Below are 144179 nucleotides of genomic sequence, written 5' to 3' on the forward strand. Positions count from 1 at the left end.
ATCAACTGCAAAAACATATGCAAAAAGTAAAAGTATTACGATACAAGATTTTTATTTAATAACTACATAAATTGATTCTCATTGAATTCCCAACTTAAAATCAAAAAAGAGAAGTCAATTTGAAGAGGTGTGTTGTCTTTCAGTGTTATCCAGCAAACAGCAGCATACAGCTGACAACTTCAACATTCAATAGTTGTCTTGAGGAAGTGCGAAAGAACATTTGAACAAATAGTCAATGCCGAAATGAAAGTCCACAGCCTAAGGGTTGACTACTTCCATGGAAACGCGCTGCGATGGTCCAAACATTTCCATTAGGAGAAACCAGTTACACATACAGAAACCATGTGTCAAAAACACATACAAACATCCAAATATATGTTGATCATATACTCCAAAATGATAGACAAAACCTCCTTTTATGCAAATATTATCTCTGCATGTCATTTGAAGAACCCAATCCCATCAACTTTAAATCTATGTATCATTTCCCTGATACCCCTCCTTTACAGTTTTCTCCAATAGTGCACTTCAAAATAGGGTAGTTACATCTCAACTCGAGATACCTTGATAACAAAAATCTCTTTGGAAAATTACAATCTGGCTTTTGCCCCCAAACAACACCACAGAAACAGCCCTGGTCATGATCACAAACAACCTCCTCCTTGACCTCACCACAGCCTTTGACACCGTATACCGCCAGCTTTCATTGATCATCTCGCTTGCAATGTGTTTCCATGTTTTGCGTCCTTTCCAGATAGGACTTTTTTTTTTTTACAGATTCAGAAATTACTGATCAGAAATCTCTATAGTTCCCCACAGAGTTCCACAGGGCTCAGCGCTGGGGCCACTCCTTTTTATTATCTACCTCCACATCTTGAGGCACTATGGAATCCATTTTACTGTTATGCTGATGATACACAGCTTTATGTGTCCACTGAGCCTACTTCTACTCTCCCCTCTACACTAGCAGCACTACCTTAAATTCAACAGTAGTAAAACTGAGTTACTCCTCATCGGCTCTAAATCTACGCCGAAAAACTAACATTTCTTCACTCCCCATTGCTGAAGCAGCCACACACCAGTTTCCACAAAGGTTAAGAGACTTAGTGTTAGCCTGTACAGTACACTGCATTTATCGATTTCATAAAACCACGTCTTCCACCAACCAACCATCTCAAGATAATGCCAAAATTGTTTAACACTTCAAAGAAGTTCAATGCGTTGGTTACATATTGCTCTGACTACCGCAATGCGACCTTGGCAGGTATCCCTTAAAAACAATGATTCACGTTCTTCAACCAATACTCTGCAGTACAGTTTATTGCAGGTTTAAAGTCCACTGAACATGTATCTCCACTGCCTTCACTGAGTCAATGTGTCACAAAGGATTAATTTTGAGAACAGAGTTTGTGTGCAGCGATTCGCTGCCAGCGAAGGAAAAGGCCCTGGCACCCATTGTGCTGAGTTTTATGGGTGGTGGTGCCAAAAGAACCCGATTTTTAAAACTAGCTCACAACTGCATCAACGGCATCTTATTTTATATGACAATATCGATTTAAATCACTGCTGAGATATGCTTTGTTGCTTATTGCACATTTTATTGTTGATTATACTGATGTTTTATTGTTGGTACTTCGTTTTTTTATAGTGTGGTTTATGATGTGAGGTGACCTTGAGTGCTTAGAAAGGCACTATAAATTAAAATGTACTATATTATTATTATCAACCAGAGCTGAACATCTTCATGGGTATTGCACACAAGATGGTGCCTATTCACTTGAGTGAAAATATGGTTCATGAATGAAAAAACTTCTCTAGGGGTCTGCTCTGCTGGGACGAATTGTCAACAAGCCACATCTGGCTTTTTACATACATTTATTGGTGTAATGGAGACGGATAAGCTAAGAGGAAAGCTTAATATGTTCCCTTTAACTAATATACTGTATGTTTTTCATGAAGTAAATGCATACCGATAACAAGGAAAAAACATAATGTGTATTGCAGTTCACTTTTGTTCAATTTGTTTCAATCAAGGCCCTTTAAATATTTTGTACAGAGAATATCTAACAGGCTTGTGGTTGTTACAGCTCACAGATGTGGGCGCATGGCAGTGCCAGCTAGCTCCCTTTAACACGTCTAGTATCCAGACAAATGGAAGTGTCAGCTCATCCAGAGCGCTCGCCACTGCCTGGACAACTTAGAGCCGAATGGCAATCTAGCCCACGACTGCCCACCGGTTTTCATCTCAGACACTTTGTTGTCTATTTTCAACTAGGCAGCCGCAGGGGTCACAAGTGGTGATTCAGCCTTGTGGGAAGGAGAGATGAAAGCGCGGTGCGGCAGGGAGGGGAGAAAGAAAGACGCATCCCACTGTTTCCTTTCATTGTCCCCTGTGAATGTTGCTCAGGTCAGAAGAGGTACCAGCACCACAGAATTATATATATATAGCAGACAAATGACGAGGTTTGCACCAATTCTTCCTTATCCTCCCACTGAGCGAGGAGGCCTGGGCTCTATAGGGCAATCAGACACACAGTAGCAGCAGCAGCAGCCCATCCTTTGGAGGAGACACAGGTAATGGAGATGGAATATATGGAGAGAGTAATGCATGATGAATGTGCTCATGGGTAAAAAACTTAGCTGAGACTTTATTGTGGGACGGCATCAAAATCCTGCTTATGTGTGCAGCACTGCCAAACCCTGCACATTTCCTATAGGAGCATCCGATGAATAACTGCTTGTAAAAGATAAGGCGTAGGCCTTTTTTCACATGTCAGCCATTTGGAACACTTAAGGCTGGGTTATGCTTCAAAGGAAGTGGCCACTTCAATGTTGCGCCTACACAAAAACTTGGCTGTTCAGAATGGCCACACTTGAAGGCAGTGTGAATGGAAGGAAATAGTTCAACATTTTATGGATACTTTTATTTGTGTTCTCTCCAAGAGTTTGATGAAAAGTGACAAGCAACCTTTGCCATATTTCTTCTTCAAGAATGCACAGCAATGGTTTCTGTCGTCTTGTCTTGAACCCAAGATAAAGGCAATAAGCAAAACAATTATGAACTATTCCTTTGACTGACTCTAATTGGCTCATAATAAGCTATTATTATTCCTCAAGCTGCTATGATCTCATCAATTGCATCAAATTTACCTCATATTTCAAAAATATTAGGACTGGCTAGATTTCTCTATAGGCGCTCATTCAACCATCTAGTGACAAAATTGCTAAGTTGGTAATACTGGCTCACTTCCATTTGGTAGACTAAATATGAAGCTACGGCCATTTAGCTTAGCTTAGCCTTATGAAACAGCTATTCCTGTGAAACCAAAAATGACTGCTCTAACATTCTGATTTTTGTACAGATCCACCAAACAAGACCAAAATGGGTTCACTCATCCACTTTAGAGGGGCTTGAAGAAGTCTTGACTTTTTTAACCTTTGGACAGAGCCTCTTGCTTCCAATGTTAATGCCGCATCCTTCACAGCAAAGGCATGACAGGCAACGGAAGATCTCATCCAACTCTTGACAAGACAGCAAATAAGCTAAGAATTTAAAACTACTCCTATAACCTAGGACTTAAGCTTTACATTTTGGTGGCAAAATCAAGAGCAGCTCTGTCTCTGTGCTCTGCGTTGAAGTCATCACATGTTATAAATGCAGATTTTTCCTGCACTTTCCCACCTTTTGTTCAAACTCACCTCAATGTGAAAAACAGCACTGCAGAAACTGCTATTATAGGGTAACCATCAAGGAGGAATCTAATTTATGTCTCACACCTGCTCAGACGCAGCTCCAGGCGGCTAAAACAGCACCTTGTTATGACATTAGCATTTACAGGAGTCGTAATTTCTACACCATTGCTCTCTTGATTTCTTACTTGGAGGATCTAATTATATTATCCTCCCAGTATTAAGTTACAGGACAATTAGTGCACTGCCGGCACTCTTGCTGCTTTTAAACATACCTTTACTGCAAGGGGGGTGTCTTAAATTTAGTTCAACTGACTGTAATGTTCCAGGAAGCCATGACTTGTGTTTTATGAATGCAGTCTCCCACTCAAATTTAGTTAGGAGCCTGAATGGAAGTCTTGGCGGTCCTTTGGGTAGCCCTTATTAGACTAAATGTTACTTTTGACAGTTTGAACAAATGAGGCAGAGAGCCGGAAAGAGGAGGAAAGATAACTGTCGCACTCTTTGAGCTATGGCAGCCATCCAGCATGGGCCTTCTTTGTATTCAGAGGGCGCCACGTTTTTGTGTCAGCGCAGGACAAGAGAAGCACTTAACGTGACATTTAGAGATGCTCAGAGATTCTCTCTGGGGGCCAGAGGGAGGGAGAAAAGAACCAATGATGTTATCGCAGACATGTGTTTTAAATGCCATGAGGGGTGCTTTGCCAGAGAGCTTTGGCCACAAAGATAAGAGAATAACCCGGGCCCCTGGTCTTGCACCTCTTGCACCGGTGGCTGGGGCTCACGTTAAGCTTCGCCCAAAATGGTTTCATCTCTTTTCTATCAGATATGATCTTTTAAGGCTTACAGAACAATCTTCCTAGATTGTACATTAGGGCTGCAGTTATCCCTAGAAGAAATCCACAAATGCACAGTGCATTTTAAATAGTGGGCCACAGGATAGGACACACTCACGCTTCATGAGTGGGCGACACAAGCTTCCTGGTATTCTGAATCTTCACCAGATGGCCGTAATATCTGGTCTTAACTGTGAATCACAGCCGTGCTTAAAGAGTCTCCTGAATAATGTCGCAAAGCTTCTTTCCGTTAATACCCGACTAAATATCTCTTATTGATGTGGGTTTATCCTGAAGGCACCTGCACAACAAGGCATCATGCATATTTAACAGGTAAAGAAAGGTCACTGTTCCGGTGTGGATCCTGAGACTGAACTCATAATTTTTTCGTGGGGAAATTTGTCCAGTTCACGCAGAACCTAGGCACATGTTGCCACTGGATACAAAGGTGTTTTCTTCACAGAGAAAACATGTTTATCCAAGTAATCCATGTAAATCCTTGAAATGAGTATCTGAATAGTTTTGCAATTCAAATGTGCACCCTTCATCCGTCTTACAAACGTATCCGTCTTTGCGCCGTCTATGTAAGCATTTGCACTAGTGCACAAAATGCCGTGGCGTTTGATGCAGGGCCTAGCGACGCCGCCATACCCCGCCAATAAATCAGGCAGGGGGGAAGAGAGTAAAGATGTATGAAGATAAAGCTGCATAGTGATGAAGCTGCGGCATGTGAGCGAGAGTTTTTTGGGGAAACAAGGTTAGCTATTCATCACAAGGCGTCCTACCCGCACGTGCAGAGAACTTAGACTCATTTTTCGTCTCCCACACGGTCGGCTGTCGTCCCTGTAGGCTGCCGGTTTTATGCTTCATCACGGCCCTAGACGCCTTGTTGAGCAGTTTCTCTTGGAAGTGGCACCTAATGTAGGAAGCAAAGCACAACAGAGCAGAGTCCCAATATTAATACTCTCACTAGTGGTGACAGCTGGATTTTGTAAGTTTACTGAATTGGTTTTATTGGGTAAGAGCCGGTGAGAAAGGTGTGTGATTCTGTTTGATCTGATGTAACACCACTTCTAGTCTTGGAAACACATTCCCCTCATCATATTACTATTTTTCATCATCTGAAAACCACAGCAATTTACCAAACTCTCCCTCATGAACCCTTTCTCCTCATTCTGCCACGTACGTGCTTGTATTCTGTGTGTGTGTGTTTATTCAAGGACGAATAATCCATTTGTACGTTTCTCGCCATCTCGGGGCCCCTTGAATATTTCAGGCTTTGATGTTTGGTTGTCTAATGCAGTTACCTAAGCAGCTTGCCATAACCGGGCCTCCCAGAGATTCTCCCTGCAAGCTTTCTCCCCTTAATGTTTTTCTTTAGTGTGTCTGGATTGCGAAAATAAAGTATCCTTTTGAAGCCCCATCTCCTTTCTGCCTCTCTGGAAGGTGTTTTCTGTAGATAATGACAAATTCACAACTCACCCAAAGAGTGCTACACAAATCCTCCCTCTTTTCTTTTTATTCAAACTTCCTTACTTATTACTACCCAAAGACTTGAGTACCTGCAACTGTTGTGACACAAATTTAATTACGACCCAGCGGTGTGAGCGCACATGGCAGATTTGGCCAGACATTAATTAATCCATTTCTAAGGCCAATATAACAAAAGAAGCCCAGCTGCCAGGTAGCTGGCGTGGATGCAATTTGGGAAAGTGGAAGCATAAACAGGGTCTGAAGACCCCGGGACAGTTTCCAGTGAGCGTGTGCCTGGAATGTGTGATGATGGCCGTCTCCATGCGGCATGCAGTCTTAAGCCACGCTGCTGTAAAATTGGCAGTAAAATACAGAAGTGAACTGTGGACTGCCATAGTTATTGGGCACAGGGCCCGGACAGTCCCTGACTCAGCTCAAAAGGCACAGTTTACCTGGCACAGAAGCCCACCAGCTGGATGGACCATTAACCACCATAATCAGACTGGACCTCAGCACAATGAACCAACATGCTCCTGTCTGCAATGCACACGCTGCATACTTTAATAACAAAGAATGCAAATCTTAGGCAAAACTGGTTTCACCTGTCAGAAGGAAAAAACAGTCAGCTATTCTGGAAAAATGCTTGTTGTCAAAATCACTTTGACAAAATCAGTGAATATCTCCTTGCATTCCACTGTCTGTATTATGTGAGTGCTGAAAAAAAATATTGTGTTAGTATACACAGCCTAGGCTCTGTAAATGGATATGTAAACAAAGGGGACCCCACCGTAGCTAGCAACATGTCTGTTTACAGAGCCTAGGCTGTAACACTGGATATTTTTTTAAGCGCACAGACAGTACGTACAGGTAGCAGATCGTGAGGAGAATCGCTGACTCCACCCTTAATTGATCTGTTTTGATAAAGCTAATCTAATGAAGACCTCATCCATTCTTTGTAATTGAGTACACCTTGGACAACTTTGCTTTTCATGTAAATAACCCCTTCATGGATGAATTACTTTTTTTTCTTTTTTCTTTCTTCTTTATGCATGATTTTTTTTTCAGTTTTACAAATGTAAATAATAGATGTTTAACAAGCCAATTAAATACAATTATGTATTATAAAAGATATATATATATATATAATACAATATACAACTATCATTACAATAATAAAGATCCCCTCTGGGGGCTGATGTGCAACTATAGCATTAAAACCCCCATGCATACAAGGAAATAGCTTTTGAATAACTCTGAAGCATGAAAGGGTTCATATACTTTACATAATAAATGTACATCCAATATACTGTATATATACAGTATATCTTCCACGCTAATAAAATGACGCCTGATACGGCATATAAAAAGGAAATCCATTTGGTGCACGTCAGCTCAAGAGAGAGTAGTTCGGAAAATGTCCCTGTGTGAACAAACATGCACTTTTTTTCTCTTTTTTCCCCCCAAAAAGGTGCCATCACGCTGCAGTCACAGATTTTAAATGATGAAAAAGGTGTTTTGACACAATTAAGTTCAAAGCGAAACACACCAATCACAGGCGGCCCCGGAACACGCTGACCTAATTAAACTTTTTTGATCTACTATTACGTGACTGCTTTGGCACATGTGCCCGTTTTCAGAGAGGTAGTGTGCATGTTAACAAAGGCAGGAAGATAAATACTTTTTTTTAAAATAGATGGCAACTGGCTTATATTTCAGATGGTATTTTCTTTTGTTTTTAGCCTCGATCACGACCTGAGTTCACGGCATGCTCATCAATAATCACATCCTGTAGGGTTTCTCTTTGAACACCTAATATCTCTCGGTATGAGAGAACTGTTTGAAATATTCTCACAAGAATGAGGAGGGAATGTTAATTAAAAGATGTTTTTCCGACCAGGTTTAGATTATTCTTGCCCTTTACGTCTTGTTTTTCACTTTATTCTGAATCTGATTATTTTGCTTGTTCCCTCATTGGCCCCTTTACACCTACACGCAGCACATCTTTATTCCATCCTTGAGCCTGTCAGCATTAAGAGCCTCCTCCTGAATGTTTCAGTGAATGGGAACAATGAATCTCTTTCAATTCATATTTCTCGTTACAGAAACAAAATAAAGATGTTTGGAAATTCGGCGTTTCGTACTTTTCAAAATGTGTCAGGGTCAACCATTCAGAAACGTTTTATTAACTGTGAAGGCTAATTCTACAACAACAACAACAACAAAAAGTTAACTAACTGTAGCAGGTTAAATATTGTTAAAGCAGCAGTCTGAGAAAGAAGATGAGACACCTGTTTCGTACTGCATGAAAAGCTTTGTCTTCAGTTCATTAAATCCACGCATCCACCTGAAGGCCGCAGGACATGAATGTTGATTAATGGAGAAGGTGGGGAAGATATCACACTCTGGCATCTTTACCTTCATTAAATCATGTACAAATATCACCAGGCTGCTACGGAAATATCCTCACACATCAGACTCACGGCAGAGGCTGTAATAGGCTACTGCCCGTCGAACTCTTGATTTAGCCGACAGTAATAGTTTACTTATAAATGCTAATGATGTCAAAATTGCAGCTAAAACAAACTAATTCTAAGTCTAATTCTAGACTTTTGTGTGAACATGGCTATTTAGTTCCACCTTTTTCTCTTCACTATCATGCCCCTGACTGCAAATATATGTTATCAGGTGACTCATAGCCTACCTAAAGGAGCTTCATGTAATAGTGTTACCATGGTAGTGGTGAAATGGGAGTCCAATCCTTAACTTACACAATCATCAACTGAAGGAAAAGAGATGAATTGGCTTATGTGCAAGATTTAGGTGAATAACTGCAATTTCACACAAGGTGTGAATTTCCAACTGAATCTTCAAGCTATTAAAGCAATAGTGCGTAACTTTTTGTTATAAATGAATGTTGGATATTTTTCAAGCCATCGCGAAACGAGTTGACACAAAGTTGATTAGGCCTATCAGCTCGACGAAATGTTTCAGAATGTTTGGAGTCTGGGGACATTGTAAAGAGAGAGGCAACTTTAATAAATAAATTAAAAAACAAGCATGTTATTCTATGTTTGGCCGTGAAATGACAGGGTTGTGTCGACATTAATCAGCAAAGCCAGAAAAAGGTGACCTCTGGGTTGCATGCTGCAGCAAAAGCTTGACGAGTGAAATTACAGTAATTTCCTCATCTGATATACCACTCTGGGCTCTACGGCTCATGTCAACTCCAGCAGGAAGAGAAATGTTTCAAGGGGACAATAAACATATATCAGTGCTGATGGTTAAGAGAGAGAGGCTGATTAGGGCCACGGCAGGACACATCAACCATCATCTGTGTAACTCAAACCTCAATTACCTGCCAGAGAATGCAGACTGTATCGCGCGCCTCCTCCAATGTCCTCGCGTTGTAATAGTGGACAGTAGACACATCTGGGTTGCACTCTGTTGAGCTGCCAAGGTGCACAGCACGGGCCAACAGCTTCCTTTCCACGGAGGACCGAGTGGGGGAGAAAGTGTCCCTTTTGATCGAGCATTTTTTGGATGAGGCTGCAGTGGGAGCCTGGGCGCATGGCTGGCGTGGTGCCGCTGGTCTGCGGGCCTGCAGGAGGACCCCTGTGGGTGGAGGGTTCACACACTGTCAGTCATTCGCGCCACATGTAGCTAGAGTTGTCAATTAACTAAAACCAGAGATGCTCTATGTAGTCTTATAACACGATTTTCATTCAAAACACTTAATATTGCAAATGAAGCGATTAACTAATTTAAAGGTCACATATTGTACTCTTTTTCAGGTTCAAAATACTTTTTTTGATTTTTGCTACAAACTGTTTTCATGTTGCAGTATACAGGAAAAACCTTTATATTTCTCACAGTATCATTGCTGAATCTCCTCTTTTGATTGTGAAACGCTCTGCTTTAGAGAAAAAGCCCAGTCTGCTCTGATTGGCCCTGAATCTGACTGCTGGTTTGAATCTAACTGCCAATTAGATTCAAGGGTATCAGGGGGTGTACTTTTTACAGGTTGAGGTAGTGCTGAGTTATGTTGGGAATTTGGGGGCGTGGCCTCTCCTGAAATCTAACTGGGTTTTTTGAACACAGGTTTTCAGAAAGGCACAACATTTTAGTGCTTCTCAGTAAAGCACTTTATATAATATTTGTTTTAATCCAAGACTTCAGATAGGATCGACTTCATGAAATGGAATGGAGAGTTATTCAAGTCCCCCAAAAAATACCCCAAAAACTAACATGGCACCATACTGTAATGTGGCAGCCTGACTCTCCATCCCAGTATTTACAGCACCTGTAACAGGAAATGATGGAACTGGGACCAATAAGCACACTGCAGGAGGCTTATAATTTAGCACCAGGCTGCCAGTCAGCACAACAAACCCATCCAGAGGCGGGCAAGGGACCCACTCTCAGAGAGGAAAGTGACAAACAACAGCAGGTCATCTCCCCATTATATACACAGGCTCTAATGAGGTGATAAGCAGTTCCTGAGCAGTTAAGTGAGGTAAGTGGGCAGGTGAGGCACTGTCAGGGGCCTGCTGAGAAAAGGGGGTCTGACGTGTGAGAGGCAGAGGAGGCGGGGGATGACGAAGGATACACTTTCGCAGTGAGAGCTGCTCATCTGTAGCTTCCCAAGGCGATAGCTTAAAGCTATAGTGCGTAACCTCTGTCACCCCCAAGAGTATTTCTGAGTATATTACAACAACACAGACGCACATCTACGTGAGGTAAGCCTTCGGGGATCGCACTTTAAATGTAATTCCTTCTGCTGTACGTCCAGGTTTTTTCTAAGCAGTAGAACCAACAACTTCAACATTTCGTGGGCGCTTCTTAGGATTTTTCTGAACTCCTGCGCCAGTGTTGGGGGGCGACAGTTTGTAAACGATGCCATACTGATACAGAGAGAGTTTTGTGCAGCTGAAAGGTTTAATTAACTTTGTGTCAATGTGTTCTGCGATGGCTTGAATGTAACCAACATTTATTTACATGAAAAAGTTACGCACTAAAGCTTTAATGCTTGTCAAAAAATGCATTTGTGTCTCATTCTCATTTATATCATATCCTTAAACCTGCAGAACTTGCAGCAAAAGGAGATATTTCTTAATGCTGTGGGCTGTTTTGGATCATTTGTCACACTCCACAGCTGTGATACCCCGCAGTTCTTCTTAATTCCTCCCTTTAAATGTTCTCATTTTTTCTTGTGCAGCAGTTTTTATCATTTGCGTTCCTTAATAGAGTCTCGGGACGCTCATTTACACACTGCCCACACACTCTCATCTCACCAGAAGTCCCACTGCAAGAGATGCCACAGTGGACTTTCATAGTGCCTCACATTTTAAGATCAATAGTAATTCCAATAAGTGCAATATACATACACATTCTGCAGTGGCGCCGGAAAAGAAAATGAAAAAGACAAAAACAGATCAACAGAAATCCCAAACCAATCCAATCATAATTTCCAGGTATAGCTTCGGTTTCATTATCGGGAGGCCCTGCACATTGCTGCAGTCAGCTGAATCAGCAGTTCCCGGAGGTTATTTCTCATAAGGCTTGTGTGTAGTGAGCGTCGGGGACCTCGTAAATATCTCAGCCTGCATAGCGAAGAACAACACGAGTCTCGCTTCGTCGCACAAAACATTAATGCAAATTCTTCCGACATCAGGGACCTTGTTCAGATTTTAATCAGCGGGTGCCATTTGTAGGGGAAAGGTTTTCTTTTGGAAGGAATGTATCCTGGTGGCGTATCTGGATGAGGCCTTATACAGGTAAAGAGCAAGGCTGACACAGGATGTTACCATCACTGCCCCTGACCTTAACGGCTAGACGTTCACTTCTGCGTGACCTTTAAGAAAACCAGATATTTCTCTTGTCCAGCACAGATTCCTCTCGTGCCCCCAGCTGAGGGAGGGGGATTCCACTTTAGACACAAAGCGGAGGTGAGCCACGGACTAAAATCTCCTCTTTGAGATTAAGTCAGTGTCTGAGCATGAGGGCAAAGTGCATCCAGAGAGCCCGAAAGAGGATTGAATAGAACACAGACCAAAGTGCATTCTGGTTTAAATCCCTAGATGGAGAGCATTTAAGGAAGAAAAAAACCCATAACAAAAGCTTTTGATCAGTGCAGGCTTAAAGGAAATCCATTACTGAGGGATGACAGGGGAGGCCTTTAGTTCTATAGCCTGTATAGTATCCATAGAGTGCTGGGAATTCAACTGTAGCTTGGGCATGCTGCGCCACGTGTTCAAGTCTGTTGTGTGTTCGGGCCAGTAAAGGAAAACCCATGTGGAATGATGACGACATGGTACGCAGGCACACACCTACCTACAGTCTATGGCACACACACACACACACACACACACACACACACACACACACACACACACACACACACACACACACACACACACACACACACACACACACACACACACACACACACACACACACACACACACACACACACACACACACACACACACACACACACACACACACACACACACACACACACACACACTTTTCTCTCACAGGATGCCAATTATTGACTTAACATGTTGGAATCTGTCCGTGGTGCTGAAATGAGTCGCCTGAGAATGTAACTCACTCCTGTTGACTGTATGATGACTATCACACTGTGCACAAATGCATACAGTAAATTCACAAACATTTATCATATTGATTGATGTTGTCTTGACATCAATAGAATATACTTTCTTCTGGTGTTCAGAACACTCTAAGACTATTAAATAAAGTAATGATATAAATATTACAGTGATAACATATCTAATAACCATATTCCATTGCGTTAGAGACTTTAAAGTCAATGTGTAATCCCACTTGACTGTTGTTTACATCTTTTCCACTTTAGGGTTCTATTCATATTGAATGTATTATTGAAATTAGTGATTTTCCACTTGTTCTAGGCCACTCAAACTGTGTGCGCGTGATCAGAGATGCGATTGCGTCACCGGGCTCGGCAGTCGGTAGTGGGACAGATGACTGGCGCAGATGTAGAGTCAAGCCAGGCAAAGCATTACCGGAAATCACATTTATGTTGGTCTTCAAAATAAAAGCAAGGCTGACTCCGAAGGCCTTGGGTTGGTTTACACAACATGCTTGCTTCTTCTATAATAAAGATGATGAATTACTGTGGTTGATTAAACAATGGGAGTGGGGACTCGGGAAAAAAATTGCCTACAATTTAAGAACAGTTTCTAACATAGACCGACCACAATCACAAATAAAGCCTAGCTGATGTCTGACGTTCCTATTTGGCCCTTTTAACTGTTCTGATGGACTAGTACAGCGGTTTTCAAACTGTGGGGCGCGCCCCCCTTGGGGGGCGCGGGGTTATGGCAGGGGGGGCGCGGATGAATATGTAAAAAAAAAGAAAAACTAAAAAAAATTTTTTTTTTTTTTTTTTTTTTAGTTTTTCTTTTTTATACTAAGATCACGGCATAGCTGGACACAAGTTCTTCTGCTTCGTTCCCCTCACTGCATTTAAATGCATTCAGTAAATTACAGAGAAATAGGTCTCGTTAAAGAAAAAGAGCACCAAGCCCAACCCAGAGGACCCTGCATACATTTTGTTTATTTTAAATTAATATTTTTATGGAAAATCCATGTGTCCTTCTTCAATAGCTTCTAATTCATCAGACCCAGTGTCTCCAAATTATTTGTTCACACAAAATTCCTCATATTTAGCCTCTTAATTGTCCTCTCAAAGTGCACCAGATTCATGCATTTCACTTTAAAAAGGTGAAAACGAAATTTACCGGGGGGGCGTACCCCCGGACCCCACTAGGAGGGTCTGGTTCTCCACTGGCTGCTATTCTCCTCCAGCAGGACATTGGAGGCACTAGCGAAAAAACACTGAGTGTGTGAATGACATTTAACTAGTCAATAATTTGGGCAAGTCTGTCTGCCTATCTTTCTCACTCCGATGCACACTCAGTCAGTATTATCCATGCTTAAAGGAAGCAGGATTAAAACACTGGATTAAGATGTTAAAATGTATTAAATGTGTTTAAAAACGCACAAAAATGTTTAGAATGTTTCAAAAACATGTTTAAATTTGTAAAATAATATTTTTTTTGGGGGGGGGGCTCCGCTGAAATTTTTTCTCTGAGGGGGGGGCTCACTCTCTCACACTTTGAAAACCCCTGGACTAGTACTATTACCAACCATTGTAAGACTCGACCGCAATGACCGATTTCTTTTTCTGGTTCAGAATGGAAGGTGAATGAAGAATATACAGGCCTAAGTATTTCAAATTAATTTAATAGTCTTGTGACAACAGTAGGCACACATTGAATAAATGGACTTGATCGAACATGACAGGTGATGTCAATTAAGAATTATGTTCACCAGCAATTAGCCTATAATCGCCTTTTCAGATTCCAGTGTGTACACTTTTAAATTATAATCCGTTTGGTTTGATAACCTAATTAACCTTTGATGATTCTGCCATAATCAACATGAGACTATTGGCGTTTTTTCCCTGACTAAACATGTATTCAGGTAGCCTATGGAGCTCCAAATAGGCTATAAAACAAATCCAATTAGACTTGACCCTAATTATTCAATCAAATTTTTTAATTTTAAATGCTGCAAATTGCAATATATTCGGAGAACTATTATTTTGGAGGTCTTAACCGGAAGCATTGGTGTTAATCTGATCTAGCTTGTAGCTGGAGCCCCTGGATCAGATACCGATCAGCAGTTGGCTTTGGCAGGGCAGCGGAGACGGGACGCTCCTCGGGATGTGCTTTGACGTCTCGAGAGCAGAGAGCACGCGACTCATGCCATTTCAGGAAAAGGGCTGTCTAGGAAATAACTGGTAGCCTATTTTTATCACTCCCTGTCACTGCTTTAAGTTTGAGACCTGTTCTGTCAAAGTGTCCTCACCTGGACTTCACCTGGCGCTTCTTCTTCTTCCTTTTTTATTCGGACAGGGGCACCGCGAGGATGAGACGAGGGGAGGAGGAGAACCACTCGGACATCACGTTACCGTTTGTGCCGGCGGCGTGATTTCCAGTCCCCCACCCCACTACCACCACCACCATGGAGGAGAAGTTCAACAGACTCATCTTCATCCCCATTGCGGCGGTGGTCTTCTTAATGATAGGCTACCAGTACGTTTGCCCGGCGGACAGCAACACCTGCTACTTCCGAAGCGACGACAAGGGGCTCTACCAGCGCTACTCGTCCGGGTTTGAGCTGGTTTACACGGACCCAGAGGCGGACGAGGACCTTCCCGCCAAAGCCACGTCCCGGTATAACTTCACGGAGCGCGATCTGGACCGGCGCGTCGAGTTCAACATCAAAGGGGACGACGTCATGGTGTTCCTGCACATTCAGAAGACCGGCGGCACCACCTTTGGGCGCCACCTGGTCAAGAACATCCAGCTGGAGCAGCCGTGCGACTGCATGCCCGGCCAGAGGAAGTGCACCTGCCACCGGCCCGGCAGAGCAGAGTCGTGGCTCTTCTCGCGCTTCTCCACGGGCTGGAGCTGCGGGCTGCACGCGGACTGGACCGAGCTCACGAGCTGCGTGCCCGTGGTGATGAACAAGAGGGACAAGAAGAGTGCGGTGCAGAAGAACAAAAGGTGAGCTGTTATTAGACCTGCAGTACAGGTGTATATCCTATTGCTAATTTTTGAATCTCCTCATTTAGTTCAATGTCCTGTTCACTCACTCACTCACTCACTCACTCACTCACTCACTCACTCACTCACTCACTCACTCATTCACTCATTCATTCACTATCTTATGCACCAACTCACTGACTCACTAATTCATTCACATACACGCTCACTCACTCACTCATTCACTCACCTGCTAATTAATTCACATACTTGTTCACTCATTCATTCACTAACTTTTTCACTCACTCACTCAATCACTCACTCACTCACTCTTATTCCCTCTAATCTGAGCTGTAATCACTGACAAAAGACTTAAAAGTGTTAAATACTTAATTAGAGTGCACTTCTCACACAGACAGCAACCTCAGTATAATTGAAAAAGAAGTGTCAATTAATTGATGGGTCAAATTGACAGGAAATCAATGGAGGAGGACAACATTGATAATGGGACTCTTAGTTATTTTTAGTGCATGTTTGGGTTGACATCATTGTAAATGAAATACCTTCAGGTTTCCGACTGTTTGGACAAGGCGTCAGGTTTTGTTCACAGTTTTCTGACATGCCGCAGACCAAGCGTTGACTGAATTAGTCAAATGTGAAAACACCTATCATGGAGGTTTTCTGAGCTTATGAGAGCAGGTTTGTGTTGTCATTATGTCTGCTCACACAGACGTACGCTTCAGGGAAAATGTAACAGGAATGGTTTTATTTTTTGTTGAACAGTGAAGGTTATGGCACCAATTTTTCCCTGGCTCACTTATAGGGCGGCTCTTGCCAAACAGGTGCTTTGCTTTCTTGTTGCCTTTTTTCACAGCACGTTTGGAGCTGTTTAACATGCACACCAAAGTGGTAGGCCCAGTATGTCGGCGCAAGCAGGAGACACGTCTTCGCAGCAAAGCAGAAAGGCCACTTCCTCGTCGGATGGTCAGTTTCAATTTCCTGTAATTACAGAAGCGCTAGAGCTGAGCTTAAAGGACTAAATCACTTAAGAAGGGCAGGGTCCTGTGAGGTGTGTTGAAGCCAATTTACCATGCAGCTGGTTCAGGGAGCAAATCCCCATATGTTACCAAGAGTGTTAAAAGGGGGGACGGGGTGGGGTGGTGTGCATGCATCCTCAAGAATCCTTCCAATCCATTAACTGTCCTCCGTGGCAGCCATCACTCTCAATGTATCACTTTTAAATCATTTTGAACTGGTGCCTCGTAGACATATCAGTACTGGTGACTGCGAGTGAATCAACAACACTCCAGTTAACACTTGTCAAGGCCATATAATAGCCAGTGGAAATCTCAGCACTCATCAACGTAGGCACTTTGCTCGACGCAAGGCTGATTGCAGACATGAGTTGGCTTCATTTTCAAAAGGCGAGGAGTGAATCTGGGCTAAGCAGCAATTTCCCCACCCTGCTATTAGTGTTGATTTATGTAATAATTATTTTGACAAGAGGAGTGTTGATTTCCTCTTTATGGAGCCCAGCGAGCGCTAAATTAGGCCTTGTGAGTGTTGACTCCTGTGCACCAGACAATATGCCATATAATGTGGTGCGGTGCAGAGCAATTTTGAAAAGTACTCACACATAATGCGATACTTCATTGATCAGTGCATTGAAATGCAAGTGGCCTCAGGTCACCACAGCTCCGGAACAGCTTTTACAGGGTTTCAGTCTTGGTCAAGGACACTTTATTTTTAATCTGCTGTGTTTAATGGCACTGATAATGACTTGGAAGGTAAAAAAAATTACCCATAAAAATGAAATTTACAAGTATAGTCTTGTGTGCAAAATTGCCACATATGAACAATATACATGTAAGAGGAACTCAAAGGTTGAGTCAGGGATTCTGGAGAATGCTTGTTCTCTTTTTGTCAAAATCAGTGAATATCTCCTCACAATCTGCTACCATTCCTGACTGAAAAAAAGCCAGTGGTAATACATAGCCTAGGCTCTGTAAACTGGAACTGAAACCAAGAGGGGCCATTGTAGCAAGCAACATGCCCGTTAACAGAGCCTAGGCTGTGTATTGACACTGTGTTTTTTTTGAGCACACAGACAGGTAGCGGATCACGAGGAAACATTCACTGGTTTTGACAAAAGTGATATTGACAACAAGCTTCATCCAGAATTGCTGACTCCACCTTTAAGCCAAATGCATCATGTGTCATAAATCATTCTATAACAGTGAATTTGTTGGACGAGCAATGTGTCATCATAACCCGTCAACGGCCACAAATCTGTCACATGAAGTTGTCGTTTCCAGAACTTGATTTCCTTTCCACACAATTACATATAACAGTACCATGACACAGCACCGATCAGCCTGGAAAAACACCAACACTTTCATTTTAAATTCAACATTTTTGCATAAAAACTGCACAGAGCAGCGTTCTGAACTCCACAATCTATTGCTATGATGTTTCAGACCTGAAAAGGCTCTTGTCCTGTCACTCTGGGCGAAGTAACACACAGTGATGGCAGCGCAGGGAATGGAGCTGGGGTTTTTGTGCACATGCAGATTGGTGTACTGTGTGTGTGTGTGTGTGTGTGTGTGTGTGTGTGTGTGTGCTAAGGCGTGTTACGGCTTGGTTTAATACAATATTTAATGCTGCTCTTCTATTCTGTAAGATCACTCCGCTTTGGTGGATTTGTTTGTGTTTCAGAATTGATCTCTCTGTTCTAATGGGAGGTAAGGAGTATTATCTGAGTTTTCAATACACGTGTAATCCCCCCCCCCCCCCATTAGTTTAAAACAGTACTTGGAAACTGAAGTAAAGACATGCACTTAAAATATTCCATAAAACTACAATGTTACATAAAAAGCACTCAAACGTTATGTCTAAGTCTGATTGCAAACGACAATCCGACTTATCAGACATTTACTTTGTGCTGCTTCACTATATTTCAGATGGGAATATCTGCACTTCACTTATTTTACATTTACACAACAGCTATTGTTCTCAGATTAAGATTAAGCGATTAAGTTATTTGGTTTCCAACATTTTTGGCTTGTGATAAAAGCAGTCGTCACGTTTCAAATGACTAGAGCCAGGTTTCCATCCAAATGTAGTGCAAATTCTTGCCAAATTCCCAGAAAATCACTGAAATAAAAATGCAAATAAATGCACAGTTCCACCCACCGCTGTTATGCAAATAATAGGACTTTATCCAGATAAACAGTCGCTGACATTCATTCTCCATTTAGGTGCAATTGAGCCAATACAGAAGCAGATGAGGTTACGTGAACAAAAGAGCTCCAGTCAAACCATGAACGATGGAAACACAATGTTCCCCACCCCCTAGGTTAGGAACCATCAGACTGAACTACCTTAATACTGTATCAAGTAGCTCCATAGACGATCATATAATGTTAGCCAATTTTCCTGCAGAACCAGTACTTACTAAGAGTGAATGTATTTCTGTCTACTAACCCCCATACCCCCCTACCTTTGCTGCCGTCTCATTTCCCCACTCTGTCCTCTGATGAAGATATGTGGGTCTCTGGGGGGTTGTGAAATGAGGTAAAGTCTGACTTAGAATTATTCAGTGTACTGTACACGAATGTACAGAATACTTCCCAGTCTACATCTCAGTTGTGTTAGAAACCATCTCTCCTGCTTGGTGTTATTGTAGCATCTAATGGCTTTTTACCTGGACTCACCTCCTTGAAAAGATTTGGGGTATTTTTGCCTAAATTTGGCCCTGTGTTGTCCCGCTGCTCCGCTCTGAATACAGATTGCCGTCTGCTTTTGAGCTTTTAGTAGTCACCTTGAAGTCACCTCTCTCCTTCACAACCTCGCCTGTGTAAAAAAACAGCAGCAAAAAAAACACAAACTGAAGACGGATATCACAAAAGCAAAGCAATGCCCACAGTGCAATGGGCGCTACAGAAATGTGTCATATTCTCGCTAATATTCTCGGTATGCATTGTCTACGCCTTGATTGTGTGTTGTTTTCGTTTTCAAAGTGGATCCATGCATGGGAATCGAAAAATGAGTGAATGATCACTAATTGGCTCCTTGGTTACCAGACGAGTTGGCATGGCAACCAGTTCCAGTAAAGTCCAGCTATGCTTTTTATGGGAATATAAGTGGCATGACTTTAAAGCAGGGGTATGTGATTTCTGATTGGTCAAAGTTAACATGAGCTGTACACTTTGACCAATCAGAGCGAGGCTCCGATTCTCTGTTCTTATTGGCTGTTGGGACTGTCCATTCACTTTGGCACGACTTTGTTGGTGTAGAGCGTGTCAGGGAGGGACCATAGGGGAGGGACCAAAGAGAACAAGTACAGCGGTTAAGGTATTTGGATTCGAATCTCTATCCCTGCCATTTTCTCCCCAAATCCTTCACCCAAGCTTTAACACATATTTATCAAAATCAGAGCAATGGGTTAATTTTAGCGCCTGTTTTGAGGACACTCCAGAAAGTGATGGTGAACATACATACTATTGACGAGAACCATATCGAGATCAAATTCAGACTTGAGTGAGGGATACACGGCCAGTTAGAGTTTTTGATGGCATTGAACAGAGGCTCCTGCAGGGCTTTTGTTCGCAGCATGGGGCTGCAGCATCCACAGCGCAGTGGGCTATAGAATTTTTTAAGGCCAGGCGTCAAACCTGCTTCAAGTGCTGGGCTGCCCCTGTTCATCCTCGGCAGCCGGCCCTCACACTGAGCAGTCAGAGAGTGTCACCATATTACTGACCTCATTATCTCAGATTAGAGCAAAGAATGCACTCCGGCCAACACACAGATCAGTGTAATTAGCCCAGATCATTCTGGACACAGTTAAGGTGGCCTAAGCTATGTGTTTGGCAATGGAATCATTTTATGATAATGCTAATGACACTGAAGGCATTAAAATATGCAAGAAGGTGACAAGGTTTAGTAGTCAAACAGGGATGAAATTGGGGTGCAAAATATAATTGAACTAAAATGCAGTTTTCAAGATATGCAACATTTTCGTTCCTCTTCCTAAACCTGAAATAAAAAAATAATAACTATGTGGGGGGAAAAAACATCTGGTTGCAAGTTTTTTGACATTAATCTCCCCTTGCGGTTATAGTGAGCCAGTTTAAATCCCCAGCGAAAGAGAGCTATATGCAGAGATTTCAAAAAAGGGTTGTATTTTATTGGGGGAAAAGTGTACTTTTGAAATGCTTGAGGGGTAATAGTGCCCTTCTACTGTCAAAGTGGCTTTAGACTGTAATGTCACTCACTATAGCTTACACGTCAAGTTATTTCAGGCTGCTGACGACCACACATTGTTGTCAAAACTCAATGTGACAGGAATGCGGATTGCTAACAAAAACAAAAGTGACCTTTAGTAGCCAGAATTGTGCTGCCAGTGGATCCGTTGTTACTTAAAGTGAGACTGTTACATTTAAAGGGATAATAAAATACACATCCTTCCTCCTACTAATGACAAGCTGGATTTCTAAGCAGTGAAATGTTCCCTCGCTCAGTGCAATACACTTTGAGGTTTTGCTGCTGCAGCTTTATTTGGTCTTGAAGGACCCCTATGGTGGCTAAACGTTAGCTCAATGCTAGCCGAGTTTCGGTTAATATTATTGTACAGAAGACACTCAATGTATGATTGTGCTCCATACATGCTACAGTTACAGTACTGTTGGTTTAATGCTAAACAGTAACATTTAGCCCTATACCATAACTGTCTCAAACAAAAAATTGCATCACTTTAAAGCTATAGTGCGTAAGGTATAGTGTTACCAACATGATGAATTCTGAGTAATTACAACAACACTGTCTGCGCTTCTTGGGATTTTTCTGAACTCTTGAACCAGTGTCTGGGGGTGAAACCAGTTTGTAAACGCTGCCATAATGAGAAATACAGAGAGTTTTGTGGTGCTGATCAACTGGCTTAATCAACTTTCATTCTTTTATATGAAAAAGGCACACACACTATAGCTTTAAGGAAACTGAAACAACAAAAGTTGTGGGGTTGGATTCTGTACATATTCTGCTCGAGGCTGTTTGGGAGACATTTCCCTGAAGTTTTCATTCGTCACCTTGTGTGGGTGGAAAGTATATGTACAGTACCTGACACCAGAGCTTTATTTTCGGCAAAGGGTGAATGTATGGGTCATATGGGAGATCCTATGCTGCAGCCTGAAGTTGTGATGCAGGCTGATAAAAGCACGAGAATCTCTTTAGACACTACCTACGTCTGTGCTGGAGGCCAAGGCGGTGACATCAAACATTTGCTAATGAGGAATAGACATAACGTGCGCTCGTTGCCTTACCAGCCTGTCTATGACGTCTGGCTGAATTGAAGATATCTGCTTTTGCGGCTTGGCATATGGTAAATATGCCACAGTCTGCTGTGCCAGTGTCACAGGAAGTGGGACCTTGGCTTGATCACGTGCGTCACAGCAGAATGATGATTATATCAGAAACTAGGCCCAACCGTAGGAGTTAAACAAGAGATTTATGGGTTGTTAAATATTGATGTTGATACCAAATGGACTCTGACATTGTATCATTATTATTAGCCAATTAGAATCTTAAGATAAAACGTTTAGCCTTAAATTGATAGCTTGACATGTTGCGATGAACACTCATCTAATAAGTCATAACAGTGACTTAGCCAAAAGGTTGACCTATTCCTTAATTTCATAAAACATTATTTTTTGCTTTAGAACTGACATCCCTTTGCTCATTATAGTTTTACTTTCTACACTTATAAACTGCTTTCCGACTTCAAAAAGCACTTAAAAACACCCTGTCACAATCATTTCCACACTACACTGCACTTGCTCTTGCTCTGCTAGAATGGCAATTTTTACCATGAATTTTCGTTATAATACCCCATTTATAAGTACAACCATTCCTTGCTGTGTATAAGTAATTGAAATTCATGTATATTTAAAATCTGCATGTTTCAACTTAAACCATAGGAAAAATTACAGCAGATGCATGGCTACACAGTCTATTTGCATGTGTGTGAATATGATAATGAACCGATGATGATTTTCTAATATTTTTCTGCCTGCACTGATGGAATTTTCATGTTATGTGTGCCGCTTGTGTTGACATAATTCTACAGTTGGTGAGGTCTTATGGGAAAATCAACAAATATCCCTTTAATTACCAAATGCTTCCTATGTGAATACATTTTTGGAGTTGGCAGCTTACAACCAACCCCTTGGATCGAAAAGATATGTATAAAGACATTTAATTAAAACATCACAGGCTGAAAACCCTACTTGAACACAGTTTTGTTAAAATTTCCAGTAGCCAGAAGCTAATTGAACATTGTGTGAAGGCATATGGAAGACTACTTTAGTAAAAAAAAAAAAAAAAAAATTCATTATTTTACTTTCTTTATTTTGATCCTATAAAAGGATCTTATTGTCTGATCCGTCAACCCAGACCTTTTCCAACTCATTATTGTGATTTTGACAATTTATTGTTTTCAAAATATCCTCACTTACTCTACTCGTACTTATGCTTACTCTAAGTGACTTCTTAAATATGTGATAACTTTGAGTACAAAATACTTGGACTAACAAAATAAATGGACTTCCATACAACAGGTTCCATTGCAGAATATGGCATAGGTTGCACATCCAGGGGAGCAGTTCAAAAGATAAACTTTACAATATCACTAAATGCACTTGTGTGCTTGTTGGGACTTGTTTATTTACCACGTTATGTTTTGGATTTTAAAAAGAGTAATAAACTGGAAGGAAACCAGTAGGCCCATGACGGTCACATACTGTTTGTATTTGATTCTAAATGACATAACGTGTAAAAATATGGAGCGCAACATAACATGGTAAATAAAACGGTCCCAACACACAGAAACGTTAAGTGATGTTGTAAAGTGTATCTTTTGACCTGCTCCCCTTGAATACCAGTGTTTGAGCTAAAATAACCTGGATGAGCGACCTTTGCCCATTTCTATATAAAAAATGCACGCACAATTACAGGAACGGTTTCTTTCGCCTTTTTTTTAGCCTGAGTGTGAGGTAAAAAGCTAAAAATATATATGTTTTGAACTATTCCCTTAAAGTAAAAGATAAAAAGTACTTTAGGTATCCTGGTTTGAATGCATGTGTCGTTTTTGTTCAAAAGCAAACTCCTCCGTGCACACACCCTTCATGACAACAAGCAGCGTCTTGTATTCTTGTTAGAAATGTAAGATCTTGGTAATCTCTGCACTCCTTAGAGGGATTAGGGGCAGTCGAAGACAGGTTTTATTATACTGGGGGAGGAGGCAGGGGGGATTAATCCAGAAGTCCAGATTTATCCAGAAACCTGTCGACAGGATTGAAGATTTTCTTTTTACGAAACAGGGTATGCGGATTTTGTTAGAAGGGAAAAAACGTCACACGGAGGAAGTTTCTGCTACATAAATCAATATATGCCATCCATCAAACTGCCATGGTGGAATGAAAATGTTCAATTGTACAGGAGCTGCATCAGATTCAATTTATCTCTTTCATTTTCTAGGATGGCCTTATATTATTAAAGTTTAATTTGACATACTGTCCTTTACATTGAAGAGTAATAGTTATAGGAAGGACAATCAGTGAGTTGCCCACGCCTTTAAAAGACTAAATGTAAAAGAGACTGCGAGACAACATACAGCACAGTGCTGGAAGCGGCCTTCACACGTTGCTAAAAAGTGCATTGCCTTTTCAGAAAGTCCTCCGTTTGTGTGGGTAGATGTGACCTTTGCAGAGTTACAGTCAGTCGCCCATTTATCCTTTCCATATCTACACGGACCTAGTGGACTGGCTGACACCTCACAAAGCTGCAAAGATTAAGATGTCAGCCCAAAGGCTAAGGCTAAGACGCTAAAGCTACCAAAGCTGTTGTGTGTCCTCGACTACATGCTCGTTACATTAAATGAACTCTGGGAACTTTGGAGAAAAATGTAACTTCCGCAAAAAAAAACACAGGCGGACGATTATTTTCCTTGAAGACGACTTTCTATGCAAACATGATTTTGTATTGAACCCTTAAATACTCATACTGAATGTCTAATTTATTTTTAACAGCATGTTGGCCACAGCTCCTCGCACAGGCTTGTCAACTAGTTTTCAGTAGAAACACATCTGCAGTTCATTGCCCTCGCACGCCTGGACAACTTCTCTTCCCTCTGTTCCCTCGTCGCCACACCAGCATCCCTGGGGCTTTCCCTTTATCGCCCAAAATAGCATCTCATCTCTGCGACCAATGAAGATCACAGTGCAGCAGCAGTAGCCTCCTCGCTCATCATGTCTCTCCCCACACTCCCTCTTTCAAGCTGTGCCTCTGTACCATTTATAAAGCAGCATTAAAAAGGTGGTGTCTGTGATTTTGGAGAATGCTTGTTGTTAAAATCGATTGGTCAAAAAACAGTGAATCTGTTTGAAAGTGAATCCTCTTGATCTGCTACCTGAAATAATAATCCAGTGTTAAAACAAAGCCTCGGCTCTGTAAACAGGGTATGTTGCTAGGTATGGTGGGCCCCCTTTGCTTACATACCAGTTTACAGAGCCTAATGTGTAGTAAAACCAGATGTTTTTTCAGAGCACAGAGCATCAGATTGATTGAAAGTGATTTTGACAACAAGCATTCTTCAGAATCGCTGACTCCACCTTTAACTGGGTTATGTTTTGGAGGTTTTGACGGATCATTTAGGGCTAAAGGGGAATGCAGTTTTCTTGTGTGCCTGCAGGAAAGTGATTCTGCTGTGCGCAGGTGGGCACAGGGACCATTTGGCCTGTAATTGGCAGACAAATGAGTGAAAATAGATCCAGCTTGACCTCTTGGCCTGGAGGCTGATGTGATGAGACTTATCCCAGGTCTCTGTGGAGCTGAGCGGTCACTTCCATGACATTATTCAAACATGCAGACCTGCTGTTGCCATCTAATGTTCCTGTTTCCATCACAGCAGACTGGGCTTTTTGGAAGGCGGGTCTAAAACGGAGTGTTTCAGACAGAGGCGGAGAATCAGCAAAATATAAAGTATTTTTTTTGGACACTACACACATAAAAACGGTTTCTAGTAGGAACTCAAATGACTGTTTTGAACCTGAAAAGGAGCATACTATGTGACCTTAAAGATATGTTTTACAGTGTTCTTCAAACTACTCTTCCTCCTCAACCAGATTGGTTTATGTTCAATGTGAAAAACCTAAACCCGAAGCTGTTTCATTATCAAAACCGTGGGGAATTTAAAAAGGTTTTTTAGGGAAATTAAATTGAACCATACAAACTACAGCATTTGTTCAGAGACGGAGTTGACGGAAGGTTTGACAGTCATTCCTCTTTTCGATGTAATGGTAAAGGGGAACCCTTGTGGGAACAGAAACACCTTTAAAATGGATTTGCTTCAGCGGTGCCGGTTATCAACACCTTGACGTTGGTGTGAAATCGATGTTCTTGTTTTTGCGAGTCTCTTCTTCACCCATCTTGGATGATACAAAGTGAGTCATTGAGGACTGTGTTGGACTAGTGATACCAGTCTTCAGAAAGAAAGAAAGAAAAGACACAACTAAAAATCAAAATGATATTTGAAGCGTTTCTTAAAAAATATGAAGTAAATAAGGTTGTTGTCGATCCAAATGCATTTTGGAAGGACTGCTTCTTCAGCAGCATAAATAGTTTCCATCAAGGCTTTTATCTGTGAGATGACTGTCCTTGATGGGAGTGAGTGAATTAACAAGGCAGCTATCGATCTCTCACTGCGAGTTTCCTCTGTAGCTTTTTTGATGGTGATTTAGAGAGTGAGAGAGAGACAATCGGGGCGAGAGAAAGAGAGAAGGCCGATCAATAGTGTTTGCAGGTTTGGCTGTGTGGAGAAAAAAGGTGACAGGCAGCGAGAAGGGCAAGGAACTAGGCGTTTGATTGATCGGTCGCAAAATGTGATGAGCTGATTTAACTTTAGCAACAGCGATGTCGACCACACAGCACGACTGTGTGTTCACTACGATTGTGCTATTACTTGACAGAGTAGATTCAGCCCCCTTTTATATTCTCTCAACACTCTCAACATTAGATTTTGGCATAAATAAATAAAGCATAAAAATGCTTTAAAGCTGCTGCTATCAAATGTTATATTAAAAATAGATCTTCCAGCATATTTCTATTAATTTTTTCCCAAATGTTTTGATTCATTCACACGGCTCTCATCAGTGTTGTTTCGAGACGCAGTAGGACAATCTAAAATCCCAATGCACATTAGCAACTAGGTATTGAACTCTCTAGCATTTAGCAGATAAATAACCTGATGGAAGTGTTGTTGGAGGCCAAAACAGAGCTAAAAAAAGAGTACAAATGGGAACTCTATTTATCAGGTGGTCAGAAACACACATTTAAATAAAAACAAATGTTGCTTTGTGTTTTGTAGATACAGGAACAGTCATATTTTTGCTAACACATTACCTATATCAACTAAACAAATGACAGGATATACAGTATAATGTATATATAAATAATATAAATTCATAATATTTTTCTATTGAAAGCACTTTTACACATTTGAGATCAGGGAGAGCACTTTCTACCGGTGCTGCCATGATTGTTGTCTACTTTTACAAATGCATGAGGAAACCTCATCCATTCATCCCGCGAGTAATTATTCCTGACCTTCATAATCTGACCCTGCCTCTGTCCCTGACATGAGAAACAGGAGAGCTTTGACATTTGCTGCTCTTTGTCAATAGGTCACGAAGAAAGCGCAGACGCGGAGAGGCAAGGGTTGCATGGACATTTATTGATCGGGGTGTCTCGCGGTTAGCTGTACAGATAGATGAGAGGCACGGGGAGGAGAAAAAGACTGAGCTCTCCTCCAGGAAGTGCAACAGCGGCCACTCTGTGAGGCGTTTGTGCCAGTCCATCCATCCAGTGCTGTCCGCTCAACCCGGCGAAGATGGCTTGGTAATTCACTTAGCTCCCACTGTGGATGGCCATTATCTCTGGGTGGTGCGTCTGTCTGCGGGCGTGTTTCGACATGATATCATCATGACACTCACTTAAGTGTATATCACAGCTGATTGATATCAGCCGTCTGACAATAATTGCTAGATTGTGGACCCTTTAAGGCAGTTCGGCTGTGCGCTCTTTGCTCAGTAACACAATTTCCCCTCACAATTAATCAAATTTCTCAGTTTAGCAAGGAACTTGAAAACAATGCAGACGCTCTTTAAGTGAAAATCCAGTTTTTTACATGGCTACTGCTTCGTTAAAGCGGCTACGAGTAACATTTAAATATCTTTTAAACAGCCTCATGTTTCCTCTGATAATCATAAATTACCTTTAACAGCAAACGAGACCATCAGTGCAAAGAAAGACGTTTTTAAATAGTTTTTATTACTGCTTTTGGTCTGGTCGCACACCCAGTCCGATTTTCGGTTCGCTCGTGCATGCTCTATGGTCACATATCCATATTGGTTGCAGATTTCAGTGTGGCGCAGCAACGTGATTTGAGAAGCCTATCCCTCCAGGTGAGGGAAGGGGAGCGGGAGCCTTGTTTGAGACAGTTATTTGTCGTCATAATGACTGATAACGGGGCTGAACCATCAAAGAACAAAATTAAAATGCAATGAAGAAAAGCTAAAAGGGAGAGTGATATAGGCTACGGGAGGGACGAGGGCGTTGCCAAGCAACGTGTATACAATTTCACGTGAGCGAACTAGACTGCAGTGTTTACTCCTAAATGAATGAGCGGTTGGTACTAACACAAAGTTTGCTTTGCTTCACCATCATCAGATAACCATTATCTGAAATAGTCATTATTTACATCAACAACACAAACACAAACCTCATCGTGATCCATACTAACTGCCGTCTCTCGTTCATTCGCTTTCTGTGAGGACACGTCTTTCAGCTCCGTGAGAGAGAGTAGTTAGGTGACACTGCTCCATCAACTCATTGCAATCAGGTGTGTGTGGCAGTGACTGGCATTAGTTGATGCAGTGTCAAAACCACTCTCACGGAGCCGAAAAGAGTCCTCACACTTTCAACACACGGACATGCACTATATTGCGCCCTTCTCAGTTCACACTCGCACGCCTGTCACGCGCTAGTAAACAGCTTTGCGACAGCGGGCGTCGTAAAAATACTACCGCTTTTGTCCAAAGGGGACGCCAACGTGCCATCTTACTCGTAGTGGCTTTAACTGATGGCGATGAGCGGGTTTTACCAGAAGGTCTCAGGTTCTTGTCACAAAATGACAACTCTTTCTTAAAGGTGCACTATGTAACTTTGGGTGTGTCAGAGAAGTGAGCATTTTCTAGGGTACATTCTCGTAACTGAATAAATAAACTTTCCTGGATCCCTGGAACACTGTTTAAAGATAGAAAGCTACTTGAAAAGTTACTGTTCTGTGGGCAGGGTGTCGTACTGTATGGAATGTAAAGCTAAGTCTATTTGTGCTATTGGGCTGTACAAATAAAACTGATTTGATTTGATTTGACTGTTTCACTGTTGTTGTTTACGACAGCCGGGTCTAACGTTTTGGTTCACAAACATATACTAGTCTTTTGTTCCAAGTGCTTTAACATGTTTTGATTTTCTGATGATAGGATAATTCAATACTAAGAATGACATGTAGAGTTAATATGTTTTGTAAAGGAACTGCAGGTTTTCCTCTCCCCTGAATCTGTATAGTGCACCTTTAAACATACCTGAATATATATATCACACAAGTAAAAAACAATAATATCATGAAGTCCAAAACTGATTCTTAAATGAAGGTAATGTGAAAGGTGACTTACCTGAAAACAGCGGGGCGAAAGTGTGAGCAGGCAGTCTTTAACAAAGCAGGGACAGAGAGACAAAAGAGGGCGAATAGCTGTGCTAAGCTAAGCTCATAAAGGAGCTGGTGTGCAGGTGGGTATGGAGATCAGTGGATGTCAAAAGGTGGCAACTGCTGGACAGGGAGGGAATTGCATGTTGACATTTAGGTCCACTGTACATTGTTTGTGCTTGCCGGACTGCCAAATGACAGGAACAACAATGGAAACGAGGTATATAGTTTAACCCTATTCTTTTTCCTTCAATCATTTTAATACAGTCCCTTAGTATCTGGCAACAGGGCAAAAATGGTGCCAAAGGGTTAATAATTAGCTGTCACCTTTACCAGTTTTTAAGCAGTGTTTTAGCAAAACAGACCTTAATATACTGTAGCTGTGAAGAGCTTCTGGGTTTATTGATTAACTAAAGAATGACTCAAATGAAGTATTTCCCCAATGTGAAATATGCCGGTGTGTGACTTGAACACACACACACACACACACACACACACTACACATCCAGGGGCCTATTGCATAAAAGTAGTATTAAGATATCCAGGATGATTGATAAAGCCAGCATTGACAAAGTCTAGCCTGGGCATTTTGGATTAGTCAGTTGCATAAACGCCAATCCAGGATGTAAAGGGGCCGCTTTGTCAAGCCAGGTGTAAGTCATTCTGTTAAGAGCCAGCCCACAGCTTTCAGAAGTAGACCCAGAGATCGAACACAGATTTACTGATGTAAAAATGTAAAAGATGGCCCATTTTCCCACAATGCCTTGCTAGTTTAAACCGTAAGTCAGGGGGCAGTTCATTGTATACAGGGGATGTCATCTCTGCCAACTAATCTTGATGTCCCTGCATTGTTTTATGATAAAATAGTTGACAGTGAGCAGTCTGCAGGTGCATTTAAAAAATAGAATATCATGGAAAGTCCATTCAAAAAGTTAAACTTTCATTACACAAAGTGAAATATGTCAGGCCTTCTTTTTGGATGATTGATTGATCATGGAATAAGTATCTCAAAATATTAGAATATTGCATACAACCAATCAGAAATGTCGACCTTCTGAAAAGTATGTTTATTCTAGATTAATTTCACTTAATGTGTAATGAATCTAGAACATATTTAAGTTTCACTTTTTGAATTAAATCACAGAAAAAAGGAAACTTTCATTGATATTTAATTTTGTTTTAGATGCACCTCGATATAGTTATAAGTACAAAGTGAATTTATTTGACCCACATTTGCAACGTCATCTACCATCGATAATCAATTGTATAAATATAGCCCGCAATATGAACAGACTATCACATAAATTATTATAATTTATATAATTTCATCTTAATGTAATTATAATTAAGTTAATTATAAATGGTTCAGGTTAAATAATAAAAAAATAACTATTTAACTAAATGACAATGCAGTCTTTTATATGGTACTTTAAAACAGGTTATTGAAACTTAAGCATTACACAGAAGATCATGGAATAACTGTTAAACACCTTCAGATCGGAGTGACAGCTGACTGAGCCAGTCAGGCAACAGAATAAGTTTATCCTTTACATTTAGCCTGGTCGGGACCAGGCTAAACGTAAAGGATAAATCTCCAGGGTAATTTATGTCCCTCCGCTTTTATGCAACCGGATCATGGCTAACGCAAGCCAGGATAACCGAAAAATCCTAGGTTAATCCCTTATCCTAGTTTTATGCAATAGGCCCCTGGTTGTGCGTGTGTATACTTTACACGATGAAAGCCCACAAACAGTAAAGGGATCTGATATGTGGGAGCCCGTCCAGGTCATCATCCGTGCTCTCCTCGATCAAAGTCAGTCCACCTAGACTGACTTCCAGGCCCAAGAGGAAATCAAATGGAAAACACCATAACAGGTAGTGCAAGAGAGAAGCATCAACAAGTTATCAGGCTGTATATACATAGGGAAAAGGGAGGCATTAGGTATTGAAAGCTGGCCCTTCCTGTAACAGGGTTTGGAAGAGATTTCTCTCCCAGAGCAGCATTGCGGTAAAATGTCCTTGATTCTGAATCTTTTATTTAGCTGTTGAATGAAAGCTGAATGTAAAGCGCGGCCCTGAGGACCCAAGCCTTTTCATTTTGTTAGGCCTTCGTGAACTTTTGCGCACAAGATGAGCGTTTTCAATTTCCTCTTTTATCTACCATGTATTTCCTTTCTTGAAACCTTGACTGAAATTCTCCTGACTCCTTCAGTCACCTCGCTGTTGCGCCCGGGCATCAAATCAAATCAAATCAGTTTTATTTGTATAGCCCAAAATCACAAATACATTTGTCTCAGTGGGCTTTACATTTCATACAATATGATATATGATACAATATGACACCCTGCCCTTACACCCTTAGCTCGGCTGAGAAAAAACTCCCAGTAAAAACCCTTTACCGGGAATAAAAAAAATTGAAGAGCTTTGCACAGAAGAGCCAAAGCTGTGTTTGCCAGCTGAAAGCTTTTTTTCCATTATTTGTTCTACAGAAAGTGATCCAGAGGCACGAAAGGTGCTGCAGAAAGAAGAAAAAAAACTCATTACCGGAGGTAGGCAGGAGCAAATTAGTGTGACAAAAACACAAATAATTTCACACCTGCGGGATATCAAACGCTGTATATGCTTGGTTTGCATCGCTCTATACGTCATTATTCTATTAACACCCTCAGATGCACTTGATGATGTTTTTCATTTAAACCATTATCACGCTGTCAGTGCTCTCTATATAGCCTACTTCAAGTATTCCTTCATGTCCATATTTCATTTTCATTCGCAGCAGGATATGAGGAATTTACTTTCATCAGTGTTGAGAATGTGGTGTTTTTGACAAAAAGTTTCAGCCTTCACTGTCTGCACACACAGGTGCTATCTCAACCTAAATACCGTCAACACTGTTGAGTTAAAATAATGCAGGTTTTTTTTGACTGAAATAAAATTCCTGTTATCCACACAAAGGTAAAACAAATTAACAGCTGTGAACAAGAGGCTATGTGATCGAGAATCAATCAATCAATCTCTCATGCCTGCTAAATCGCCTATAAGGCTGCAACCAGCAGGTGGTTAGCTTAACTTAGCATAAAAAAGAAAAGAAAGTGTTTAAAAACGTCTACGAAACAGTTCGCTAGACACATCATCTAATTCTTCAATTTTTTCTTGTCTCTGCAGGAATTTCTACTACATCACTATGCTACGCGACCCTGTGTCACGCTATCTCAGTGAGTGGAAGCACGTGCAGCGTGGGGCTACATGGAAAACCGCCCTGCACATGTGCGATGGCCGCCCGCCTACACAGGACGAGCTGCCTGCATGCTACAGCGGCGAGGACTGGACCGGGGTGCCCCTGGCCGACTTCATGAGCTGCCCCTCCAACCTCGCCAACAACCGGCAGGTCCGCATGCTGGCCGACCTGAGCCTGGTGGGCTGCTACAACATGTCCTCTGTCAGCGAGCTGGAGAGGGGCCAGGTGCTGCTCGCCAGCGCCAAGGCCAACCTGCGCAACATGGCCTTCTACGGCCTGACAGAGTTCCAGCGCAAGACGCAGTACCTGTTCGAGCGGACGTTCGGCCTGCGCTTCATTCGGGCCTTCACGCAGATCAACAGCACGCGTGCCGCCAGTGTGGGCATCAGCGAGAAGGTGCGGTGGCGCATCGAGGGCCTCAATGCCCTGGACGTGGAGCTGTACGAGTACGCCAAGGAGCTGTTCCTGAGGCGCTACCAGTACAACCGGCAGAAGCAGCACCAGGAGGAGCGTCTCAGGAGGTGGCAGGAGAGGCAGCAGAGGCAGCGCATGCACAGGACCTATCTGGCTGAGCTGTGGAGGCTAGGGGGAGGAGGTGGGGGAGAGGAGGTGGAAGCAGAGGTAGCCACCACAGAGGACTACAGCAGCCAGGTGGTGCGGTGGTGAGGAGAGTGTGATAAAAACACCAAACGCACTGAGTGACGGCTGTTTGATTCATCGTGCTTTACTCTCCTCTCCTCTGCTGTCAATCTGCCAAAAACCTCCTGCCCTCATACATAGCCTCATAGCGCTTTGTCAGACTGCCCAACGGTGTCTTAATATTTATGATGGATGTATTTGACCTGGCAACATAAACATTTATGTTTTTTTATTTTTCTTCTTCTTAAGGCTATTTTTGGCACTGCAGTCGTGAGTTGTGTTTATTTATTCATTAGCAAGTGCTTTGACTGTTCTCTAAGAGGAGAAAATGTTTTTTCCTTAAATATATTTCTGCAAATGATTAGTAGAACTGGAAAAATAATGTTGCGCTTCGTGAGGAAGGCCAGTTTTAGTCTATTTTAAAAATGGTGAACGACTTGAAGGATCCTCTGTGTCATGTTTGTGATCTTATCTAGCGCCGTGTTGATCCGTGAAATCTTGTAGTTTACTCTGTGGTGTTTGGCTTCATAAGAATATCAAAGCACAAAACTTTGCAATAGTTTGCGATGTGTGTGTTTTCTTTTTGTTATCTCTCCGAATGATTGAGCTGCAATATATGGAAACAATCAAGGCAATCTCTGAAATGTGTTCAATAAAAATATGCAGCATCCAGTGATGTAAATGTTTCCCTTGATGGACTCCCTCTGGTTCGCATGTGTACGTAAACGTGATCTGCCTTGCTCCTTTTTTCACAGCATGTTCTCACCATAAAAGATATGAAATCCTCAGTTGCGGGTGTGCCAACTTCTTCCACATCCACGCAAGCCACAGACACACTGACGCAAATTGACGAGCCTTTCCTGTCCCCCCCCCCTCTCAAGACGGGAGAGCTGCTGGCCTGAAAGAGCCTGTCAAAGCCTGTTGCAGCGCTCTTACATCACAAAGGGAGAACATTGCTATTTCCACCATTAGAGCATTGATCACAGAGCTCCTCACTTCTAAATTGATCGTTTAAAGTTCAATTGACCACGACGCAGGAGCAGCAGAAAAATATAGCGTTGAATGCTTTCCCACATGATCTCACAAACATACAGAGTATTTTTTTTTCTTCAATTTGCACTCCGGTGGGAGAAAAAACAATATATTCCAACACATTTCTACAGACAGCAGACCTTTGAGATGTCAGGTGCTGGAGCCATTTGCTTAATATTAATATCCGGAGGCTGTAATAAGCACTGGCCATTCCACCCGCCTGCAGATGTTGTTTTTTTGTTCATTAGAAGGAAAATGAGGATGAGGAGGAGATCAGTCAGGAGGCAGAAAGAGGAAATGTCCATGGACCAAAAATAGCCTCCCCATCCCCAGCTGCAGTCTCTATTCTACTTCTACTTGCACAGCATTCAACAGAGAAAGATTAGACTTATATAAGGCTACGGTAACAATGCTGTTTAGCCTATGCATGCACAGAGGGAAGTGACACCTAAAACATTACATTAATTGCATATTGTACCAAAAAAAGTCTTATGTTATTTGACACAGCTTGCAAATTGTTCTGAATGAGATCTCAAGCATAAAGGATGGCAGGCTATTATTGGATCAGAATGCCATCCAGCATCCAGGATGAAGACGCCAGTGATAGACAAATAATAAACAGCTTTCTTTATCTACAGATGTCGACATGGAGAATTTGTTCCCTGGAGCATTGGATGGAGATAAATGGTCATTTCTTGGATCTCTATTTGACGTGAAACATGATTGTATACGCGTGATAAGTTACATAGGGAAAGTGAAACGGCATCTGCACATAGAGAACTCAGCTTAGTGCTTGGATACAAACGTGCCATGGAGTCACACTGTTAGGAAAACATGCAGAAAAAACATGAAGATTGATTCACTTTTTTGCTATAATTTAAAATGGCCACCCACACGTTTTTTTTAGATACATAAATCATCTTACTAACAAGTTGAAAAATGACCAGTAAATCATCCAAGTTGATTGAAGTAGTTACATTTTAATTTATCATTCACCACTGAAAACATAAAAGCGTAAAAAAAAGTAAATATAACTCAGTAACAAAGGTTATGGTAGGTAATAATAGCAATCTTTTGTTTGAACATGACAACAAAACATGCTTCTTAAACCAGACAAAATAATTGCCAGGCTTATATGAGCGAGCTAGCTATAGTACTATGGGGGTCATCCCAATCTTCCTAGGGTCATATGGGATGTTTTATAATATCATATTGCAAACAAAATGTGGGATGTTCGGTTTGGGAGTTATAGACCAAAAGGCAAAGAAATTGCAGAGAAAGATGCTCAAGCGGATAAGGAGATGTATACTTTTTGTGTTTTTGGCGTCCCCTTTTGGCGAAATTTTCAAAAAAGAATTGAGGATGTTCGTTCGGACAGTACGGCCATATTTCTAAAATTGTGTCTTGATACGATGTATAGTTTTGGATTTATGATCACTTGCGTACAAGGTATTACAAGAAAGCTAATTGGCGAATCTTTAAAGCGCTACCGTTTGGTCTTCCGATGGGGAGTCGGTAGAGCATAATGCTTTTGGTTTCGTCCAAATCGGGCGAAAACTGTAGGAGGAGTATGTTTTGGTGTCTGACAGTTTTTGCGACGTAGCGAAAAATCTATATATACGCAAATGGGCGTGGCCTATCTCTAAAGATGCAGCTGACTTGTGGGCATCTGTGGATATAAAGTTCTTGGGTGTGGAAGTTATAGCCCCAAACGCGTTTTCCTTTGTTGTAGCGCCACCTAGTGGCCGGCATGTCTGAATTTGTTTGTCTGCGTAGCAGGCACAGACCTGGATCTACTTATGCAAGTGGCATGTCCCAACTCTTTACGGTTTGGGCTGCAGCACCAGTTTTACGCGTAGAAGAATAGAAAGAAGAAGAAATGTTCCAAATCGAAAAATCGAATCTTTAAAGCGCTACCAAAATTCTGTATTCAACTTTTGCTCGTGGGAGTCGGTAGAGCATAATGCTTTTGGTTTCGTCCAAATCGGGCAAAAACTGTAGGAGGAGTATGTTTTGGTGACTGACTCAGTTTTTGCGACCGAAAAATCTATCGGACTTTCGGTGTGGAAGTTATACACGTTTTCCTTTTTTTGTAGCGCCACCTAGTGGCCGGCATGTCTGAATTGTTTTGTCTGTGTACCAGGCACGGACCTGGATCTAGTCATGCAAGTGGCATGTCCCAACCCTTTACGGTTTGGGCTGCAGCACCACTTTTATGTGGAGAAGAATAAAAGTCCCAGCAAAAACAATAGGGTTCCCTGCCCAGCAGTTGCCCAGCAGTTGGGACCGCGTTTTGCAGACCCTACTCGTGCTTGGCCCCCTAAAAAAAACGCTGATGGAATATCATGTTTCAAAGGTATTTAGTCATTAATCAAAGATTTGCATTTGATGATGATGAGCGGCTGTAGATGAAAAACAAAGGGATCAACAAGTTCCTACAATTCCTACTGAATGGGGAAATGAATGATTCCAGCTAATAATAATAAATAATCAGTTTAATAGTTTTTGCGACATTTCACTCAAAAACACAAATGTAAACTTCAGGGAAGGATCACAAAAAACATTATAGTGTATCAGATATTCAACTTAATTGCAGTCATAAACATAATTTAATATGGTGAACCTTAACAAGGAACATTTTCTGAATGAAAATGATCTTCAAGTAAAATCGAACTGGAATTGGATAGGGAAACAGTTCAGGAATCTACCCTCGATTCCAGGCACAAACTTAAACCTGCTATATTTAAAGCTGTAGTGCGTAACTTCAATCAACAACTGAAACATTTTGTGGGCTCTTCTTGAGCTCCTGCGCCACTGTCAGGGGGTAACACCCGTTTGTAAACGCTGCCATACTGAGAAATACAGAGGGAGTTTTGTGGAGCTGATAGGCTTAATCAATGTTGTGTCATCTCGTTTGGCGATGTCTTGAATGTAACTGACATTCATGTCTATGAAAAAGTTACGGGCTATAGCTTTAAAGCCAATATTCGTGGCTGGGAACAATATAATCCATTGTTCACATTGTTAGAAAAGTAATTAAACTCAAGTTGTCATGCAACATTCCAAACTTAATGTCTTAGTGAGTGTACAAGTCAAAGAGGGATTAAGGAAAGAAATGAGAGAAAGTTTACAGTCATGCAGCAGGCAAGTCACTGCTTTCCTTGCTGATAGTGGCAACGATGCACAGCGTTTTACACTTGGTCAGCCAACGTTTCCAGTTAAAAAAGCTTTTAAAGGCCGTTTGGAACTGATCGCCTGATAGAGTGTACAGAGCAAGGTTAAAAAATGTGTTAAATGCTGCCAGGGGCCTGGAGACTATATAGGCGGCATGCACGACGCGCTCCTCAAAGCACGGCGTGTCTTTCCACCGGGTTTCTATCCGCAACACACGCAAGATATGATACGGCAGGAAGCACACCACAAACACCAGCAGGATCAGCACGGTCACGCGCCGCGCTCGTGTCCGAGATGGACTTTGTGCGTAGGGACCTTTGGCCAACTTGATGACAATACCGATGTAACACATAAATACCACCAATAGGGGGAGTAGAAATCCGATAACAGAGAGCAGCCAGCCATACAAGCGCACGTTTTCGACGGGTATGGTGCTAGCAAAGTCCAGGCAGTATGTTTTGTTGTTGTGCTCCTCCATGGATATCATATTCAACATGGGGATGATTTCAGCAGCGGCCACGACCCAGACCACCAAGCACGCAACGATCCCCCAGATCTTTTTCTGCAGCTGTGCCGTCCACAGAGGCCTCATCACCACGACAAAGCGGAAAACCGCGTGACACATCAGAAAGAGGATGCTCCCGTACAGGTTAAAATGAAAGCCGAAGCGGACAAAGCGACACAGGAAGTCGCCCAGTGTCCACGAATCCAAGTTGCTGTAGTAGTAGACCAGGAATGGTAAGCTGAGGACGTGGAGGAGGTCGGTCACTGCCAGGTTGACCATGATGATGCTGCTGCTCTTCCAGGGCCGCAGCTTGGCCACATAGATGCCAATGGAGGTCACGTTGCCCACCAGGCCCACCACGAAGATGATAGCGTAGGCGACAGGCAGGAAATAGTGTTTGACTTGTTGGTCAACGTCGGTGTAGTTGCGATGATCTCCGTAGTAGATGTACTGGGACATGGCTATGCCCTGTGAAGAACAATAACCAATTTTACAAACCACATTTCAAATATGACTATCAGAAAAATAAGGGTGTCTAGGGCCAGGATTGTGGCTAGTATCGAGGACACCAAGGTCTCGTCTCAAATCTGGGATTTTTGATGACCCATAAAGTTCCTATAAAAACCTACAGACAAATTGTATTTATGTTTCCGGACTGAAGCTACTCATTCAGTTTGAGCATGACCAAGCCTTGAAACAGAATTTCAATGATAATTTGGGGATATACAACATTTACAGAATAAATATTAAACAGTAATGTTACATGGTGGTAAGTCTCTTTAGGTTCAATACTACTCTGAGGGATTTATTTAATTTGATTAATTGTTAAAAACCTACTAACTGGTGAACTCTGAGATCCGATGTAGTATAAATATGCAAAAAGTTTAGAAATCGGTTCATCCTAGCCTGAGAAAAGGCAGAAAGAGTGTTTTATGGTCTCACTGTCTCACCCTACATTGTCATACATGGTAAAATGTAGGATTAGGATTAGCTGGGCTGGAAAGCTGGGCCAAGGGAAGACTGAGGGAAGAAAAACCTAATTCATTATATAATAATAGCGCTTTTGTTCCTTCACTGTAAAAATATTGATCAGAGCAGCTTTAATCCAACCAAATGTACTGGAAAAAATGCTGAATTTCTTTTTGCTTTTTTGCAATAGATATTTTGAGCTAGATGAATAGTCCGGTCCTGTCAATTCCCAATTCAAGGGAATGCATCAACAGTATAAATTGGTTGCCGAGTAAAAAATAAGCTACAAGCAAATCACCCCCCCTCTCCTCAGCTGCCATATCAATGTTATTGGCAATTACTGCTTGAGGAAGGATGGAGAGAGCAATGGGGAAGAAAAACTTAGAGGCGAGCAGACGAGGAAATAAACAAACAATAGAGCAAACTCTTCTTCTCTCCTTGTCAACACGGTGTTTACTGAGAGCCCTTTAGGATATGACAGCGCCTATGGCACCCTGACTTGATGGCAGCTTCCTGTGATGCTGTCAGTGCAATCTGCACTCATTATGGATGTGAGGAGATGTGCAAGGTGTCATTTAAAACACTGCAAGCGCAGTCATATGTCAGGAGCTCATATGCATACTCATTGAAACATTTAGATCTTGTGTTTTGTGGAAAAATAATCCAATCCAAAAAGCTCACTTCATTTGTTAAAATGCAAATATAATGGGTGATTCATAACGGGATAGTTTGAAAGAATTTTTTTTACTCACTTTTAAGTCAGTCCTCATCAGTGCGCACTCCCAAGCCTTCAATGTCTGCTGTCTGTTCTCAAATCCATTCTTCTAATCACTCTTCTTCCTCCTCCTACAATCTGCATCTTGCCTTCCAGGCACCTTTAGGGAAACTCCAGGCTTGTTATTTTTGTCAGAAAGCCAACGGTTTGCTCCTCTTTCAGCTATGTGCACTTACTTCCTGGTTTCAATGGGTTAAGCTGGTTAAGCTCATGAGTAAAGCTTAAGGATTGCTTTTATTGAAAAGGTTCAGGTTCCCGTAAATATGCAGAAGAAAAAGGGGGAAGGATAGCCTGACAGCAAATTCATTGCTTCAAGGTATGTAACTGTCCATTGCTGCTTCTTTTGTTCAGAGAATGGACCTAACCTAAAGAGGTTTTTGTGATTCGAGGCTTTTGATTATGTTAACCCGTAAATCACGGGAATAGTAACTCACTTGTCTGTACAAATTACATTTTAAACAATCAAAACACAAACCCCAGCACAAATGCGCTATTTAAAGCCTGAAGGAAACCTGGTCTAAAATAAAACAATCTATGTATAATATCAAAGTTGGGTTTCTCAATAAGTTTGATTTTTTTTTTTTTTACAAAAATCTGATTGAAAATAAATGTTCTTAAATGTTATAAAAATTAGTTTAGAAAAAACAGCGTTTTCTCTCCCCCGACTATTTGACAGGACAATGTGGGCGTGGCCGCATCTAACGGTCTCCATGGCAAGTCATGGTTTTTATAGAAAGTTTGGGCAGAGAACTGCTGTGATTGGTTCAAAATACTTATTGTGTAATAAGAAAAAGAGCATAGCCACATCATCTAATCCAAATTCCCGTAAAGTTTATAAAACTTAAATGACAATATCTTTAATTTTGATTGATACATATAGATACACTATTTTAAGATGCTTACTATCATGCTTACTCCCTTTATAAAATAGTAAGAAGGATTTTGTGGATTTGGGTTTACAGGGGATTTAAATGATCTTTTTATCCAGCTGCAGTCTTTAACAGAGGCCAGTATTCATTGTCATAGAAAACTGAAAATGAAATGACGTGCCGAAACTTGAATCAATAAACAAGACATGGATAAAGTTGGCTTTTCAAGATTAATTACTTTAGGATGAAAATGAATCAATCTTATCTGTCACATGAGTCAGTGTCTGACTGCAGAGCTACATTTAGCACAATGCAGATCTGTTATCTGAATCAAGTAATAAGGAAACTTTAGATAGCAGGAGATTATTGTTAAAATAACAAAGAGAGTCATCCGAGATGCATCCTCATTCCCATTATACCCTTGACGTCAAGTGTCCAAACTTATAGTTTCGAACCGCTGCAACTTAATAATTGTCAATTCCAAATATCTAAAATGAATTAAAATCAGTGATAACTTAAACTGAAACTTGTGTGCACAATATGTAAGATTAATCCACTTTACCCCAATCAGTAACACTGTTTAACAACAGCATACGTTTTTGAGATGGACTTTCAGGATAAAGGAAGCATATTTTGATTTCCACAGTCACACAAGGCAGGAGAAATTCAAACGATAATTCATTACGTGAAATAATTGCTTTCTGCTCTTACCTAACACTAATTATTCATTTTAGTTGATAATGAGGGAAACGGCATCTTCTATCTCCTTCACAGCTGCAGTGCACAGTGGAAGCCATTCTGAAATATATTAATATTGATTTAAAATTTGGTGTAAAATCCTCCATCTCCTGTGTCATTATCTGGTTTGTGTAAAAGCAAAAACCAAAATGCAGAGTTATCATTCAGTGTGAATATATTTCATTCAGATGGTAAACTGAATAGTTGGTGGAGGAAAAATAATACTGGACAACAGCCTTTACAGCCACAGCTATACCCACACCAGGCACTTCACGTAATGTTGTCCATCTAATCTCAATGATGGCGTTGAAACATTACAAGGCGTTTTTTCCTGCACTGACTTAAAAGAGGCAACAGATACTATTACTGACTATAGTTCATCTTGTAAGGATTTCAGTCAATATCTATGTATACAAATAATACATCTTATATTTCCAAGGAAATAAAAGAGTGTATAGTCGGCAATAAAAAAAATAGCATAGTAAAATGGGCATCATATGACATTACATACATTTTAGTTCAGCATTGAATAAGGTACAGCAGCCACACCTATAAATTAAAAAGTTGAATGACCTTAATGTCCGTCCTCTTATAATGAGATGCTAACACTTGTTTCTAATGAACCATAGACAGCCGGTCAGTGTTAATGGCACTCTCTCAAAATCAAGAACCTTGTGCACTAGAGCCCCCAGGGTTTGTTTTAGTTCATCCATCCTTTTAAACATTTAAAAAAACTTAGCTTTAAGTAAAAAAAGGACAGCGATCTATCTAATTATCATTCAGAGCTGCAAAGGTTTGTAAAATAGCCTTTGGTCAACCATGGTGAAAAGATCTCACAGGAGCACCCAGTCTCTGAAGCAGACTTCAACAGCGACTGCACCAAATAATGATGTCAATCAGAAATTTATGTTGTCAGACAGGCTTAGATACGGCATCACAGCTTGGTTTGGGAACCTGTCAGTGCAAACTGGTCTTACTGATGCAGACTGCATGGACGATTATAGGGTTTACTACTATTTATTTATTAAAGGATTATTTTTTATTTGTGTGTGTGTGTGTGTGTGTGTGTGTGTGTGTGTGTTTTTCCTGTTTCGTCTAGTGGCGCCTTTACAAATCTTGCTGTATGGTTTGTTCATTAACAGCTCGGTGTGAATGTTTGTACTGTAATGTTTTGGATTGTCTGACTGCAGCACAGGGGTGCCAACATTTTCCAGCAGTACATGGAACAATAAAGTCAATTCATCCTATTTCATCTTATCTTATCTTCTCTTTAAAACCACAACTTTTCCCATTAGAGCTAATAGTCTGTTCTAACATTTTAAGACTTAACACAAGTACCACTTCATGTTTAGCAGAAAAGTACACAGAAGCTACAGATTTACATACTCTGTCCCTTGGCTGCCCTTCAATGTGTTGACACGGTCTCTGTAATGTCCCCCTTCTGTGGATCACACAAAATAAAATGAAAAAGCAAAAAAGGAGGAGAAGGAGAAGTTTACAAATGTTTATTTTACAAAAGAAGAGCTAGAAATGATGTAAACAGAGCTTTATAGGTCAATCTAAATTGTGGCTTCTTTTTTTATTATACTGTGGGGAGGGTTCAGTCTTTGAGGCAGCAGAGCAGTGTGTTTAGAGTACAGATGAAACTTGTGTGAGTTCAGAGAAAAATGAATGTCAAAGATCAACTCGACACAGAAAATGCGAGTGCAGAGGATGAGACGCTTCGGAGGAGAAGGAGGGGGGGGGGGTAGCAGGAGGTTTAGCTGGGGTTAAGGAAGAAAGAAAGAAAGAAAGAAAGAAAGAAAGAATGTGGTTCTGTCTACAGTTTAGGCATCCTTGCAGCATTGAGGCGTATGGACACGCAAGAGGAGCCAGCAGCGTAACGCATTTCCCTCAACATACCACTCCACTGCTTCTTATCTTCCTCATACCTAAGAAAAACCAAGAACAGAGAGTGAGATCACAATGGTGGTAACCAAGGAAAAACATTGTGAAATATCTTGGTTCCATTAGAACTTGAGAGAAGGACTTACTGCCAGACGTCAGTGACCTCGGTGGGAGCCACCTCCTTGTTCTCCATCTCCACCATAGCGAAGCCGCCCACTGCGTACAGGGAGCCGCCATTGCTCAGCAGGTTGACGGAGCTCCTCTCCTGGGGAAACTCTGTGAAGGGTTCCCACCTGAGGAGAAGAAAAACATTAGGAGAAGGTCAAGTGTAAATATGGAGCTCTCACTTTAGATGTCTAATGTACCTTGGCATGTGTCCTATTTCAGTGTTCTTTAGTGGGTGAGATCACTTCAGATTTGGTACAGTATATGGAGGCCGAAAGACGCCAGTATTTATTATTTTAATATATTTAAAAAAAAACATGTAAATATACACACACAGGTTAATGAACCAATCATTTGTTAAATGAGAAGATTTTATTCAAACTCATTTTCAGAGAAAGACACAACTAGCGAGTTAAGAGGTAGTTAGAGGCATGTACATCATAACACCTCACATTAAGATTTTTTTTTACTTGAATTAAAACGGTACTTTGCCATCGGTGTATGAGTGTGTGTATGAATGGGTGAATGTGGTAAGATATGTAAAGCTATATAAGTCAAGTCCATTTACCATTTACCATTTACTTTGGGGAAAAAGGACTATAAAAAGTGGATTATAAAAACAAAAAAGGGAATTGTGTCAATACAAATAATTTTTTTTTAATAAATAAAATAAGTATATTAATTGATCATGAGTTAAGTTTTAAACATCTCTTGAATACTTTACCAATTAATTGGTTCAGTTATATAAAATGTATTCATGTTTATTTCATGAGGCCCTATTTTTATTTACAGTATGTAATATTGAACGCTTTGGCGTTCCATATATTGGGGTGTTCTGATATTAATGAGTGCTGTGAAGCTACAAAGGGTTGAAAAAATAAAAGTTCATACTTGTTTGTTGCAAAGTCAAAGGCTTCACATGTGTTGGTGATGCCTTCCTCGTTGACTCCACCGGACACCACGATCTTGCCATTGTGGACGACGGCCCCGAACATGGCTCTGGCAGTCTTCATGGCAGCCAGCTCCTTCCACTCCGATTGCTTGTGGTTGTACGCAAACATCTTGGCCAGGGCTTTGCTGTGGAGACGGAGGTAGAAATATAATGATGAGATCCCTCGTGTCTAAAGACCATTATTTATAGGCAAATTAAATACATTAAGGAAACCAGGAAGTGCCTGTGACTTCCTGGGATGCTTTTCATGACAGTAATGGAGTAGGCAGCAATGTGCCATTGCTTTATAGTTGCTTGTTTCCTCTAGTGTGAGATGTTACATTCCAGAGCCATTTTCCACGCAGATTTTAAAAATCACTCTTTCCTGACAAAAAAGAAAAGAAAAGCTTCTTTAAAGGTATTGTTCTTCCTGCTTCCTGTAATATTGTATGTGTAACTTACACACTATTTAAACCAATCCTGAATTGTAATGCTTTGGGGGATTCTGAATTGTGATGCTTTGTGGTGCCCCCCCCCCCCTTCCTTAGCCTTGTACACTCATACTTAGCATTGTACACCATACTTCAAACACTATACATGTACATAAGCCCTGCAGCTCACCCACAGAAAACCTTTCCTCAGAAAATGTTTTTGTCGTTACACTCATAGCTCCAAAGAAAAACCTATTGTTCTAGTTGGGTTTACACTACCTGGGAATCTACTGCCTTATCAGGACCTTAAAATATCTCTTTAGACTGAGATGCATCCAAGCGAATCGATCGTCTTGTTCAGTGAATTGGAAACAGAAACTAAGACAAACTCAACCTCAGTCTTTTCAGGTTTGTATATTTGTGTTCAAATATACACTCACCGGCCACTTTATTAGGTACAGCGGTTCATTTTCTTGTTAACACATATAACTAATCAGCCAAACACATGTCAGCAACTCAATGCATTTAGGCATGTAGACCTGGACGTGACAACTTATTGAGGTTGAAACCAAGCAACATAATGGGGAAGAAAGGGGTTTTAAGTGACTTTGAACATGGCAATGTTGAGGGTGCCAGGAGGGCTGGTATGAGTATTTCAGAACCTGCTGATCTACTGGGATTTTCACTCTAAACCATCTCTAGGGTTTACCGAGAATGGTCTGAAAAAGAAAAAATATCCAGTGAGTGGCATTTGTGAGGACGTAAAATGACTTGTTGAAGTCAGAGGTCAGTGGAGGATGGGCATACTGGTTTGAGATGATAGAAAGGCAACAGTAACTCAAATAACCACTCGTTACAACCAGGGTATGCAGAATACCATCTCTGAACACAAAACACGACCAACCTTGAAGCAGATGGGCTACAGCAACAGAAGACCCCACAGGGTGCCACTCCTGTCAGCTAAAAACAGGAAAATTAGGCTACAATTCTCACAGGATCACCATTATTGGACAATAGAAGATTGAAAAATCATGTCTGGTCTGATGAGTCTCGATTTCAGTTGCGACATTCAGATGGCAGGTTCAGAATTTGGCGTAAACAACATGAAAGTATGGATCCATCCTGCCGTGCACCATCAACCACGCCATGTTCAAAGTCACCTAAACCCCCTTTTTTCCCCATTCTGATGCTGGATTTGACTTTAGTACATTGTCTTGACCACGTTTAAATGCCTAAATGCATTAAATTCCAGCTGTAAACTTCTATGAGCAAAGTGTTTGTTTTCATCCGAAGACATTTTAGCTCAAGGGCTAAAATTCCAGTAAATTATTTTGAAGATGTCACTGCATGTTTTAATCATTTTTGCTAATGTCACTAATGAGCTGACAGGGTGTTTGAGCACGAAGTCCCTATCAGAGCATCGGGGAGTTCTGCTTGATTTTTGAAGGACACATGCTACAATCGACAGTCAGCAGGGAACAACTACACCTGGGAGAAGTTAAAAAAAGACCCACACTGCCAAACAGACAAATAAAAAGATAAGGAGGAAATACAATAAATTAGAAGTCTGAAAGAAAAAATTAAGAATACAAAAAACATTATTTTATCTGAAGTTCTAAAGTTTACAAATTAGACCATGAATTTACATAGTTGCATGGGTGTCCATTCATTTCTATCATTGGATTTGCACATATGTTGTTTTGTGTTTACACATGTACGTAGCTGAATCCTGGTCATGCTTACTTCAATAACGTCACAGCAATTCACTTTGTACTTTGTGTGTTTTTCCCCAGTAATGGCCTTGTGGATTTTATCTTTGCCTCACAGGTTAACTGTTAATTGCATATGTGTGGATGTCATGCAAACCCTGATGAAGGTTTGAGCACATTTGTTTCAGTGCAGGAGAAGGTGCACACCTGTTTTCCTCTTGCTGATTAGCACACTGGCCCACTGACAGCTAAAAAAAACCTAAATGGATTGATGAGCGTATCATTAGATGCGCTTTACCGACACTGTATCATTCGGAGAGACATGCACAGATCCATGTGTTTTCCATTATCGCCACATATTTGACAGCCATGGCCTGTAAGCTGTGTAATTGTTGTCCATGGACGTGCCGTGCAACCATGCAGTCTGGCAGACTGATGGGCCACAAGCAGCTGAGGCTCACAGTGTAAGGACACACACACACACACACACACACACACACACACACACACACACACACACACACACACACACACACACACACACACACACACACCGACACACACACATTTACTTACTTGTCATCTGTCTTTCCTCCAATGCAGTAAACCATTCCTTTGTGGGAGACGACAGCATGGCCGTGGATCTTCAGAGGAAGCTTTTTGGTCTCACTCCACTTCATCTTCCTGCAAAATGCATTAAAATAAAATAAGTATTGATTATAAGAATTAATAAAAGTTAATTTAATCCCCTGAATTTGTTGCTGCTGTTTTTTTCCCCGGAACTTGAAGTGCTTAATTATTATGTGTGATTTCCCCTGTGGTGGAACCAAATCAATCTGGATTTAAATACACGTAAATAACTTAATATCATGATTATCAATCCAATAGAAAATAAACGCTCCACAATTATCGAAACGCAACAACAACGCAGAGTTGATAAAGAAGGTGAGATCACATCAAAACACAATTAATCATAGGCTACCTAACACCACTTATTACTTTTTTAAATATTCTAAGGAAGCAGGTTTTTTTCATTTCCTGAATGTAATTATCACCTGTAAACTGTACTGAAGGTGAAATATGTGGAGAGGGAAAGAAAAAAAGCAGCAAATAAGCAAAGAATAGCACTGACTCGACATCGTAGCACATGACGGTGTCCAGCGACGCGTTGGTATTGAGGTCTTTTCCCGCCACGGCGAACAGCAGGTTGTCACTCTCTCCGATGTTGAAGAGGCATCGTGGGGAAGGCATTGGCGGCAGGGCCACCCAGTCAGACGTGAGTTGATCAAACTGAGGAAAAAATACAAGCACATTAAAACACCGAGCAAAGATAGCACCCTCTTAGCACCCATTAGCTCTGTGTCTTAATCTCCTCATTAACAAGAGAATGAATCATGGTACTGTATTGTATCCACACGCTAATAATGGTGTGATATATTCAGTAAGGACGTGATAAAGGCCTCAAATACCTATAAGCATTTGAGGCCTTTATCACTTATTCAGTCTCTTTGACGTTAAGACTCCATGGGAAACGTGGGAAACCTATTGCTCTGACATAAGGATTAGGGAGAAACTATATCCCAGTCATTCCTGTGGTTACATACTGTTACTTCACTTTGAGTTTAGCTAAAATGAACACTTGAGTTTGTGTTGATTCTAGCGCCACCTTTGGATTAAAGAGTTTTTTTTTCAATGCCAGCGACCAAGCATGTGCCGGAGCATTTGTTTAGGAAGTGTGTAAATAAGTCCACGAAGAAAGATCGCGATGAGGTAAATAATGGTAAAATAACGATGGTGAAGCAGATAAAACTTTGATTTATTACCGTTTAGGAAACACAGACTGTTCCAGTCTGCCTGCCGAAATCAATCCTACGGAAAATCGTACCCGAGCAAATGCATTGATTATAACTATATAAAAATAGTGTTGTTTTTCACTGATGGTCTCGTTCGCTGTAAAAGGTCCAATTTGATCATCAGGGGAAAAATGAGACTTGTTTCAATAATATTTAAAAGTTTCTCTTAGGCTTTTAAGTTTAAGTTATGGCATTGGATTTAGGTCTAAATAGAGATTGAATTAAGGAGTGAAAGAAAAATCTGGTTACCAAGTAAAAGTAGCACTGCAGGGGCACGTCTTTGTTCTCCTCGTCCACAAACAGTCCTCCGATGACGTAGAGTTGGTTCTTCTCTGACGCCATGCTGACGTGGTTACGGGGCACCTGCTCCGACATGGCCGCCAGGAAGCACTCGTTCTCGTTGACGTCGTAAGCCACCGCTGCTGTGTCGTTGACCATCATGATGAAGTTGCGTGCGTACATGCCGTGTCTGCGGTCGTTGTTCAGGAAACCAGGGAAGGGACTCTCCTCTTCCACCTCTCCTCCCTCTACGTCTGCCCCCTGCTCCCCCTCCTTTTTGACGGGTTTCTCCGGAAGTTTCCCCTTGAAGGCATCTCTGACCGCCTGGATGGTTTTCTGGAGCTCTGGATCGGCGTTGATGATGTCATCGGTCTCCACTTTATCGTTGAAGTACTTCTCGGGCAGCAGGCGGAAGCGGATGCAGTTGAAGGCGTCCTTCAGGACCTTGACGCGCTCTTTGTCGTGGCGGACCCATGCCATGACGGCCTCGAACACCAGCTCCTCATTCTCCACGTTGAGGGAGTCTCCGCCGATGATGGCGAACAATTCGTGAGGCGCCAGCTTGAGGAACTCCTCGTCCTTGTAGAGGAGCTCAAAGCGGTCTGCGATGAAGTTGCGCCCGGCCACGGCAAGCCTAGGACAGCTGAGCACCAAGCCCATCCTGAAAATGGCCATGCAGTTGGCCAGGGAGATCTTCTTCTGGAGGTAGTTGACGCAGACCGTGAAAACAGAAGGTATCTGGAATTTGCTCGCCACGGCAATTATATCCTGCACGTTGTCGTCTGTGAGGTCGATCTCGGCCGAGTAGAGGTAATGGATGACCATGTCCAAGATGGCAGGTTTGACGTCCTCCAGGACCACTTCCTTGGTGTTCTCCACCTCCTTCCCATCCTCGGTGAAGAAGATCTCCCTGAAGTAAGGGCTGCAGGCGGCCATGATCAGCCGATGGCATGGGAAGCTGCGGTCTCCCACCTTCAGAGTGCAGTCCACAAACTTGTTCTCATTGAGCAGCTCCTTCAGTCCATCCTGAAGCAGTGTGCTCTGGAACAAGCGCAGCTCCTCTTTGACAGCGTTGGGGTCCATGGCGTGTGTCGGGAAGGGAAACGGAAGGGTCTGTGGACAGAGGAAGGAGACGGCGGCGGCCACAGGTCCTTTTGGCAGTTTGTCCTGGCTGGAAAAGACAGGGCAAAGAAAAGGTTGCCAGTGTAGAGACCCGGCAATTTAATACCACCCCCGCTCTAAATTTAGCCTCCCTCTAGCCCCCTGCCTGCTTGAGCCCCACAGTGGAATCTGACTGGGCCAGCTCTCAGCTCTCACACAGGCCTGGGCTCCAGCAGCTGCTGTCAGCGACTGAAATAAGCAACTGGCTGCTCAGGCCGGGGATATGCCACCGTGATTCAGCTCCCAAAGTGTCATGTGGCCGGCTAACAGTGGAGACAATGCTGTCAAAGCCCTGGAATAGCTTGCCTCAAGCTCTACGTATGACTGGGAGGATATTTGGAGCATTTGCTGTCACATTCACAAATGTGTATATTTATTTGACATTAGGACAGATAATTCATTTGTGTCTGATACTCATTTATTGGGTTATTGTCTTGGATTTGTTTAGTCTGTGCCGATAAATATAATAATTATATAAAATACAATTATAGTCACTATTACTAGTTTGAACTGCATTTACTAAATGATGAAGAAAAACAGCAAATGCTCTCATTTGAGAAGCTGAAAACAACAAATATTGGATATTTTTTTAACTTAACTCATCTTAATATTTTTATTATTTCTCTTTGTTTTCTCAGCTTATTGACATAATTCCCCAAAGGAGTCACCAAAGTCAATACAATATATTATCTGATATTATGACAGCATGGCATTATTTAAGTCAGATTGAAGGCTACAAAAACATTGTGCTAAAAATAGACCAGAAAAGTTTGGGCGCAGCAGCTGCATGCAGAAACAGGTGAGAGCCACACATTCAAGCTTTTCTGGCCACCAATCAGTGTGGTTCTCCTTTTCCCTGTGGTGTGTGTCTGGGTACTATTATCCAGCTGCTTGGTTTGTGCGTGTGTGTGTGTGTGTGTGTGTGTGTGTGTGTGTGTGTGACAGTTGTAGTGTGTTGTTCTGAATTTAACCTTTAAAAGACACTTCAATCACCGAGATAAATATTCACTCAATTAGTTTTCTTCAAAGCCGATCTGTGCACATTCACACATTTTAGTACCAAGTGTTAAGGCCGGTGATTAAATAAGGCCATTCCTGATGTGTCTGGATCAATAGGATCTTTCATTGTTATGCATTTTGTTTTCTTTCCGTAGCCTGATAAAGTGTGAGGAGTGTGTAGAGTTAGGTAACATTTCTCCCGTGGGCAGCACTAAAGATAGATCAGACTACGCCACTTGTCTAAGAGCGTCTAACATGTAATTTAAGCAGAAGGGGAGGGCTGATTCTACACTGCCACTTCCCTAAAGCCTCCGTAGAAAAATAAAGCAAAGTTTTAAAACGTCTTTTGCAAAGGTGTTCAAATGAAAGAATTTAGGGACCGTATGAAAACTATTGGGTTGGGGAGGGGTGCTTAACCTTATTTTTCAAAAATAAGAAAAAAAGCAACACCTTCCACTGTGTCATTTTCTTTATATCATCCATTTGGCTTGGGAAAAAGCTCACTTGATGTCTTTTAAAAATAATAAGATAATATTATTAACTGGACAAATGCCACGTTTAGGTCAAACAAATTTGACCAAATATTCCAACTATCTTCTACGTTTGAGCCATGAAATGTTCAATCCTACGCTAATGATAAGCTCCCTTTTTTATGCCTGATGGAATTTGGTTTTTATATATATATATATTACAGACCACCTTCCTAAATGCTTCATAAATATTACAAATCCGTTTTTCGAACCCCCCAGAAAGTACATTCATACAGTCCCTTAACATGAATGTGATGCCTTTGTACATATTGTATTAGTCTCAGATTTATTATAAATGTTGACATGATTTGTTGACCTGATAATGAACAGTAAACAGTCAGTGCAACTGGAATACATAGTGACACACCAGTTGCCCAGCAATGGAAGTTAAAGTCTGTTAATACAGTATCTTTTGGCAAGTGTTACCCAGTAGAGGGCAGTGTGTGTGTATGTGTGTCTGTCCATCAGTGTTGCGTTGCTTGAACAAATGTAGAGGTGAAACAATGTAAACACAGTAAATCACATTTTCATTCAGAAAAACAAAAGAAAAACACATTCAAATGCACAAAATGATTTCCTGAAGTAACAGAGCATCAGTAATTTTTATATAAAAACATAAACTATTATACATTTTAATTATAATAAGTGATGAAAGCTTCATTTTAGCTGTGTGTTATTGGCTCTCGTGAATATGCACCATTATACCTTTTGGTGATTGATTGAGTGATGAAATGAATAGCTACACTTTGTCTTTATGACATATTGATTGATTGATTAGATCTATGTTGTTGACATTGATGATTATTGCTGGTCATGTCGAGGAAAACAGTCCATTGTTGAACAATCATTGGACTACTGTATGAAAAAAATTATTAAAAGCTGTGGGAATCCTCGGGGAACTGGACACACACAGTGAGCGTGCTCATCTGTATTCCTGAGTAGAAGTGATTGATCATCTGCGTTAGATGCTGATATTAAAAAACAATGGAGGTATCTATCAAAGCTAGGCTCTCTCTCAGCATAATTAGAGGGGGATAATTCAACAATAAGTGCTAGGTGGAGGGAACAGAGAGACAGGAGCCTGAATGTAATGTTGATGTGAACATCAGTGTATATGCCTGATGAGGATTATGCGGAAACTTTACATAACCCTTCGAGAAATGGCTGGTTGTAGCTGCTCCTCCTTGAAGTATCTACAGCAGATGTATGGCAGATGCCTTCACTTAGTGTCCTGGAAAAAAAGAAAAATAGAAAAAAACATTTGGAACCAATAATAATTGTAACAGCCTCATTTTGAAGAGGAAATTACAATGGGGAAATAAATGAAAGAACAACTTATTTGCTAGTTGACAGGCTCTGTGTGAATGACATTAATGGTATTGGATGAGTCACTAGAGGATGTACCGGTGGATCTGGCACGCACACACGTCCTCTTGCACTCCTCCTCTGTGTCAAAGCGGTTCTTGTTGCCGTTACAGCCTCCGTACCAGAACTGTGCACAGGCGTTGGCCTGCTTGTCGTAGTACCAGCGGATGTTATAATCCCGACACGTGCCCTGGTCCAGAAGCAAGGCGCAGCGAGGGTCCAGGGGGGCAGTCTCTGCAGGGGAAAGATGGAGGGGTGTGTGGGGGGGAAAATGAGGCCAGATCTCAGAATATGATTCACCACCTCTCTCCTAACTTAGAGTAGCCGCTTCTGCTCTCTATTGAGGCAACATCTGTTTCCTCAGCCCGATTCTAGAAAATCCTGCACACTGCATCAAATATAATTGGCCTCCAGTGCTCCTTGCCTACATGACCTTATTAGTGAACCTATCAATCAGTGAGAGTGCTTATCCTAACCCCGGAGATAGGCCATCACGGCTTCACTGTGGTCACTGCAGAATACAGGAAGAAAAGAAGTATCCCCTCTAACACATGATTTTCAATTAGAGAAAAAATAGAGCAAATATAAAAGCAAGAGAGCAGAATAAACTGTGTGTACCTTTGGGAAGAGCTGGCCTTGGTGCAGGCACATTCTGTACAGATACAACCGAGGATGACGAGGTTATATTTGTAGTAGAAGAAGAAGATGATGATGAAGATGAGGAGGAGTCCTCTCCGTCTGAGGTGTTGCGGTTAAATGTGTCCCCGCGCTCGTTGCCATAGTTTGTTGTCTGCCCTCCTCCTCCCTAATGGACAAAAGCAACAGTAGTAAACACTTAATACATATCTTGTTATAAGGTACATGTGACTTTCTCACTCATATGTTCCATACATGTCCTGTGCTGGATCCTTTGCTGACATGAAGTGTGGTTTCCACTCTGCCGCCGTGGCTGAGAATGCCTGTGCCTGTGGCCCCGGTGTTGATGCCAGTGTGACGTACTTGCTCCTCCGTGGCAGGCCGGTAGCCATAGCCACCGACGGCATATTTCCCATTGAAGGCATTCCTGTTGCCATTGTAGCCGTTGCCGTTGTAGCCGTTGGTTATTTTGTTTATCAGCGCCCCGTTCTCGTCCTCGCAGAACTGACTGACCAACTTGGACTCCAGGGCTGAGACAGAAGGACATGGAGACAAGTCAGAGCCAGGGATACAGGACTTTTTGGCTAAATATCTCACTGTGATTTGTGGATCTTTGGAGACAAATAAGTAGAATGGCCTTGAATTGTACAGACATTCATTCTCGACGAGGGATTAATCCTATAGACTGGTGTTGTGACACCTGGATTTTTTCTTCTAGCGCAACCATAACCTTCACGTTATGGGTTCTGTGTGAAACTATTGGATAACTTTTCACATAGCAACGTCATGACGTCAAAGATGTAATTGTCCGATACTTAGGTTTATGTCCAGATACCAATAATTAACACTAATAAAATAATTAATATGTGTTCGCATGATAACATCTTAAACTAAAATGGTGAACAAGTAAACATTATACTTAATATCATCAGCATGTTATCACTGTTATACCTAACTTAATATAAATATGAAATACACCTAGGTTATATATAATTCTAAAAATTTTAGATCAACTGTGTTTTTAAATATTTCAGTTCATTATCCCGAAATTTTCTTAATCATCAATTAAATATAATTAGCTAATTTGAACGTCTTAAGTTCTTTCATGACTGTAAATCCAACCAAATGTTCATGGTTCATGGCCAATACTGGATTTTTAAGGCAATAGTCCGACTGATATTTGATATATTTAAAATAATCCAATAACAACATATTTTGCTCGATACATAGGCCTACATAAATACTTTATCATATCTTTATTGAGGTTTCTTATCCGACATATACACAGCTAGTGATAGGAGCCAGATAAGCTAATATCTCTGCTGTAGTGTTGATGTAGTGTGACAGGTGCGTGTCTCTGACCTGGCAGCGTGTTGAAGTCATCGATGAGGAACATGTGCTCTGTGTCGGGGTCTGAGGCGATCAGATTCAGCTCTCTCAGGAACTCGGCCTGTGTTGGGTCGGTGGTGTTCACAATACCCAGGGCGAACATCTCTATATTAGCGGCGTGCGCCTCTCGTACGGCTATGTCCAGTTTGACCGGCTCTCGCTTGTCCGTCTGGCCGTCTGTGATCACGATGGCCACCTTGCTGACTCCCGTGCGTGAACTGTAGAAGGCCTCCTGGGTGGCTTTGCGGATGGCGGTGCCTGTGTGGGTGCCCTCTCCCATGTAGGGGATGTTCCTGATGGCCTGCTTGATGTCCTGTTTGGTGACGTAGCGGGCCAGGTTGAACACCAGCTTGACCTCCAGGCTGTACAGCACCAGGCCGATCCGGGTGGCGTTGCGGCCGACCGTGACGCGGTCCACCAGCGCGTTGACAAAGTCCTTGATGATCTCGTAGTTCTCTGGGCCCACGCTCTCAGAGCTGTCGATGACAAACACCAGCTCCATGGGCCTCTCCTTACACTTGATCCCACATCCTGGAAATCACATCACATCCACACATGAGATCATGGCTCAAATGTCACTTTGACGAGGTCCATTCAGTGAAATCAGATCTACTGGTTTACAGATAAGAAAAAGACGGTGGCCTCCATTCTGAAACTATGTCTTCTCCTATAACATTTGTGTTGCAGCTGGGTGGATACTGAGAGGTGAAATAAATATTGTAAAATCACAGGATACCTTACCACAGATCTCTTTGATCATTCGGATGATGTCCTCTCTCTGAAATGAATACATCAGCACAGAGTGAGCATATAAATAAACAAACCTGAGCAGAAACTGGTGGAAACGTCAGTGGTGGACTGACTGGCTTTACTAAAGTGAAATTACTAATGCAACACATACGAATAAATGAGCTGAATTCAAAACCTTACTTAAGAAGTGTATGTGACTATTATCAGCAATATTTGATGTAGTGGAGAAGAAAAAGAAATTGGCATACAATGGAAATACTCAAGTAAAGTACAAGTACCTCTAATTTATAATTAGTACTAACAGGCAGTAAATGTATTAAAATACATTCCACCACTGGAAAAAGTATCTGAATCAGAGAGAGCACTTACAGTGAGGCCTGCTTCACCTTTGACACCAGGTCGGCCCTGAGATAAGAATAACATATTGAATAAAAAACAAGTTGAAACAAATGATTACAAGCATAATTTACATTCTCTTTGGCAATCACAACGCAGCAAATGATAAATGAACATCTGAAAGCATCATTGGTGTCACTCACAGAGTCGCCTGAGATTCCAGGGTCTCCCAAGTCTCCTTTGATCCCCTTCAGCCCCCTCTCCCCTGATGAGCCACGGTCGCCCTGTCACACATTAGGTGGAAGTGATCAGAACATACAGTCACACGCAGATACAAACAAACAAACTAACAAACAAACAAACAAACAAACATACAGTCTAAAGTCCCAGACTCACTTTAGCTCCAGGGAAACCTTCTCCAGGGACCCCCCTTGGCCCCGTCACGCCCTGGCCCCCATGCTCACCCTGAATCAAACACATGGATGAAATACTTTGTATGTGCAGTTACTTTGCAGATAAGAGTGTATAGATACATCAATCTTTATAACAAGGACAACAAATCATGGCCTACCTTTGGTCCTTGGATTCCTTGTCCTTGTGGCCCAGCTGGCCCCACAGGTCCAGGTCGCCCAGGGTTACCCTGCAGTACAGAAGATAGAGTAAGCACTGCATTGGAATAGACTCTATTCAATTTTATATTCATAGAAATCCTTTTGTTATTTAATTCACAGAAGAAGCACTAGGCACCGTTGAACCTAAAAAACACTTTTCCTAACAAAGCTCTCCTTCGGGTGTCTTTCAAAGAAACATCTCAAAGCTGCCTTGAACATTTTGAAAAAGATCAAACTGGTCATACCAGACCATTTAAAGGTAAGTGTAGTGAATGGAGCAGGGGTGGTTTGCAGTAGTTTGCATTCACTATTGTTTGGATACTGGATTCAGACAATCCATATGGATATACAGTGGGTTCATCAGCAATCCTAGCAGCAATAACTAACAGTGTGCCAAAGAGAATTCAAGAATATTCATATTTTTAGTTTTGAGTCTTGATATCCTGGAATAAAATAACTATGTATGTTTTTTTATTTTATTACAGTGACATATTTTCTGTGTGACTTTGGTTCAGAAGGTGAGAATAAGACAATATGACTATAATGTGTTACAGTGCACCGCAGCCATGTAAGCAATAATTTGTCTTTCTGTATGTATAATGTTTGTAAAACACACTATGAAATAGCCATTTCAAAGTAAGGTTTATCCTCATCATTTTGTAATACTGAGTTATGAATTTCTGACAACACCATTCTCTAAACATGGATAAAGGCTTATGTCTGGCAATGTGTTCTCATTCCTCCCCCTTAGACAGCTTTAGTTGAGTCCTCTATTAAATTAAGTCTGCATGACTGTGATAGCGCCGGGATCTGCGGAAACATTGCTCCCAAAGCCCTGCAGGGAATCTGGATGTGATATGAAAGGACATGTGGGTGCTGGGTGATGCTTCAGTTAGGCCTGTTAGGCCAAGTGCTTCTCATCAGACACATATGTCTGTGGAGATTCACACTCTGCACCAATGTGTGAGAGTGCTGTGGGGCTGAAATCACGATAAATACCCTGAAAAGATGATCTGGCAGACTTCGAATATGAGGCCTCTGTGGTGGGAATGTTCGCACACAAGATGAAGCACTCGCTTTTTTTCATTCTGGAAGTCTGACTACAGCAAAAGACGTAACTCTCCAGAGAATACAACTCCATCTGGTCGTATGTCAAATAAAATGACAGAAGGCTTTCTGCATGAGTAAACACATTACGATGTCGATTTCGACATGTGTTTGCAGAAACAGAATACACAATCATCTTTTTTTATTGAAAATTCAAAAAGGAAGTCACTTTAGCCTGAAGTAATTTAAAATTAAAAAAAGAAAATGATGTAGGTACCAGGGATCCTTGAAGGCCTTTGCCCGGTGGTCCTGGTAACCCGGGCAAGCCTCGGAAACCAACATCTCCCTGGAAAGGAGAAAACACAGTGAAGATATATGAACACTTACAACGCAGAAATGTATCATCTACTATAAAAGCTTGTTTTCTTTAATTAGTTTCCTCATACAAATGACCAATTATTTGCCTGGGGCTTCTCATCTTCAGTGAAATTGATCTTACAACATTTTGCAGGATCTATTCCTGACCTCACATAGCACACACAAAGAAACCATCTGAATCATATTAGGCAATCGCGCTGTAATCAATCACCTAGTTTTCACAACACTGTACATGTTTAAAACAGAATGGTTGTTATCAAATCATGCCGTCATACACCGAATAATCCTCACTGTCGACAAAAAACCACAGTCAGCAGTGATGTAATTAGGAGACATCTTCTCACACACGTGTTGCATTCACTCAGTAGCAATCATTAAAACGTGTGCTAATATGACTCATGGGTTTTAATGCTGGACTATTGAAACTCTGATGTGGAAACTGAGCCAAAGCACCTGCATAATGCTGTCAGTTGGCAGATAACTTCAAAACCAAGATGATTACCAACTGATATTTTACTGCTAATGTTATGTAACACAAGAAAATGATTTAGTGAGCTGGTGTTAATTGGAAGCAGGGGAGATATAGTAAGCTCACACTGTGGGGTCTTATTTCTTTCTCAGTTGCCACCATCATGCACTTAATAATAAATAATAAAAACAGTATGGTGGGTCTGACAGATGCAAATTCTGACCTTTGGTCCAGGGATGCCCACTCCTTCAAGGCCGGGTTCTCCGGTAAGTCCAGGCAGACCAGGAGGGCCCTAAACAACACACACAACATGAAGCTAGAGTCAACTCGTAGAGATGGGGATATCCTTAGAGGAATATCTCAACATTTAGATAAGAAACCCATGAAGTTACTGATCGTGACCATGAAATAGTCTGGCAGATTCATGGGTGGAACTGATGGGTAGCAGACGAATGGATACAGACTCAATGTAATGTGTTGATGAATGCTTTAAAGCTACAGTTGACGGATTGGTTCTTCAGTGTATAAATCAGTTCCTCACCGCTGGGCCTGGAAAGCCGTCTCCTTTGGGACCAAATGGACCTGCAGAGCCTGGATCTCCACGGTCGCCCTACAAGCAACACATACATTAAGGTCAATAATTCATACATGCAAAGTGATTTACAGAGAGATGTTCAAAAGGAAACTGGAGCGGAATGTGGATGTAAATGGACATGTGTTTTTTTCTTTTGGCCCTGTATCATGCTTCTGTATTCCAAACATTGTTCATTACATCAAAAACGGGGTTAAACCGACAACATGATGTCACATTTTATGAAGGGAAATGAGCAAATGTGAGGGCCTGGACAAGGGTATATGCAGATTTCTCTTTCATCTTGTCTGTTCTGGCTGGATGCTGGATGCTTGCACACATGTGCAGCCAGATCTGCCCCTCATTGCATTCATTGGACTGTTCAGCGTTAACAAAGTGTTTCCTCTTGTTTATTAGAAATCTGATTTCAAGCTTGTGTCCACACAGGCAGAAAAGAAGAAAAGACAAAGTATTTTTACAAGTGTTACCTTGGGGCCAGGAAGTCCATAGCCAGTCTCCCCAAGCGGACCAGGAGGACCACTTGGGCCCAAGTCACCCTAGAAGATGTTGGCACTAATTAGTTCTATATTTTCACAACACAGTAACACCAAATTACAGAAGGTTCCCAAAATACTGCCGAAATTCAGTGGTGGAGAGTCACTAAGAACATTTACTCTCATTAGATTGTATTTTAACCTGCCTACACTTACGTGCATTATTTCCATTCTAAGCTACTCATATGTTCCAGAGGGAAACACTGTCACTTGTTAAATATAAATGCACAGTGCATTACAAGCTTCCACAGTTTTCTAATGTTACTCCAGTAGACTGGGAGGAGTTACCTTGGGCCCGACAACAAAGCGGCCTTGTGGACCAGGTAAACCCAATCTGCCTTGTGCCCCTGGTTCTCCCTGAAGATTAACACAAACAAAGTTACAATCATCAACTTGAAAAATATATTTTACAATCATTCCTGATTATTTATGCACTTCCAAAGGCCCACAGACAGGGTCTAATTACTAGATAAAAATATTGAATTAATTAAAAAGGTCATCATGACTTCATACCTTTGGCCCTGAGGGTCCAGCAATGCCAGGAGGACCAGACAAGCCTCTTATTCCTCTTTGGCCTTGGTCGCCCTTAAAGATCCCATTGGAAATAGAGTAACTAATCGGATGTCTGTGACTTTACTTATTATATAAAATGTCAGTAGAGTCATACAGTAAAAAAGATGCAGAAAAAGTGAGCAAGCAGTTTGACTTTTCTTACCTTTTCCCCCATGGTGCCGATTCCAGCTGCCCCCTCTAGTCCCCTGTGTCCTACAGCTCCTGGCTCACCCTAAGGACACACACAGTCATGTTTCATCAATTTTAGGCTGTTGATATTGAAGCAAGCAGGCCAAGCTAAGGGTCTAAGGGCAGAGTGTCATACTGTATGGAATGTGAAGCCCACTGAGGCAAATGTCTATTTGTGATATTGGACTATTCAAATAAAACTGATTTGATTTGATTTAAGCAACAAGACACATGTAGATTGAGCAGGTGGTGAGTTAAACTACCTTCTGTCCGGGGGCTCCGTCCTCCCCTGGCAGGCCCGGCAAACCACCCAGTCCACTTGATCCCGGCTCACCCTGAGGACAGATTTGTGGATCTATGTCAGTTTATGGATTGGAAAATGTAAATATAAATGGTTGCTGCCATTGTAAGTTTTTAACTCACCTTAGCTCCAGCATCTCCAGCACCTCTCTCTCCTGGGGCGCCAGACTCGCCCGGCAAACCTTGGTCCCCCTGTGTGAGACAAGACAACATGATGACATCATTGTCATCGCAGGAACCTTTTCTTCTTTTATTATATGCTTTTGCAAATATTTAGCGTAGGGTTGTTACTTTATTTTCTAAGAAATTTTTCATCAAATTTTGTCTCAAATAATCTTAATTGGACTTTTATGCAAACCAGAACTGGCATTTTTTATAAAACGTAACATAGTGAGTGTATTTAAGAACCTTGGGTCCGATCAAGCCCTCTCCTGGTGAGCCTCTGCTCCCTGGTGGGCCCCTTGGTCCTTCCATGCCCTGTAATCATAGATTGATGCAGTAATAAAAGAGGAAGCCATCGACTGAAAACGATCATTAATTCACAATTGGATGACAATGGGGTGACGAGAAGGTGACGTTTTTTCGTGAAGATTTGTATTCATTAGATGAAGAAACAATATGTGAAATTGTCATTTTAAGCAGTTAAAGTCACATTGGGAGTTATTATATTTAACTTATTAAGTACTTGCCTTCTCGCCCTGTATGCCTACTCCTGGGAGGCCGAGGGGCCCTGGAAGACCCGGAGGACCAAAAACCCCCTACAGGTTCAGAGAAGAATGGAGATTAATGGTGACAACAGCGCATAATTGTTAATAATATAACAGAGCATCAAACAGTGCATTTCATGATTTGTTCCATATGGAAAACACCCAACTGTGAAGAATTGTTTGCCAAGATCCGGCGCATTTCCTTCAACATAACTTCATGGCTCTTGATCTATGATTCAATGTCTTTTCATCTGTCACATGCAACATTTAAATGGCAAACTTATTATGTTTACGTACAGAAAACCCTGTAGGCACTGTGTGTCATCACCACATGAACACTGCAATCATCTGAGATGAACTTTACCGCAAAGCTACAGTTAAACTGTCAGCACAATCTGTGCCAAAAAATCTTTACGTTTTAAAAACCCATGTCTTGGGGGCTAAACTATTGTATTCAGTGGCATTACAAGAATTATTAAACTTCAAAAAAACATTCTATATAAACTTATTTCTTAGAGTCTTGTCCTCTTAATGTCTGTGTGATGAAAGATTGCCAGATGGCTGCAGTTATGTGCAAAAACATCATGAAAGTTAGAGCGAAATACCTTTATGTAATTGTATGACTTTGCCAGTGCAGAGCTCGCGTTCCCACATTCATCAGCGCAATACAGTGATGCTGCACTCCCGCCTACACTATCAGGGCTTTAACATTGATTCATCACCTGTAGATTGTGACCTCCTATATAACACCACGCTGAATACATTTCACTGGTAGCTCTGCCAACTCTTGGCCTTCCTCCCAACAGGGCTCTGGCTTTATCTCCATGCCTGTGTGGAGGCATTTCAGCCAGGCGTCTTATTTACTGCCTCGCTCTTCTCTACCTTGTCTCCTTTGACTCCGATGCCTGACGGTCCTCTGGTCCCCCGCGGCCCCTCCAAGCCTCGCTCTCCCTGTGAAACATAGACAGAGAAGTTACAGCTAAGTGACTGTAGAAAAGTATATCTTGAAAGAGCAGTTCATATAACCCCATGACACACTCAGAACAAATTGTTACAAATGTGGGCTTTCTGATTGGGTGAAAACCATTCCCTTTATGTTGAGGTCGACGTGTAAAGCTTGGGCTGAGGTTGATGGAAATAATTGTTCACAGAGACGGTATTCAGACAAGGGAATTTGACTATCAGATTGCTTTGGCACCAAGTGTGACTAAATTGTTGCTGCTGTGTGTTACCACAGAAACCAACACAATGCCTTTCAACAGCACAAAGAGTTATTCCCAGCTTCACATCTGACTTTAAAGACCCCAAAATGTTTTACGGGTTGGTTACCTCACTTTGGATTGTCTCACATTAACCATATGAAATAACTAAAGAGTTTGTCATTAGAGGGCTCAAAATCAAATATTGACTTAATGATGCACTTTTTTTTCAATACTCTAAACCATAAATCTCAACTTCTAAAGCACTTTCATCAGCTACACTTTCCATAATTATTCATTGCAATATTCTGAAGGTTATTCCAGAAGGATTTGCTCATATGTCGTTATTTTTCTGAGGTCCAGCTAGTAATTTGAGATTTTTTCTGATTATTAATACAGTTTGTTATTAAAAAAAATCCTAAAGTGCATTTTTAAGACCTGCACATAGTATTTTTTAATCCAACAAGGAGAGGCAAATGTACACATCATTTGTTAGATATTGTAACATACTTACTCGGACAGTTCTGAAAAAGTTTCATGATGATATCTATAATTTACCGTATTGACCTGTAGTGTGCCTTAAAGGAAAAGTTAAGGGATCACCAAAGTTATGACGATTAAGTCTGAATGTATTATGTATATCTCTTTTTTCATGTCTGTCTGTAAGAGTAGAGGTAACTTTGATTCATCCTCTGGGGACAATGAATGTCAAGAGTGTCAATGTATGGTAATAATAATAATAATAATAATGGATAGGATTTATATAGTGCTTTATTCCCTAAGGACTCAAAGCGCTTACAGGGTTCCAGGTTCCATTCATTCACACACAGTCATACCGGTGGTGGTAAACTACGATAGTAGCCACAGCTGCCCTGGGGCAGACTGACTGAGTATGAATTATCGTTCTCAGCCTCCTTTGAGATGACTTGTAAAAAAAGGCAACATTATCCCTTTAAATCCATTGAGAACTGTTTGTGTCGAAAGCCGTAGCTGTTGCTGTCAGGTTAAACAAACCAGTTCAGTGTAAACACTTGCATTGTTAAAATTTGACAAGTTTACTGTTCTAGATAACACAATGTTTCAATGCCTTTTGGGGTATATTTAGGTTGAGGCATTTCAATAAAAGTTTAATATGACAGTCACAGTTTGCTTCCAATATCAGACAGTCAAACACACATGGTCAGACTCAGCCTGGCTTCAAGCAAGACAATGTAACTATATAAGCATGTGATAGTAACAACTCTAAGATAATGGTACATAATAAAACATATGAGAGCAGCACAAGCAAAGAGGGATAATAAAGTATTTGAAATAGATTAGTATTTCTATTATAAAGCAAAATCTGAGTGAATTGATTAGCAACAGTTTGTTTAATTTCTGAGACAATGTAACCTTTACTTTAAATGTGTGATCTCTACACCATTAACTGCTCATTGTGTATAACTGGACCAATTGTGCTGGTGGCTTGAGGCATTTTTTATATTTTACTCCTCTTAAAACGTGTCTGGAGGGAATCTTTAAAAACAAGCAGTAATGGAATACAGTGATGTATTAGACCAGTGATCCAAGTTGACAGTCAGTACAATAAGAGTCCCGCATAATGTCTGTCTGTGTATGACACTGCAGAGTAGTCCTCCTTCCCTTGAGAAATTGTCCCTGTTTTCCAAGGTCATCCAAGGACAACATAAATACAGTAACAGACAGAAGCACATTGATTAGCCCATTAACGCTGCATTTTCATGTCAGCTTTAAAAGAAAAAGAGTATAGATTTATTGTCATAACTCTATGATCTCTCGTTTTGGCACACAAGCTGAGCTGCTAATGATGTGGAAAATGGGTAAATATCGCTTTTGAGCTCCTGTGAAATCTGGAGCCTGTCGAGACACGTTATGTGAGGAACGCTTCTTTAGAACAAGAACGCACAGTCAAATCTACTGTTGAGCACCCCGAGGCCAATCTCTAACGATGGGAGATACACCTCCTCCTATTTAGGGGCGGAAACTAACTGTTACAGGGTCAGAGAAGTGGAAAAAATCATAATTTTCAACTAAATGATAGCTCCTGCACTTTTGAATGGAAAGTATATAGTTGTAACATAGCCAACAAGTGATTACATGTGTCATTACCTCATGACATTCACTGACTTAATCACACGTAATTTGACTGTCTGGCTATATCCCACTTACAAAGGGCTTGAGTTGGATTTTTGAGTGCTTAAAGAGGTAGCACTCACATTTTACAAAGCAACATGTCCGACATTATTAGTAACAAGTTTTTAAATTTAAATGACAGAGTTCATAAGTGCCGATGTGGGGAGCCGTTAGTTCACTCACAGAGCCGATATGGCTTCGGGGCAGATGTTTGAAAATATCTAGGTGTTACATTGACTCCGGTCAGTGCCGATGTAACTCACCTGGAGGAAAATGAATACTGACAATTTGTGCATCTACCGCATGTTGAACCCAAGCATCAAGTACAACAATTCATAGGGTACACGCCTTTGGACAGACACCATTTTGTCAGAGACATTCATTTTAGTTCAGCCTTTTCGAAAAAAACACAAGTTAATAAAATAAGCAATAATTAAAACCCTTAATGAAGCTTCTCCCATAACCACGCAGCACAACAATATTTTTTTCGAGCATACTTGATACACAGGCTGTTAATATTCTGATGGTTCTAACCACTAATGGGGTTCTAAATCTTACAGGTGACAGAAAACCTACAGTAATTCATTTCCACTAAGCACTTGATTTAATTGGATATTTAACCCACCCCCATAGAGGCATACAGTACCTATATTTCATTTGTATTTACTTTCAAGGCCTAGTTTTATATGAACTTTAGATCCATGTGCCCATTTGCCCCTTAGGTAATCTATCCATGCACTCTAACCCCCCAACACAAGAATCTGTACATTTTTCAAATGATTTGGATTATGCACTTTGGAACAATAGAACAAACTTATCTTTAAGATATAAAACTAATATTTTTTTCCTGCACATGTTTGCACCCACATTTTGGAGAGACACAATATGTGTCAATGTGCATCGGTGCATCGCATCCTGACAAGAGGCAGACTCGCGATCAGAGCCATTCTTTCCTCTGACTCATGATTCTTTGATGATGTCATGTCTCTAGGTGTCCTGACTATTATCTTGAGCTATCTCTGTGTCTTCCTCTCGGCGTGCTGTCATGTCCTCTAGCGGTGGACCGTCAGTGGAGCGGATCGTACGGTGAGGTAATGCGAGCCATACTTGGGCTGTTGCATGTGGATTTATGGAACCTCTGTGTTGCATTATCATCTCTTGTAAACCATACACGCTGTCAATTATTTCACGTCATTACGCACAGCAATCTGGAGCCCAGACGGGGGCCTTTCCGTCAGTTCAGTGGGTCGGTAGGTAAATTGAAGATGTATGCGTGAAATGGGGTCAAGAGGGATCAAAGCTTTTAACTGACTCTAGCGCACCAGCCCCAAGAGCCTTAGACATAAAAGATACTGACTCACCTTTGGTCCAGGCAGACCTTCTCCGATCGCTCCTCTCTCTCCTTGGACTCCCTGTTGCCCTTGAGGCCCCTGAGTAAATGAAAATGATGTAAATGAAAACTGGAGAACCATAAAGAATGACCTCTATAACAGTGACTGAGCCACTGAAAAAAGAGATTGTTGGATGATAGCTTAGGAACGTAGCAAACAAGGAACGACAGGCCGGTCAAGCCACAGGATTTCACTGCAGAGAGCTTTAGTGAGGGCGATACTCGGAATGCAAAGAGTTTGGAGGGATGTGGGATTTTATTTGTTAACATTTTCAAAGCCAAAAACAAAAGAAAGAGCAACTATGGGCTAACTATATAAGTTACCAGGCTAACTACATCAGTTTGTTGGATTACTATTTCTCCATTAAAAGGCACAGCCAATGCAGGGGAACCAAGGTGCTAAATACTACATAACAGTTTTAACTAAAGTTAGCTTCTCTTTATATGATATGGGACATGTCTAAACTTTTAACAACTTCTGTTAAGTGCTGTTGACCAACGGCTTAAACTGGAAGATGGATGAAAGGTGAATTATTTGTATTTCTATATGATATCTCAAATTCACAAAATAAATTCACTTTGGCAAAAATTATCTAACTTCTGTTGCTTTACTGTAGTTAGTTTCTACACAGGGTTATGTTCAAGCAAACATCTATTTCATTCACCTTTATATGCCATAACAGTATAGGGCTAACTAACTTTACCCGACAATGCCGCTCTTACTCTGGATGGATAGCCTCAGTCTTTACACATTTGTAGTAGAAAATAATGTGAATCTAGACTACATGTACATGTGGTACAATAAAAAGTCAGCTGTAGAGTTTCAAACCAACTTACAGAGTAGCTTTAATTGACGAGTTAGCCAGGGTTGATACATTTGTCTAGATACAGTTATTATTTAGGTTGATAAAGTTGATCTAGTACTAGGAATAATTAGCATTATAAACTGCATATGTGGCATGCTAAAATGGAAATCCACCTTCTGTAGCTTTGGGTTTGAGGAGTGTGAGCTGGTCTATCACTCACCGGTAGTCCATGCTCGCCAAGTCCAACAGGACCGGGAGGCCCGGACCGTCCCTGGTGACCCAGATCCCCCTGGGGAGAGCACCAACAAGGTGAGTCATACATATGTGGATTAGGAGGTTTTTTATGACTTCCATTTTTCCTTCACAATAGGGTAGAAGACTTTACCTTGGGTCCTGGGAGGCCGACCCCTGTTTCCCCTTGGATTCCAGCTGGCCCAGAAAGTCCCCTTTCCCCCTATAAAAAGAGAGACATTCAAAGATATATGCAAAAACACACAGATGCAAAAGTTCTCATCTTGACATGATCGGACAACAATAGAGCTTTACATGTTTTCTGATGACCAAAACCTTTCCCTTCCCTCAACATTTAGCAGTTTAAACTGGGTTAGGACACACATTTTCATTCCTTTAGTCAATGCTTTATTGGTAAAGAATGTATTCACTCAGGACAGGAGCCATAAATCATCGCCATGGTGTGCAGCAGGAGGGTACATGTGAGGCGTGAACAGGGCCTGGAAATGTTAGTAGGTGCATACCGGCACCTTTTTTTTCCTCCCTGTACCCTTGCCCTTTCAGGCAAGTTGGGACAATGTTTGAAGCCAGACATTAGTCTGCCATTCAAGTGATATAGGATGACAGCCAGACAATCAACATGAACATTCTTCCAAAATAATTAAGGAGGGAACACTTGGTGGGGAGAGTAGGCTCATAGCACAATTGGCAGCTATAACACGGGAGAAGGGAGTTAAAAAAGTAGGAACAGACAAATAGGATGACAAGGTGATAACAGATGAGGCACTACAGTGGTTTTTCAGATGTTTCAATGGGGATGGATGGATCATAACTCACAAATGCACGGTTACCCGATCAGTGCTATAAGTATGTAGGGGCTAATTGACATTTGGGATGTTATTTATGCCCAATGATGAATTTCTTTAACCTATATCACATTTTAAATGTCAACTTTGTGAGTGTAATGTCATCCTGAAAAACAAAACTGTCAGGAACACTTGCGTTGTCTCACATCATATTCTTCCACATGCTGAAACTTGTTTCATTTCTAATTTTTCTGTGCTACTCCACAGGTGTCAAGGTTATGAATTTTTCACCCGCGCTACTCAAGGTTATGATCTGTGTGCTGATGAATCGGCTCAACATGAATGCCTCTTTCATAGGACAACGACAGATGGCTTGATTCAAACCAGACTGGAAAAGAGTAAGAGCCTCCAACCAAAAAAACTGAATCTTTTGGACATGCATCTGGTTTTGGAGAAGGGAAAAGTCTTTGGTGCAAAGTAAAATAACTTAAATGTAAAGAAAGGACCGGTTGAAGGACGGAGAGCATTTGATTTACTGTAGTTAAACACTCCCCAGATTTCACAGATTTGGCTCAAGCGTGTCAAAAAAGGCAGTAAGATTGAAGAATACTTACTTTTCTACCCATTGGACCTTCAGTCCCAATATCGCCAGGTGGCCCAGAAGAACCCTGAATGGTCCATGAGTGAGGGTCACACATTTGGTATTGAGAAATAGCAGTTATTATAGGTTATTAGGACAGACTCAGAATGTGAAATGAAATTTGCAACAACTCAAAGACACTTTTACAGGGTTACTTTTCTTAAAAAAATGGAGATGGAAACATATCAATTACCCAGAAACTACGTTTTCCACCAGTTAAGGGCGGTATTGTTAATTAAATAGAGCTGATTACATCTGTTAGCGACAGATGTAATTCCAGCCGATAAAATCCACAAATCTAAAACCCATTGTTTGAAAAGTTACTTTAAATTTTGGGCTATAGATCTGCCATCTTTATCAATGTAAAAGGCAGATGCTAGAATGGATAACCAAGATTGATAGACAGATGCAAAAATAGTAACTATGGCGGCATAGGGCTAAATGGATTTAATTATAGAAATAATAGTAGATTTCACCTGAAGTCCACGATTTCCTCTTGGGCCAATGGTACCTTCGGGACCCTAGAAAAGAATAGGAGTTTGTTTAAATTCATAATCCATGTTGATTATAAAACTACAGTCATCTTAAAAGGGGTTGTGTTATATTTAATAATAGAGTGTAAATAAAAAATAGGTAAAAAGTATTATGAGAATGAACCAGCAATTTTGCCAGCATAAAATAAAACTAACATAATTAAATTAAATTAAATAGCAACATACTCTGTCTCCCTTAATTCCAGGAGTCCCGCACTCCCCTCTCTCTCCCTGTGAGAAAAGAAAGAACAGTTTAGTACAGACCTCAGCACATAGTTATTTGCTTTAATCACACTTATAATCAAATTTCATAGCTTTGCCATCACGCCGTGATGACACAGAGTGCATTTTAAAAGGATCAATTTATCTTGGAATAATGGATTTTAATATCCCAGGTATGGTATTTACGTAATTAAATTCCTTCAAAAGAAAAGTAACTAGAGATACTTTCAGACAGGCTTGACATTAAACACAGATGAAAAAATGCCATGAAGTTGCCTTTCAAGGACTGTATCTGTAGATTTTCCTCAATCTTGGGAACCTGATACATTGACAATTATGTTGAGAGACTCCAGAATCCATACATAACCTTTTCTCCTTTGTATCCGGGTTTACCCTGTGTGTACAAAACAGTCTTGTTAAGTCAGGAGGAGACAGGCATCAACCAAAATACCGCACAGACCACAGAGTGAGACTTCAAGAAGAATGATTTATGTGAAAGATGAAAGTAAATGGAAAATCTTTTATATGGTACTGTTATCAATATTTTCTTAATCTTAAACTTGATTTAGAAACTCACCTCGCCTCCTTCCCGACCCGGAAGTCCACTGAGCCCACTCTCACCCTGACGGAAAGAGGAATTTTATTTGAGCAATAAAGGCAGCAATATCTCAACTGGTAGTAGGATTGTATCATGCAACTGATTCTCTGTTTTCTAAATATAAGTGGGCAGCACCTTAGTTCCTTTTAGTCCGGGACTTCCATCTTCTCCGGGGCGACCCTTCTTGCCCTGCAGAGAAAGTCACAGAGGCACCATGAGGCAGCAAACAAGTTTAATAACTTACAAAGAAATCAGGAGCACTTTAAAATGACTGGTATGCAGTAGAGACTGATGTTTCGCAAACTATGTGCCTTCTTCAAAACTAAAAGGGAAAAGCATGTCAACATCATATTTATACATCTACAATCTACTTAAAGTTAGATATGCAAAGAAAAGATCGATGACACCCTCTTATGACTATTGAATTTGAGGCTGCAGCCGATTTGCTGAGCTCAACATAAGGTCTGGAGGAAGAAGGAAACATGAAGCATAACAACTAGCTAAACAAACAAGATAATGTGTTTAAAGTTGTAATTATAGAGCACTTGGGTGGAGGTGGATTTGGTTACCTATGGACAGACCCAAATGTCAAACTATTCCTTTAAGCTTGGCAATACATCTTTGTCCTCCAGGAAACTATAAATTGTAGAGTAGCTGAGTGGAACTGTGGTCTTCTTTCATGTAATGACGGCCAATAGAATAGACTTCCTTCTCATTAGCTTCGTTACGTTCTGCGATTAAATCTCTTTCAAGGCGCATGGAAGCAACATGTTTGAAGTTCCTCTTGGATAAAGGCCACTGAGTCTTGGAGTAGATGAGTCAGAGGGCGACTTCAAGGCTTCTGCAAGTTTTTTGACAGGGCTTACCCCAATAACTGTCTGGCTCTTCTCTCTGCGTTCATGCATGTGTGTGCTGTGGACTGTGCTTGCATGTTCTTATGGCTCAAGTATCTCCCTGTCTGTATGTCTCGTCTGCACACATCGCTTCCGTCAGTGTGCGCCTGCTGCCCGTGATGTGAAACAGCTTTTTGTTCGGAGCATTAGGTTTAAGGGGGTAATTACTCTGTTCTCATCCTGGAAGAAAATACATCAAAGCAAAACCGCAACGTCTAATTGCGGCTGACCTTCACCGAGTAACAAAAGGAGCGTTCGTTTCACGACATGGCTCTGGCAGGCGAAAATAGCCATGCGTGTAACATCTCATCCAGTGAGCAATGTGTCTCCAGACAATCCAAAGTCCAAAGGGTTCTTCCAGCAGACATTATTCCACGGATTTCCCATGTAAATATCTGTTACGGCCTGTTTTCAATAAACTGTAAGGAAGAATGTATGGAATCTGCTTTACTCTCACTGCTGCAGGGAAACTCACCATCTCGAAACCACACGTTTCACTAAACGCCTCCAAAAACCCTACAATTACTAAGCCTGTTAACATCAAGGGTGTCTTTGTCATCTGTGTTGTTCTTTATTGCACATTAAAAAAGGAGCTGGTGTTTGGGAGTTATTGTCTTTTTGGGCGGTGAAAAATTGTTGGTATTAAATAAACCAAAAAACATTACGAAATAAGCAATCAGACAAATTAAATGTGTACAATATATAATATAGCTATTTGCTTGGGAAAAGAGGAATACTTACAGCAGGTCCATTGGGTCCCCTCTCCCCCTTTTCACATGCACACTTGCTCTGGGCCAGAGGACACTTCAATACACAGGGAACACAAGAAGAGTCAGGCGGGCCGCAGAGGGACACAAATCATGAAATGTACAGAGAGACCGCAGTCTGGAGACTTACCCCTTCATCTGCCAGCAGTGTCTGCAAAGCAAGAGCACAAACATGTCAACATGTTGTAACATTTTCCCCATATGGCTCATTCATAACCCAAAAACACACAATATTTTGCGGTGAGCCTAATTCAAACTTTAAATTCTGGTGTCAAAGCTACATTGTAGGATTCCACCACACCTGCTACTCCAACTTCCAATTACACTTGTTTACCGCTGGCCTGAACTCACTTCCTGCACTTCCTCAAGTTAAAGAAAATCCTCCTTGCCAGAGACTAGATTTTCACCCCACGGGTTGCTCTTCAAAGCTAACCACATTCTCTTCACAAGGAGGTAATAGTCGAAATTCCACCAAGGCAAAAACCCAAACCACATGCATTGATCAGTAAAAAAGCTTTGCTAAGCAACCGGGGGGTGTTCCAAGACAGACAACATAGACAGTCCATTCTTAGTGGACGGGGCGATTGCAGTCTAGTGTCGGGGCGAAAGATAAAAGTTTCTCAGCTGAGACAAAGGCACATGCTTATGACATACAGATGCTGCCTGTACGGGGCACTAAGATGAAAGTCTGCTCATGGATGGTCTGCTGCTGGGCTCTTTGCATGCCAGCAGAATGCAGCCTGTCAGGTTCAATGCTAACGGAGTTTCATTCAGAGCTTTCTACAAAGTTTCTCCTTATCATATTTGGATATGTACCACCTGTGTCAACAGTAAGCCTGAGTTTGAAGTGGTGTTTTGAGGAGCTGGTTGAATGATGTTGCGTGCATTCACGTTGTTGCTCTCTTTGCACACGGTTTTTCATAAAAAGAAGTTCTAATGCGGAGCACATGTTAAGAGCCGACGGCCTGGTCGTGTCCGCGGGCTGTGCAGCACATGTTCTAATTATCTTAGTGGAAATGTAACGTGGGTTGAAGACCCTGACCCCAATCAACTCAAGTCAGGATAAACAATAAGGAAATAAGGACAAACCTTTTGTTCCCGGCCAACTGCTGATTTCAAAGTGGGCGACAAATTGATTTCATTCCACAGTGATAACATAGGTGATGACGGCGGACCTGTTACTATGGCAGCAGGTAGCAGGTGTACATCAGGGATGCAATAAGCCAAGAAAAGCAGTGGGTGGTGTTTAAGACAACACAGGAGAAGTGCTTAATGGGTGCAGGGAGAAGTATAAGGACCTTAACATTTATTACTCAAATGTCTTCCTGCATAATGGCTTGTTGAAGCTTTCACCTATCACATTGCTGGCTAAATTGCTCTAGTAAATGTGAAATATCTGTTACATCTTCTTTCTAAAAAAATCTATTCTACAAATTGACTCAGTAATGACAATCATCCAGCAGTATCTAACTAAGGTCTGCTAACATTAGCCACCTTAGACTACTAGTCATACCAGACCCAGTACAGTTGTAGCAGCAAAACTTCTGAGTGCGCTTGTTAAGAGAGAGGATATGTTATTCCTTTTTTAAATGACTTCATGTTATACATACCATTGAAAACTAACAAGCTATAATGATTAACTGACATTAAAGGTGGAGTCAGCGACTCTGGAGAAAGCTTGTTGTCAAAATCCCCTTTGGTCAAAATCAGTGAATATCTCCTCACAATCAGCTACCTGTCTGTACTGTAGGTGCGATGAAAACAAATCTGCCAATAATACACAGCCTATAGGCACTGTAAACGGCCATGTTGCTAGCAACAGTGGGCCTCCTTAGTTGAACTTCCCGTTTACAGACCTGACTCCACCTTAAAATACCAATCTTCATCTTAGATTCTGAAACAAATCAAAATAAGTTTAATATTACTCACTATCTCTTTGATGACTTTGTCCACAATGCCTCTGTCCTGCAGGTTGTGAAGGTAGCGCGAGGCTGGGGAGCTAGCAATTAGCCGCAGCTGAGCTATATTGGAGGCCTCGTTGGCTTCCGGTGTGATGCCTATGGTGAAGAAGCGGACGCCCTGATTCTTGGCATCGGCCACGGCTGAAAATATGTCTGGGTTCCTGGGGTGTGAGATACCGTCAAAAAGCAAAATGGCCACTTTAATGCTGCTGGTCGCCGACTCTTCCAGGTAGATACGTGTGAGGTTGGTGATGGCGTAGGTGGTGTAGGTGCCGTGGCCGATGTACGTGATGGGAGCGATCCGCGCCTTGAAGTCATCGTGGCCCCTCCACTGTTTGAAGGTTTGCTCCAGGATGACATGGCTGCTGTACTGGAGGAGGGCTGCGCGGGAGCTGAGTCCCCGACCGGTCTGTAGTCTGAGGCCCTGCAGACGACCCATCACGTCTGTGGCAAATTGCTTCTCCTGGGCATGGTTGTCCTTGGCGCTCTCGGAGCTGTCGATCAGAAAGGCCAACTCCAAACTGCAATCTTCATCAATGAGTGCTGAGAAGGGAGAAGGGGCCAATTATTCCTCATGGGGGCGACAGGAGTTACGCACTATAGCTTTAATGTATCTGGCAAGAAGTTCACTGCCAATGTATTAAAGGAATACTTCACCCATACGGAACCAGCGTTCTATCATTATAAGATAACTATTATAATATAATGAATGAGGTTTTTCTTCCCTCAGTCTTCCCTTGGCCCAGCTGTCCTGTTAATTCTAACCCTTACTGTGATGTCACAGTAAGGAAAAGGTAGGGTGTTAGACAGTGAGACCATAAAACACTCTTTCTGCCTTTTCTCAGGCTAAAATGATCCGATTTAAAAAAAAATTGCACATTTATACTAAATAGGATCTCCGAGTTCAATACACCTTCATATTCCAACCGGTGAAGTAGGCCTTTACGTTTGTTTTCTACAAACTTGCAATAGGTCAACGAAAGGATAAGCTAAATAAACATAATTTCTGTGAGACAAGGTGGAATTATGAAGCTGCAGCCAGAAGCCGATTAACTTTGCATAAAGACTAAAAATCAGGGGGAAACAGCAATCCTGACTGTAGCTTCATATTTACCATACAAACATGAGGGTGTCAGTTTTGATATTTTCTACTAACTCGCAGGAAGAAGGACAATTAGCATATTCCCCAACATGCAACTTTTCTTTTAACTTGGTTCATGATCAGTAAGGGCAGACAGCAACTTCTTTGTTAAAGGAATGCATTCCATTAAATGTTGGCAGTTCACCATTAGACGATAGCGGTTTTGGCTTCATAACAAATCACAAAGTCGACTGCACATAATGTGTTTTTTCCTGGGTTTACTGTTGCCAAGTTGGTTGGCTAGACCCTTTCAATCAAGTTACATCATTTATTACTTTCATATCCGGCCAACTGATAACAGCCAAATGGATTTCATGAGTCAGAGAGAATTAATTTTTTATCTGCGGAGAACCTCAGAAGGGCTAAAGGTGATTCATTGACTGTTTAGGCTCTATACGCTGATGCCTTTTCAATAAAATGTGCAATGAATTTGACATATAATGTTTGAGGAGTAAAGTAAAAGTAACCCAACTTACTGCACCAACCTTCAGCAATGGAAAGAGGTCAGGGATCTAATATAGGCTGAGGATAAATCACATTAATCTTCACGGAAATATGTCACGGCGGGAATGTGCCTTGGGGAAACAAGATTGTGAGCGAATAAAACATTTGGGTAACGGAGCACTGAACGGTCACACTCGAGATGGATGGCTCCGAGGAACTTAAAGAGATATGATCAATCCAAGTGGATTGCATCCTCCGGCGATGTCCTTGTAAGGGGATCATGTTCTACTTTTTCACCTGTGGCAGCACCTTTTTTTCTGAGGCAATGGAAAAATGTGCCACCTGCACAAATTCCACAACACTTTCCAAGTATCAGTGGAAAGGAGCCAAGAAAAGGCCTCAAGAAAAGTTAAAAGTTAAAAAATAAAAGGTGACTACTTTGGACTTACATTTGCCATTTTGCGGTATGGAATTGGATGGAAATTGTTTGCTCTTCTTCTTAGTCACCACCTCCTCTTCTTCATAGTCTTCTTCATAGTCCTGTGCCCAAAGACCTGGGAGACCCCACAGTAGCAGGAGCAAGTGCAGTGAGGGGACCATGGTTTCCCTGAGAGATAGACAGAAGACAGAGAGGGATGATAAAGACCCAGACGCATTCTCGCATTTCAATACCTTCCAAAAAACCTGCACAGAACAAGTTTTAACAAGCATGTATGTGTGTGTGTTCGAGGAATCAGGTAATCGAGCGTGCATAACTCACAATTTCGCTGACTTAGGTCTCCAATGTGTTCAGCTCTGAGAAGCTGTCCTGGCAGTAAAGAAATGTGCAAATGGGGAAAAGGAGAGATTCTTCATTCATTCAGAGTTAGTTTGGTTCCATGTCCTGAGCATCAAATTGAGTGTCCTCCTCTGTTGGATCTTAGCTGAGAGTCTGCAGGTTGCCAAAAGTTTAGGCTGTACTCAGACTCCTATATGAGCCATTCTAAGCTTGCAGTAAATGAGGGAAGACCAGCCCTTTTTTAAACTCACTGCGTCCCTCCTATTTTAAGGGGGGGAGTGTGGGAGGGGTGGATGGGGAGACACAGCAATGAGTGCCCCCTTTCTTTTTTCTTTTGAAGGTGTCACTTTTACTTTGTTAGCCATGCTACTTAAAACAGCATCAGAAAGGAAAGCCACTGGAGAATACTAGCCATTTGTCTTTTCCATTAAGACAGATGGTTGAAAATCACAGAAGGGTTTTGCCAGTTGCCAGTGTGTGTATGTGTGTGTGTGTGTGTGTGTGTGTGTGTGTGTGTGTGTGTGTGTGTGTGTGTGTGTGTGTGTGTGTGTGTGTGTGTGTGTGTGTGTGTGTGTGTGTGTGTGTTGGTTGGTAACTACCAATAAAATAAACCAATAAACATCAAGGCAATGTCATTGTCAATTTTATGGAGAGTTTCCGAAGTCTTGTCATTCTCACCACAAGCACCACCTTTCACTTTACACAATAATGAATGACACATATTGTAATGTTGTTATAAAAATGTTAATACTTCTCCTTCAAAGTTAATTCTATTTATTTTGTGTTCAATTGTGCCTCTGAAGGCCTCACCCTCGGAATAATCTGGAACGCTAGAAAAGTTTGGATAGGTGCCTTCATACCTTAAGGCAACACACCTTGCAGTAGCAGCGCACCATGATTCACCTGAGAAAACGCACAAAGCATTTGTTTGTCTTCCTCTTGGCGAGAGACACTGTAAACGTTAAATTCCACAAGCCTGAAGAAGTAAATTAGAATTAAAGGTTGTGCTACCGCAGATTTAGATCTTTTCTTATAGGAAATAAGTTTGTCTTTTCAGTGTACAGTCAGATTTAACCTTGGTGAATGGATCCTTACAACATTGCTATTCACTCATGTTGTTCAAAATTCTTTAAAGTGGGTGAGACTATACCCTTAACGCATTTCTTATATATCCTAGGAATCTACATTCAAAGTCAGATTCTGTATGTTAACACCAGACGGCGACTCTTCAAAGACGGATGTGAAAGGCTTTAACAGCTTCCTCAGAATCGGTCCAGTTTTGATTGAAACCCTGTGCGTGTCCCTTTCAGCACCAAAAGAAAAAGTCTCATAACTCCTTAATCTTATTATAATTCCTGTGTAGTCCTGGATCAGAGGAGTCTTAACATCCCATGGGACTGTCGGCAACCATAAAAGCTGGAAGTGGAATCGCATAACTCTGCAATGGGAGCTGCCGGCGTGTGTTATTATGGCCTACTGTATTACAGAAAGCAACGAAAGGTGAGCTGTCACTCAAGAATGCTCGCCCTGAAAGATGGACCATCTTAAACCTGTTTCAGCTTCCTTTTGTTCGTGTGGAGAGCTGATCATGCGAAAAGAAGATTTATGTGAATTATTGTTGTAGTTCAAATATTGTGTCTGTTTGGAACATCTGAATATGAAGAAGAAGTTTATGCTGAACTTCAGTAGCTTTAGAAAATGGCTTTGTTGCAAAATACACAATATATGACAAAAAAAGGAAAGAGCACAGTACGGAATTTAATTATGGCATTCCTATACAAATGGGTTACTGGTATGGGCTACAGAAACAGGGAGGCTGCAAATCTCCATGCCTGTTGTGATCATTTTCGAAGAAAGATTTTGGTTTAAATATTAAGATTTCGCTTTCCTGAATTCTCACACAGCAGGAATTGTGAAATAATGAGCCAGCAAGTTCACTGCACTGCATCCAGAGTGGGCATTAGCTCTGCTGAAATGCTTCCTGAAAGCAGAGCCCACTGTGTCTCTAAATTACAAAGCAATTAGGTGACATTTATTCAACTTGTGCATGCAAATAAATGAATTATGGTAGTCCTAAAGAAGGAGCACGGCCATGCTCTGTACAAAGGCAGGTACCAAAAAACAGGACATGGCATTTTTTATGTTTTGAATTGAACTCAAGCAAATGGTATCCTCGTTAGAGTGTGTGTGTGGCATGAAGAGAGGAGGAAAAAACAAAACAAGAATGAGACGCTGCGGAAGCCACCACTTAGCACTTTGATATTCACAGCCCCTCCAGGTATCTTTCCTGTGACATTTGCTTTAACAACTGTTTTTACAAGATAATGCTTTCCTTCAACATATAGTTACAGTGCCGAGGAGAACACGACTGACATCAGCGGCTGTTGATTGTTAGTCAGGCGAATGGCAACATCATATTCCAGAGCAAGCAAAACAGGCATGTATGTCCCAACAGGTTTTCATACCAGTCGGATCTAAAGGGGAGCTGAAAGATGCACCTCAGAGCAAAATGAATGTCAAAATATACTAGTTGGTGTGCCATTACCATTCAAATAACTTGTGAATCACAAATAAAATCTATAAATGTGTTACGAACATCTTTTTTATTCTTTACTTAGCTTAGCATGCACTTTTTTGTACCAGACAACACTAAGTGGTGAATGTGCGTAATTGCTTACGTCAGCATGCATGTGTTTAGCAGATGTAATGTTTACCATGTTCTGTTAGGTGTGTGTTCATGCTTTCTTTTGCTAATTAGCGGAAAACATGAAGGACAGCTGAGGCTGATGGGAAATGTTGCAGGTATTTGGCCATAAACTAAAGTATTTAGACAATTAAAATGTTCCTAATGATGGCGCTATTGAAAGTCAGCAAATAAATACAACCCATCCTGTGCTATTCCATGGTTTTCAATAAACTGAACTCAAAACAAAAAAGTATATCAACCTCATTGCTTAAGTACTAAAAGTGACAATGCCAAAGTCAGGAAGCTTAATCCTCTGGTGAACACAAATGTCTGAGCATAACATCATGACAATCCAGCCAATAACTGTTGAAATACTTCAGTCTAGACCAAAGCGTTGTATTGACTGATATACCGACATTCCTACTTTGCCTAAAGCCACACAGTTGACAGAGGCTAAAAAGGCCAGATTAAAATGGTTTAGAAAAACATTTACTGACTCTTCACCTGTCTATCATTTTAAACTACCATATGTTTCAATTAGCCGCCATGAACACCAAAAGGACCTCATTACCTTCGAGGTCTTCATTTAAAAAACTTTAAAAAAATAAGTATTTTCTGGCACAAGTACTGCATGGAACTTGTCTACGGGAGGTCAAAGGTCATCTGCTGTCTAAGTATGTTGAAGAGGGGGCTTTGCAAACCCTTCCCAACACAATACACAGGTGTGGCAGTTGTTTGTATTGGGACACATTTGCAAAGGATTTGAATAAAAGCTTATTGTTGTGGATTCAGATATGAAATGTGTTCCATAAATCGCAGAGAAACAGACTTATTTAAAGTGGTAACCACATTGGCATCTGTTGCATTGGATCCAGCTAAGGAACATGTCGATTCTTGCATCACCTGGCCTCTCACACTGTCGCTGTAGCTACAGTAACTGCAACATAAGCGCAATCTTTCTAAACACGAAGGACTAACACATGGAAACTTTTTTAGGAAAACATTGCCAAGTCGCACATTTTTTCCGCAAAATATAGATTTGAGTTTTGACAAATGACAAGCTGACAATCTATGTCGGCTCAAAACAAACCACAGAAGCCTGGCAACCCAAAGTATCCCCAGTCATCACTCATCAGACTGTACTTTTGCGAATGCACAGAATGCTTAATTCAAATATGTGCTGTGTTTTCACAGACAAGTACAGAACAGTAGAGATGCATTTACATCTGCAGAAAGCCAGACATTATTCTAAGTTACAGAAATATCCCAAAAATCCCCAACAAAATGTAAGAATGTATTGCCGTGTTTTCATTTTTATTGGATAGTTTTAAGCATAGAATTCAAATGGGCAGTAAATGGCCCAGGCGGGAGTCGAACTGAAAGGTCCACTGGACTTATCCTTAATGGTACACAGTCTACTGGTAAGCCACCAGGGTGCCTAAACTGATGCTAATTCTTGACAGTGTGACATCATTTTGCAGTTCATATCAGCTAGATGGTTAAACTTTCTCAGAAAAGAATATATATTATAAGACAGACTGAAATGACTAAACTGCTCCAAAAAAATCATACACAACCCTAAGCAATGCATGTGTTGTGCGAAGACAGGCAACACAGTCAGTTTAAAAGCATAAAGTAATTTAAATTTTTTATTCTCAAATTCGGAACACACCTGGTCAAAACCATCCAACACATTTGCTCTCTTTTTGTATAGCAGCGCCCTCTAGCGAAAATATGGTGGACCTACTTCTCTGAGCTCACAATGCACACATGCTGCGTTTGGAATCCTATAGTACATACAAACATTGTAGGCAGTATAGTACACAGTTTTTTCCAGTTTATATTCAAGAAATCAATTAACTTTACCTTTTTCACAGCTGCCATTTTGACTCATCATTGGTTTAAGCAGCTGCTAACATTAACGACGTCTCTGTTCCAGGAAGCTTCTGCAGTGAGCCAGAATGTACATCACCAAACCCTGGAACTAGAAAAAGAAGTCATCGTTACGTTATTATTGTTACACCTGTGCTCTTCTTGCCCAAGCTCGTTAATGTTTCTGTTGTGTTTGTGAGCTCACTTTACATAATCCAGTGTTTTCTACTGCTTTGAATATTGATATTATAGCCAATATATATGATATTGTGAACAAACTACTATGATTTAGAACAGTTTTGGATTATGCATACATTTTTTCAATGTGTGTAGGCTATATATCAGCTGAATAGCTCAGTAAGAAACATCATTAACTCAACAGGAAACCAGGGTTCAATTGCTGGTCAGGGAAGACCCTTAATGCTAACGCTCCAAAAAGCATCGAAAGCATTGGCTAATTAACGTTTAATGTATGCTCTACTTAAGTATCTTCAGTGTTCATCATTACTCAACAAATCTAACAATGTGGCTTTTTTTAAACTACAAACAAACAGCTCTTACACTTAAGCGGTAAGCAAAGGCATATTTCCACTGGGGAGTCCTGCCAGCATAGTCCACAGAAGATCTAAAGATGTGTTCATTATTGTGCACTTAAAGCAAGGGGCCCAAAGAACAGAGGCTAGTGGTGTGGAGTCTGCTTTGTATTGCCTTGGGTTTCACCTCTCAGGCTACAAGAGGCTGCCATCCAGGTCAAGGTTGTTGGGTATGTCCCTAACTTTTTTTTGTTAACTATAGAAAGCATGAAGTAGGGAACTAAAAATAACTGTAAGAAGGGTTACGATACATAGGTTTTAATATATGTTTGTGAAAGTTTAATTTGTAATTGAAAGCACTAGCTACAGCTGTCCAATAAAAGCAATGGAGAAAAGAATAGGCTAAAGCCTATGAGGCGGCTTCCCTCTAAAATGTTGCGAAGTGGAAGCATACAATGTAAACACTCAAGTTAAGTATCCTACTGTACAGTATTTTATAGTAGCCTACTGTCCACCAATATCACCAGCCTAGCTAGAGCTGGTTAGTCAAAGTAGACACTGTTGACCATTGACTTGGTAAGGTCAACTGATGCCTTGTGTTTAAAAATAGTTTCCATCTTTTAGTTAGTCACTCAGAATATGCAGTAACGAAAACAATAGAGCTCTGTTGTGTCTCTAATGTGAAAAGTGACATAGGCAAAGTAAGGACCCCAGACATGAGCAACAAATGGCTGGGGAGCGAGCAGGAAACTATAGGCTACCCCCCTTAACATGGGACACTGTGTACAAATGGGACAATTACACCACTAGGATACCTAAACCATGTATTCACATAAAGATCTACATTCATTGAAAAAATTACTTCAATGATAACGTAAACTAGATGTAACATTTTGATTGGACTGTCATTCAGCCGTCTCGTTCAGAGTCAAATGGGCCAGCTCTGGAGGGCAGAGTGTCAGCTGGACGCGTATCACGTCTACGCATGCTCAGTCTGGGTTTTTACGTTGCGCGCATGCTCAGTTCGGCTTAGGAGCCAGTCATTATAAAGCTCGAGCTCCACCGTCTCTTCCACCTTCAGCCATTTTGACAATGTTAGGAGCTGTAGGACGCTGCTGCACCGGGGCTCTGCAGGCTCTCAAGCCTGGGGTCCAGCCCCTCAAGGCTCTCGTTGGATCTCCAGCCGTCCTTTCACGTAAGCCTTGCATGTTTGGTGCTTTTTAACCTAAATCCTCTTGAGAAAAGACGCATCTCTGCGCCTGTCAAGAGAAGGGCAGGGGCAGCGCTAACTTGTTAGCAACACGCCGGCTGCCTGAAGCAGGCCTTATAATCCAAATGTCAAATTAAAAACGTATAAGAGCTGTTCCAAAATTGCACACATGTGCACATATGCTGCTAATGACAGATGCCACGCATCAAAAAGAGACTGGGCTATGATTGTATATTGCTGGCAGGAATGACCTTTGTGTAATGACATGAGGCGGTGTGACTGCGCAGGCTGCTAATATAGCATTACAAGTTGGGCTTTAGCAAGGGCTAGCTAGCAGATTAGCAAGGTTACGCAGTTTTTGCAGTGTTTATCCACATAGGCATTACATTCACCCAACAGAAAACCCATGAAGATAAACTATGATGCATTATACATTCATTCTACATTGAATGTCCATGTAAATAAAAGTTAAATGAAATGAAATGAAAAAATAAATGTTAACAGAAGCTTAGTTAGCATTAGCGAAGTTAGCTCTAAATTCCCTTCATTCATCTGTCATTCAACGGATATACACTATTTAAGAGTTGCGTATTCGAATTTCCACTCATCACATGTATTTATTTCACACGCATACACTTGTATTACTGGATTATGCAATATTTTGAATTGTGTATGCAGTTTGGCCGACATGTATCCTTTGACATTGAGACCAGCAGACTAGATACGAAGTTGTCTGACCGCCCTCTCCGGTGCTTTTCATCGGGCATGGAGATACACTGGAGACCAATGAATACCACAAGGATAACAAGGTCATGACTGTAACACACTTGCAAGACACTGATCTTAATACACACGCTGTCTGCATTACTTTACAGGCAGGGAATATGTCGCACCTGCTGCCGCTGCTGGCGTCGCCAGCGGCCAAATTGTGGCTGTCATTGGTGCCGTCGTCGATGTCCAGTTCGACGATGAGCTTCCTCCCATCCTTAATGCCCTGGAAGTCGCCGGGCGCGAGTCAAGGCTAGTCCTGGAGGTGGCACAGCATCTTGGTGAGCGACTTGGATTATAACCATCAGTCCATTATTGAAATGAGTAGCAGGGGAAACATTAAATCCATAAGGTATTTGATAATTAAAAAACTTGTTTAATGTTGTTTTTAGGGGAGAACACTGTGCGTACCATTGCTATGGATGGTACTGAGGGTCTGGTCCGTGGACAGAAAGTTCTGGACACCGGAGCCCCCATCAGAATCCCAGTGGGTCCCGAGACCTTGGGCAGGATTATGAATGTCATCGGTGAGCCCATCGATGAGAGGGGTCCCATCTCCTGCAAGCAGTGAGTTCACTTTTTAAATGAGTTCTATTACATTTTAGTATCGGCCTTCGCAATTTAAGCAATGGCATGTAGTATAACAATATAAAAGTGCAACTCAGAACATTGATTTGGCAGGTTTAGGGGGCTTAACAATAAACAAGTTTTGCTCTTTGATTTATTTTTTGCCTACAGAACCGCCGCCATCCACGCTGAGGCCCCTGAATTCACTGACATGAGTGTAGAGCAGGAGATTCTGGTGACTGGCATCAAGGTTGTGGACCTGCTGGCACCATACGCCAAGGGAGGAAAGATCGGTATGTGGTCCAAAATAAATGTCTTGATTTGGTGCAAATTGCAGGATTCTGCATACAGGATTGTTTGAAGCTACATTCATATTATATAAACTTATTTTCCTTTGCTCACAGGCCTGTTCGGTGGTGCTGGAGTGGGAAAGACTGTATTGATCATGGAGCTGATCAACAATGTGGCCAAGGCCCATGGTGGTTACTCTGTGTTCGCCGGTGTGGGCGAGCGTACCCGTGAGGGAAATGACTTGTACCATGAAATGATTGAGTCTGGTGTCATCAACCTGAAGGACACCACCTCCAAGGTGAGGATTTTTATTTTCTGAGCCACAACAAAAAAAAAATCAAATATATGATATAATATGGGCACTCTGGAAAAATGCTATATTAGCAACCACTTACCTGAACTGTTGTCCCTGCTAGGTGGCACTGGTGTACGGACAGATGAACGAGCCCCCAGGCGCCCGTGCCAGAGTTGCTCTGACTGGTCTGACCGTGGCTGAGTACTTCCGTGACCAGGAGGGTCAAGATGTGCTGCTCTTCATCGACAACATCTTCCGCTTCACACAGGCTGGCTCTGAGGTCTGTAAAATATAAATGTATAAAGGTGGTTAAAGGGGTTCAAGTAAGGTTGTAACTTGTATTTACATTTAGATGTTATGCTCTATACTCACTAAATCTGTCTGTTGTTCCTCAGGTGTCTGCCCTGCTGGGTCGTATCCCCTCTGCTGTGGGTTACCAGCCAACTCTGGCCACTGACATGGGTACCATGCAGGAGAGAATCACCACCACAAAGAAGGGATCAATCACATCTGTGCAGGTAAAACAGGATTTCAAGGAGGAGAACTGACTACAGCTGAATTGTGCACATTCATCTATCACTGTACTGACTAAAACAACCTTTAAGATGACTACATTATTTGTATGGTTCTCTCCACCAGGCCATCTATGTACCTGCTGATGATTTGACTGACCCCGCCCCTGCCACCACCTTCGCTCACTTGGATGCCACCACCGTGTTGTCCCGCGCCATCGCTGAGCTGGGTATCTACCCCGCTGTCGACCCCCTGGATTCCACCTCCCGTATCATGGACCCCAACATTGTCGGACACGAGCACTATGACATCGCCCGTGGCGTGCAGAAAATCCTCCAGGTTTGGGATGACTTGCTTTTTAAAAACCTGTACTTTGGATTTGAATTCATTTCAGGCTGACCGTTTTAATCTCCTCTTTTTCAGGACTACAAATCCCTGCAGGATATCATTGCCATCCTGGGTATGGATGAGTTGTCAGAGGAGGACAGGCTGACCGTGTCCCGTGCCCGCAAGATCCAGCGTTTCCTGTCCCAGCCCTTCCAGGTGGCTGAGGTCTTCACTGGCCATGCAGGCAAACTGGTGCCCCTCAAAGAAACCATCAAGGGCTTCAAGGCTATTCTTGATGGTAAGTCTACTGGAGATCACTGAGTCTTGGTTAAGTATTGTGCTCATGCCACTGGACTTCAATTTGTAATGCTAATGTTGCCTTTCGTACCTTTTCCCCGTAGGTGAGTACGATGCTCTGCCCGAGCAGGCCTTCTACATGGTGGGCCCCGTCGAGGAGGTCGTCGAGAAGGCACAGAGGATGGCAGATGAGCTCGCATAAACATCTATACCTGTTGCAAGGAGAAGAGGAAAAACAAAGAAGAGGGGGTCCTTTGGTTAGAGGCACTTGGTTTGTAAAACATGTCAAAAATAATTCATATGTACCTGTATCGTCATCAAGAAAGTTCTATTTAATGTTTCCAATGAAAGATGGAATAAAACAACTGTCTTTACAAAAAACTGCCTGTCAACTGTATATTTCCTGTATGCTTTCATAGTTGTCCAGAAATCTTGTTCCTAATGGGGATTTTCATGAAATGGCTGTCCTCCCTGACCACAGGATGGCAGTCTTGAGTCGTGTTTAGCTTTATGAACTGTGATGCAGCTTGTTACATTGAAATAAAGCAGTGGATGAACAATTAGATGAGTGTTTGTTTCAACTTTGAGGGTGAGAATCTTTTACCAAATTGTTGCAAACCATTTATTACTGTTTGGATACAATGAGCAAATGTATACTTGGCTTTTATGGTCCACATTATTGGAACTCAGTGATGGGAAGACAAACTTGTACAGCTGATTTTATACATTTTAGCTGAATAGTAAGCATTGGAAGGGGTTTAATACTATATATATTTTTTTTAGTGCAGGGTTCATCTACTTAAATTTAGGACCTTATAAGCAGAGATTGCATAATCGTACTGACCCAAAAGTATGATGGGAAATCAACCAATAAGGCTTACAAATTTCTCGTCAGTATATTTACCATACATTTCTATTCATGCAACCTGGGAAAGTGGCAGAAAATGAATGGATTAAACAATTGCAACAGTTTTACAAAATGAACACTTATTTAATGAAATTCCTAGCCTCTGTAGCTAGCAGCAGTACAGTTGGCTTAACAAATGTCTGCCTTCATTTAAAGGATCCGAAGCCTAACATTTTGGGAAATAAGTTTGTCTCGGCTGGTCTTGAAAAATAAATGACACTGCACATAGTTGTGCTTTTCAGGGTGGATTTTTGCAAATAAACCAGCACTGTCTTAATCTATGGCCTTGGTAATTGTCTGAATCAGACAGCTTTTTATTTTATTTTATTGCTCCACCTGTCACACGGTAAAGTCAAGAACATTAGTCTGAATAACGCCTTATCTGCCTAAAGATAGGGTGGCCCAGAAAATGAAGAATTGATCTGCTAGAGAAAAACACACCCACAGAAAATAGTCAGAGAATGGATACAATAATGGCAGACAGAGATACTTGTAGATACAGAAATTGTATTTTGTATGTCAGAGGTAATTTATACATGCTTTACAGGTAAATCTTTGCTACATGGCAATCAGGTTTCAGTCAGGATTGATCGACACAGTTTACACTGATAAGCCTGTATTTTTCGAATTGCACAACATCTGCTCAAGTGGATAAAATAAAACAATTATTGCTTCTGCTTGGCAATAGGAATGGCTTCCATGTTGATGATGTAATCTAGGACACAGGTTGGCATGTAGGACAGCGGCAGCCAGAACAGCTTAGCGTCCCAGCCTGGGGAGTAGCGGGTGCGAGGCCGGACCGCGGCTACAGCGTGCTCCATACAGCTGACCACCTTCATCAGGTCTCCGTCACTGATCTTGGCCACTTTGTCCATGATCACCGCTAAGGCTAGGAGGGAAAATGAGTGGAATAAATGCATGGATAGATGAATTAAAAGTAAAAAGATAGACACAAAGAAAAGAGAGGATCCAAACTTACACTTCTGTAGATAATCCGTTCCATAGTCATCTCTGACCTCCTGTGGCATCTTCTCCCACAGTGCGTTGACATTTTTGGTCAGGATGCCAACGTCAGTCACGTTTGTTTTGAAGAAGCCCGGCTCAATGCAGAGGACTTTGACACCAAAAGCCGCCATATTTATCCTAAAATAAGACACTTCATTGATTTAGTGATTGTGTGCAAACTGATAAAATCATGTGAACGTATTGACCACTCATTGGTTGTGAATTAACACTTCACCTGAGGCTGTCGTTGAAAGCCTCCACGCCATACTTGGAGATGCAATATGGGCCTCCCGTAACACTGACCCTCCCAAACACACTGGCCACGTTCACCACCCTTCCCCTGGCCTTCTTGATTAGCGGCAGGACGCTCAGAGTCACTGCGATCACCCCATTCAGGTTCACCTCCAGCATGGACTTGTAGTCGTCAATGGTCAACCAATCGCAGGGGCCGCTGGGAGTGGCCACGCCGGCATTGTTCACTACGGCCCATAAGCCTGTGAGGATTACATGAAGGACATCTAGTCAATAAAGTCATTAGTAACACTATACAATACTATTTACTGCAGGGTAGGAAATAAGCAGGGGCAAAATGCCCCTGGAAAATCGCAAATTGCTCTTGGAATTAATTTGTTGACGGTATTTATGCATTTGCAAACCGAGACCAAAATGGACAGCTAGGCATCCGTTGTATTTTCCTACACACACAACTCATTTAAACTTGTATGGGAGTGCAGTTGGCATTCAATTTCATTCTTTGTGGTATTAAAAGGTCTTACATTTGTTTTGGAGAACCCTGGCGGTAGGCTACACTGATAGAGGAAACAAGGTATTACCCAACATTTGATCAAATTGCCCTAGAAATTGTCCAAAATGCCCCAAAGTATATTTCACAGATGCTAAAAAAAGTCCAAGATAAAAAAGGTTAACCTGTTTTACTGTCAAGTAGCATAAAGGTCTAGCACTAAAGAGCTCTCCAATGCTGCAGGACAGACGATTCAGAGAACATTTCGCATGAGAGTTGTGAGATTTGGGCCAGATAAAAACTTATAAAATGGCTAATTATTTATCAAACAGCACCTTTTTTTTAACTGCAACTACACACTCACCCTGCTCCCCCACTTTGTCCTTGATGGTGGCTGCGACTTTGGCAACGCTGTCTTTGGACCTGACGTCTAGGTGTGTCGTGGTCAGGTTGCTGGAGCAGGACTTCCTCAGATCCTCCTCTCCCTTCTCGGAGAAACACGCGGCGATCACTCGGAATCCCAGCTTGTCCAGGTGGCGAGCCAGCAGGTTGCCGAAGCCGGTGTCGCAGCCTGTGATGTACACATACTTGCGGTCCTTGTCGGGGACCCTGGGCAGCTCCCTGACCCAGCGGTACAGGTAGTAGAACACCACCAGGGCCAGCAGGTAGAGGTACATGACTGGGAGAACACAGGGGGAGAACTCTCTTACCTCTAACTCTGAGTAAGGTTCGTTGGTATCAGGCAATATAACGCTGTCCAAAGGTGAAGATACACTGATAGTGCCAGAGAGGGGAGTATTGTATAAACTGTGGTGGTATTTGAGTTAATCGCTTACTGAGTTCAGAGGTTTACTTCAGTATTTCTATGTTATGCTACTTACTGTCATTTAAAATATATTTATCATACATTATTGTAATTGATGATCTTGTTTTTAATTAATTCCACCCTCCTATTTATTTTATTGCATATAAGGGTTATTATTATTTCCTATTAACTTGTCTGTACATCTTTTGCACTCTCACATGTAAAGCACTTTGAGCTGCATTTTACAGTCTGTATGAAAGGTGCGATATGTGAAATAAAGATTATTATTATTACATCATCGCAATGTTTCAGATTAAGTGTGGAAGGAAGCTTTGGTTAAGCCTCATTGCACAACACGACGGTGAGAGCAAACCGGCAAGTTATTGTATGTCAGGGATTTTAAAGATTAAAGTTCACTACCCCAAAGTTTATTTACCTGATAAACAGATAAAGTCTGCACTGTCCTTCATGAACATAAAAAAACAAACATTCACAATATCTAACCCTTTATAAGATGTGTGTATTTTAGGTCATTTTGTATTAAGACAGCAGCAGGCTTCTGATTAGGTGAAATTAAAATGAAAACTTTGCCAAACTAAATCACTGTGCTTCTCAGTCTACAACATTCCTAGCTATAATGGATGATTACCAAAACAAATACTAACTGGGAACATCCTGTTGATGAGTGGTTAAATGTAACCCAAGTACTGTATCCAAGCACAACTTTGACGTACTTTTTAAAATAAAACAAAACTTCTAACTTCTGCTCAATGACATTTCAGAGGTAAATATGATAGAACATTTAACTACATTTCTTACAGCTCCTTTACACATTTCAGCATTTTAACTCAATATAAATGTATTTATATAATATACAATAGAACAGTCATGAAAGGAAATGTACCTGCATTAAGTTCTTAATACTTTAGGTAGATTTTCTTGATAATACTCACATACTTTTACTTGAGCAACATTTCTATTGAAAGGCTTTTACTTTTAACAGAATTTATACTGTGGCTTAATTATTATTAGATAATTGTGTAGGCTATATGTATGCATTTATGATTAGTTTGTAAGAATGACATTAAGTAAATACTTCTAAGATATTATTTAAAGCCAAATGTCCTACCTTCAATGAAACAGCTGGGAATACCAATGAAAACAGTGGTGGATATTCACTTTCTCTGGTAACCCAGATGTTCTTCATCAGGCTCTGTGCACGTTCCGTAAAAAAGGGAGTGTCTGATGCGTCATTTGAGCGTGCCGCCTACTTCAGTCTAGAGGAACATATTGCTACAATGGAATGGTTATGAAAACCATGACTACACTGGATCACAACATTGTTTCGACACGTAGGGCGAGAGGGGAATGCTGTAATTTGATAAATCAACAGATTTATTTTCCCATTCAATGCACTCCCAACTTGTTACAGCATATTGAAACACTATACACTCACTTACTGTCCCATAATGAAAGATACTTGAAAATCCCTTTAATCCATGGCCAAATCATAATGAAATGGATTTTGACTGAATGCAATCTTTGAAACAGGCCAAACAGTTCAAGGTCTGTATTTTGCAAGTGAATATTTCTGTGCAAGTCTACGGTACACTACAGCAGTTTAATGCATTGTGCACAAGTGCAAACAATCAGTTGACAGTGGCATAAATAAGCACACACTAGTTGACCTGAACACTGAAGCTGTGTGACAACAAGATTGCTGTTAACAAAGTCGCCCACGTGTTCCTCTCCTAGGCTGCAGTTATGGAATGTGGGTCAAACTACTGCACCTATAAAACCCTGGGAAATCCCAATCAAGGAATGTTTCTGCAATTAAAATGAAAGTGAACGTCATTCTGACTATGTAGTATACTATTCATTCACGCCATGTTATGGGAGGCTTGGTTGGTTCATAGCCAGAGTGTTGGTAAATTGCAGAGAACCAAGTAAACGTGTTCAATAGATCAGTGAGAGAAAGTTTACGCTACGTTTAAATTGGCATTTTTACAAACTGACGTCTTGTTTTACGTATTCCCTCAGATGAGAATAGTTATATCGCTCATACAGCTTCGATTAAATGTATACACTGAAGTATAATGACATTTTTTGACGTAACGGTAGGCCTATGTGACGCTCTAGACCATTTGTAAACAACAGTCAGTGGAGCTAAATCCTCACTTGCAAATTATATTAAGACTCCATGTAACCTAATTAAAATACATATCATACCTGTTCTGCAGAACTCTTCCCGGACTGTCTCAGCTGGTAATCAAGGAATAGTCTCACCGTCGAGGAGGAAAACAACCTTTGGCACAAATCACTGACTAGAAGGCAACAACAGGCGACACCTAGTGGCGAGACAAGTACATGCACCTTAAGTTTTTAGGACCGCAGACGTTAAAACTACTAACACCCAAATTAATAAATAAGCGTAATAAATTAAAACAATGCAATTTTATGGGGCTTTATTCAGACATAGTGTATTACACAAGTAAAATAGTACTAATGGAATGGGATATATAAAACAAAAAGTAATCATAGTATTTAATAATTCAGGTGTTATTTGGCAATTAAGAAACATTGTAATGTTATTTGGCCCAGTAGGAACAGAGACATAGCACTTTAAACAAGTTCTAGCCGTAAGTCCTCACTTTTATGTAGGACTATAGTCTGTTGATATTTTAATATAAATCTGCATTACTCAATGTTTAGCTACAAGGGACGCAAAATAACCCCACAATTAACTTTGACAAGAAACCAACATTATCACCTTTGGAGGTTTGTATGGCTAATGTTAAGCAAACAAATTTTAACACTTAAATGGCTAGCAGATGAGGATATCATTTCAGTTTCTTTGGAGTTGGCCCCGTTTAATTGAAGTCCAACATTCACTGGTGTGAATGAACATAGGCCTATAATCCATATTAGCCTACATATAATAGGCTAAATCAAATAATGCAAATATTGTGCCCTTTTTTGACATGGTTGAAATCACTGCATAACGACATGTTTCCAGTTTCAGTGTGTGCCAGATATCTAGAGCTTTATATAAACGTTTATTTTCCCCACAAGATGGCGCCCGTGTTGCTTGGTTAATTAATATCCTGCTGTACAGACGCTACCATCAGGCACTTGAGGATAACTCTCTTTCCAATAATAAAGTTGCTATTACAATTTCCTGCACATGGAAATGCTCCAGGCCTTTACTTAATGTTTTAGTAGAAAATAAAACATAAACGAATAATATAATATGCTTTTGTGGGATTCATATGAAACACAACCTAAACCACACATTTATGAATCCAAACCAACCAATAGCTATTTTTCAAAAGGTGGTTTAATGATATAATCATTTGTAATAGTTACCGCGTCACCAATATGAATACAGTTATTATAAAAAACATTCTGTTAGTCATCCTTACCAATTTGTAGGGTTTCGTTATTATCATGTCCATTTCCTCTGCGACTTGTGACTGTAGTTTCCTGATGGGATTTGAAGGCAGCAGTGAGTGACCGACAGTGCGTTACCACCAGAAAGCAATCAGTTGTTTTTATAGTTAAAGCGTACATTTATTATGGCAATATGAACCACAAGTAGTTGATTTCTCAATCATAATTGAAGGTTTCGATTTTTTAGATGAAAAATTTAGCTTTTTGTGCGGGTCTCAGGTGATTACAATTTACAATAGACATAGAGGCCTGTTGTTTGCCTTTTTATTCAGACTTTAATGACATAAACAAACCTTCAGAAGCATCACAACACATTGAAATTAGATTGCGTTGTTCATTCAGAGTGTGCTGTTTGTTTTGCTTACCCCTGGATCACATTTTGTATCTTCAACAAAGATGAATACTAAAAACGTACCTGTACGTCCAAACAAACTAGATACAAATTCAAATTCCTTTCAGCATTCAGCAAAGTTTTCTTGAACAAAAACACAAGCAGAAATTTCTTTCAAGGTTAACAAGGTGTAGCAAAAGGTCAGCTAACGTTGGAATTTATTATTACGTCTAAAGGGAATTAACAACCAGATTCTCCTTTTCGTGTTTCTAGTGTATGTTTTTGAAACTTGCAGTATTTTGCCCAGTGGTATGAAAATAACATGCATTCCTTAGTTGATGCACTTAAGGTGAAAGAAAGATCACAGAAGTTGAAATATGTAGTCCAACATGAAGCTGAGCAGGAAATCCAGCTGGAAGGGGGCAACAACCTCTCGCACAAAAAGTCAACACACATTCACAATTCACACTCCCATGAGTAGTAAAACTGTGTCATAGTGTAACTTTTGCTTAACAGTGGTGCCATTTAACTGTGGAATAATTGTTCAATGCGCATAGATAATGTGAGTGGCAAAAGCACATAAGAGAAAAAAAGAAGGCAAATAGAGTCAGTGATTTGTCTCTTGTTTTATTGAAATACCTGCTTTTGTTTGCAAACACAAGCCACGATCAGTGTAGAGAAATGGTGTGTTTTATAGATTAAGAATGACACTTTTCATTCGTTAAAAGGAAGGAAGTTCTATATCTTCTTTTAAAATTGACATAGGCTTATGCTTTATTTAAGAGACAAATAAAGACAGTCCAACTAGCTGACTGACTAACAATGAGGGCAATAATAGGACATTATAAATTGTTAACAGCTTGAGTTTACTTGATACAAGAATAGAAATAGTAATTAAACCTATAATCAAGAAGCTCAGTCTGGGTTTATTTCCAATAGACAAATCTATAACAATATAAGACTAGTTTTAGATTTACTTGAGTTTTTAACATTTTTCTTTTGAAACTGTTAAGCATTAACTTCCATTCTTTTCATTTGGGAAGTTTGGCTTCGAAGATTATAATGCAATAAATAAGTGACATACTTGTAAATCAACTGATATGCAAAGTGCCTCTGTTAAGGGTTGAGCGGTTATTATTAGTCCATTGGAGATTTATTTATTTATTTTAAGGACAGCTCTGAGCTTACACTAGCTACTCAAACTGATTAAAAAATTGTTTCACAAACTTTTCTGGTGTTCACTTAAATCCTATTACGTCTTGTGAAGTCTCAGGGTCCCTCTAATCATTTGTCGAGGAAAAATAAGCCCTCTATAGACTAAACAACAACATCATTTGTCAACGGTGAAACAGTTTGGTTTATGCTGCTTTCAGTTTATTAGTGTTATCAGCCTGACTGACATGAAAAGCTAGTGTACTAATCCAGTATACAGTGAGGAACTATCTGTATCTGTGTCTTCACCAACTAAACAAACAACTTCATGAAGATTATTATTTTCTAAGCCTTGCACAAGGCTTTCTCCTTCAGTTAAATGATTCATAAAAACCTAAACTATGCATCTCCTCTTCATTAAAATGATTACATAATGTTGCTTTAAATATATCTGCATCACGTTCAGCTAGTAAGGACGCAAAAACAGTGCAGGGCCTCTGCAGGTGAAATGTTTGCCACGGCGAGGTCACTGGCCTCTTTGGAGCTGCATAAACCGACAGGACACTTACCCCCTCAAACAAAACACACTGACCCCGAGTTCCAGCCAAGCCCAATTCTGTTCAATAAGAGCACGTGGAACTCTAAAAAGGCACACAGTTTGTCGCCCTGTGCCCAAGTGACAAGCTGCAACAACTACAACTACCTGGCCGGGGGGGACGTTAACGGCTGCATGCGTGTAAGGAATACTGAGCTGAAGGGCTGCTTCTGGTTTCATTGAACTTGGCTGCTTTTTTGTTAAACTCATGGTTACTTTCAATCAAGGACAAGATAGATAATTCTCTCTGAAAAAAAGGAAACTTTTAGGTAAGCATCTCATTTTTAATCGGGCCTATAATATCTCATGACATCATCAAAAGCTTATTTTTTTTCTCGACTGCTAAATTAATAAATAAATGCACTCCCAAATGGGATTTAATTCTAACATGACTGTCATGCACTAATTATTCTGGTTTTTGGTTATTTCTGTGCCCGTCCCAGATGAGTCAACATGCCGAATGGATCAGTGAAATTGCAAAGCATTAAAAAACTGGGACAGGAGAACCACAGCTATGAGATGTCAGATGAAGGTAATAAACTGCTACGCTTCATTTTCTGCTTTATCAAACAGAAATGCTAAAAAAAAAAGCTCAAATAATTTGTTTAAACATTTAAAAAAAGTTGAATACATTTTCTTCTCTTGTGTTGCAGAACCAGCTGGCTCCTACATGTACGTATACTATTTTAGTATTTCATGTGTTGTTTAAAGATCCATCATTTTTTTTCTCACCCACAGTGTGAGTTTTACAAGTAATACTTGCTATATTATAGAATTGTTAGAATTATCAAAACAGCAGCTTAACTAAGACAATCAGAAAAGGCAGCTGTCAGATTTCAAAAGGGCACTATTGTACCGTAAACAGAAAGCCATCAGCCTCCACCTGCGACAGTGTCCCTCTTATCCAGAAATGTAGTAGCTAGAAAGAGCGAGCTGTTATCTCTGTGGATGTCAGTGACCTTGGCCATGTGGAATTGTGTGTATGCACTGTATGTAGGTAGGTCTAGGTCTCAGAGAAATAAGTAACACCTTACAATAAGGGTACAAAACATTCTGATTTAATGCATGAATTGATTTCTTGTAAATTATTGTTTGTGAATTGTGGCCATTGATAAATGATCATGTCCCTTTGAGACAATAGGTGACTAGTTAATGCTTAATTATCTGCTGTGGTGGCCCTGAGAGCCCAACACGCTGAAACTTAACACTTGCAAATAAGCAAAACAGAAGCAAACCTAATCTACAGTCAAATTGTTGAAGATCGTTTCCTTCATTTGTTTCTGTATTTTTTTTCATGTGTTTTTTCCAAGTTGCCACCATATTCATTGGATCATCTATTGAATGAAATGTTGATGTATACAATGTAGGAAGCGATTGTGAATTGGCAATAGTTAATAGATTGTCTATTAAGCATAATGATGAACTCATATTGTCTTTATCATGAGCAGCAGGAAGCCTATGATACATACTGTATTCATTTATGCAGTAAATCAAAATCTATTTATTTAGTTTGGAGTTTTGTAGCCTTATTATAAAAGCATTACAGAGAGGATGTGTTTTGCAGCTCTCAGTGCATTCTGTTTCCTTCCATGCAGGTCTATGACAACTTCCAAGGATGATGAGAAGTGAGTAAAACCTTGAGCAATAGAGGCCGTGGATACTTTGTTACAATCACCTCATATGCAAACTGACTGGCTTTTCCTTCCAAACAGAGGTCAAGAAAATGCGCAGCAACCAGCGATCAGGGTTGGCTTCTTTCAGCTGGTAAAAGACCTTGCCAGGTTCCATTTCTCACTATGTCACACTTTCTCTATCTGATACTTGTCCACCTAATACAGTTTGCTTTTTGTGCTGTCCAGTTTCGCTTTGCCACGTGCCATGACAAGCTGATGATGGTGATAGGCAGCGTGTGTGCGGTGCTGCACGGCTCGGCCCAGCCCCTCATGTTGCTAGTGTTCGGCCTGCTCACAGACACCTTTATAGAGTACGACATCGAGCTCAACGAGTTAAGGGACGACAGGAAGGAGTGCTTCAACAACACTATCCAGTGGAAGAAGAATTACACTGACGTGTTAGACGATGGCACGCCGCTGAACCAGTCAGGCTGGGGCATCATGAACAATGCAACATTGGACATGCTCAAGCCGCTGGCAGGCAGGCAGTGTGGGTGAGTGGGGTCATGAGAAATGCATGAGATGGGGGCTCTTTTCCAACATCGTATGGAGAACAAGATGGGATTTTTTAAAGTTTTAGATCCATGTTTATGTGTCTGTGGTTTTGTAGCCATGTATGATTTATTTACTGTTTTTGTGCTGTCTTTCAGGATTCTCAACATTGAATATGAAATGACCAATTTTGCATTTTACTATGTGGGAATTGGACTGGCTGTATTCTTGCTGGGATACTTTCAGGTTGGTCTTACACAACTACTTAAAAACAACTCAGTAAGCCTGTCACATTTTGACCTCAACATCAACTATAAAATGCTCCTCTTGCTAAAATTGAAAATATCATTTTAGATTTTTTTTCTCTTGTAAATGTTCCAAATGACATTATCTTAAAAGCAGAGAGTGGTTCCACTTTCATATTACTTGAATCAGACTTGAATCGATTGACGCTGGCTTCCTGTGTGTACAACAACTGACTTTAAACCCCTATTTTTGTCCTATTTAGCACAATATGATTTAGAGGTTTAGTGTTACTCATACATTTGGGAAGCTGGAGGTCAGAGGTCAGGCTCCTGATACCACCCTGCTTGCTTTTATACCTGAAATGCACACATCTTAGTATTCCCTCTCTTTCTACAATTGCTAGATCTCGCTGTGGGTGAAGTCCGCTGCCAAGCAGATTCAGCTCATCAGGCGAATGTACTTCAGCAAAGTGATGAGGATGGAGATCGGCTGGTTCGACTGCACCTCTGTCGGGGAGCTCAACACACGCATGTCCGAGTGAGTGGGACAACGATGCCATGATTTCTATCTGAAGGACTATTTCAGAGTGTTGGCGTGTACATTTTACAGAGATTTTGTCTGTGTTACAGTGATATCAACAAGATCAACGATGCCATCGCGGATCAAGTTGCCATTTTTTTGCAACGTTTCACCACTTTCGTGTGCGGCTTCTGCATTGGTTTTGTGAAAGGATGGAAGTTAACACTCGTCATTGTCGCCGCGAGTCCACTGATCGGTATTGGAGCTGGGCTTATGGCTCTGGTGAGATTAGTCTTTACTTGTTATACCTCTCCTATAACCTATCTTATTTTGACTCTACTTGTTGAGTGAACTGGATCTCCCTTTACTTCTCCATCAACTTTGCATCACTCTGTTTTTCCTCCAGTTTGTGGCGAAGCTCACAGGGATGGAGCTGCAGGCCTACGCCAAAGCAGGAGCAGTGGCCGACGAGGTCCTCTCCTCCATCAGGACTGTGTCTGCTTTTGGTGGCGAGTTAAAAGAAGTGCAAAGGTAAAAGAAATTCCGGATGAAAGTTGAACATTTACTTTTTCCTATATGATAGCAGCTGACGTGTGCCCCACACATCTTCTACAGGTATGACAGGAACTTAGTCTCGGCACAGCGCTGGGGCATCAGGAAGGGCCTGGTCATGGGCTTTTTCACCGGTTATATGTGGCTGATCATCTTTCTGTGCTACGGTCTCGCCTTCTGGTATGGCTCCAGTCTGGTGGTGGACAGCGAGGAGTACACACCAGGAACACTACTGCAGGTAAGACAATTACCTTGTTGAAAGAATCTGCATTTTAGGTTCATTGTAACAGCTACTGAAAAGTGGAATTTGAGATGGGAAGATTTTACGAGCCCTTTTCTGTTTCATCTTTTAAAGCACCCTTTGAAATGATTCAGTTTATAATCAAGTCCTGCTTCGATAGACACCTCAGAGAAAAATGATTATGTGAAATTTCACCATCAGCCCTTTGTATATTGTTTCTTAAATTGAAGACTACAGCTCATTTGCATTTGTAAATGTGTTCTTTGTAAATACAAAGTAATTGCAGCTATAATATACTGACCTCTTCATTCCAGGTGTTCTTTGGCGTTCTGATAGCAGCTATGAATTTGGGGCAGGCCTCCCCATGTCTGGAGGCGTTTGCTTCAGGCCGCGGAGCTGCTACCCTCATCTTTGAGACTATTGAAAGAGTGAGAATGCTTGATGTTACTATTTGAGATCCTTTTAAGGCATTGTACTTATTACAGGAAGCCATTTCATCTTAATGACAAGTCTCATTTTTCAAATGTCAGGAGCCGGAGATTGACTGTTTATCTGAGGCTGGATATAAGCTGGACAGGGTCAAAGGAGATATTGAGTTTCACAACGTGACCTTCCACTACCCCTCCAGACCTGATGTCAAGGTACTTACATGACTTCACCACATTAGTTATCATACAAAACAAGAGGGTAGAATGATTTATAGAAAGAGTTTAAGAAACTGTCATGTGATGTCTGTTCAGATCCTGGACAAGCTCAGCGTTGCAGTGAAGTCAGGCGAGACCACAGCCTTTGTCGGTGCGAGCGGAGCCGGGAAGAGCACTGCTATCCAGCTCTTCCAGCGCTTCTACGACCCTAAAGAAGGCATGGTAGGTTTGACAGCTGAGAAACATGTTCTCTAGTTCCTAGTGAACATGTGATATTCATGTTACATACTGTCATTCTTCATCAGTGGTGCCCTTTTGCCAACTACTGGGATTGAAGATATATGCACTGCAGCTGCTGCCTCCTTCCCTTTTAGTTTCACTATAGTCGTTTCAAAAATAACATAACCTGAGTTACTTTGCACACCTCCCTTTCTTATTTCAGAAGCTTCTAGAGAAGTCAAATATCCTCTTGTAGCACAATGAAGGTTATGTACAAGACTAATAACTTTCCATTTCCATTGAAGGGGGAAAAAAAACATTATAGCAGCAAAGTCTTTTAATGGAATCATCCATCAATTTTTGCAAAAGCAGCTGCCCTCTGTGCCCCTCCATCTCAGGTGACCCTGGACGGTCATGACATCAGAGGGCTGAACATCCAATGGCTGCGCTCGCTCATTGGAATTGTGGAGCAGGAGCCTGTGCTGTTTGCCACCACCATTGCTGAGAATATACGCTACGGTCGGCCCGGTGTCTCCATGGATGACATCATCGCTGCGGCAAAGGAGGCCAACGCATATAACTTCATCATGGACTTGCCACAGGTGAATTGGCATACAGTTCGGGTTTTAGAATGTAAGCTAATTCAAAGTACTTCTAACAAACTTTCCCTGTCATTTGGAATCTGACAGAAAATGGACACCCTGGTGGGGGAGGGTGGGGGTCAGATGAGCGGCGGTCAGAAGCAGCGCATCGCCATCGCTAGAGCGCTGGTCAGGAATCCTCGCATCCTGCTGCTGGACATGGCGACCTCGGCCCTTGACAACGAGAGTGAGGCGATAGTTCAAGAAGCTCTGGATAAAGTAAGCGGATGGGTTTTATATACTGTATGTTGAATAAGCTTCTGTTTACATCTCATTATAAGTTAAAAGGTGTATTTGAGGTCATCACAAATGATCTCAATGAAAACAAAAGACAACATGAAAACTATACTACATCCGGAATGTTCAAAAATGATTTTAAAAGGCCCCCATAACCACAATTAAAAATGAGTCTTATTGCTTATTGCAATCCCATTACATTGTCAGAATAACAACGGACAGTTTTTAGTATAAAAGTAAAGAGTTTTAAAGAAACAAAGACATGTATGTGTATTAAGTTAGGCACTACGAATACAGTATTGACATATGAAATAAAAATAGAAACATTTTACATAATTTTATCCGTGGTGGAAAATGGCTTAAGTCTAAAATGGAGATGGAACTTTTTGGCTTGGTCTTAATCCTGCTGTGTATCAGTGTATAAAACCCAGGTCAAACCCCTTGAATCAGTGCGCTCAGGATATTCTTTTTTTCTTAATTCCCAGCTGTAGTGAAACACTTACATACGTTTGATTTCCTTGTAGGTACGCATGGGTCGCACCACCATCTCCATCGCCCACCGTCTGTCCACCATAAAGAACGCTGATGTGATCGTTGGCTTTGAGCACGGCCGCGCTGTGGAGAGGGGCAAACACAGTGAACTGCTGGAGAGGAAGGGAGTCTACTTCACTCTGGTCACCCTGCAGAGCCAAGGAGACAAGGCCCTGAACGAAAAGGCTCGGCAAAGTAGGTCCAACTTTTGGCAGTTAACGTCATCCTGATGCCACAAACGTTTTCATTCTCCTAAATCCTTGTGCTCACAAGGCACAAGACACACTTAACCACATTGAGAAACTGTAAGGGTCTACCGATTGTGATCGTCTACTCTTTATTGGATCTCTTGCTCTCTATCAGTGGCTGGCAATGAGGAAGAGTCAGAGCGGCTGAGTCTATCCAGAGCAGGCAGCTACCGTGCCAGTTTAAGGTATTACATTAACCCATTCCCAAACAACTCCCCCCCTTCCTACTTGTGTATAATATCAATTTACATGTTCCTGACTGTGCATTTAAATTGGATTATTACAGTCCTCATTTTGTGGCTGAAATGACCACAACATTTGAAGCATTTAGCTGATATCATCCACAGCCACTTACAAATGGTGCAACAGCAGAGGAGGCTCAAGGTCCTCTATCACCACCATTACTAGCACCCAGTAATGAATGCTTAACAGTGTTGACACAATTGAGTAAATAGAATAAATAAATAGAGAGTATTCATGTGCATGAAGTGATGGATGTAGATTACAGATATTTTTTTTAACATTTTTGCAGATCCTCAATCCGTCAAAGGTCCCGGTCTCAGGTGTCCAATCTGATGATGGGTTCTGGTGTTCCAGTTGCTGGAGAGCTTGGCCCCAGAACTTACTCTGTGTCACAGGCAGACAAACCCAAGGTGTGTGTGTGTGTGTGTGTGTAAGTGTTTGCATCTAATTGTATGTGTGGCTGGTTGAAGCAGGGGGGTAAAACCACTTGTTTCAACTTCTTCCTGGCAATGGATTTGCTTTTTTTTCTGTATCAATCCTCAGATGGCATAGTAACACAAGTAATATATGTTATTGCATACGTCTGCTGATGTACTCATTGCTCTGTGTGAATGCTTCAGAGTGCCATACCGGAGGAGGATGAAGACGACCTAGTGGAGCCTGCTCCAGTCAGCAGGATCCTGAAGTACAACACGCCTGAGTGGCCTTATATGCTTTTCGGATCCTTCGGGGCTGCCATAAACGGAGGGGTCAACCCTGTCTACTCTCTGCTGTTCAGTCAAATCCTGGCGGTAAGGAAGTTATAATGAGATTTCTTCTGAAATACAAAAATCAATCTAACTTCAAAAGACTTTAAAGCCATTATAAGTAGAATATACATGTTAGACATCAGAATCAGATCAGTGGTTTTATCAACAAAAATATAAAGAAATCAGCATAGCTAACCATAGTAGCTCCCATGGTAACAGACAATACAGATCACACAGTTTACACGAGAGAGAAGCATTCTAATTAGCATCATTTTGGATTTTCTTGCTCTTCATGGCCTAGGTTTACTGGTGGTCCAACAAAAACTTGACTGCTTTAAGAATAACCTAAAAAAGCTGATAATTTTTTTTATACATATTTGAATAAATCAAATAACATGATCACTGTACTGTGCTATTGGTTTCCCCCTGTTGTGTGTAAATGTATACGTATGCATATCATGTACGCATTGACACGTTTTTTTGTTGTTGTATACAGACATTCTCAGTCACAGATCCTGTGAAACAGAGGAAGGAGATTGATGGCATCTGCATGTTCTTTGTCATGGTCGGCGTGGTCTCTTTCTTCACCCAGATGCTGCAGGTAGAGTACAGGCAGACTGCTTCAGAAAGGCTGATTGCTTTAGGGCCTCTGCTTTCACCCCCCGCTTGTATTCAAGGTCGAGGGAAAGGCACAGGAGACCTTTATTATTTAGCAAATGAATATCTTGTTTGGATGAAGAAGATTGTCCTACATCCTGCAGATGTGCTGTTCTATTGATCCTTGAGTTCAACCCCCCCCCCCCTCCCCCCCTCCATCCCCCAGGGATGACAAAAACTCAATTTGACTAAGATTACATTATGTTGAAGATCACTTTCAATTTAATAAAAACATGTCCCCTGTGGTGTGTGTGTGTGTGTGTCTAGGGTTATGCCTTCTCTAAGTCTGGAGAGCTGCTGACCCGCAGGTTACGGAGGCTCGGCTTCCACGCCATGCTGGGCCAAGAGATCGGCTGGTTTGACGATCACAGGAACAGCCCCGGAGCTCTGACCACGCGTCTGGCAACTGATGCATCGCAAGTTCAAGGAGTGAGTAACATTTTCAGCATAATAATGTGATGATCAGCTATAAAATATAGAATTAATTCAAAAAGACAATATGGGGAGACATGTTTCCAATACAAATATCAAATGAATGCCTTGGTTAAAAACATTTTAAACATATTTCTAAGACACAAACTGAAAGTTCACTTTCTAATAAAAAAAGGCTGAGTACGTTTGTTAATTTTCATGTATGTTTTGATTTGCTTTTCTATACCAAAAGGTACTCAAGTAACATGATAACCCTTTTTCCCCACTTGCGTTCTCCTCAGGCCACTGGGTCGCAGATCGGCATGATTGTCAACTCTCTGACCAACATCGGCGTGGCCATCATCATGTCCTTCTACTTCAGCTGGAAGCTCACAATGCTCATCCTTTGCTTCCTGCCCTTCATCGCTCTGTCAGGCGGCTTCCAGGCTAAGATGCTAACAGGGTTCGCCAAGGAGGACAAAGTGGCCATGGAGGCAGCTGGACGGGTAAGATATCACATATTTTATCTATTTATGACAAAACAATTTTAAAAAATACCACATCTGCAACAATCTGATATTGAGTGACAAATGAAAAGCATCCTTTATCAATAAAGTAAACTTTCAGGTGGAGAGTGATCAGATGATTTATCCACAGCTCAAAACAGCGTCTATTTTAGGCTCCAGGTTTCAGCTCTTTCTCATCGCTCCACAGCCCAGCAGCCGAACTCAGATTGTGTTTTAATAGCAGTCTATTCCTCCTGTAATTTGGCAAATTAGTGACACTGTCAGGCTGAATTCCTGCTTGTGGTCACCCATGCTTAAAATGCAACCATGGTCCTGGATCAAAACCTCAGGACAATACATCGAGGGCTAGAAAGTTCACAATCAAAGAAAATATTCAAAAGTCAATTGACTATGAACTCTCTTTTATGCTATCTTAATTATTCCAACGCAGTATACCCCACCCACCCAAATACAGTGGATTAGATGAAAATGCAATGATCCCTATTGGGGGGAGGGGAATGGGCTCACTGCAGAAGCAAAAACAATAAAGAAAAAAAAAGAACAGAGCCTATTCTTCTTCACACATTAAAAACACAACTCTGGTAGCGGAATTTCAACCTGAGTGCTTTGTTTGCAGATTTCCGGTGAGGCTCTGAACAACATCCGCACCATTGCAGGCCTGGGGAAAGAGAGGAGTTTCGTGGACATGTTCGATGCCCAGCTAGAAGCTCCATACCAAGCAGCAATTAAGAAGGCAAACGTGTACGGAGCCTGCTACGGTTTCGCCCAGTGCGTGGTCTTCTTGACAAACTCCGCCTCCTACAGGTTTGGAGGATACTTGGTGGCAAAGGAGGGGCTCCATTTCAGTTTGGTGTTCAGGTGAGAGGCGAAGGCCTATCATGTAATTTAATTGTCACCCTTTTATGCAAAATGCACTTTTTTATGGTTTTTCAACATTTATATGGGTCCCCATGTGACGTCCCAAAGTATGAAAAAAAACCTCTCTTTTTCTCATCTCCACCTTTCTGAAAACCTGTGTTCAAAACCCCAGGCAGATTTCTCTCCCCTTATGAAGTCATAAGGGAATACACGTATCACTACCTCCACCTGTAATAAGCACTCCCCCAGATACCCCTGAATCTAACTGCTAGTTAGATTTGGCTTTTTGGACAGGCTCTAAAACAGAGTGTTTCAGACAAAGCCTGAAAAGAGGACATTCAGTAATAGCACTGTGACAAATATAAAACAATTTTTGGGACACTAGACCATGAAAACCAAATTTCAACTTTGAACTTGAAAGTCAGCATAAAATGTGACATTTAAAAGCTACTGCTAAAGATGACTGTACATACTATCCAAAGCCATTGTACCAGCAAAAGAAGAAATGTACAAAGGGACTATTGTTACATTGTATTGGTTCCTCTTGCAGGGTCATCTCAGCGATCGTCACCAGTGGAACAGCCCTCGGCAGAGCCTCCTCTTACACCCCAGACTACGCCAAGGCCAAGATATCGGCAGCACGTTTCTTCACGCTGCTGGACCGCGTGCCTCAGATCAGCGTCTACAGCGAAAAGGGAGATAAATGGGTACGGGGGCGATATGTTATGTGTTATGTTCTATGCCGCCACGTTGCAACCTGTTTGGATGCTTCCATAATAAATTCAGGAGGGAATCGAGATGAGAAGTCTGATTTCTTATTCCTTTATTGCTTCCCTCATTCATTTTACATCAATCATGAGAGAGAGAGAGAGAGAGAGAGAGAGAGAGAGAGAGAGAGAGAGAGAGAGAGAGAGAGAGAGAGAGAGAGAGATAGAGAGAGAGAGAGATGTGTAGTGGAAGGAGGAGACAAGAAAGGGTTGTGAGTCCTGGAAATACGAGTACACAGGGCCCTTTGAATAATTTAAAAACCTTATAAGACAAGCGTACCTGTTTAAATGGAATGTGTAACCTGGCCAGGAGGTGGCACCAAGAACCCTACACTAACCTTTAATGCTCCTCCCTGCCTCCCTCTGCTGTGTATCCAGGAAAACTTCCAAGGAAACCTTGACTTCATCGACTGTAATTTCACCTACCCCACCAGGCCAGACATCCAGGTCCTGAACGGGCTGAATGTATCCGTGAAGAAAGGACAGACGCTTGCCTTCGTGGGCGCCAGTGGCTGCGGGAAGAGCACCAGTGTGCAGCTGCTGGAGAGGTTTTATGACCCCGACCAGGGCAGAGTGGTGAGGAGGACACACAGCTTAATACTGCAAATAGACTGTTAATACGCAATTGTTGCTTAAAGGATAGCCATATTAGGTGATAATACATCAGTGTCTCGTTAACAGATGATTTCCACTGCCAACAAGCCCAAAAGCGATCCATTATTGTGGGATTAAGTCAAGATTGGGAACACTTCTTCCACCAATTACATACTTATACAGTACAAGATTCATAAAAATATGAAACGGCACAGGAAGGATCTTCTTTGCATAGTGTGACAAGGATAAACGTAAATGAGAGGACTGACTCTAAAAACAGACAAGATTGTATTGTCACGGCAGGAGCCAACCTTTATCGAATTGTCAGATACCTCATTTGGAAGTGGATAAGTCACATGTATTATAGCCAGCTTCCCACTTACACGTACATAAGACTCAGTTGTACACCTTGAGTGTCTTTCTGTAAAGTACAATCTGTCATTTGTAAAAGTCAAAGAATAATTGCTGGACATTCAGCGTACTCAGTGACTGAAACATTTCAGTCACTTCTACCACTTCAATTCATTTATCAGACCAACATTCATGCTGACCTGGTACTTTATTTAAAACAGGGGCTCTGCTTTGCCTTTGTGCCAGTAAGGGATCTCTGCCAAGATTCAAATGGCCCTAATTGAGTTGGAAGTGGTTTGGAAACGCATAGTCCTGATTCTCTGTCCGAGGACAGTATGACCTTTGTACAGTTGGGAGAGACATTATAGAAGAGATGGCGTAATGAGAGCTCATTAAGGGTTGTATTACCACTCTTTGAATATTATATTGCCGTCTACTAATGGTAATCAATCGCTTCTTGCAGCTGATTGATGGCCATGACTCGACCCATGTCAACGTGCCCTTCCTGCGTTCCAAGATTGGCATTGTGTCCCAAGAGCCCATCTTGTTTGACTGCAGCATCGGCGACAACATCAAGTACGGGGACAACATGCGGGAGATCGGCATGAACGAGGTCATCTCCGCCGCCAAGAAAGCCCAGCTTCACGACTTTGTCATGGGTCTCCCCGAGGTACGCTGGGGTTCTTTTCTGTATTGAGTGCAGAGCAGGTGGAGTGAAAATGAGCATTTACTTGGTCAGAGTTCAGGAAATAGATTGCCGACAGGCAGGCAGCGGGATAAGTCAAACTATTGTAAAAGGAGAGAAAACAAACATGGCACAGATCATGAGCAGAACAAGGGCACACTAGGTGACCTGGCAAGAGAGAGGCTAGTGTGTAGACACACTGGGGTGGATGAGGGACACGTGTGGCTTGATGTGTGAATGAGGAGTTATACAGGTGAGTGTGGCACTTCAAAGTATCTTACCACTAGCTGTCCAACAACATGGGAGTTTCTTCTTAAGAGCTATTCACAGAGCTCCTGTGAGCAACATTTACAAAGCCCAAAAGTCCATCAATTTCTATGTAGATGTATACACCCCTGTGTCCCATCTAAAAAACTGAGACAAAAGCTTTTTTAGTTTGAAATATAGTCTCTTGGGGAAAAAAGGAAACTGTGGGAGCATTTAAGGTTGGGAGAGCACTTAGGTTTGATGGATAACTCCTCAACACTGCAGGAATGAATTTCCTCTAGAAAATGAAGGAGTTACAAAAACCTAGAACTCCAGTAATTGGTCTGTATCTATTGGTTGTTAAAGTGATGGCCCGGTTGCCTTTTTCAAAAGCATCTTATAAAAAATGTTCCCCCCAAAATGCTGATGCAACGAGGTTCATGACATGCAGCAGCTGACTCTTTGTGATCAGGTCTAAGTGACTCCGCAGTAGAGCCCCACTGATATCTATGGTATTTTACACATATCAAATATACTGTGTACGAAGATAATATTGGTTTGTCTACCAGTCTGGAGGATTTGTCAGTGTAGCTGTACTCTACTTCCTCTGGAGTGCCTCCGACTTATCTCAGACAAAAAGTTAAAAATAAAATATAATAAAAAAAGTTAGGTCTGACACACCCCACCCCATTTTTAGAGCAACATTTAGCCTCAGGATGTTTTGTGCATGCAGCCCCGGGTGACGATGGAAAGAAACTCTGGCAGCACGTTATGGAAAGTTTCAAAAGTTCAGAGGAAGTGAGGGCCTTTTGAAGCTTGTCACTGTTGCTTATTGTTTTCACAAGAGGACACTGATTCCAGGTAAAAGTTTTTGTCCTCACACAGAAACAAAATAAAATAAGAAGTGAATGTCTAAATGGAGATATGACTAACAATAATATGTAGAACATTTAATATGGATGCAGTTCTGTCTTCCTGCCACAGAAATATGACACGAGCGTTGGCGCCCAGGGTTCTCAGTTGTCCCGCGGTCAGAAGCAGCGCATCGCCATTGCCAGGGCGATCATACGTGACCCCAAGATCCTGCTCCTGGATGAGGCCACCTCGGCCCTGGACACCGAGAGCGAGAAGGTACGCGTCATTAAACCCTAAACAGCACAGCCATCGCTTGCTGAATTCACACATGGAAGCCTCACACCTAGGGTTGCAAAATTCCGGGAATTTTCAAAGTTGGAAACTTTCCATGGGAATTTATGGGAATTAACCGGAATTTTGGGAATTAACGGGAATAAATGGGAATTTACTAAATTTAAAGCAAACCAATGCACTAAATTCTCCTAACTGTTGTTTCAGTCCAGGCAAACGTTCTAGACTGTAAAAAGCAGTTTTTTCAACTAAGTTCTAATACATTTATGAACATTTAATTTCAAATCAGAATTTTTTTAAAGTTTATTGAGACACCCAACTTGATATCATATATTGATTTTTACTAGACCAGGTTTACAGAGGCTTAAACTGTGATTTTAAATACAGTTCGGGACAATATATTTTAGCATAATCTTGACTAAAACAACCAGATTTCATGCAAGTACGCTTGGCAAATTGTACATAGCACACATCCTACTGCAGGGGTACTGAGGCCACGCCCCTTACATGCACTGTGCATTCCTCCATCACATGGGCGGGACTTTATTTATTGAATGGGTTGGGTCAGACAGATGAGTTATATTTTACTCAACATTCATCTTTTTGTTGTTCAGTGAAATTATTGATTGTTCATAAAATAATCAAAAATTATAAAGTCCTTCTTACAAATAAATCTGTTCAAATGTAATGTTTTTTTAATTGTATTATTTTGCATGGATGTCTGCCTATGACCAAACATAGTGTTTAAATGTTTAGATTTATGTTTGGATATGAACAAAACAATAATTTAAATTACCGCCATTTAGTTAATTCCTATAATTTCCAATTTTGAATATTCCCAAAATTCCTGAGCGAAAGTTCCCGTGGAAAGTTTCCGGAAAAACTTTCCGGTAATTTACTGGAAACTTTCCACCCCTTTGCAACCCTACTCACACCACACCACACAGTGAAGCTGCTTTGATATTCTCTTGGCACCAAAAGAGCAAGGAGAGCAGGCAGTTAATTATTATCATCATTAATATCATTATCATTCATCATCTCTATTAATATCACCATCAGCATCTCACAGTTTAAGCAATCCTCCAGTAGAGCTGAATATGGTCTGCTCGTCTATGCACTAGCTTTACCTCCAGCTCATTGTCTGAACCACACTGAGGAGCAAAAAGGCCTCTGCGGCGCGCTGATCCACTCAAGCGTTCTAATGATAGTAATCAATGCATGATTGTGAAATTGCTATAATTGTACAGCTCGAAGCGCTGCTGTGTGGGAGAACTAATGATGGTACCCGCTTGGAACACTGCTTCACGTGTGCGTTTTCTTTTTGCCTGAGACAGACCGTACAAGAGGCCCTGGACAAAGCCAGAGAGGGCCGGACCTGCATCGTTATCGCCCATCGCCTGTCCACCATTCAGAACTCTGACATCATCGCTGTCATGTCCAGGGGCTTCCTGATGGAGAAAGGAACACACGACCAGCTCATGGCCAAGAAGGGAGCATACTACAAGCTGGTTACCACGGGTGCACCAATCAGCTAACTGCTCAGGGCAACAGTAGCCAATTAGCAATGCAGCCAAGAGAAACAAATGCATGTGAGCAGCATTATTGCCACTATCACTATGCATCTCAAAAAAGAAAAGAAAAATATGTAACACCTGTTCACTCTTGCAGTATTTATTTTTGGGCAGGGATCCTGTCATGAAATTTATTTTTTCTGGGAAGCCTATTTTGGGGTAGGCTACTTTAATGTAGGAAATGTGTTGCATTGTCTGTTATGTTTGGAATTTGAATAACTCTTCGATCTCGGGAAATTTTAATTGCCTATACTCAATTAAATATTTGACAAGATAAAGTCCTTACTTTAAGAAATATATGAGAAGATTGATCGACTCTGATCTCTGTAAGCACAAATTATATAATATGTTAAATAGTGAATTTTGAGATGCTAAACTGGACAGAGCCAGGCTAAGTTAGGCTAATCATCAACTAGCTCTAGCTTCAGAGTACAAGCAGAGAGTGGTATCAATCTTCTCATTTAACTGTCAGAAAGAAATCCAATATGTCTACTGTATTTCCCCTAAATGTCATACTATTCTTTAACATGTTGTTGCTATTTGTCTTATGTAAAGTACCATGTGCTTCTAGATAATTCAATGTAATAGCTTCATCAATTGTGTTCCTCCTCCAAGCGCCTAAATGAGTGTTTGTTTTTCACTGCCATCTGATAGTGACTGAATGCTGTGTGGATGGTCTTATTTTTTATGCTTTATGTGGAAATTAAATAAAACTATAAAAGTGTCTGAGCCCGACAGAGCCTTGTATAGTATTCGTGCGGAGATAAGGAACGGCCCCATTAATCAAGCGCGTCCCGGTGAGCTCTGATAAACTGCCACACGCTCGCCTTCTTAACGGGCACCTTGGCATTGCTTCAGCTAGTGAAAATACATCACACACAAGGTATTGGCACTTGCCTACTTGCAAACCCTGCAAAGTGTGGGTATTGGGACACAGTATATGGATAAAATCTGCGTATTTCATTTTCCTTGCAGTAAATTTGTTGATGAAAACCAGGTTTATTGCCTAGTTTTCGAACATTTAATTATGTTGTGGAGTGATTCAATCACACATTTTCAGGTATATGATAATAATAACATAAACATATATAATAAAGTAAGATCAAGTATTATCTGTCATGTTCACAAACTACCTAGGTGGCGGTTTTTAAACAGTCATGTCGGTGAAATATCTGTAGTGCAATTTAAAAAGGTAGCCCCCAATGGTGTTTTCAGTTTAGCTAATAGGTCTCTGCTCAGTTTGGAGGCAGGTGAAGCCATGACGACATGTGCGGTTTCAATGAGATTGACTGATTGACAGTGTTTAATTTCCCGCCTTTTTAGAGGCCTAAAGTCTTCAATCAAACAGTCTGTCCACGCCCCATCCCAGAGAAGGCTTTTAATCAGCCGATTAAGTGAAATCACCTCGCCATGTTAAAACTGTTAGTTCACTGCCAAAACTCAATACATTTATGCTATTGGGAATCAAAAGCATGGCTGTTTTCTGCATCAGTATTACAACAGTAACCGAAAATTTAAGTTACGATATAAACTTGTTATGAGGCTATAAGGAAAAGTATGCAACTTTAGATTTCTTTTTACTTTTAATTACAACAACTTTAATCAATAGTGCTATATTTATTGAAGTAATTATATTAATACATTTATATACAACTTGTTTTTTTTAGATTTAGGACCTCATAAATGCACTTCTAAATGAGAGAAAATGGCTCCAGCTTTCGACTATTTTCGACCACATGATGATAAAATAACTTTGCCAGAAAGAAAGGGCAAGGGAATAGTCCCTGTGATGGATTACATATCTATAGTGAGTTTCATTCTCAGCACCCTGTCGAAATGAATACAAATCACATGTTGCTCTGAAGGTGCAGGGGGAAATCAACCTAAAATGGTACGCTTTGCAAAACCCTGTTGAATAATATGTAATTTATATTTAATAGCCAAAAAACATTCAAAGCACTAGTATAGCCCTAGAATTGTAAAACATGAACCTCTTTTGTCAAGCTGTCAGTCATTTGTTCAAATAAACACAGAGAAAGGCTATCAGTGATACTCAGTATCAGCATAGCTAAAACACAACCGCGGTAAAACCTGGTGCTCCGAAAAGCCTTCCACAGAGACGTGCTGGGATGATGCAGGGCTGGGCTTCCTGCAACATGAAGATAATGCTGGATGGCAGCATTTCAGGGCTTAGCAGTTTTTATCGGGGAGCTGCTGTGGGCCTCGCTCTCTCTTTCACTAACATTAACTAAACCATGAATAAGCAGTTTGATAGCATAACACGGCTACTTAGGAAGCCTGAATGAATTCTCGATTCAGACAGGAATATTTATTCCGTCGCCACCGCCTGATCCTCTCCTCCATGTTAACGGGTTAGATGCTGCTGCTGTCACAGCCTGTACCATCCGAGTGCAGATGTCACAGACGCCCTATCAGTTAGTGGTTAACGTGATCACACCGCACTGACCTCTGGGAAATTGAGTCTTTAATCAAAAACATCTCCAGACCCAGACTCCTGGTAAATTAGCATTCCTCGGACACAATCTAATCTTGCAGTCTTTCCTGCCAATTCATTCAGTGAGAGGACGTTGTTTGACTTTGTGCCATGTAATGTCAATGCAATTCTGATCGATGACAACAGGCGCCGGAGGCTGACTGATGTGTCTCTGTAGGGTGTGTGGGATTGACACAAGTTCCGCTTTGTGTTCTGTATGATCTCAGTATGTTCACATAAACAAACCAAACATACATGTCTGGCCCTGAATCTAAATGCAGGTTTGAATATAACTGCTGGTAAGATTCAGGGATATCTGGGGATATGCTTATCACAGGTGGAGGTACTCCTAACTTAGGTTGGTAATGAGGGGGCGTGGCTTCTCACGTTATGACGTCATAAGGGGAGATAAATCTGCCTCGGCTATTTGAATACAGGTTTTCAGAAAGGTGGAGGTGAGAAAAAGAGAGATGGTTGTTTTTTCTCATACTTTGGAGTCTCTATTCACCATATCAATGTTCGAAAAACATGGAAAAGGTACATTTTGCAGGTGACCTAAAAAACTATTCAATTAATCATCAGGTTAGCTTACAAAGTAAACTCAGAAAAACTAGCTTCATTGGGTGAAGGTGCATTAATGTGGATTATTGTGGATGCCTCTCATAATTACATCTCCCCATTATTCCCATGAGGATCATTTGTTTAACTGTCTTCCCGTCTGGCCTCACCAAGTGCATGCCGGGCAGCACGTCTCTGAAGGATTTAAAGCGCTGACAGTCAAGAAGCCATTACAGCTCACTGAGAGGACGGCAAGCAAATTGGTAGGCTCGCAGGGGCAGTAAATAAGATGGAGGAGATCTGTGTTTTTTCACCTTGTCAATAGCTGGCCTTAGGGCAGTGGTGTCTTGACTCGGAATTTAAATTAGGCAGAGGCTCAGGAGAAGAGAAGAGAAGGAAGAGAAGAGAAGAAATGAGAGGGAGTCTTAGCTTCAGGTTATAGAAAGGATAAAGAGAAACTTCCACGCTCGATCTAAGGAAGCAGCTTGAGGTTATATCCCAGCTATGAGCCTGTGAGTGACTGTTAAGTCTTTGTTGTTTTACTCAAAAGGTTTCCATTTGTTCAGCAGGTCTGTCAAAGTGTCCTCTTAATGCAGAATAATTATGTATTTCTTCAAATACACGTTTGACCTTTTTAATAGACACAAAACAAATAGAGTAGTGATGTCAAAGCAAGTTGAATATATTGAGCTTCACGTATGTTTTCTGCAAATTTCTACCACCAATCTGAAATCAGGTTATGTAACTTGTGTCTGGACTGGATTTGGTTCTCGAAGCTTCAATACAAAAACACAGCGCCGGCAGCATTAAAAACAAATAAAAGTCAATGTCTTCACTCCTGTCAGGCTTCGACATGAACAGCGCCATAAAACTAAAATTACAGTGGCCATTGTAAAATAAATCCAGACTTGAAGATGTATCATTAACCCAAGGGGCCGAGAGAAGGAGCTACAATATAACATGAGCCTAATTTCATCATTATGGATGACAGTCATTACCATTAATTCCTCTAATTATCATAATCATTATTACAGCACCAATAACAGTGTAACTGTGACCGCAGGGAAAGCAAGGGGCTGACTAAAAAGAGAATCCTTTACTAAGTTTGTTGTTAATTCATTAATATAAGCATGGAAGAATTCGGTATTGGAATAGCAACAACTGAATACAACATATAGACGTTTACAATTTAGCAAAATTGAGGATGTGCGAGTGGCATAAAGGTATTTAACACATTGAAACAATGTCATGGTGTTTTACATATGGACATTGGTAGTGTTTAAAAATGGATAATCTTCCACGATGAGGAATCATGATATCTTTCGTTAGCTTTTTTATATTTTTCATGCACTATATTTTGTGATTTGTGCAGTTAAAGGCACAAAAACAATTCTTTATGTTGAGTTCCAGTGGTGTTTGAATGTGTGCGTTTCTTTTTCAGGGACTTGCACAGAAAGAAAACAGAATCCTCAAGACTAGGACTCCTAACCCCACTATAGCCCACCATTTTCTTCTTTTACAAGGTGTTGACTCCTTTTAGTTGTATTATTTATTTGTTCAGAAAATGTTCTCTATGTTTTCCGTGAAAAGGCCGCAGGAACTCCGACGAGTGAATTGGTGCTGGTGACCGATAGCGGTCCATCTTGACAGTGCTAACCTGAGGGAATGGAAAGCCAAAGAGTCCAAAGTGGAGGAATTCTACTGTAGTATATTAGCAGTGTTGCACCCTCCACTTTTATATGACCTCGTCCATCTGGGTGTAAACTGCTCCACAAAACAGTGATGGTCTGCAGACATTTATGAGACAGAGGTTCCGACCAAGCTCAGAAGCTTGCTACCAGTCAATTAGGAAGCTTGTTAACTCGGAAAGCTTCTTTTCCCCCTCTTCTTCAACTTTTTATTGAACGAACAGGAGTACAGTGGTGAGCCAAATGTCAGGTAGAGTAAAGCAAAGTGGAGAGAGAATCTTGGAACTGAGCTTTTGTGACTGAAAAAAAAGAGGATCTCAGGTTCGACAGCCCACCCCGCAGCTTCACAATAGCCCTTCAATGAAACAAAACACTACACTAAAACATGACATCGTAACCCAAGATGATAATGGGATCCATTCATTAATCTTTGCCATTCAAAGATAAGACCTTTCATTCTCTTTGCACCTCCAAGGTGACCGTTCACATGTAGTCCATTGTGACAGAGCATTAGGTAGTCTGTGCGTGCCCCACAGTAATGAAACATGGGTATGAATGTCATTATGCCTCTTTCAAGAGGGAATTCAATTTCCTCTTTATCAAGACCCTTTAGATAATTTTTTTGTAACCATGGATACGCTCGATAAAAATCACAATTATAAAAGAGACATATAAATGTATACTTTATATAAATTATAACCTGTGAGTATTTGAGTTGTGTGGCCTCAGGTGAGACTATCTATCAGGAACGCATTCAAGTAGTAATTAGACCTTCCGCAGGCAAATTGCAGAGGCATTTTGTAAGGCAGTAACTCAGCTTGCATTTAGTTTGGACCTTTGTCACCTGAAATTCAACATTTCTAAATAACACGGATGTACGATTCATGAAGGTGATTATCTTGTATAATAGGTTTCCTGATGATTTCTTGAATTTCAGGGCCAATAAGCGAACCTTTCTAATGTGCATTTCAGCATTCATGAATAAATTGTGCACTGCCTGCCTGAATAACTCACGCTTGTACACTGGCGACAATAGGGCTGAGGATAAAAGCCGGGCATTCTGTCAACACATGGGTCCAATCTGGTCCCACATCAGATCTGATCAACATCTCACACTGAGCACCATGCGTGTGCACGGCAACTCTTTAGATACTGCTCAGTGGAAGAGCACATCTGACACGTCTGAAGTCCACCATTAGTCTCTTGATACATTAGGAAAGCGTGTGGATACCGAGTCATAGGCTGTGGTCTTTAAACCAGAGAAGCCGAATAACAAGCTCTTTGAGGTCTTTGCTCTGCTGACCTCAATGATAAGAAAAACATCTCCACTGGGATAAATGAAAGAGGTGTGTGGAAAGCCATATTCAACTATATCATAGCTTGCCGTTTATCGGAGCCTCCCTGTAACCTTGTGGGATCTGTTGCTCCTCCTCCTCCTCTCCAGCCGACATTTCTCATTTCAGCCCACTGAGAAAATCCCTGTCGTTCAATCCCCTTGAAATAACCCGAGATAACATTAGTGCGCTGCCGTCTGAGAGCGAATTCTCCGTCAGATACAGTCTCTGAACAAACCCATTAGCTGGATTAGCAAATAGCTTGTCGGTAAACGAGGTAATGATTGACCTTGCGGCGACACTCGGCTGAACGACCTGTGAGCTCGGCTGATGCTCACGGTGCCTCGTCGCACTACACGGCTCTGACATCACACAAAGTGAGCTGAGAAAGAGCGACTTAAAGATAGACATCCGTGTGTTACCACGCCCTTGATACTGAAACATGCATTCTGAAGAAAATACCATCTCTGTGCAGAAAGAGTGGTGCTGCCCCGTGGAGCAACAGCTGCTGTTTACCACCTGCTATACATTAATTACTTTCTCTACTATTGACTCACTCTGAAACATTCTATCTCTGACGCAGGTAGTCTTTTCGATGCATTCATTTTGACATACCAAATTCCTACCAAACTTTGAGACCTTTTGAGTAGTTTATCCAATGTCATATTTGACAAGAAATTCAATATTTTTGTTGCCATTGTGTTAATTATAAGTCTTCAATCTTAAAATAAAGTATTCCAATCAATTATCCCCATGGCCATAACTTCTATAAATCATCATTACAAATATCGATACATCGATTTTCCACATGCACATCTGAAACACTGATAACTAACTACTAAGACAGCAGCTGTTGTGATAACATAAAAAATATTTTTCTAAGACAAACGTAATCATCATTCCAAGAGGTAGATTTCCACTTTAGATGCACCATTTTGCTCCGAAGACCGAGAATCCCGCAGAGAGAAATCCATCACAGAGGGCAGAGATACACATTTCTCATCCGACAGTGGTCTCGGTAGACCAGAATGCAATGCAACTACAAAACATATTGGGTTTTGACAAACGGTCGATTTGCTTTCCACCTACGTGTTTAACCCCCCACAGCTGAAAGGAACAGGTTCACACCTGTTCTCTCTCTCCTGGGCCAGATGGTTTCAACAAAGTTTCTGGAGAATTGAAGATATAGAAGTATAGACTCAGAAAATTTAAAATGCAATACTTGAATATAAAAATATACACAAGAAATAATGGTGATTTAAATGTATTTGTATGCAAGTAGTTTAAAAGATATTTTAAAAATAAAAATTTGTTTTTGAAAACTTAAAAAAATGTTTTGCCATGACATAACATAATACATAACATTATTGTGGCTTATATTAGCCGATGACTAACCTTAAGAAGTCCAACAAGATAGAAATGTTTTGCTCCCTCTTTCAAAATGAGATATTATTATTACTAGTAGTAGGACTATATATTCAGTTGTGTTGTACGAATGGTCAGTTGGTTGCAGGAGATTGAATTACTTTCATTTCTTGAGTTATTATGTGAGAAAAAGAGCTGTGGTATAACGTGTTGACCTTGTTATTCTGTACAACAATTGGTTATATATATACAATAACAGACTTGATTTCACCTTGCATGAGTAGACTTCGCAGTAGCTACAACATGTACAGCGTTTGAGCATGTGCTTGTCTTGTTGGCAGAGTGTAATTACTCTGCTGGGCCTATTTGCATAAGTAATTAGTACTGACAGACACTGGTCTTTTACGATGTTAAGTCAGCCAACTGAATGCTAACAACATAAAAGACTTACTGGAAAAATGCTGAAAGTGAGTGAGGCTGTGAAAAAGCTGGTTTAAAAAAATAATGTCAAAACATTAGAATTCACGTCGCCCACATTGTGAGATTAAACTGCATCAAATTGCCAGCTCCTCCAACACAGCTGGCGCACCAAAAATTACACCCAACAAGTCCAAAAGAGAGAAAAAAAAATAAAAAAGAGAGAGATCAACTGAGATGAAAACAAGCCAGATTAAAGCCATTTCTAAGAAGCTCGGCTGCAATCTCGGCGACAAAACCTCAAAGAGCCTAATGAAATAAAGCACCCCGCTAACATGAAAGTGAAAGCACGAGCCTGGTTCAATAATTCCATGTCGGTGAGTCGCCTCTTTCCTCATCTGAGCTGACACCGTTGTTACAACCCCCTAAGGTGGGACAGCCAGCAAGAAAGGGTGATTTGTCATGATTGGGTAAGTGTACACTCGTTACAAGTGTGTGTGTGTGTGTGTGTGTGTGTGTGTGTGTGTGTGTGTGTGTGTGTGTGTATGTGTGATTGTTGGGGTCGATATTGCTCCAGGGGGAAAGTTTGAACTAACGGTGACATAATTCAAATGTGTGAGGTTCTGTCTGGTGTGAGAGATAGAAGGTTGTTTGAGAGCTGATGTGTTTGAAAGAGTGTGTGACTGTGAGAGGTTTGTGTGAGCTGCCGCTCGCCCTAACAAAATGTTTGTGCCCACATTTTTGACTTGGCTTACGGCGGCACACAAGGTTATGGTTATTATGACCATAAAGAAGCCCGGAGCAATTCCCGTGGCAACGGTTATTGTGTCCTGCGATAATCTCCCATCAACCCTCAGCCACACATCACATCCTCCACAATCCCCGGCCGCCACGGGCCCGCCGCCACTTAATTTCATTGTCGATTATCTTCCACGGCAGAAGAGCAGCTCTCCTGTAAGTAAAATTGGAAGCAACAGGAGTGAGGAAGAAGCCTGTGATGCAGTGTAACGCTCAACCTTGAGTTTACCCCCTACCAGTCTGCCCTCGGCATGCTGGGTATTTTGGTGTTTGATAATGGCTCAAAACGTGTATCAGCTGCACAGTCTCTGGAGTGGCAATATCATCTATTTCTTCTTTCACCTCTCGGAGACACATCCATACACTCACATAAACAACACACACAGAGCACCTTGAGTCAAGTGTGAATAATGGTGGCTATTAATCTCCCGGACACTCGAGGTTTAATTGAATTTTCTATAAAACTAGCCTTGACACCGCGTAGGATTTTTCATTTATTCTGGCTTCACATTGTCATTTTTTTTGCTGTATATAGGCATTCAGCCCCGTGGATTTGAGTGATAAATGGGCAGGACCGCACAGAGCGAGCTTATCAGTTCACGGATGGTGAAAATTGACAAGAGAAATGCAATGATTACATGAGGCCAGGCAGTAAGAGAGTGACTCACCATCATGTAGAGAAAAGGGATTTGAGTATAATAAAAGTAAATCACATCATGTGGAGATTTGTGTGCGGTTAGTGGAAAGTTCTAGTTACTACAAGACTGCAGTGTAGTTTTGTAACTTCAGCCTCTCATCAAATCAATGTCTGAGATCTTGGAATGCTGCAACGTTGCTAATAAATATATATATAGACAAGAACTGTAAACTTGTTCAATTTGCTTGCAACTACAGTGCGGCAAAGGTTAGGTAAAGATTGTGATTATTGGAAAAAACTAGGGTTGATAAGGCATCTCAAACTGGTGTTAAACAGGTTCGCAATGCAGCAAAATGGTGTCTCTTTAAATCTTATTTGCAGTATCTTTCTTCTTTTTGGATGCAGAAGTAAGGAGCAAAATCCTTTCAGCTGACGTCTCCCTCAGTGTGCAAGCTGACTTATTACCACAGTCCGACCGCTAAGCAGTGTCAGGAGCACATCATTAGAAGCAGATTACAAGGAAATAAAGTGGCATTACATTGACTTTGGGGGAGAAATAAGGTATCTGGAAAGGCAACTAAAACGACTGTGGAAAATCATGGTTACGGTAAATGAAATAGCTAATGTTAACTCTGGTGTCCTTCATTAAGCTATGTTTGCTATAAACACATCCACCACCCCGGCCACAAAATCTACACTATCTACCTGGCTACAGGAAGGAAACACTGCTTCCAACCGTTAGCACTGAACGTAATTGCTGAGGAGCAGAATTATCCAATATGGACAATATTCTAAAAGGGATCCAGGGCTGTTTATTTTGCCCTGTCTAATCTCTTTTATGGGGACAGAGATGATGGCCAAAGATACAAAAATGTTGCCTTTTTTGGCAGCAAAGAGGCGAAAGTTAATGGATTTTTCTCAAATGGTCCACCTTAAATGTAATTGGGATTCACGGTGGTGTTCTGCCTGATTGAATTATCTATGAAATAGTGTTATCTTGTCAGAGCCTGGGGGTAATTCTGGCCCAGAAAGTGGTATTTTATGTAGATAATACTTGAAGTATCAGTGACTTGAATATTAACTTGAGCGCTGGTTCTTCTTTCCGTCCAAATTTAACAACTAGTAGTAAAAGCTGTGAACTCCAGCCAATTAGTAAATGTGAGACGGTTGCTGTGACATCCGGATCAATAAGAAGTGATTTTGTGATGCGTATCCATGTGCAGTAAATGTACTCCCCAACATAAAAGCTCTCCCCTTGACAGGCACAACATTTTTGCATTTTCCTCGATGCTGTACTCACAAAGCATTTTTGTGTTGACAAGTTTGGAGAAAAATGTCAGACAAGTCAAACAAGGGAACGTCTGTGAGCCCCCCACCCCACCCCACTCGCTCTGTCTATAAATTCATGCGTTCCATCTCTGCAAAAGTCTGCTCGAAATAGCCTTGTTTTCACATTTCAAGCTGTGTTGCCTGTCAACAGCATGGAGCCAGCCAAACAGTCTTTCAGGCATCTGCTGAGGATTTCTCCAGCCTCGCAGTAAGAGCAGAATGAGACGAGAGGGGGGGGCGACTGCAGGAGAGGTAAGGGTGAGGAGATGGAGGCCTTAGCCTGGCTTAGGTTCAGACAGAGAGGGCGGTGGGAGATCGAGACATTGGGGTCAGAAAGTTAAAGGTAAAAGCAAATGAATAAAGAGAGAAAATGCGGAAAAGTTAAAGAGAAAACAGTCTGCCTTTCTTCTTGAGAACTACCTCCACTGGTCACGTTTATATGTCTTTTCTCCATCGTCCCTCCAGGCTGTTCACAGTGCTTTGCTTTTTGGAAGTGAAGAACTGGAAACAGGATGAGGGTCAGGTAAGGGGTGGGATGGGATGGGCAGTGGTTTTAATAGGGATTAATGACATTCTAAATGAGGCAATAAACTTCCCACGGGTCCACGGTTAATGACTGAAAAAGTCCATGTTTAGTCTACACACATCAGTGTCCCAGACCTAACGTGTGGACCAAAATAACCAAATTCTCTGATGACTGAGAAAGTGACCAAACCTGATGAATCGATGTTAAAAGTGTTAGTGCAGTGGGTTGTAGGAGCTTAATCAAAGTCAATGACCTAGTAAGTGTATGAGAGCAATAGGCTCTTACAGTGTGGGCAGTGAGGAAGAAAGAGAAGTTTGAAGTGGCAAACTTCAACTATGGCTGTCATGGAGTATGACATAGGAATAGGTATACAGTTTGTATACAAGTTTATTCACCTTCTAGCCAAGAGATACATAATACATTTGATACAACGCTCAAATCTGTCAATTACTTTGTGATCAATAGAAAATTCAGCTGAAATAGTTGTCCATCTGATGACCTCACAGTGGAGAAATGGCCAACAAATATAATAATGTGAAATAAACTTCATTTCAGCTGTAGAACAAATCCATGTTTGGAAGAGAGCATTCGCAACAATAACTAATAAGCTATTTTTCCACAAGTATCTTCCATAAGAATAATGTAGCTTCAGGCCTCTGCAGCTCCGTTTCACCAAGCTCTAATTAAGACAACAAGGATTCAGTATCCTCAAATCATACTAGCCCAATGATGACAGCAAAGTGGCCGAATTCCCTATCTCTGGGAGTAAATGTGAAAGAACTGCAATGACTGCTTTTGCATTTTTTTTAAGGAAATCATGTAGCTGAATATTTAAGTGCAATATATATTTTTTGACGTTGATGAGTTTCCAGTAGTTCAACTTATTAAAAAAAATTACGCACTGATCGTTACTACTGTAAATGTATTGTCCCAATAACCAATAAGCTGCCAGCTATGATATGGTGACTGCACAGTACACACCAGCCATATGGTATTTCAATATCAATTGCAACATCTTAAGGACATTTTCTACATGCAATAGCTAAAATAATTATCTAAAATAAATGGATGAAAAGCAAAACATTGCCAGTTCAAGCATATGAAAAAATAACCTAACATTGTATTAGGAATCAATTGACATGAACGCATTTGGAACAAGGTGGATGGTGTGGATGAAGAAGTACTTGAGCTAATCTGATGGGGACATGGGGGTATGTCATATGTAAAGGTTCAGAATCATTGCACTACACGATGCTGCCAACTGCTGATTTTCCCCAGTTGTATTTTGATCAGGCTGAGTGAGCACTGCTGTTTGCCTGGATGCCAGCGGAAGAAAAGAATACGAGAATCACCTTCGTATGCATCAAGTAGACCAATACACAGAGGCTCCGCACACTGCAGTCGCACACTTTCTCGTGTGTGCCAAATGATAAAAATACTGACATCAAATAGACAGCCTGTACCTTGTTCCTTCACCTGCTTTCTGAATCAAACGATCTTGATATTCACGGCCCCATCAGGTATTTATGAGACCCCACTCCCATGCAAATATGCAAATATTCCTCCCAAGCTTGCAGCTGGTCATAAATATGAAGGTGCTGCTTTTCGGAGGACGGCGAGGTTGAGGCCTGTGGCTCCATCAGTTCCGAGAGATCAGCCTCCGTCCCAGTACAGGGCATTAAGAGTTAATTTATCGCTCATGCAATTCAAATCCAGCCTGGCTGTCACACTTATCTCTGTCAAGCGCTTGTGGCGCCCCTGTCTCACGCCCTGATGTATGCATCCTATTTAAGTCTCATCTATCTGGTATGGATGACAGGAAATAATTCCTGCAGCGGAAATGCTGTCATTGACAAGGACAAATATCAATATTAAAAGATCTGATTTGCATATCGGTTCTGCAGCAGGGGTTAACTTTCTGCTGCCGGACACACTTGAAAGACGTGCGATAGAGACAGACTATAAAACAGCAAGCGGCAAGTACGTCATTTATGCAGCGATGCAAAGACACACGCTTAAGTCAGGAGCTTATTCTGACGCAATTGATTTGTTTTAGCAGAGAACCGGTTTCAAAACAAATTTGAATGTTCAGTCTCAGAAACAACCCTTGTCCAAAATCGACTTTTGTTTGATGTATATTTATCCAATGTTTAAAACATTGCAGACAGGACGGAGAAGATTAATAGCTGCTGTGCTTTTGATCACTGGATTGCATCAAGTTCTGACCTTTAAGTCTTAAAAAGTCGAAAGCAAATATAAAGCAATCGACTGTTGTACGAACATAGACGTGCAGTCATTAGTCCAGATCCTTTGAAGGGGCAAGCAGTCAGACGGTGTGAAGATAATCAATGAATTTATAATACACGATCAAACATCTAATATTGATCTTGGTTCGGCAGGAGTTACACATCAGCGAATTCTATCTGAATTGGGCTTGCTCATCAGTTAAATGGAGAGGTACACAGGGGCAGAGAGTTCTGCAGTGGGCATGTCTTTGCTCAATATGAACATGAAATATGACAATGATCAAATACAATCAGCAATAACATTAAATATGTTCATGCCCACACTAAGATACCTTGTGACTCCACCAGTAAGCATATGATTTGGCTGCTGTGTTTCTCTGTGATTATTAGGAATGTGAGTTTTATGAAAATTTGGACACATTACAGTTGGAATTAATTATCGGAAATGAATGAATGAATTAAGTTAGTTGTTGTTTTAGTGCTACAGCGTTCATAATCAGATATTTCTCCAGGGAGTTTTTCTGAATATAAAGAACAAATCTGTGAAGAAACAACTAACACTGAAAATAACATTTTGTATAAAAGCTATTAATATTGAAGCAATTATTTAATGCCATTTTCAAAATCTAATAAACTTCTGTCGACGTTATGTTTAAATAACAGAATATTTAGAATTGGATATTATGGCATTTTTTTACCTGCAAGTCTTTCAACTTTTTGTAAGGGAGTTAAACACTGCAGAATTTTTTTTAAGCTTTATACAATTATGCGAAAGAGCAACCGGTCATCAATTTGTGGTGGTTTTCGCAGGGGAAGCTTTAGTGCTAGGATGTGTCCTACCGTTGCCCTGATGGCACTTTCTGTTACTAGAATTATTTCATCAAACTACCCAAGTATTTGAATAATTGAAACTGAGTCAGGCCTTCTTGGAAGCAGGTGAATTTACTTGCAAACAGCATACAAGGGTCAAACAACAATGTACCTGGCTTGATACATGGTTGAATACATCGAATGAACAGTGTACATGGGATTATATGCAAGAGAAGTTGGTGTGTGCGCAAACACATACTAAGTTTGGTGTGTCCAGCCCTTATTTTGCTGGCGAAAGCAGAAATGTTTTTAATTGGCAGATATTCCCAGAAATTCATCTCAGCTGGTGTTATCCTTCATATAATGTCTGATAACAGAATATGGGGAGTGAAATTACTGTGCACATGAATGCGTCATACCTCTGTATGGGCCAAAATCTTATTAGGCAGTTTCAAGGCTAAACAACAAGTTTGTCCTAAAGTGTAGCAACTGGGACAAAGTTCAACAGCCAGAAAGCATGTATTGTGCATTAAAATATTATACAATAAAGCAAATTAAATTCTGTTAACATTCCACCCTTTTTATAATATTTAATGCAACTTTCTGCAACACTTCAAAGCAAAAGGGCAAAGGATATGAGTAAATATATTTCAGTCAAGCAGAATAATATCAAGTACATCAACATCACAGTTGGTGAAAATGCAAGTTTGTGTACTGGTGCAACAGTCTATGTACAGTTTCAGAGAGGACAGTCCTTTGCAGAAGCCAGGGAACAGGAACCAAGATCGTCTTGATGGTCAACAAGTCCTTTTGTGGCATTTTGACGCAAAGTGTCCTTCATATTACAGTCACTGGGGGAATGGTTATGTAGGATATTACCATAACCGATTCAGATTGTTCCTCAGTGTCCAATTGTCCTTATTGAAGAATTGTCAGCTTCGTCTTCTCCTTGCATCTGAAACAGAATGAATTTGAGCAGTAACATGTCCTCAAAAGAAATGCTCATCATTCTGCCAGGGTTGTTTCTAAAATATCATCCTATCCATTTTGCTTGCTTTAGATGTCACAATTAACGCACAACAACATTTTAGGATAGGTTTGATTTCATTTCTTCAGTTCACATTTTTTGTCTGTGTTTGGGCAGCATTCAAGCACACACAGGCAGTCAGTGAGACAGGCCCTCCCTTTTCTGCATGGGACTGAATCATACACACACCACATTCCTGAGAAGCTCTCTACTTCTCCAAATCTGACATGGTGTTATAGTTTGTTCTTCAAATAACAAAAGTTAACATGTAGGTTAAGTATAGGTGTCTTTACAGTTAACCAGTTTTTGAATCAATTTATATCAACAATACACATTATGATCATATTTTCAGCATAAAAATCCCCTTTAACTTGTAGTTCAAATCAAAAGCATTGAACAATTCTTTTTAGTGAACATTTTCATAAAAAGAACACAAAAGGTCGCTTTTTTGTAAGTTTATGCTGGAACTTCAAATGATTGACTGCACCTTTAATCTTTAAGGTTCACTATGGGTCTTGGATTGATAAGATATTTAGCTCTAAACTTTAAAGCTTTTAGCAATTTAGTCAGAACTCTGGTCATCTTTAGGAGACAAGCATTTTCTTATTCATCTCCTGGGCCACCACCTCTCTCTGATTGATTTTTTCCTTCTCTGGGATGGGGGCACTTGCGAAGCCAGTGATCATTCTGGCCGCATCTGAAACACCCAGTTTGCCTTTCTTTCTCTGTGGCCCCTCTCTGTTTCCCACCTCCCCATTGTTTCTTATTAAACTCTTTTTCTCTGCCTCTTTCAGCTGTCGGGTGAATTACCTCATTGTTAATTACAACCTCCTCACAGGCTGTAACTAGCTGCCGGAGTTGAGATGTTAGTTCTTCACTTGTCTTAAGGAGGCTTTTAAGCTGGTCTTTGCTTATTTTTATATCAAATGTATCCATTTTACAAGTAATTTAATTTTTAAAATGTAAAATCTAATATCAAATTACCCAGTAATCTATTTAAACAGGGTGAACACCCCTATTCCCTCCAATTGATTAACAAAATTCACCAATTTAAACTAGAACACCCTATGTGATGTATTCTAAATAAAACTAATAAGTCTACTCTGCAGTTGTAGACTATTGACAAACATAACAAAACAAAACAAAACAAATAAACAACCTGTCATAGACTAACTCCCTGGAGCAGTACTATATCCCCAGGCTAAGTAACAACAAGCAGCCAGATATCAATTTGTTTCCATAAAACCTTCCCGAATTACAAAGAACTCTCAGTTTAATGGAACAAAATATACTTTGCCTCCATAAAACCTTCCCAAATTACAAAGAACTCTCAGTTTAATGGAAGAAAATATACCCTGTTTCCATAAAACCTTCCCAAATTACAGAAAACTCTCAGTTTAATGGAACAAAATATACCTGTCAGAATAAAGGGACCACCCTCGACCCCACACTAATGATCATCTAATTACGTACGTGAGAGACTTTTGTTTTTGACAGTGTAAATTCTCAAACACCAAAGGCTGAGATAGGTTTGTCTCTAGTGCATCTCCCCAAACACTATAGGTTGAAATATTTTTCTCTTTAGTGCATTTTCCCAAACACTACGATCAGTTATTCTCCCTTACGGTAAAACCATGAGAAATACTGCTTCATAAACTAGTTTATCTACCTAATACATAAAACAAAGGAATTCCTAATTCCTGGACAAAACAAAATCAGCTGTTTATATTCACCTGATTTCAAAAAAGCCTCGACTCGCTCAGGCTCTGGATTCCGTCACCCCTCCTCCGTCCAAGTCGAGTCTGCTGACAGCCTCTTTTGTAGCAATGTTCACTGGAGGTCTTTTGTCGAGAGTCGTGGACTCCCCCGTCGTCACGGTGCAGGCTCGTCTTGTCCAGAGAAGAAGATGTTGGATCCGGCTAACTCGAAGGACCATTTGTTACTAGAATTATTTCATCAAACTACCCAAGTATTTGAATAATTGAAACTGAGTCAGGCCTTCTTGGAAGCAGGTGAATTTACTTGCAAACAGCATACAAGGGTCAAACAACAATGTACCTGGCTTGATACATGGTTGAATACATCGAATGAACAGTGTACATGGGATTATATGCAAGAGAAGTTGGTGTGTGCGCAAACACATACTAAGTTTGGTGTGTCCAGCCCTTATTTTGCTGGCGAAAGCAGAAATGTTTTTAATTGGCAGATATTCCCAGAAATTCATCTCAGCTGGTGTTATCCTTCATATAATGTCTGATAACAGAATATGGGGAGTGAAATTACTGTGCACATGAATGCGTCATACCTCTGTATGGGCCAAAATCTTATTAGGCAGTTTCAAGGCTAAACAACAAGTTTGTCCTAAAGTGTAGCAACTGGGACAAAGTTCAACAGCCAGAAAGCATGTATTGTGCATTAAAATATTATACAATAAAGCAAATTAAATTCTGTTAACACTTTCCCTTGAGGAAGAAGAGGATTGTGCAGTGGCTCCCCAGCTGCTCTCAATGAGCCCTTCTCCCTCTCACCTTGGCATAACTGCGCCCGCACAGATGGCAGATTGCACAACACCAATTTCTCCAGTGGCCATTTTCTCGTTAACACGCATCCCACTTGCCTCAAAGGAAAAGTCTCGAGGAGGTCAAGCCAACCAGAAAGGTAAGGAAGAAGTATTCGGGGCAAAATAAATTCTCAAAAATATGAATGTGTGCACAAGGATTTTTTTTTCCCTTTTTTTAAATACTGCCTTTTTTAATAAGAGGATTATGAAGCATCATAATATTTTCCTGCAGCCTTTAGACCAACAAACTAGACAACAATGCCAAAGAAAGGTCAGCTCTGCGCCCTGATCGCTCTTTTATTTTTTTCTCCGACTCAAGGCTCCACAGGCCTGCCTTCCCCTGCTTTGTTTTGAAATCCGACTGTTCCCAATTGTCGAGCACTCCGCCTCGCTCGTTATGAGGTTCATTTACCACAAGCCCCGGAATAATCACTCGCTTTTCATTTTCCCCAAGCCTTAGCCCTTTTAAATGCTCTACCACTGGCTTGTTTGGCCAATTACAGAGCAGACTCTCTATTACTCAGCATATTGTATCAAATTGCAAATGCCATAGAGGGTGATCAGAGGAAGGCAAAACACAGCACTGAGGATAAGAAAGCTGTGCATAACAATTATTCCACATGGATACTACTGGGCAGACCATGCTTCCACACTTATCGGAAGGAAATAAATTCATTAACTGATAACATACTGTGGCTGTTGGGAGTTCAATTATTTTTCTTTGCAAAAAAGAACAACGCACCGTAAAAAGATACACTGGAATAAAACTGTTCCAATTATTTTTGAGTTTCAAAAACTGTTCTAGAAATGGATCAAATAACAGTATTTGACGGAAAAAGACGCCAACCGGGAATCGTTCTATTAAGATGAAATCACAACAGCCGTGGTGTGTTTTCGCTGCCTTCGAGCTCCCACAAGATTTTCGGTGTGAAAGTGTTTGAGGAAAAACACCCCGCCACAAGTGCTTCCCACATTTTTATGTTTATCTTTGCAAGCACAGAACAGAAGACATTTTTCATTTCTCTGGCAGCGAATCCCGCAGGAGTGGTGCTGCTTCCCTTCCCCCCTCCCCACCCTCGAATGATGATGACGCCTGGAACAGAGTTCACAAACCCGTAGCACACACACACACACACACACACACACACACACACACACACACACACACACACACACCTGTAGGCATCTGATGCTAGACCAACCTAATTACAGTGATGTTGTTTGATGGAAGATAGCAAGCACATGTCTACACACATGTAGCTAAACACATAAATTGCTTTGTGCTAAAGGGAAAATGTCCTTTAGGACAACGAAAAACAAAATTGACAATCAATATTACATTTTCCATCAGAAGGCATCAAAAATAAAACAAAAAGTCAATTTTTCCCACTGTTTTCACCTTGAAGGAAAACAACAAACCAAGCCTTATTTTTTTTAGTTTCCTGACTGCGGGAGTCTTGTATGAAAAATTGGAAGCTTTATTAATGTTTGGTATAATCACTAGCTCACACATTGTCTTCCCTCCTAAATATAATCAGGGGGGGGGGGCTGACCAGTCACTCTAGAAAAGATTAACTTAAAGCTGATGGGCTACGCTTTGAAAAAGACCTTCAGGGGTGATCACTTATTTTATAATTATTCAACGATACTGAAGTTCCTTGGAGGAGAAGGTAATAAAACTGCAAATTGGACAAATCTGCACTGCAAGGATAACTGTGAGAACTACGAAAGGTTTCACCGGTGGTTTTTGCTTTACGAAGGCGTATATCTTTTTCTATTGCCAGACACAAAATGTTCAATAATACAGCTATTAACTCTTTCATTTACAAAGTAGCTTCAGCTCCACTGAACTCATTAACATCCACAATACTGACCATATAATGGAGAATATGTCACATAATTTTCTATTTCATATTGCATTAAAGATCCCCACTAGACTAAAAAATACTCATTATGAATAAGTACATCTATTTCTTTTTTCAAAGAAGAACTGCTAGAAACATGTCTTCTACATTAAATCTCAGGGTTCATGACCTGGAGGTTTCAGGTTTTCCCCGTCACACCTCATTGGTTTCTAAATTGGATGTGATGTCATAAATTACCTTCAGGTACGTCCAGGTGCTAAACCCAGATTGATGTGAAAGCAGCCTTCAAGCGTAAACAAACTGCACCGTGTAGCGCAAACGAGAGGTAGAACAACGAGCCAAACTATAAAAAAAAAATGTATAGCAGAGAAATAAGTTTCTCTATATCTTGGCGTACTACAGCGAGGTGTAGTAAGTATATATTCACAGTTTATGGCATTGTGTGGACACTATGGGGAAATAGTATATAAAAAAAAGAAAATAGAAAAATAGAAATAAGAAATATAGCAGGCTATATCCATTTTTGACGCCTAGGGGAAAAAAAGCGTTTCTGTGTTCAGATTGAATGAAATAATTGAATAAATGGATGACAGGAACCTATAATGCTCACTGAAAACAACGACGGTTTATGGACTGGATTTTCACATACTGTACCAAAACATTCACCTGTGTAATTCTTCCAGCTGCAAATTAAACAGATGCAACATTTGATTTAATCACACATTGCAGGCAGCCTGCAAACTCACCAACACCTGCGTGGAAAAGAACACAGCGTTGTTGTTCCCGAAGCGAACTACTCGCCGTTCATCCGCCAGTGAGGTGTTGGCCAGGGACCCGCTTTGACTCCAGCACAGCTGCTGAATGAAGCGCAGTCCTAAAGAGACACTTTTGGTAATAAATACAATATCAAGTCTTATAAAAGCGCTTTATTTAATCTAAAGTAAATGAAAAGAAGAAAGCACTCAACAATGTGATATTTGTCCTCAGCACAGTATATCCATTCTCCTTTGTGTTCAAGTAATAGAAAATATTATAGTCTGCAGCCTGTTCACAGCACTGCCTCAGACAGATAACTGAACATCACACATCAACAGAAGTAACATTCACTTGGGAATGTGAGCAGCCCACATCTTCAGCCGTCCGGATACGCCTTGAAGAAGTCTTTTAGTCATTGCACCAATCAAAGATCTATAGATCTGTTGTAAGAAAATATGTCTGATTCTGAGAGGCATATTACAGGGTCAAACAGGTCCATTGGTAATCCTCTGGTGTTCCAACAGAAAGAGCAACATGACGCACATGTTTCAGCCTATTTAAATGAGTCACTACACTGTAAACTCACCATGGACCTCTTGGTGACGTCCACATCCAACACCTTAACACCTTGTTCAGAAAGCACATCAACTGAAAATATGAGGAACATTCATTATAAGAGCTTGTGATCAACCCAAGAATAAAATGTCAAATAAGTGTGTTGGCATTTATGCATTCTGCAGTTGATAAATTGGGGACATTATGCGTCTTGTAGAAATGAGTTCTTTAAAACAAGCCTCCAAGCTTCCTCTCTTTTCTTGTACAAATCCTAAAGCTGCTGTCAATGACAACCAATTTGCTGAACATTTCTGGGCAACCTATCTCCAACTCTGTGCCTGTTTTGGGAGTCTGAGCTGAATAGCTCTCAGAAACACCATGAAGTGAATGAGGACACAGAGTACAGTTTGCTTTGGCTTTGCACAATAAAGACTCCTGGCAAAGCAAATCAATGCTGGGACAAAGCCCTGGACACTTTGTCAATACTGTTCCTTCAGCTCAGTGCTACTTGTTGTACAGTATTTGCCAGGGATGGAGAAGCAGGGGCTAAGAGGACAGTCAATTCCTCCCTGACTCTCTCCGGGGCTGCTGCTAACAGTCCTGCTAACATTTCAGGTGTTTCTTGCTGGTCATGTCGTTCCAGATGCGGTGCATCTCCTCGGGGGAGATCTGGTGTACGGTGACCACCCTGCGGTAGCGGCAAAGGCTGTAGGCCATCTTCCAGTGGTTGAAGCCGCTGTTCTGGAAAGGGTGGATGCCCAGTTTACGGAGGCACACGCCCACGTACACGTCCTCCAGGTGCAGCAGTCTGGTGTGTAAGGATGTCTTGTATATGAGCTCAGCCACGTCTGCCGAGAAGATGTAGCCGGTGCCAGAGCAGAATGGTGGGTACTTACTGTCTGGGTACAGGTCTCTGGGCATGTACCACTTGCTGCGCATGTCTCTTATTGGCCCACCGTTGATGACATAACCGGTGAAGTACCGCCTCCTGGGCTTTGTGGTCGGCTTCAGGAGATTATATATGAGGTTTTCCATGTTGACAAAGATGTCACTGTCCGTCTTGAGCACATACTGAGCCTTTGAACAAAAGGTGGCCATCCAGCGCATTCCCATTAGCGTTTTAAGTGTCAGGTTGTGGTAAGAGTCAATAAAATCCTCCACCACGATGTCGTGAAAGATCTGACTTTCCTGCTCCACCATGGTGTTGAGGACAGCGTCGGTGCTGCGGCCCAACAAAAACAAGGTGAGCACACGCACGTCTGGGAAGGTGCTCTCGTCTCCCCATGTCTCCCTGATGGCCTGCCGCGCATCAAACTCCTTGTGTGTGGTGCTGATCAGGATGACCAGGAACGGCGGCTCGGCCTCACACTTCTTGTCCTCGTTGATGAGGTAGTCAAAGTCGTGCGGGTTGAGCGAGCGCGTGCGGATGTTGGTGAAGGTGCCGTTCTTGTCCCCATTGGCCGGTTTGCGTATGGGGATGGTCAGCTGGCCCACGTAGGAAGTGGAGGGGCGGGACACACTCAGGTACCACAGAGCGCTGGCCCAGCAAACCACTGTCAGCAAGTATAGGCAGGAGACCTTAGAAGGCATCGCTGTTCACTCGGCGGTCGTTACCAGTGGCAGCAGCGTTGGGAACGTCGAGGCCACGCCTCCATGGGTTGTCTCAGATCTGGCGGCGCAGCGTGAGGCTGCCTCCGCAAAGCAGCTGACATTAATTTAAGATAATGGACTTCTCTACCGTCGAGTGTTGGTGCAGAGATCGCTTATCACATCCACAGCCTTACTTTGTCCCATTGCAGCTCATACCAATGCTTTCAGTTCTCGGTGACAGCATCTAAAAAAAAAAAAGATGAGAAAACAAGACAGTCAGTTAAACATAAATCATAAACACGCAACGAAACCGCAGTGGTAAGATAAGCATGTTGATTCCGAGGTGTAGCTTCTAACATAATCAGTCTTATTTTCAGGAAAAGGCATTTATTGCAGCAAGGGGTGTGACACATTTAACAGTATATTACCCCCCCCCCCCTCCTCCCTATTCATTACAGCCCATAACATCCATCTGTAGCACAGGCCAGTTATCCTATCTTTCTATCTCTGATAAAAAGCTCTGTGGTCTGAAGAAAGTGAATATCCCAGGAAACGCTGGGCAGTGATAGGAGCCTGCACTGCCTCAGCTCTGAGCACGTTCTGTTTGCAAACGCTGTTTATCTCCCTCTTATCCCCTCTGGACTAGACACAGGCTAGCAGTCTGAGAGAAGGAGGAGGAGGGGGAGAATGATCAAGGCAGGGAAGGTGAAAGTGAATCGTTCCCATGGGAAAAAGATTAATATCCACTTCTTCTCATGCTCTTCCGCTGGTCTCACTCCATGTTTTTATTCCCACAATTTCCCTCCCCCTCATGCATGCCTTCCATAGCTAAATGTCAAACTGAACTTGTCATCCAAATTTTACATATTTTTTTACTCTGTAATGAGCTGCTCCTTCTTTAGCTTGAGAAAGTCCCCACTGTGGATTTTTTTCAGAAACGCTGCGCTAATTGGACACACTGACAGACCATAAGGGGATGAATTTAAGCTCTAAATATGAAATATGATGAAACACGCATTCATTAAAAATCAGATATGCTCATAATGTTTCCTGTATTCGGAAGCCACTTTGCATTCAAAGTGATGGATAACCAATTGGTGGGATTTTGGGGGTCTGACAGCCAAACGAAATGTAATCCGTCTTTACAAACATACTTTTATTTCCCACATAATCTCGTTTGTCGGAGCAGCATGCCTGAAAAAAATTAAATGAAAATGGTACTGATACTATTTAAGACATTGAAATGTGCAAAGATGCAGTCGTGCTCTGTTTCAAGATAGGACGGATGAGATAAAACTGTCTAATTTTTTATTTTGTTATCAGACTTTTATCAGATTTTGATGTGTCTTGCGGGCTGCGATGGTTCTTTTCATCAGGAACCCCATCCAACCCCCACCCCCACTCCCTACTATCTCTTCCCTCCCTCTAGTCTCTCCCCTCTTCTATCTGAAGCAGAGTCATCAATCTCATGGTCCAGTAGAATCCATCTAATCATAGCTGCTTTTCTACACCTCCTCCCTCTCAATCACTCTCTCCTTCTCTACTTCGCTGGCTGCTTGATCCATCTTTATATGTCTCACTGCCTCCCTCCCCCGTCTCCCTTTCGTCTCGGCCTCTATCCTCCTGGATTTTTATTGTTTGTGTCTTGTGGTCTCCCTCATTTCGAGAACACTACCTTGTTCTATCTACACATCATCTCGAGCTACCTTTGCTTTTTCTGTGTCATTTCTTTCCATTGGGATGTGGGATTGGTCTCCTTGAAGCGGGGCTGAAACTTATTAACAGTTTCTCATTCTCAACTCCCTCCAGCCTTTCTCTTAGACAAAATCACTCAATCATCATATTCATCCCCTTGTCCATGACCTCACTGCTCTCTTCCTGTTTGCAGATCTGCTTTTTTCACCTCTGTTGCCTCCTGAGAAGGGTTTATTGGTTTCACAATCCTCCAAAACTACTGTACGCTCGTAACCGATATTCTCATCCGGCGATGCACCTCACAAAGTCCTGAGATCTACAGTAACTTCCCCTTGGCACGAATTGAGAGATGGTTGTATCGTTTTAATGATGCGGTGTCACTTTGAATTATATAAGCTCTCAGTACAAGTCCTCTCCTGAAAATGTTACACTTCCAACAGAATATCAGGGCGACAGGGCCTGAGATCAAAGTTTGAAACTGTGACGATGCTGCTCTTGCCGTGGAAAACATTCCGTTATAAAAAGATAATTTGTGGTAAGTGGAAACTAATTAATCACGACCACACAGACCAAACAGTTTGGAGAGAGATGGTTAACGTGTGCTAACTGCTTAAATATGTTGAGTAGGACACATGCACAGCACACTTCTCTCACACCGTACGTGTTACCATAGCTACAAAAACCCTATGAAAAAAATGAGAGCGCTATTGACGAACACACTATGCCAAGATGCCTCACTGGGTCGAGCTGGTCCCATTTATTTGAAGTATCTTAGACAAACAATGACAAAACTGTTGACACAAAATAGGGAAAGCTCTCTTGGTTAATTTGAACACACTTTGCACTCTAACTTCCGCGTGTCATTTTATTACCCACCTATTGTGGAGTTAGGAAGCTGCCAGGCAGACCAGAGAGAGAGACTAGTAGGTAATGGTGGGTGGAAAAATGCAGACAGTCTGCTGAGCGCCAGCATTAAGTGCTAAAGAGTTTTGAATGTAAGTCTCCTCAGGGGAAGTCAATTTAGCAACCTCATACTGAGCTCGGCTGCACTGGTCGCTGCTTCATTACGCCTCACACTGATCCAAGACTCAACATTATGATCACCTTTGTGTGGAGGAGAAGATGGCTCTTACACTATTTCTGTTCAGTGATGAAACATTTATGCTGTCCTTGAAGAGAGAGTCAGTGGAGGCCGTTTTGTCACTCCATACCTCGGCTCTGGCCAGCGTTCAGACGACTGATTGACAGAAAAATGTATCCAACATGCGACAATTTTTCATCCAAGGCGTTTTTTCGTGAGCCAGAAATACCATAACATTCACTGGTTGCAGCTCTTCTCAGATATAAAAATCTGTCCTATAGCGTCGTAAAGTTACTATCTTTGGGTTTTGGACTGTTGGTCAGACAGAAAAGACAATTTGAAGACATATCCTTGGGCATTAGGATGGGCATTTTTCATTATATCTGTTGTGTTATTGACAAAAGGCCGACCTAGTTAAATGGGTAATTTCGGGTGATTTACTGTCACGTCCAAAAACAGAAAGGTCAGAATTGATTTTGCCAAAGGTTTACTCATTAAATCCTAATCCTTTTAAATCAAATAATCTAATCATTTTAAACTTTTACTGGTAGCCATATTTGAAAAATAACTGCACTGAAATTGGTATCCGTACTTAAGGCCACACTAGTCACTATTTGGTTTTGTTAACGAGGTACTTCCTCCAAATACTGGTTGGTCAGGATGCAGAAAGTTAATAATGTTAAAATATTGATTTATATTATAATTTAACAGGAGGATTTTCCTGAAATGAATGTGATGATCAGCTAGATAAAACTATAAAAATAGAACTACAACAACCTACATAATGTTAATTATAAAAAAAACAGCTGGTATAAGATGATGGTGAGGTTGTTGTTGTTGTTGTTGTTTGTTTTTAACAAAGTCTGCATATCAGGATATTTTGCTAACAGGGAAGCAGAAATCTGACCCCACTCCTACAGAGATATCCTGTCCGTAGTACTTACATGTCAAACTCCAAACATGCTCCTACAATTCCCACAAAAGTTCCCCACTAGTGTGTAACATGCTAATTTGATCAATTGCTTTTCTCCTTGTAATCATATTTTTTTAAATTAACTTAGTTATTTATCCCAGATTTGACTAATATATCTTATTCCTGTAGAGGGGGTGAGGAACTTTGAATAGACCTGAATCATCTGCTCTGTTGTTTTTACAATAGTGTGACCTCTATAAACTGGAGCACAATGCTGCAAGCTAAAAAGAGAGTGGGAGTTCTAGTGTAATGTTGCATTGGATAATTGATTGCAGTCATTAGTGCAGCGTACAGTGACCTTGTTTTTAGGGGAGGGGGCTGTGTGAGAGTCACAGAGGGAGGTTGAAATAGGCTACACAGATGGGTGTAATAGACTGTTATATGTACTGTCTGTGCTGCATTAGGATTATGGGTGTGAGCGACACACACATTTGAAGGTAAATAAATCATATTCTGAGCTTAGGGTTGACATCTGAAATTCATGCTGCCTGTTTCAATTTCACAGGTTTAATGATTGACAGAGGAAAACAGGAGGCCGTCTGCATCACCTGCGTTTTATTTTCCTGACTGCTGATTTAAGCAAAGCTGTCAAAACGTTTTGTGTGTGAGAAATCCTTTCCATTGCAGAATTATGGCGTGGTATAATAGCATTTGAAAGCGAGGCACGACCTGTAAATATCATTCAATAACAACAACAAAAAAGAATCAAGTGGATAATGGAAACAAAGAATGATTGCTTTTATGTCTCAGCGAGGAAAAACTGTTACTCAGGATCAAATTAGATTTATCAAACACACTTGCGACAGTTACTCAGGGCTATGTGACATTGTCTTAGTGTGTGTGTGTGTGTGTGTGTGTGTGTGTGTGTGTGTGTGTGTGTGTGTGTGTGTGTATACTTTATTATTACTGAACAAACAACAGCCTCCCTAGAGGGAGAGACTCAAGCACACTCTGCCCTCAACCACTGCAACAAAATAGACTCCAAGGCCAATGACAGCTGCATATGATATGTAGTGATACCGGAGGTGGGAGAATGTGTATATGCTGTTGAGTTTGCCACTGAATATTTTTGGGGAAAACAGATTTTCTTTATCGACTTACTAGTATCTGAGTGAAAGATTTGAACACTTGAGCAAACCATTCTCTGTATCCCACAACTCCACACCTTATCTCAAGCTCCTGCTGTTGAATATGTGATAAGCTCAACAGGAGGTTTATAATTTTCAGCCAAAAAAAAAACTGTCTGTTTAATGTTTGATCCTCTTTTCCTCCAATCTTCTGCCAAGTCTAAAGCCCGTTATGTCAGCTTCTAAACATTCAAAAGAGGAATGAATGCATGAGGAATTTAACGGCAACAGGCGAATTGGTTCGCATCCCACCTAATATGAGAGAAGCACAATTAAAATGTCAGGGCTGGAAGGCTCCCAGTGTGGCACCGGCTATGCTTTTGTTTCCTGGATAATAAAGGACTCAATGATTGTTGTGGAGCAGCACACAGACAGCCATATACTCACTATTACAGGCCACAGTCTGGACACTCTGGGCTTAGTGCAAAGCCTCTGAATGCAAAGCAGCTTAGGAATGACAGAGGAAATGGTATATCAATAGCCGCCAACACATTTGGCTGCTGTACAGAAGCCTGATGCTCCATCCCCAATCCAGTGCTGACTTGAGCCCACACTGAGTTGGGGCATATCAGTCCGCGGCCAAGCAGTGCTTGCAGAAAACTCTCATTGTTTTTAAGACGCCCAGAGATCGGATGCTCGCCTCAAAGGTCATTATAATGACCACTGGAAGTCCAAACTTGAAGTCAGCCCAGTTTGCTGAACTATTCAGACAATACTATAATTGTGGTGTTGCTTAGAACCTTGCAGGTGCATGAGTAAGCATTTCTAAAGAAAAATGAGCCACGGAATGCTGTTGCAGGTGCATTGCTGCTGAGTGGGCTACGCAGAGAAGCTTTTCATGGCAAACCTCTTCAATTGGCTCCTCACGCCGGCCTCACCTATTCTCTGAATGCTAAGCTGACTCATAAATCGGAAATGACAACTTGATTCAATGCAAGTAATACATTCCTCTGTACGACTGGCTGACATTGCCGTTGTACAATATTCAAGCTCGGTGCCGCATTGGGGTAAATGAGGTAGACACTCTTAGAGGACACTGGAATTATGGTAATGCCGCAGATGCATACTCAGCACCCAAAAATCAAACATTACCTGATAAGAGGTGGTGAGGACAAATGCTGAATTGGCAAGGGAACAAGGCAGGGGGTTTCTGTCGGGGTGCTACTGAAGGGAAGCAAAGGTATAAGCAGTTGAGGATTGATAAAGGGGATAAGGGAGAATAAGGGGGTGGTAATAACCTTCCTTGATCCTGGCTGTGAAAGTCAGAGGTTTTATAGTATTGATAAAATGTTTCAGGTAGTAGTACTAGCCACTAGAGAGTCCAGGCGCCTGGGGCAAGGCAGTGTTTGGTTTTTGAAACTTTTACATTATCCAGGGTACACTTTTGCTGAACACTCAGTCTCTTCAGCAGCGAACAGCCACACACACACACACACACACACACACACACACACACACACACACACACACACACACACACACACACACACACACACACACACACACACACACACACACACACACACACACACACACACACGCGCGCGCGCGCACACACACACACACACACACACACACACACACACACACACACACACACACACACTTGAGAGCTGTTTTGTTTCGGTCAGGCACTAAGCATCTGCAGTGGAACAATTCAGCCATAAGTGACTTTCTCTAAAGACTATGGGCACAAAGGGAAACACAAGTTCTGTTGCAGGACGCTAGCACTGTGTGCACGTCTCACAGACTGCTAGTACTATGGAAGTCTGTCACGTTTTAGCTTCATTGTGAAAATAAGAAAAGTAGATGCATCCCTGCAATCAGGCATTTTTTCAAAGGCCCTTTAAGAGCTATACAGTAAAACCACAATACCACTACTACTACTACTGTCTTTACTCAGGTCTACTAAGGAAAGATCTTTTTATTGTTATTGTTCAGTCTTGCTTATGTAATGCAAATTGTAAAGGACCTTGAATGACTATACATTGTAAATAATCTATGTTCCATGCACTGAAACCTAAATAATCCGGTATCTGCCTACACTCAAAGCAGTCTGGCAATCAACAATGTAATAAATCCTACAAAACAAGTCATTACAAGTATCTAACGATCAAAGCACATGCATGCAACTGCTGGAACCTCAAACAGAGGTCCTGGTCGCTTTGATAAGTTATGAAACCAACCGCGAAATTGTTTGAGAAAACAGCAAAGCAATAAAAATGATGTCAAAGTTTTGCAAAAACTCCCATCTCCACTTGGGGATGCGGTTCAATCTGCCACATGCAATAAAGCATATCCATCAGTCTCACAGGATGTTGTCAACACAGATCAATTAGAACCAACATCAAATAGAGTTAACAACATAATATCAAGGCTGAAGAAGCACTCGCAGCATCAGAAGTAAAAAGGCAAATTTGTAAGCTTGTTAATATGATCGTGAGCCTAATACCACGGAGACACAAGCGCTAAAATATCTATTGAGTGTTGTATAGTATATATTGGACAAAGAGCTCACTCACTTCTGTTCAGTATACATTTTAACTTTTGAACCTTAACTTTTCTGTATTCAAAAATTCTTTATCTCACTACACCATTGGGATATAAAAGTGGATATGTTTTTTGTTTTTACAATCTAACAATATTTCATTGTAAGGACGGTTAAGTATTGTATATTCAGTCATAATAGATCATCCGTAAATCGTGCGTCTTGGAATCTTAACAGATGAGGAGGATCCCTTTGTGTAACACTCAAAAACAGACTAAGAAGGCAATCGATGCAGCTGCAGCAGCAGCAGCAGTAGCCTGCAGTGGAAGTGTAGACATATCATGTAGTGCCAGCCTCTTAAACTGTTCTCAGTCGACTGTATTCATTTAAACACCCCACTCCCACTAGTCTTCCTCCTGTGACTCAAACACTGACCTTAAACCTGTGAAAGTATCTACAAGCGTCTTTGACACTAAAAGCAACAGCAGCGGGTCTCTGATGAGCTTGTAAATTCTCTGCTATTGATCCGGCTCTGCAGGGTCTCTCGGGGGTGTTTCTCTGTAATTTTATTTCCCCTGTTGTAAAGTCCGTCAGTTAACGCAATGAATCAGACTTGCATAATATTGTGTGATTATAATATCCCGAGGACAAGGACTTACATCAAAAGCACCGAATCTCAACCACACACACACACCCACATACATACAGAACTGCAGACATAGACACAGTGAACATAAAAGTAATAATAAAAGAGTGACAGCGAGCAGCAGAACAAGGCTGATGGAATGATAGACGGTCTCCTCTGTCCATATGGCAGCAGTTTCTCTGGGGATGAAAATGCCCCAATCTAAAAAGACACTTAGCTACGTGGGCTGCATGTATATTAAGTTATTCATATCAAGTGTTTCACTCCAAAAAATGAAGCGACCTCCAATCGTAAAAAAAAAGTGGCCCTTCAGCTGATGACGGATTGAACAAATATTGAGATAAGTGATGTTCCCTTCTGAACCCAAATGGGTCATTTCAGCACTTACTTGAACAAATGTGATAATTTTTTATTGCACCATCTTCTCTACTTTGACAATGTATAATGAGTTGGGGATAGTGTTTAGTTGAATGATTGGCTAATACAATCTAAATCTCAGTTAATCAGTTTTTCTATGAGCAGATTTGTATGGAACTTATTCCTACCAAAGGCACAGTCATTGAAAAATATTTATTGCTAGGCCCGGAACAAGGAAATGTTTTTAGAAATTCATATTATTTCTGTTTATTGACATGAACACATTTCTAATTGTCTCTTTTGTAACAGGGATGCAGCACAGGTCTCTGGGGCATTTATCTAAAAAATACGCAAAACTAAAAGGGCTAGATGAGAATAGATGTGGCCAAAAGGTCACCTTACTATTGGCCACAAGGTGAACTTAATAATGGCTACAAGGGCATCATTTGTGTCCTGTATTATTTCTGTTTTCTCTATTAATTATATGTTATCCTTGTAAATTGTGTTTACTGTGTATGCTCGTCGTCGCTGTAAATGAAGGAAACCTCAGTGTCTACGTGATTGAAAATAAAGGTTATTGATTGATTGATTGATTGATTGATCTTACTGCTGGAATAGAAGGCAGTGTTTTCAAATTAAATATCTCCTGTCTCCAAGGAAGCCATTCACACACTGAATTTGTACTTCATCTATTTACTCTTATTAACACAAAATAGACACATACCTGCAGTAGCATACGTATAAAGGTACTACATACGATATGTTCACATCCATGATATGATGCCTTGTTCTCAGCAGATAGCATTGTGTCTATGCAACACTAAACAGCCATATGTTCACCAGAGGGACTGTTGGCATCAGTTAATACCAACAGACATCTGCACAAACAAAACCAAAGCCTACTCAACACAATGTTCTGTGGGAAAACCTCCCAAGTGCTCTAATATAAGGCAGCTAATTAACTCACGGACTTCTGAACAGACACACACACACACACGACTACACAAACACACATTAAACTAATTCACAAGGCAAAACACCTGGAGGGAGCTGACGGAGATAGAAGACTACAGCACTAGTCCAAACTGCCCAATGGCTAAACTCCTCTACTCTGCTGCAGCCTCTATCAGGGGGCGAGGAGTTATCAGGAACATCATCTTGTGCTGGCAGATGGCTAGAGTGTGGAGCAGGCTGAACACATCCCATTATATAGTAGGGCGCAAGACAACTGCACCTGTCTAGATAAGACAAGCGTCGCTGGGGGGCAGAATGCACATGATGCATTGGCAGAGGCAATACAGGCAGACACACACACGCAGGACTTGTTCTCCACTGTCTCTGCAGGTAAAGAAAGAAAAGTAGTGGTCTACATGTTTTTAGACCTATGTGAAAACACAAGGGCCATACCAACACACACCTGCTTGGTGTCTTAGCTGGGAGCTGACAGAGCTCCTTTTAGTTTGTTGAACTTGAGAGCTGAGAGGATGCCAGATGAGGGCTCCTGGGGTAATTACCTTGTCTCCTAGCCTGTCCACTGCACACCCACACACACAGACTTGCACACACACATCCCTGCCACTGCTGATGGCAGCACACAGTCTGAGGACATGCAGCTTCAGCACTCCTTCCGGTAAATAACACTCCTCCTCCTACTTTGGGGCACTGGGATCACCTCACACACACACACACACACACACACACTTGGTGCAAGCTAACCATCGGGAGCAATGTAAGGTTCAGTGTCTGGCCCAGGGACACTGTGACATGTGGCAGTAGGGGAACGAAGTGGACAACCGGCCCCACATGTGGCAGGTAGTTATTGTAAGAAAGGTGACTTTCCTGCTCAGTTTTAAAATAAACAATTTTTTTAATCTAATTCATTATTTATTAATTTTAATTATTATTATTATTATTATTTTAATGACAACTCTGCAAATCCGGCATTAATTACAAGGTAACAAGTATTTGCAAGATGAAATTCCTAGAAATAAATCAATAAATAATTCAAATTCAAATGGCAGCCGGTGGATGTCGAGGGTGTTGGATAAATATTAATGGACACATCCGACTCGCCCCAGACACATGCACGGAATTAATGGCAGAAAGCACAGCAGGCACTTTAGCAGCTTTGGTGTGTATGCGTGTGTGAGTGAGTGAATGGGGATGGCGTGATAACCCCCTGCGTCTAACTGCCCACAGCTGCCTCGGTCACTCTGAGGTGAGGCTGCCATCTCCAGCCAACATGAGGTCCGGTCGGAGGCCATGCTGCTTAGTATGCCCTTGGTAAATAAATGATTCCGCCTGTCGGACCGGCTGAGCAGAGCCGGCCCGAGGCATAAGCGAACTAAGCGGCCGCTTAGGGCCCCCGACTGCCTGGGGGGCCCCCTAAAAAAAAAAAATATTAACATCATACTGTGCAAATGTGAGTTATCATACAAAAAAAGGAATAAAATGTTTTGGTCTAGATAATTAATAGCCAAAAAATGTGATCAGTTCATCTGGGAGGAAATCCAAAATTATCTGATCATGTCACGTTCACATCCATGCACAGTGTGTATTGAGTTTATTTAAAAACAATTGTAAATGGGGCTGCCCTCAGTTGCCCATGCACTGTGTATGTGCAGCCTTGTCTGTGGAAAAAAAGATACAGTAGCTGGACAACAGAGTTCTTCTGCTTCGTTCCTCACACTGCATTTAAATGCATACACTATATTACAGAGAAATATGTCCCGTAAAAGAAAAAGAGCTCCAAGCCCAACCCATAATATTTTATTTTATATTAATATTTTTATGGAAAATCCATGTGTCCTTCTTCAATAGCTTCTAATTCATCTGACCCAGTGTCTCCAAATTATTTGTTCACACAAAATTTCTCAGATTTAGCCTCTTAATTTTCCTCTCAAAGTGCACCAGATTCATGCATTTCACTTTAAAAAGGTTAAAAAAATCTCCCGGGGGGGCATACCCCCGGACCCTCCTACGAGGGTCTGAATCTCGGCTGTCTAATATTTTCACACAGCCGCACAGTGGAGGCACTAGTGGAAAACACTGGCTGTGTGAATGATATTTAACAAAGATCTATAGTTTCAGCAGCGCTAACATTGGAGAGGGGCCCCCTATTCATATTTCGCTTAGGGCCCCCTGAAGGCTTGGGCCGGCTCTGCGGCTGAGCTTCAGCTTTATAGAGGTGAGACATCGTGGGATGAAGCACGTTTTTGAGCCCATTTTTTCTGTTATTGTGTCTGTGCGTGACACACAGAAAGAACCACAGAGGGAATAGTAAATGGTTTTGGCAGCAACCTTACCCCAGAAAGAAATACACACTCTGGTTTGTTATTGTTTTGTCAGCAACAGTTTAGCTAATATATACAATACAAGCAAAGGCACATGCAAACACACACACACAAACACACTCTTCGATTTCCTGAACTTTTACCCTCTGACAAACATGTGTATTGGCTGAAGGAGTATTCAAAGAAGTGGTATTAACCTTAAACTGTGCTTTTTGTTTGTGTCGGAGCAGCCCTAAGGTAATACTATAATACTATGGGATCAGAGGATTTGAATATCAAATGTTATGTGTGTGCGCGCGGAGGGTGCAGAGGAAGCACAAGAGCGTGGGTGAGACGGACAAAGTGTGTATGTTTGTTTATGTGTTATGTTTTACAATAGAAATGAGTGATTGTGTAGTAGTAGTGATACCATAATACACCTTGGGACAGCGTTGCCATGGTGACTGCATCACGGCAAGGGCAGAAAAATCTAACAAAGAGTGTAATGGAAGTTCCAATCGTACGCACATCTTCACAGAACAGAGGCACTGAGGGAAAAATGATATGCATCAGCCTCCAGCATCAGGGAGATGAATATTTAAAAAGTCAGCCACTGAGGAACTGGACAAGGTTAACTGGCTGACTCTACCTGCAGCTGAATGTCTGGACCTCTGACATCACTGAGAGCATTTCAAACCTTTTCACTTCACCTCCAGCAAGTGCTACATAGAGGACGGGAGAAGACAGAGAGGGAGGGAGGGAGGGAGGGAGGGAAGGAAGGAGGGAAGGAGGGAGAGGAGAGTCAAGAAGAGGCAATCTGGGAAAGCAAGGACAAAACAAAACAAAAAAAAGTAGAGTTGAAGGAAAGATGTGGGACACAGT

At 41.3% G+C, this 144179-nt stretch overlaps 8 protein-coding genes across 9 annotated transcripts; 3 read left to right on the forward strand and 5 right to left on the reverse strand.

Moving 5' to 3' along the window:
* Positions 1–14831: 14831 nt before the first annotated feature.
* Positions 14832–33315, forward strand: LOC307270106 (heparan-sulfate 6-O-sulfotransferase 3-B-like; the record flags this gene model as incomplete). The annotated part of the gene is made up of 2 exons (XM_080053268.1): positions 14832–15616; positions 32577–33315. The coding sequence occupies exons 1-2, from the start codon at positions 15072–15074 to the stop codon at positions 33313–33315; spliced, it is 1284 nt and encodes a 427-aa protein (XP_079909394.1). The 5' UTR covers positions 14832–15071.
* Positions 33316–37453: 4138 nt separating this feature from the next.
* LOC307269902 (2-oxoglutarate receptor 1-like) lies at positions 37454–39825 on the reverse strand (the record flags this gene model as incomplete). Its single annotated transcript, XM_080052984.1, has 2 exons — positions 39721–39825; positions 37454–38467 (listed from the first exon to the last, which is right to left on the reverse strand). The coding sequence occupies exons 1-2, from the start codon at positions 39736–39738 to the stop codon at positions 37454–37456; spliced, it is 1032 nt and encodes a 343-aa protein (XP_079909110.1). The 5' UTR covers positions 39739–39825.
* Positions 39826–42922: 3097 nt separating this feature from the next.
* Positions 42923–49806, reverse strand: LOC307269715 (kelch-like protein 41b). The gene is made up of 6 exons (XM_080052726.1): positions 48576–49806; positions 47606–47763; positions 47050–47157; positions 44294–44479; positions 43384–43530; positions 42923–43281 (listed from the first exon to the last, which is right to left on the reverse strand). The coding sequence occupies exons 1-6, from the start codon at positions 49686–49688 to the stop codon at positions 43170–43172; spliced, it is 1824 nt and encodes a 607-aa protein (XP_079908852.1). The 5' UTR covers positions 49689–49806; the 3' UTR covers positions 42923–43169.
* Positions 49807–51805: 1999 nt separating this feature from the next.
* LOC307269994 (uncharacterized protein) lies at positions 51806–75896 on the reverse strand. The gene is made up of 36 exons (XM_080053117.1): positions 75692–75896; positions 75381–75538; positions 73315–73889; positions 71516–71536; positions 71360–71422; positions 69861–69914; positions 69705–69749; positions 69495–69521; positions 69092–69136; positions 68849–68893; positions 68347–68400; positions 67081–67149; positions 66916–66984; positions 65861–65929; positions 62032–62100; positions 61132–61200; positions 60851–60919; positions 60566–60634; positions 60406–60477; positions 60117–60185; positions 59915–59986; positions 59690–59758; positions 59336–59404; positions 58818–58886; positions 58500–58568; positions 57707–57775; positions 56343–56411; positions 56168–56236; positions 55975–56055; positions 55805–55840; positions 55427–55463; positions 54659–55216; positions 53552–53826; positions 53279–53465; positions 52700–52894; positions 51806–52526 (listed from the first exon to the last, which is right to left on the reverse strand). The coding sequence occupies exons 2-36, from the start codon at positions 75529–75531 to the stop codon at positions 52519–52521; spliced, it is 3636 nt and encodes a 1211-aa protein (XP_079909243.1). The 5' UTR covers positions 75532–75538; positions 75692–75896; the 3' UTR covers positions 51806–52518.
* A 5952-nt stretch (positions 75897–81848) lies between these two features.
* atp5f1b (ATP synthase F1 subunit beta) lies at positions 81849–85631 on the forward strand. The gene is made up of 10 exons (XM_080053069.1): positions 81849–81995; positions 82886–83059; positions 83171–83345; positions 83517–83638; positions 83750–83934; positions 84053–84211; positions 84327–84449; positions 84571–84783; positions 84868–85069; positions 85173–85631. Exons 1-10 carry the CDS (start codon positions 81893–81895, stop codon positions 85268–85270), a joined length of 1554 nt encoding a protein of 517 aa, XP_079909195.1. The 5' UTR covers positions 81849–81892; the 3' UTR covers positions 85271–85631.
* An 843-nt stretch (positions 85632–86474) lies between these two features.
* Positions 86475–90825, reverse strand: LOC307269690 (retinol dehydrogenase 7-like). Of its 2 annotated transcripts, none has more exons than XM_080052696.1 (5): positions 90757–90825; positions 88087–88401; positions 87216–87474; positions 86955–87118; positions 86475–86864 (listed from the first exon to the last, which is right to left on the reverse strand). In XM_080052696.1, exons 2-5 carry the CDS (start codon positions 88397–88399, stop codon positions 86641–86643), a joined length of 960 nt encoding a protein of 319 aa, XP_079908822.1. In that variant the 5' UTR covers positions 88400–88401; positions 90757–90825; the 3' UTR covers positions 86475–86640. The 2 variants fall into 2 exon arrangements, with proteins under 2 accessions (XP_079908822.1, XP_079908821.1); XM_080052695.1 differs by lacking the exon at positions 90757–90825 and adding an exon at positions 89657–89733.
* A 3683-nt stretch (positions 90826–94508) lies between these two features.
* On the forward strand, positions 94509–109067 carry abcb11b (ATP-binding cassette, sub-family B (MDR/TAP), member 11b; the record flags this gene model as incomplete). Its single annotated transcript, XM_080052592.1, has 28 exons — positions 94509–94587; positions 94709–94727; positions 95651–95680; positions 95768–95819; positions 95915–96222; positions 96379–96466; positions 96870–97003; positions 97096–97267; positions 97392–97516; positions 97601–97775; positions 98093–98206; positions 98309–98419; positions 98519–98644; positions 99040–99243; positions 99331–99501; positions 100044–100245; positions 100414–100483; positions 100831–100951; positions 101162–101332; positions 101787–101891; positions 102215–102376; positions 102661–102864; positions 103502–103743; positions 104294–104450; positions 104889–105086; positions 105919–106125; positions 107371–107517; positions 108867–109067. The coding sequence occupies 28 exons, from the start codon at positions 94509–94511 to the stop codon at positions 109065–109067; spliced, it is 4095 nt and encodes a 1364-aa protein (XP_079908718.1).
* A 21604-nt stretch (positions 109068–130671) lies between these two features.
* Positions 130672–131672, reverse strand: LOC307269608 (beta-1,3-galactosyltransferase 1-like; the record flags this gene model as incomplete). Its single annotated transcript, XM_080052605.1, has 1 exon — positions 130672–131672. Exon 1 carries the CDS (start codon positions 131656–131658, stop codon positions 130672–130674), a length of 987 nt encoding a protein of 328 aa, XP_079908731.1. The 5' UTR covers positions 131659–131672.
* Between the last annotated feature and the right edge of the window lie 12507 nt (positions 131673–144179).

This window comes from Ammodytes marinus (genome assembly GCF_949987685.1).
Source record: "Ammodytes marinus genome assembly, chromosome: 24".
In the NCBI taxonomy this organism is placed as follows: Eukaryota; Metazoa; Chordata; class Actinopteri; order Uranoscopiformes; family Ammodytidae; genus Ammodytes; species Ammodytes marinus.

What these genes read in the sequence shown, in the direction of transcription:
- LOC307269994 (XM_080053117.1), bottom strand. Translation starts at nt 75,531, where the DNA reads ATGGTCCCCTCACTGCACTTGCTCCTGCTACTGTGGGGTCTCCCAGGT. An exon ending in AGGGCTTGATCGGACCCAAG is followed by an intron (nt 60,635 to 60,850) that starts GTTCTTAAATAC and finishes TGTCTCACACAG; the next exon opens with GGGGACCAAGGTTTGCCGGG. An exon ending in AAGGTTTCCCTGGAGCTAAA is followed by an intron (nt 56,056 to 56,167) that starts GTGAGTCTGGGA and finishes AATGTGTGACAG; the next exon opens with GGCGACCGTGGCTCATCAGG.
- atp5f1b (XM_080053069.1), top strand. Translation starts at nt 81,893, where the DNA reads ATGTTAGGAGCTGTAGGACGCTGCTGCACCGGGGCTCTGCAGGCTCTC. An exon ending in GGAGGTGGCACAGCATCTTG is followed by an intron (nt 83,060 to 83,170) that starts GTGAGCGACTTG and finishes TGTTGTTTTTAG; the next exon opens with GGGAGAACACTGTGCGTACC. An exon ending in GATCAATCACATCTGTGCAG is followed by an intron (nt 84,450 to 84,570) that starts GTAAAACAGGAT and finishes TCTCTCCACCAG; the next exon opens with GCCATCTATGTACCTGCTGA.
- LOC307269690 (XM_080052696.1), bottom strand. Translation starts at nt 88,399, where the DNA reads ATGTACCTCTACCTGCTGGCCCTGGTGGTGTTCTACTACCTGTACCGC. An exon ending in GGACAAAGTGGGGGAGCAGG is followed by an intron (nt 87,475 to 88,086) that starts GTGAGTGTGTAG and finishes TAATCCTCACAG; the next exon opens with GCTTATGGGCCGTAGTGAAC. An exon ending in GCTTTCAACGACAGCCTCAG is followed by an intron (nt 87,119 to 87,215) that starts GTGAAGTGTTAA and finishes GTCTTATTTTAG; the next exon opens with GATAAATATGGCGGCTTTTG.
- LOC307269715 (XM_080052726.1), bottom strand. Translation starts at nt 49,688, where the DNA reads ATGGACCCCAACGCTGTCAAAGAGGAGCTGCGCTTGTTCCAGAGCACA. An exon ending in GGAGGAAAGACAGATGACAA is followed by an intron (nt 44,480 to 47,049) that starts GTAAGTAAATGT and finishes CCGTCTCCACAG; the next exon opens with CAAAGCCCTGGCCAAGATGT. An exon ending in TTTGACTTTGCAACAAACAA is followed by an intron (nt 43,531 to 44,293) that starts GTATGAACTTTT and finishes TCTTCTCCTCAG; the next exon opens with GTGGGAACCCTTCACAGAGT.